This window comes from Globicephala melas, chromosome X (assembly GCF_963455315.2).
Source record: "Globicephala melas chromosome X, mGloMel1.2, whole genome shotgun sequence".
Classification (NCBI taxonomy): domain Eukaryota; kingdom Metazoa; phylum Chordata; class Mammalia; order Artiodactyla; family Delphinidae; genus Globicephala; species Globicephala melas.
Genome location: NC_083335.1, coordinates 119,165,741 through 119,290,298, shown reverse-complemented (window position 1 = coordinate 119,290,298; position 124,558 = coordinate 119,165,741). Strand labels below are relative to the sequence as shown.

Sequence of the window (124,558 nt, the reverse complement as noted above, 5' to 3'; positions counted from 1 at the left end):
AGTATACAGCAAAGTGATTCAGTTACATGTATATTCTTTTCAAAATTCTTTTCCATTATAGAAAAGAATCTATTGCTTTTTAATAAAAGATTAATACAAAGAATCTACCTCCATTTATTTTCCATCTTGTTCTAACAAGATACTGAACATAGTTCCTTGTGCTATACAGCAGGTCCTTGTTTATCTGTTCTGTGTACAGTAGTTTGTACCTGTTACTCCCGTACTCCTAATTTATCCCTCCCCCATCCCTTTCCCCTTTGGTAACCCTAAGTCTGTTTTCTACACCTGTGACTGTTTCTGTCTTGTACACGAGTTCATTTGTATCATTTTTGTAGATTCCACATGTAAGTGACATCAAATGATATTTGTCTTTCTCTTACTTAATATGACAGTGCTGGGTTTCTGTCCCCTGCCAGCCAACCTGAAAGAGGCTCAGGTGCTTCTGACGCAGCCGGACAGTCTCAGGAAGGGTCCGTTCTGAGCCCCGAGGTCTCCTCAGCCCCCAGCGGCCCCCTGGCTTCCAGAGGAAGGGGACGGGTTCCCAGCCTCTGTGCTTGTCTGACTGTTGTCTCCAGTGTTTGCCAAGTGTCCCCACTCACCCGTGCCACAGGGTCATTCCCTTTGGTCCCATTCTGGCCTCTTTCTGCCCCAGGGGTGCAGTGCTCCTGTGTGACACTGGGGATATGGGGAAAAGGACCCGCCAGAGCGTTCCGACAACAAGAGGTCCCCTTTGAAACGTCCCAGACAGCGTCTGCGTCCTTCAGTCCACATTGCGGGGTGGTGAGATTCTAAAATTTTCCCTTTGCCCTGGGTTAGAAGTTACCTGCCAGCAGGATTTCCACCTCAGGACCAGGGACGTTCAGAAGTGGGTGACTCTCGGATGTGGGGTGTCCTGTGCACTGGGGTTGTGCAGCAGCATCCCTGGTACCCACACCCCACAAAGCGACTCCACACATCACTAACTGTGCCCCCGGGGAGAGAGCCATGCAGGGTTTCAAACTACAATCGCAGATAGATCATGACAGACAGACAGATAGATAAATCATAGACAGATAGAGATACATAGATGACAGATCTAGCAGGTAAATGATAATAGAATTATAATAGATAATAGATAGGTAGATGATAGACCCAAAGATAGATAGATAGCAAAGACCAAAGTCTTTGCTGTCATGGGCGCGTCCTGTGCCCTGTGGGGGGCGGAGCAGCCTCCCTGCTCTCCACCCATCAGATACCAGCTGTGACAGTAAAAGCGTCCCTAGGCATCGCCAAGTGTCTCTGGGGGAGTACAATTGTCTCTGGTTGCGAACTACAGCCAGAGAGAGAGGGAGAAAGAGAGATGATGGAAGATGATAGATGATTGACATGTGGATAGATTGACAGGATAGATACACAGATAGATGATAGATAATAGATAGGTTAATTACAGTTATATAGATAAGAGAGAGAGAGAGAGGTTGATTGGTAAATGGAAGATAGAATCTCTGATGCTAAGTCAGCGTTTCTCAGCCTCAGCACTACTGACATCTGGGGCTGGGTGGCTCTGATGTGAGGCGTCCTGTGCCCTGTGGGGTGTGAAGCAGCGTCCCAGGTCTCCACCCGCCAGGTGCCAGGAGCACCCCCTCCCCACTTGTGACAGCTTGACAATTGTGTCTCTGTTTTGACGCCCGCTGAGAGGAGGAGGGGATTTCTTTGGCCCAGAGGGGAAGAGGGGTTAACAAGCTACAGTCAGGTTGGGGGAGGGGGCGTGGATCACGGCACGTCCTCGCCGGGTTGGGGAGAAAGTGAGCACCTTCAAGGCCAAGTCGAAACCCAGACACTGCGCAGGCGGATTCCTTCAGCCCCATCCCTGAACGCACCATCTCATGAAGCTTTCCCGCTGGTGAAGAATCCTAGGAATTCCGAAATCTACCCAAGCCCCAGGAGGACGGGAAATAACGCCAGGCTGTTGATACACTTGGGAGAAGTTAGCAGCGCCTCCCACCCACCCACCCACCCACGCTGGTCCCCCCCAGGCTGTGTTTCACTCCGAGCTCGCCCCCCCTCCCATCTTTTGCTTCCCTGGGTCAGCCCTGGACCGGCAGCGGTATCAGCATCCCCTGAGAAATTCTGAGAAATGCGCGTTCTCAGGTCTCCCGAACATCAGGAAACTGAGTCTCTCATACGTACCCTGTGTTAACAAGCCCCCCCCCCTTCCCCGCCCCATCCACCCTCAAGGTTGACAACCGCGGTTCTGATTGCCGGCATTTGGGCTTTGTGGGGAGGGACCGGCGGCAGCCTGAGGGGCTAGAGAGGGTGGGAAGAAGTTGCACCCAGACAGGAGCTGGGGGGAACTGCAGAGATGTTTAAAGAGAAGGCTCAGGACGCCCGAGCAGGTTGCCTCGCCTCCCAGCACCCAGTTCCGTAGACGCGCCCCCAGCCCCTGCCCCCACACTCGCCCACCCGGTCCTTCCAGCTCTGCCTTGGAGGCCGGAAAGCAGGACAGAGGGCCGTCAGCCACAGGCAGTCCTCCCAGATGCCTGGGCAAAGGTTAGGTCCGTTTTGAAACCCAGAGCAGGCATCCTGCCGTGGGCGCTGCCGGTGCCTCTGGGGGAGGGGGAGGGTCTCCAGGAAGCCAGGAGGGTGGGCACCTGGTGAGCCGTGGGCGCCGTCAGCGGAAGGCGGTCTCCTCTCGGGGTGCCGCACGAAGGAGGTTTGCCCGTGGCGAAGGTGACCCTGCCTTCTCCCTGGGAGCCATTCAGAGAAATTGAGTCGATGGTACGTCGGTTGCAACATTGTTGGAAAGTTACAGGGCGCTGCGGCGGACATAGTTCAAGCCCAGGAGCCAGAGGAAGATGCCAGCCAACTGCGTCACCTGCCACGTTTTTGTGACAAAGATCCTATGAATTACCTTGAAAGATAAGTGCGAGAAGGAGAGAAAAGATGTCTGCAGTATGTATACGTCCATATATGTGTGCGTCCCAGCTGCAATGATAGATGCGTTTGTGTTTCTTTTTTAATTTTTTGGCCACGCGGCATGTGGGATCTTAGTTCCCGAGCCAGGGATGGAACCCACGGCCCCCTGTATTGGAAGGGCGCAGTCTTAACCACTGGACTGCCAGGGAAGTCCTTATATATCTGTATTTTATCTGTACACATTAACCTAGCAAGATATAAAGGACCACAACCGCAAGAAAACAGAAAGCAAAGCATTTACGTCACGTGCTACTGGTAACCACTCAACCGCCATTCATTTTTCTGTTATTTGTTTGTAACAGAACTGGATTGGGATGCATAAATCCAGGATATATGCGTCCCAGTTTCAGCGAGGGGCTGTGTGGCCCATTGTGTGTGAGTGAGGAAGGAGGCGGGGTTAGCGGCTGGCTTCTGGAAAGAGGTCTTCACTCTCAAAAGAGGAAATGGCCTTAATTGGGCCTGCAGATATTAGTGGGTGGGGCTGTGATGGCTGGAGCTACAGAGCCATTTTCTGCCAGGAGTGAAACTGGTTAATACCCGGTGAACCATGAGAGAACACCATTAAATCCTCAAATTATCCCCAATCCAGACGCCCTAAACCTCAGTAAGTCCCCTTACAAGATACTGCCTTTATAGTGTTAGCTATTTTGAGATGGACTTTCTGCTACTTCAGCATAAAAGCATCCTAATTTATACCACATGGCAGAAATCCTCAAGCAGTTTGGTCACTGGATTCCCGACACTCTGAAAGACTAGTGAGAAACCCAAAGAACTTTTGCTTATGTAGGTTTTAAAGAAACATATTTTCTGTATTAGAAATTAAAACTGAAAATGTTAGATATTTATCTATAAATATCTGTTTTTTATATTCAAATTTAAAACTGAAATTTTTACATATTTGTTTATAAGTATCCATATTTTCTGTATTAGAAATTAAAACTGAAATTTTTTTTGCGGTACGTGGGCCTCTCACTGCTGTGGCCTCTCCCGTTGCAGAGCACAGGCTCCAGACGCGCAGGCCCAGCGGCCATGGCTCACGGGCCCAGCTGCTCTGTGGCATGTGGGATCTTCCCGGACCGGGGCACGAACCCGTGTCCCCTGCATCGGCAGGCAGATTCTCAACCACTGCGCCACCAGGGAAGCCCCTAAAACTGAAAAATTTTGATATTTATTCATTTAATAAGTTTAAAGATAACAATAATAAACCCATTCCATTTTGTATAAATAACATATTTTTACAGAAAAATAAATTTATTTTCCCAAACAAAAGCTGGGGGAGAGGGAAAGAGTAGCATTAATTTACACACTTGTACATCTCCTTCATATCTCGCTTAATAGAAGATGACTAATTTCTCATATTTACTTCTACATTTGTTCTGTTGCAATAATAGTTTAGGTTGAAATGGGTAAAGAAAATCTGGCCTCCCCCAGATGGGTAGTTAGAAAAGAGGGGAATATTTTAATAGGGTTTTCACACAATTGACATTCTTCTTTGATGCCACACCAAAACTTGATAATTGGTAGTTTCTTTAAGGTTCCATGATTTCAGCATGGAATCTGGATACCAATCAATGAATTCTGTACTCTATAAAGTTAGAATCCACAGCTTTATCTTGAACTTCAGACGGATCCTTTATCCACTTAGGATCTTGCAATATCATGCATGGGTCATCTGGAGGTGTTCCAAATGTTGGTACATTTTATTTCATAATATATATTTTAAAACCTCACATTTGTTCATATCTCTCTTAATCTCATCACATAAAGGTCTTTAGCTAAAATAACAAGAGGAAACACCTCCTCTGTAATGTGAAGTTTGTGGCCTAAATAAGAAATTCTGGACTTCCCTGGTGGCGCAGTGGTTGAGAATCCGCCTGCCAATGCAGGGGACACGGGTTCGAGCCCTGGCCCAGGAAGATCCCCCATGCCACGGAGCAACGAAGCCCGTGCGTCACAACTACTGAGTCTGTGCTCTAGAGCCTGCGAGCCACAACCACTGAGTCTGCGTGCTGCAACTACTGAAGCCCGCAAGCCTAGAGCCCCGGCTCTTCAACAAGAAAAGCCACTGCAGTGAGAAACCCGCGCACCTCAATGAAGAGCAGCCCTCGCTCGCCGCAACTAGAGAAAACCCGCATACCGCAATGAAGACCCAATGCAGCCAAAAATAAAATAAATAATTTTGTTTTAAAAAAAGAAATTCTGCTATGGACTGAATGTGTGTGTCCCCCCAAATCTACATGTTGAAGCCCTGACCCCCAATGGGATGTGTTAGGAGATGGGCCCCTGGGCAGGTTTGAATGAAGTCATGGGGGTGGGGCCCCCATGATGGCATTAGCGTCCTTAGAAGAAGAAAAAGAGGCACCAGAGCTCTCTCTCCACCATGTGAGGACACAGTAAGAAGGCAGCCGTCTATAAATCTGGAAGAGAGCCTCACTGGGAACTAATCTGCCCACCCGGCGATCTCAGACTCCCAGCCTCCAGAACCGTGAAAAACAAACGTCTGTTGTTGAATCCCCGCAGTCTGTGGTGTTCTATTATGGGAGCCTGAGCTGAGACAGATTCATTCATTCTTCCAAGTGTTGATTGAATAAATAGTTATTGAGCACCTACTGCATGCCAGTCACCGCTCTAGTAGTTATGGACACACCCATGCTTTTATAGATGTACCTCCTGGGGGCAGGGGGGAGGGGAAAACCCGGGCAATAAACAATAAAAAGTTATAGTGCATAAGATGTGGGCAGTGGATACAAGATTAGAGAACAAAAGTTTGGGCAGGGGAGGTGGGTGAGGGAATGTGCAGGGTCGGGGAAAGGGCTGGGACTGCAATGGCCCCATCTCGCTAACTAACTCCCCTTTGGTCTACGGCCGAAGGTGAGCGTCTCAGCTTTGCCCCCAGCCCTCCACCCCAGGGGCAAAATGTTCCATGTTCGTCAGGTCCAAGTGCTGTTTTTATTTTCAGTTGAGGGGAGTTTGGAACGTCGTCTGTGCTTCCACAGACCATTTATCCATCCCCAGCTATTCATAGAGGAGCAGTTATGTTGGACGCATGCCAGTGTGAGAAGGGGTGGCCACGATGCGGAGGGAGATAGCTGCAAGGCACAGATGTGCACTGCATTTATATTTGGAACTGCGGGGGACATGCCTCCATTAGGAAGATGGGACTCGGGCAGAGGCCAACCCACATCACCGAAGCCCTTTAGTGTCAGGAACCAGAATAGTACGTGGTGGGAAACCAGACGAGCTAATTCTAATCCCTTATGGGTCTGACCTGCAAATAAGGGATCACAGGATGGGGCTGGCCCATGAACGCCTTGACCCTCTTTCTTTCCTTCCCAGGAAATCTCACGAGCCTTTCACCAACAGGCTCAGACAGAAGCTGTGTTAGAAGACGTTGGATTTCTAAAGAAAGCAGAATAGGCAGTGAATAACCCCACCAAGACTAACATTTACGTTAAAAACACCACAGCAGATGGTGACCTTTTCCATGGGACATCCAATGGGAGTCTCTGATTCCCTAGTGTGCGTGGGCTATAGTAATGTGCAAGGTATTGATGATTACCCATTTTTTTTAACCGTGATTTTTAAAAGTGTTAAACTAATTTTAAAGCCATTTCACAAATTTACAATGGCTCGACAAGTAATGGAGCACTCTCGGGGAGACTTCTTTTGTAAATCTCCTGAATTCTATAGTCACTACTTTGACCCTGGAGGGTGCAGGGTGGGGACTACAATACACTATACCTGCCCCGTCAACCTTGGAACTAGTTATACCTTTACTAACAATTTACTGTCAATGACACCCATGTGTATGTGTAAAATATTTAATGTATCTTAAAAGTTTGGGTTTTTTTTATGTCTTCCTACTAAAATAGAACATATGTATATGTCATTGACGTTACTATTACTCAAACTGGTACTTGGTGTTTCTAATCAGAACATCAGTTATTTTGTTCACTTTCTAGATTGCCACTCTTTGATAGATTAAACATTGGCTTGATGATCTAATAAATCATTCTCTGTCTGCCAAATTGAAAATGTTTATTTCTTTCAATTGATTTATATTTTAAAATGTTATATAATTAAGGTTTTTGTGTCATTTCTTCTTTTTTTAATATTCTTTTTCATACTTTTTTCCATGATGGTTTATCACAGGATATTGAATATAGTTCCCTGTGCTCTGCAGTAGGACCTTGCTGTTTATCCATTCTCTACATATAATAGTTTGTATCTGCTAATCCCAAACTCCCAATCCTTCCCTCCCCCCTCCCCCCTCCCCCTTGGCAACCACAAGTCTGTTCTCTATGTCTGTGAGTCTCTTTCTGTTTCATAGTTAAGTTCATTTGTGTCATAGAAAATGTTTATTTGTAAAAATAAACAAAATGGAACTCGGTTTAACTGAATTAATTAATATAAAATGACTATGGGCTTTCACAATGTCAGGAGACTTTATAAGATTCTTGGGGATATATGAATTGGAGAACCGCCACTGTTTTGGGAAATTTTCATTAGTAAATTGAGTGAAAACTAATATCCAATACTTCCTCTTTTGTTTACTGAATTTTGAAATTGTTGTGCAGGTTGTTTTAAAAGATTTTTAAGACTATAGACCTAAGAATAATATACTGGAAAAAAATGAAATTTCTGCAGCTCTAAGGCTTAACTCCCTTTAAGTAAAACATCTTTCTATTTTTACAGAATACATATACACATCTTCTCCCTTTACAGAAAAGTCATTAGAATCACAAGACAACACATGGAATTCTGCATCTCATTAATTCTTTTCTCCTGGGGTCCAAGGTCCCGTCTGCATGGAAACGTTATCACATGGAATAAAATCCATGCACCATAGAGTATCCCTTCTGCACAGAACAAAGCCCTGAACACTTTCAGGGGGCCGCCCGGGCAAAATGTGAAATGTAATTCTCTCATGGGCCGGAAGACAGCAGCCTCTGATGGGCTCAAAAAGCAATTATCACCTAGACCCAAATCCTCGCAAAACTGCAGAATCTCTCACTTTACCCGTCTGCAGGGTAACTACCCACCCTGTGTTTTGAACCAAGAGACCAAGAGATGGGAAAGGGGCCATTTCTGCATGAGCTCTGAGTAGATGCACTGTCGGTGTGTCGGGTCACCTACACAACAGGCAGAGAACAGATCTCCGGACAACAACCGGACCTGGATTCATGGATGGTCCCTCCACAGAATTCCTAACAGCGGGAGTTTGGAGGACCCCAAGAAGCAACAAAAACCATTTCCTGGGAATAAAACAGGCAAAGTGCTGAAAAAGTCATTTGCAGAGATAATAATACTTTTAAAGTACTGAGACAGGCTGGGACCCGGGACCCTTTGCTGCAGGGCTTGTGCCGGGACAGAGATCTCTTAGACAGCAACACACAGAGAACATTTACCGGACTAAAAATAACCGCGTGCATGCGCAGTTGGGGCAAATGATGAACAATAAGATACAAAGAGACCAAAAAGCGCACCTGCCACTTCTGGAGAGCCCGGAGCGAAAGCAGGGTCCTGCGCATGCCCCTGCACACAACACCACCTAAGGGGTGGGCAGCCCACCTAAGCCTCCCCTCCAGCCCGACCCCTGGACCCACCCGTACCCTCAGCCCACTTAAGGAACAAGCTTGCCCCCCCCCAGGGAGCGAGCAAACAAGGGAACTTGTTATTTGTTCTCACTCCCCCCCCCGCCCCCACCCCGCGCTGCAGCAGGGGCCCCAATAAAGCCTGGCGTGAATTTCTTGTCCGGCCTCTGATCAATTTCTATTGCTTAAGGAGGCCAAGAACCCTAACTGGTAACAGTACCACCTGCTTTGGGGGCCAAGGTGAAAGCTGCCAGGGTTAGAGATGTGATGTACGCCAAGGGTGTGTCCCCAAAATGTGAAGATTCAAGAAATACGTTGTTAACATAGAAGGCGGCTCTCCAAAGAAAAGTTTGCCCCATCAGAATGGTGGGTTTCAGGAACCACAAGGGCTTTCCTCTGCCTGGTTTCAGCCTCATCGTCATCGTAAGAAACAGGATCAGAAGACAGCTTTGTGCTCTTTCTACCAAAGAGGCAGCTTTCCAGAACTAATGTCCCCTCGTGAGTTTACGAGTGAAAAGAGGAATCATTTTCTCAGAAACGGTGGCTGAACCGTCGGTTATTTAAGGCTGGTGACTAGCTTCTGATGACTTGCTTTACTATGGTTCTCACTATCTGAGTGGGCTTAATTGGAAAAAAAAAAAATTCAAGCCCCCTGTGAACATGGATTAACGTGTCCTGAAAAAGTTGATGGGTTCAGAGCAGGAATTCGAGGAGAGAATTACACGGTTGGTTACTGCTATTAGAACTTGTGTTCTGAAAAGCTATTGAAAACCAGCAGAACTCATCTGCACCTGCCCCAGGCTCGCAGTTTTACAGATGGGATCCGAAATCTGTCACCTGCGTCACGAGACATTTCAACGTGACACTTGTCAGTGAATGAAAAGGAAGCTCGGTGAGATTTAAGAATGACTATCTCAGGTTAACACAGCCAGAAAACTAACAGAGGGTTTGGATGAATGTGTCCACCTTTGGGGGAGGGTAAATCTGCTTTCGTAAGAAACCAGAGGTTGCAAAGAAAGAGTGAATTCAATAAACAAACAAAATGGTAGAAACCATTTGCTGAAGGTAGAAATGATTCTACTACAGATGATGCCTCCTTGCCTTTGAAATGCGTGAGACGTTGGAGACCTTCTCGAACGCGAACCACAAGGAGTTTCGAAGAAACTGATGGATGAGCTCAGAGAAAGGAGTCGTCCAAATGTCTGCAAGAAAAAGCCACCAAATCTACACTAAATTATCCGAAAGAAGATAAAAGAACAGATGCACACGCAGATCCTATGAAACGGTCTCAGAAATGCACAAGCTTCGCCGCCGTCGGGAGTAAACATCATTTGAAAGTCAGATTCTATGACGTCAGTAGAAACATATGGTCACTGAGTGAGCTGCACTCCCCCAGATACATATATGTGTGTAGAAAATGAACTATCACAGAATATTAAATTTATAGTGAATGTGCCATGGAAAGAAAGAAGAAAATCTTGCCAAGGCCACTGAAATGATCATCTGTGCGTGCGGAGTGCTGGATGCCTACGGAATCCAAGCAAAAAACGCTTCCGGAAGAAAATGTCAGAAAGAGCTTTTTTTTCCCCCAGCTTCATTGAGATAATAATTGACACGTAGCATTGCGGAAGTTTAAGGTGTACATTGTGATATATACAATATATATACAATAAAGTGTACATTGTGTATACACTGCAATAGGATTTCCACCCCAGCCTTAGCTAACACCTCCATCCTGTCACATAATTACCATTTCTTTTAGTGGTTAGAATACTTAAAGTCTACTCTCTTAAAAACTTTCACGTATAGAATACAGTATTGTTAGCTAGAGTCACCATGCTGGACATTCGATCCCCAGAACTTAAAGCCTTAAAGAGAGGCTTCCCGAGACAGCATTATTCACATACTTTAATTTAAACGACATTGAACACTAACCGTATCTTCCTCTTGTCATCGGGGTGACGTTTATTCCGCTGTTCTCCAACTGTATGTTTCTTTAGGTGTTCATAATCCATCTTCTTCCACAGGGTACTGAGGACACCATTTCTTCCTTTGGAAGGTGACAGATGCCCTTCTGGTTCTCAAACAACTGCTGAGTCCATCGGAGCTGGGGGCGGGGGGTGGGGGGTGGTGGTGGGGCGACCATCTCAGCCATAAGCCTCCAAGGCCATGCGCCCAAAGGATGCACAACGGAGTAGAAAGGGCTTTCCTGGATACATGCAAAGCTACGTAGCTTCATGACTTTTTGACCCTTTCACCGCTGTCTCATGGCTATATGTGCAAAATATAGAACAGAGAACACAACCAATAAGGCCGATTTTTTTTTCTCTTACATGTATTTTAAATGATGAAAAGTTGCCCATGACAGTAACAGAAAAGGGATGGAGTTACCTTTCAAAATGCTTAACTTCCATTTATGTACATCTGTGTGTAAATCTGTGTGTGTACATACACACACTTTTGAACAACAGTTAAATTATGTTTAGCGGGCATGTTTAGCAGGCATCCTCACTTATGGGGAAGCTTAACAAGATTTGGGAAGAGTCCTAGGACATTCATAGTAAAATAGGAAATACAGTCTTCAAATGGCTCAAATCTTTGTAAATCCAGGACGGGAAGGCATGCAATTCTGAGCCGTCTCATCAGGACCTTTAGTTTTAAGTTCTTTTCCATTTTGGGGAAGCTCTTGCAAACGCCTTCTGCTTCCAACTTCTCTTTGCAGACCCAGCTCTCAATCCTGAAGGGTGAGCTCAAGGCATAAATATTTGGAATGTTAACGTGTCCTCTTTATGAGGTCCAGATTCTAGCGGGCTGGCTTCCTCTTTGGTTCTAATATTTAAACTCTAAAATTCTATCAGCATTCATCTCAGTTGAATCAAACTCTACTAATCTGCCCAAACCATCCTTTTCCCTCTCCCCTAAAGCATTACTAAAATAGAACCAAACAGCTAGTATGCGTTTTAGATATTTGAGGATAGAAGATCATCTCGTCCAGTAAAAAGAAAAGTATAAACCAGGGAAGGCACTGCCGTCGCCTTAAGAACTGGTACCCACGGAGGATCAAAGACCAAAAATAATACGAAAAGCCACAACATCTGCAAATCTCTATTTCTACCCCACGTTCTCCAAAAAAATGTAGAAACTGGACTATTTCACAGGAAAAAAGCACCCCATGATCACTTCCCCGAGACGGTTTCCACATCAGCGATTTTGCACTTAAATTTCCCAAATCCAGCCTCATCCTCTGCAGGTGACAATACTCTTGGGAGCTGACATAACGTTCAAATTCTGCCGTTAGTGTCGGGAATCACTCATTCCCGATTCACGGGCGGTGGTGAACAGGTCTGGATTCCTGACATAACTAAGGAACTTATGGCATCAGTCAATCTTCTCACCCCAGCTTGTTGGAAACCCAAACAGCAGTCTGTCTGCATCTTTTAGAAGCCGATGGCATTCCCGCCCAAGACCCCGGTGCTATCCTGCTGCCCCTGTGCTTTGTGACCATGTCGATGGCCTGAGGTCACACCAGGAGGTAGTTTCGGAGTTCATTCCAGAGCTGGACTCTCTGTCCGGATTCACGATGGAACCAACAGATCAAGCAGTCATTTTACAACCCAAGGTCCAGCTGTCTACCTTATGATGATCGATGTGTCTGAGGAATTAGGAATTCTTGGTTAGGTAGCACGTCTATTGCAAACAGGAGGGAAAACCCTTCAGGGCAGCTGCTTAAGCCCAGAAGGAAAGGAACATGGCACGGGAGTGATGAGGGTGGTTCTTGTCTGGGTGGAGCCTTTATCTCAAAGCAAAGGGTGGATTTTGAAGGCCTCAGATGTTTTCTGGTTCTGTAAGGAAAGATTGGATGCAAGATGTCATAGCCAGGAAAAAAAGAAAAAAAAAAACTCTACAGATTGATCTCAAAGCCCTGCTATCTTTTCTGCTGCTTTCTATCTGTTCAGGGTTTAGAACATTTTAAGTGAATCGAGGAACTCTATCTTTTGGGTGACCACTCCTAGTTGTAGAAACCCCTTTGGGGGATGCGGCCGAATTAGTCTTCATAACCTCTAAACGGGGAGTGACTATTACGTCCATCTGACGAAATAAAGGCAAAGTGTGAGGCTCACACGGTCCCCTTGAGCGCACGGACCTCTGTCGCCATGTGAGAGGCCCCCATCCCCATCACTGTCCCTGCAACACGCACAAGCTCTGTGTGCAGCCAAGGACTGGGCTGCACACAGACGCACAGGTCGTGCGTTGCTCCTAACCCCTGCAGAGCTGGCCAATGTACGTGCCCGCCATCCTTCGGGAGAGAGTGGGCATTCCCTGGCCACATGGTGGGCATCAACACCGGACCACAGAGGGAAGGTCAAGCTGCCATATTTCTTAGACGGTTTACGGGTTTTGCACCCAGCAAGGATCGGTCCTGCACACTGTGGGAGGGGTGCCCGAATGATGTCACAGCATGTCTTGACTCTCTGAGCTCGCTACCTTTCACAGAACCTCAGCCAAGTTTGGTCCCTTCGTGGACCTGGTGAAGTTATCATTAAACGATAATTGAGGAAGCAGACAGAATTTTTTTTTTTGGAGTGTAGTTGCTTTATAATATGTTGTATTAGTCTCTACTGTACAGCAAAGTAAATCAGCTGGACGTGTATTTTATCCAGTCCCGAAAAAGGCAGGAGAGAGCTTCAAGACAGGACACTGCTTTAACCAGAAAGGGCCTCCGCCTCATGGGAAGGGTATGAACCAGAAAGAACAAAAGCTGCCCCTGCTGCAGAAATTCAAATAGGGGGAGGCGAGTGGCCGCGAAGTTGTGCCAAAAAACCCAGGTGCCAAAAAACCCAGGATACGTCGTAATACTTGAATGCAGTGTTTTTTAAAAAAAAATCATAATGAAAGCCCAGAAAAGCCCACCGTGAGCATAGTATCAAAACGTGACATAAACGTGGGCTCCAGTCTTGCCTCTCTTGCCTCTCGCTGCAGTAAAACTTTACTGACATAAACAGGCAGCAAGCCGGCAGGCTGTAGTTTGCCATTTTGTTATTTTTTTAAAAAAAATATGGCACTAAAATAGTATTGATCTTGGTGACTTCGCTCGTTGGGGCTCCCTCCACCCCCTTACGTTTGCGCCTGAGATGATGCCTCACTTTCCTTGCCCATTTTCAGCCCTGAGCTCCCGGGGTCACAAGTGCTTACAGAGTTTGGCCGAAGATGCAAGCGAAATTAATGCACAGTGTCTCTGTAATGATAAGGCATGTTGCCCGGAAAGTAACGTTGTTCTTCATAATCTGTTTCCCCACCCGCCCCGCAAACTTTCCGGGTCCGGGGTTATGTATACACCAAGGCTCGCCCCGGCCAGGGGGTTGCGCAGTACCATCCACCCACCAGCAGAGGGAGGCCAAGGGTAGGTTTTGGGATTTTGAATTCGCCCAAATCCTTAAAAAAATACTCCTGGAACAGGCGTTTGTTTCATAGCTTCCTTCCTGGAGGTGGAGGCCCCCTGGCAAAACACAGACAGATTCAGACATGGTTGGTCTCAGGACCAAACCTTGGGAGACCCCGAGTTAACATCTGAGTCAGCAGACAGGATCTCTGCTCCCAAGGACGGCTACCCACCCGTCCTTGGGCGTGTAATTCTTCAAACCCGGCAGCCTGGACCCAAAGGTGAAGCAGAAAGTCCCAGCACGCCCCCAGCCCTGGCCCCAACCCATTTCCCTGGGGTCTGTGCACCTTTCGACAGAAAGGTTTGCAATTTAGTCCTTCTGTGGTTTTCTTTTGGGAGAAGGGTCCAGACACTGCAGACTCCACCCAAATATCTTTGCCGACTCCCTTGTGATTGAAAGTTCACCGAAAACAAAAGCAAGTTACTTATGTAAGGTCTGTGGCCGTGAAACCAAATCTTACAGATGAGAAAACCTTTTCAAAAGCATCTCTCAAGTCCCCCGTGGGTCCGTAATAAAGGCCCAGCTTTAACATCCCTTCATTATGCAAGGGGGTCTACACTGGACTGTATCAGAAATAACACTACCAGCGAAGGACCCCAGAAAGTATTTTTTAATTCAAAATATGTTATCACTTACTGAGTGTGACACTTGAACACAGCTCACACAGGTGCATCGCGGGTGACCGCTTTCAACTCTATTTGCAATATATTTTTTTTTTTTTGCGGTACGTGGGCCTCTCACTGTGTGGCCTCTCCCGTGGCGGAGCACAGGCTCCGGACACACAGGCGCAGCGGCCATGGCTCACGGGCCCAGCCGCTCCGCGGCATGTGGGATCTTCCCGGACCGGGGCACGAACCCGTGTCCCCTGCATCGGCAGGCGGACTCTCAACCACTGCGCCACCAGGGTAGCCCCTATTTGCAATATTTTTAAACACATTGCCTTGTTAAACAAAAGCAGACACAAAACCTTTTACTCACGAAATCAAAGTATGTATTTTGCATGAACTTTTTTGATAGATTGTATTCAAAAGGATTTAGCCTTTCATTACCTAAGTTAAATTAAGTAACGTATATCTGTCAAAGAATTTTATAACATAATATAGCCAATATTCCGTAATACCTGTAAATGGAGTATAACTCTTAAAACTTGTGAAACACTATATTGTACACCTGTAACATATAATATTGTACAGCAAATATACTTCAATTAAAAAAAATGTATAACAAGAAGAGATCTTAAAAGCCATCATTTAGATGTGGTTTCAAATCAGCTCTAAAGGCCTATGTTAAAAAAACAAAACAAAACTACTTCAAGGACTTTTTGAAAAGTAATAAATTCTAAATAAAATGAAACATTTTTCATCTTAAGAACAAATTTCCTAGATACAGATGATTCGTGGGAAGACGTGCCAGTGTGTCTATTGGACCTAAGTTGTTTGGGTTGTTATTTTATTAAAGTAATTTTTTAAGTGAAATATAGTCGATGTACAATATTCTATTAGTCTCATGCATGCAACAGAGCGATTCCACATTTTTATAGGTTGTATTCCATTAAAGTTATTATAAAATATTGGCTCTATTCCCTATGCTGTACAACATATCCTTGTTGCTTATTTTATACACAGCAGTTTGTATCTCTTAATCCTCTCCCCCTGTCTTGCCCCTCCCCCCTTCTCTCTCCCCACTGGGACCCACTAGTTTGTTCTCTGTATCTGTGAGTCTGCTTCTGTTTTGTTACATTTATTCATATACTTATCAGGCTTTACACTTAGGGAAGATAAAACTGGGAGGGAAACTTGCCATTCATCCTGCAACAATTCCACCTCCTGTTGTACTGGAAATAGCGGGCCGTTGCCCCCACCAGGGTCACCAGCACCCCGCACAGGATAGGAGACACGATTTTTGCTATCCTGTTGCCTGCAGGAACCCAGAAAAGTAAGATGGTCTGTGAAAAACACAGCCAGCCGGAACTCCGCTGGTTGTAAATAACTCTGCAATCACATCCCCGGCCCTCCCCACCCTCCTATTCACACAAGAAGCCCGAGGAAGTGATTCTGCTTTCAGGGAGCTTACCAACCAGTCTTACCGGACTGGGGCACCCAACAGTTTTGTGCAGAAGACAGGCTTGATATGTTTTTTCATGTATTTGTGAATTTGGATGAATCTGTAGCTTTGGGGACACAGAATGTTCACTCATGCAAAAAAATTTTTTTTAATCAAAAAGTGCCTGATAGCCCGATCCTCAAATCACGCTGGGGCTCTGAACACAACCATTGAGCAAACATCAATGCTTTAAGGGAAGCTTAGGTATTCCTGCACAAAACCCAAGGTATGGAAGCTTGATGGGACAAAAATCAACACTTCCCCAGAAGAACAAATCGTTGCTTCCATCTAAAATAACCACCCATGTCCTACATCAGATCCAGGCAAGTGCCCGGCGTGTCGTAGGGGACAGATGAGTGGCCATGCCGTGGATGTGGCTCCCGTGATGCTTGGAAGAGCGTTACCACGGCGCCCAGGGATCTATCCCTCCCTTGTGCTGCTGTCTCACCCTGTCCCCTGCTGGACCCCGCTCTCCAGGGCTCCCCACCCCCCATGCACACCCTCTACCATGTGACTTGGTGGCATGGGAGGTGGGGGGGGTCCAGGTCATCATCCTCAGAATTGGGTCTTCAGCCAGTAGAACCGGCAGACGTGAAGCTGTGATGTTCCTCTTTATTCTCTGGTACCGTGTCTGGCTGCCTTGTGGCCCAGCCTGGCCTGGCCTCTTGGATGGATGTGGGCTGGTTTTAGCCCAATTGCAACACACATAATCATAATCAATGGTGGTTGTTTAAAATCACTATGTTTGGGGCTCTTTTGTTACATAGCACCGCTAACTGATACACCTCTTTCCTCTCTGCCATCCCATACAAATCAACCACGTGATATCAATGGTGACTACCAAATGGTCCTCCAGGCTGACCTCTTATCCCCATGTCCACTGTCTCCACAACATCCTCTGTAGTCTGGGAGCTAAGTGGGTCTTAACACTGATCTCCCTGACCACCACTGGCCCTCTGATCCATGCGTCACATAGGCTTAAATAGGGGCAGGCTTTCTCCCATGAGCATGTAGAAAGTGCAGACGTGCCCATGGGGTCGCCTGGCCAGTCCCAAGTGTTGCCCCCTGCCCATCACACTCCACACCCTGGCCCCATACACCACAGTTGTTCCCGGGGGTGTACTCAGCCCGACCTAGCATAGCACCTACCTCTCCTGTCCTGGCTGCCTCCCACCCATCCTTTAGACCCAGCCTTGGAGATGGTCCCCTTCAGGAGCATCCTTACCCACCTCCATTCTGCCCCAGGCTAGGATGAGTCCCTCTGTCCTGCCGTGGACCCCGCCAAACCACGTGTCAGACCTGGATTCTTGCCCTGAGATGCACCCCTCCTGCCCCACCTCCTGCCCACAAGGAGAGACGCATCCACGGACCTCCCCAGAAGGTCCCTACACCCAGCAAAGAGCAGTACTGAGACTCCGCATGGGGATGGGGTCTGAAGGTTGGAGAGACACCTCAATACCCTTCTTCTTCCCAAAGCCTTGGGGTCAGCTGGGCAGATTCAGTGTCACCCTCCACCCAAATGCCAGATGACCAGGAGATTGGACCCCATCCTCCCAGGGACACACAACAAAAGCCCACCATCCGGACTCCAGCCCCCATTTCTGGACCTGTGATGGGGCTGGCAGTGCCCTCTGGGGCTCTCCAAGGCTGAACGCCATGACTTCCCCTCTCCTCTCCATGTTGGCCACCGGTCAGTAGTGGTCAATGAAAGGGACGCCATTGGTGGCCCAGTGGCAGGTCCACGAGCCCCAACCCTGCTCTCGGAGCTCCGAGGCATCTTGCAGCCTGAGGACCGTCCTCGCCCTCCTTCTCTGACCCCCACAGGATGGACCCCTCCTTGAAGGACAGACATGTGTGTTCAGGAGCTTCCAGACGAGCATGGGAACAGTAGGTGCTCCCTGAACACCCTCAGGTTGAAATCATTACACGTCTACCCCACTTCATCCCACAGTGATGTGGAGAGCTCGCTCCTGGAAAGGTGGGCTGCCCCGCCCCTGTGTGTTACCTTGTGGGTTGCCGTACGAGGGGGAGCCGTCTCCACCTAGAAGGGGACAAGCACACGGTCATTCATTTATTCGGAAGAGCTGGTCGGGCCGCCTTCTGCTGCCAGTGCCATGAAATTGATAGGGACATGGCCACGAGCAGAGCAGACCAAACCTCTGCTCTCATGGAGCTGGCCTCCCAGCGGGCAGGTGGGGACAGACAGAGCTAGGAAGGGGAGATGCAGGCGTTACAGCTAGGGGGGGAGCGGGACCAGTGGAGGTGGAGGGGGCCAAGCCTGGACCCCAACCTGCTACTTCCACCCCTAGCCTCAAGCAAGATTTATAAAGAGGTTGCAGACAGGACACTGTGATTTTCATCAGAAATATACGTATTTGGTTTTCCTCCCTAATCCAAACACAGAGCCCCTTGGAATTTCCTAAATGATAGGAATGATAAAGGGGTCTTTTGTGAAGTAACAAAAGAGATAAAGGTGTCTTTTGTTATTCAGAACCACACCTGAGTTTATGTGCATGAGGTGACTTTTGGAAACAGGGCAACCGACCAGCGATGGGAGGGTGGGGGCTTTCAGCCTCACCCCGTCCTGTGGCCAAGGAGTCCATCAGGCTCACGTGACAGAGCCTCTGCAAAAGCCCAGGAGACGGGGTTTGGAGAGCTTCCGAGTGAGTGAATTTATCTACACGGTGGAAGGCAGGGCACCCCAATTCCAGAAGCTCCTAACTTGGGACCCCCTCGCCCTGTGTCTCTTCATCTGCCCGTTCACCTGTGTCGTTTATCATGTCCTTTATGTGAAATAAAATTCAGGTTTCATGGCAGCGCAAGAAACATTTAAACCTAAGAAATTTTCTCTTCCCTTTGGCCTCCTCTCTCCACCCCTCGCTGTGCATCGTGTATCTGCCTTAGGCGTTGGTCGGACCTCCCCCATCGGTAGGAATATCCGCTCAACCGTAAACGGCAGCATTCTCCCAGCGCCAGCAAGACGGCTCCAAACAAGGTAACCTTCCTTCTCCATCTTGTAAGGGGCCACAGTGATGCTTAGATTGTGTAACCTGTCACTAGTACATGCTGCGAGGTCCAGCCCTCTGTCTCAAAAAACTTACAGAAGTGGGCCTTGACTTCCAAACGGGGCGGAAGAGCTCTCAGACTTTTCTGAGATGCTCTACCTGGGTGATCACCCTCAAATCTCGCTCGGATACAATTTTCCATGAGATCCCACGTGACGCGTGGCCAATAATAATTAATAATAATAACGATAAAAGGGTGTCTCCTGAAACATCTTGGAACAGAGAACAGCTTTGAGAGAACCCCTTAGGAACATCTTGCTGGACGCTGTCAGTCAAAGAGCACAGCCTTTTGGAGGCGGGGCCGTTAGACCTTTCAAGTCAACCACACCGTGGAGGGTATATGTGTCCTGACGAAGGGGTTTAGGGGTGAGCCCTCCGTCGCCGTCATGCAACTGAGCTTTACAGGACCTACTGTGTGCCATGTCTGGCTTCTGGCTCTGGGGATGCATCAGTGGAGGAAAGGCAAAAATCCCTGCGTGCGTGTGTGTGTGTGTGTGTGTGTGTGTGTGTGTACTTCTCATTCTAACTCAAGGAAATAAATTAACCACAATTGCATGGCATGGCACGTTACAAAGTATAACATGATCTCCTGCTGCAGCGCAAAGGGACGCAGAGAAAGGATCACAGCTTAGGATCTAGAGGTCAGGTCTTGGAGACAGACATGCCCCCCACCCCAAGCTGAAACCTGCAGGGGAGAAAGGATGCCTGGATCTCTCTGAAGGCTGTCTGGCTGGGCGTAAGCAATGGTGTTTTGCACCCTAGGAATTCAACGTTCGAATAATATCTCAAGAGAATCGGAAACAGGGGAACTCCCCATCGCCCAAACAGCTGGAAATGAGGATGCCTGTAGAGCTGAGCTTTGCCCAGCACCCACCCGTCGGCACACGTGTCTGGCCAAGCCATGGAATTCTTGCGATTCTCCCACCACCATGAGCCAGCATCCCTTCCCGAGCGGTCCTCCCCCAGGTGCATGGATTCCCAACACGTCACTCGATCTATGGTGGGAACTCAGGCCACGTGGCCCCAAACGGCTCTTGACAGGGGAAGCAAAACTCAACGGAACACCCAAAACAGGGCAACCAAGGACACAGAGAATCCCCTTCCTCCATAGTGACGTGAGACGTCTTTGGGGCGCATTGCGTTCTTTCAGCCCAAACAAAACAAAATGCATCCTCCGTCAACAGAGAGATTGGTAACAGCAGGTGGACTCCTTGTTAAAGAACCTCTGCGTATTTCAAACGCGCCCGAGGACAGAATGCCGAGACAGTCCATTGCATCCCTCCCAATGCTTCCGGAAGGCGTCTCAGTACTCACCTGCACCGTTGTCAGAGCTGCCAGGCTGGGGACGTGGCAGTGGCTTTGGCCTTGGATAGATATCTGTTGGAAAACACCAAGGTGATGTTAGGAAAAGAATGACATCTTCCCGCAACGAACCGTTCACACAATACAGAAGGCCGAAATACAACATGACATTCCGGCTTGTTTATATTTGCTGTTTGTCGCCTTCACAGAGCCTCTGGTACTCAGCATCTCCAAAGCTTTAAACACCGTGTTGACCTTGGCGCCCAGAACCTCCTCCTCTGGTTCTGAAAGCAAGTTCACGGATTCCTGAAAAGAATCTGGCAGACGCTGCCCTGTGAACGTTCCAATGTTTAGCGTTATCGCAAACGTCACGTTGTTTGCAAAAGCCCGTCAGCAATACCAGGACAGAAGCATCTCACGTTTTTGATGACGTGTTACCCTTCCTGCTGTGCGTGTGTACGTCCCCTCACTGGACTTAATCTTAACTTTTGTCACAAATGCCCTTAATCTGCCCTTCAAACTTAGCCCAAGCTTCCTGCCCCAGAGCCTTGGCACAAAACGCTGTCTCTGCCAGGATCTCCCATTCCACCTGCAGAGACTTTCTTGCACAGCAGAATGTTCCAGAACACCCTGTATTCAAGGGACTGCTCACCACTGCCTTCAATGACTCACCTTTCTTCTCAAGAGACACACACAGGACCTGGGTGAGCCAGAGGGCAAGCGTGAAATTTAAGGAGAGCTTCTACTCCTGTGTTGCTGTTTCCATACTTAAGTTCTAATCAAGTTCTTTCCCCTCTTCGTTTGCTGTCTGTGTTGCGTTTGCTGCGTCCCTGTTTCTACACGTTTTATCATTTCATTATGAATCGTTCCAAACGGGTCAGGCAGAAAGCATACTCGCTGAGTCTCATCAGTGTTCCAAAACCCCTTAATCAAGACGTGTTCCCCAATACACAATAAACCATCAGCAGAACTAGCTTCTAAGGGACAGTCAGGCTGATACCAAAAGCCATATAACTCGTATCGAATATAAATTCGTTATTTGGGGGTACCATTGGAAAGGCATCTCCCCACTGGGTTTTAGCAGAGCTTGAAAACAAAGGCCAGAAAGCAACCTTCCTCTCATTTGGAATGTGTCAGCCGCTGGAACCCTGAGTCACAGAGGGACCCCTCCCAAGCGTGAGGCTTGCTACCCACGCCCTGGGGTGGGTGAGTCACCCTGGTCCTGGTGACTCATCTTACAGGATGGCCAGCATCCAACATTCTCTAGACCCCGTAGGAGGGAAGCCCATGGGAATACGTTTAACCCGAGATCCCCAAGTAGCCTGTAGCAAGAAACGCTCCCCAGGAGGGATTTCCATGGCACCTTGTAGAACAACAGCGCTCCACTGGACAATAGTTTGTTGAAAAGGCTGAGAGGGATTTTTACAAGAAAGGAATCGATGGAGCTGGGATGTTAAAATTGGATGGGAAAAAAAAAAACGAAAGGGGATGAAACCGAGCAGGGCCCTGTGGAGCTCCTGGGCACAAAAGCCTTCCTGTGTCCCCCGTTTCTTGATTACAGGAAATAGGCTTCCTTCAGCCCCCATGACCTTCCCTGAGTTCCAACAGGGCAGATTCACAGTTGCCAATCAGGGAAGGGAGGGGATGCAGAGACAAGGGAGGAGCAGTGAAGACACAATAGTGCAGCCTGGGGGCAGGTCCTGGTTTCCCCTCAAGGGATACACGTGACCATACTGTTTGTCAGATACTGAAAACCCCAACAAATGGACGATGTTAACTACTTGATAAGACATTCTTCATTCCAAAGAGAAGGCCACAGTTTGATAACCTCTGAGAAGCACAGAAGCCCATCAGGAGAGCACCTGAGCCCAGGTGACGTCTAGACTGAAGGAGTGCAGGCCCTGCAGGCACCCTGGTCCTTCTCAGCAGCCCCACCCTTTGAACCATTGCTATAAAACTCCTCACCGAATCCCACCCCAGGTAGGGACACTTTTTTTTTCTTTTTTGCGGTACACGGGCCTCTCACTGTTGTGGCCTCTCCCGTTGCGGAGCACAGGCTCCGGACGCGCAGGCCCAGCGGCCATGGCTCACGGGCCCAGCCGCTCTGCGGCATGTGGGATCCTCCCGGACCGGGGCACGAACCCGCGTCCCCTGCATCGGCAGGCAGACTCTCAACCAGTGCGCCACCAGGGAAGCCCAGGGACACAGTTATGAGGGCAGCAGCCCGCTGTGTCCCCCTTTGCCGGGCAAAGCAACGAAGCTATTCTTTTCTACTTCACCTGAAACTCTGTCTCTGAGATTCAATTTGGCACCGCTGTACAGAAGCCAAGTTTCGGTATCAAGGATGACAAAGTAGTGACGTAAGCGTCCATTAACGAACGCAGTTAGTGGCCTGGGCTGCTTTGCAATTAGGTAACAGCTTCGTAGAACCTTACGTCTTACTTTTCATGACATCTCCCTCACCATGGCCATCACCACCGCCGAGGAGATGAATTTCCACCCATCCCAAGGCCACACCAAGCTTCCAGGAAGCTTCCGCAAGCTCTCAACTTGGCCAGTGTCACTGGTCACCTCTGCCTGGTCAGCTTTTAGGTCTTTAGGGTTTTTGAATTGCTGAGGACTTTATGGGCTATTGGCTAATATTACCCCCCTCCCGGCCCCCCCCCCTTTTTTTTTAAAGTGATCTATAGGCGCAGTGTCTGTCAAGCTTTTAAAACAAAGGAGAAACTGAAGATAAATGACCTAAAACGCACAGTGCAAGGGAACTTATTAGGAACCACGGAAACAGCTAGAAGAAGACTCGTCCTCCAGCCTGATTAAAATTGCAGCACAGTAATGCACGACGTCCCCAAATGCTCAGTATTCTCCAAGTGTCTGAGCAACGAGGAAATAAAATGATGCAAACTGCTCCCCCCCCGCCCCCATAAAAGCTGACTTGGTTCTTACTTCAGAAGCAGTCAGATGAAAACTCATAGTTAAAAGGAAAAAAAAAAAGAGGCACCTTTCATCAAACTTGCTTTGAAATGAACGAACTTTCTTACTTCCACTGTTGTCGGGATTTCCGGGCTGTGGCTGGTGGGGAGGCGTGGGCTTTGGGTAGATATCTGTGGGGAAGACAACACTGCATGTTTAGAAGAGAAGAATGTCCTTCCGTCAGTAGCAGCCTATAAAATAAGAACTAGATCTTGTATTTGATCACAGTTGCTGCTCACAGATCACCATCGAGCCGCTAAAAATCATTTAGCCGCTAGAAGGAAAACCTCGGAACGTAGAACTTAAAGAAAAAACTGCATACACACAGTTACAAAAGGAACTGTTTAGCCTTTACATTGTACGCAAAAAAAAACAACAACCAAAAAACCCAAAAAACTGTTCATGCCTTGAAGATTATTTTGTGCGACATTTGCTACGTGATGCCACTTCCCTCCGGTATCTGCCTCCAACTCTTCACGCAAACATTTACTTTCACTTTGTTTAATAGCATATAACCGACTTAAAAGTGCTTTAAGCCCTGTCTTTTAACAGTCATTAAATCATTTTACATCTACAGTAATTAACGTTACGTTATTCCTACTATTTTATTTTTTTTCCTTTCTTTTCTTTTTTCAAATTTCTGGACCTCTACTTAGTTAATCAAGTTTGCTTTATTCTTCATTCAATCAAGTTTATTTTATTCTCCATTTAATCAAGCTGATTCTTCATTTTTCTCTAGTTAATCAAGTTTATTCTTCATTCAATCAACTTTATCCTTCTTTTCATCAACTTTATTCTCAATTTTTCTCTCCTGGACTAACGTAGGAATTATACACGATCAACCTAAGTGTGCGTGTTTCTGTTGAAATCCTTGTTTTCAGTTCATTTGGGTCTACACCCAGGAGTAGAACTGTTGCGTCATAGGGAAATTCTATACGTAGCTTTCTGAGCAGCTGCCAGACTGTTTTCCGCTGAGGCTGCACCGTTGTCTATCCCCACCAGCAACGCACGAAGGCTCCAATGTCTCCACACCCTCAGCGACACTTGGTATCGCCGTATTTTGATTCTAGCAGTCCTAGTAGGAACGATGTCTCACTGTGATTTTGATTTCTAGTTCCCCAAGGACTAGGCTTTGCTTTAAACACCTGCCCCTCTTTCACACACTCCACGTCCCTAGAAACACCTTCCAAAACCTCATCTCAGGGGCGCAGCCTCATTTCTGTGCAGCCAGGTAGTCCCTCACCTGAGCTCGGCTTCTTGGTGGGCTCTGTGGACAGAGAGGACATACATTCAGTATGCTTCGAGGATTTACGTGCAGCTCCAAGAAAGAATCGTTAATGCCCTAATAAACAATGAGAATTTCAAGGCGCTAACACAGACATGATATGAACACAAATTCCACTCTGTATTCGGAGCGGGGGGGGGGGGAGAACAAAAGCATCTTTAAAACCCACGCCCACCAGTCTCCACGGGAGCTATGCAGAGGTCCCGCTGGGGGAGCAAAGCTTTCCTGGGGTGGTCGGCTAAGCTCCTTAGGAAGTAAGTTTCATCTGAGCCTTGCAGGAGGTGAGGTAGCGAGATTTGGGACGCCAGCAGGAGGACCGACTGAGCAAAGAGCCTCCAGGGCAGGGGGCGCAGAGCTGGTGCCCCACAAAGGTGCCTGCGGAGCAGAGGTAGGGCGGCTGAAGGCAGATCTGGAGGGAAGCTTCCCCCGGTTCCAGGACGATGCTTCTCTCACTTTCTTGCACGTGCGGAGTGCCTGTTGTTGCCGGGGGTGTGTAAACGCGGTGGTCCACGGCTTCCCAGGTGGTTTCGGTTCCCTGAGGTCAGCACTCATGGACGGGGCATCAAGTGCAGCGTACCTGTCTGCCAGGCTCAGTGAGTCTGGGGGGTGCAGTGTGGGTGGGCAGACAGGGGCAGGAGGAAGAGGTTGGGAGAAGGTGCTCCGAGGGGTGGCCCCTGACAAGGGTGAGGGAGGTTGGAACTGCCGGGTGCACAGTGGACAGGGTCCTTCCTCTCTGCAGAAAGCCCTCTCTCACTGAGCATCGTGGGTTCAAGGTCCATCCACGCGGTAGCCTGGGTCAGAGCTTCACGCCTTTTCATCGCTGAGTCACATTCCACTGTGTGCCTGGACCCCAGGCTGTTTCTCCATCCATCCGTCCATGGACATGTGGGTGGCTTCTGCCTTTTGGCGATGATGAGTTACGCCGCTGTAAACACGTATGCGTCTGAGTCTCTCCTTTCAATCCTTCCCTTTCTTCCTAGGAGGGGAATTGCCAGTTCACAGGTTGATGACGTTTTTGAATCGATAAAACGCCTCCGATGATTCTGCACCACAGTCCTCAGCTGCGTGTGCCCTACCCTGGGCGTGCTCCGTCTTTATCCATCCCAGACCCTGTGCCAACCACCCAGGCTGAATGTGGGGCGGTACCTCCCCATGCCCCGCAGTGTGGCTGCAACCACTGGCCCTCCTATAACCCTGAGCTCGCAGCCGGTCCACTCTGGGAAGGACTGAGCCCTTCACCCTTGCAGTCAGACGGGGGAAGCAGCGTGTCAGCTTTGACCTGCATCACTACGCTTGTCTGGTGCTCTGACAAGAATCTCACATCTGCTCTGTCACGGTTACCACTAGCAAAAGCCTCAGTTAGTGGGGAAAACTGGGGAGGGAGCAGGTCTTGCCTCCATTATTTTGTTCTTTCTATTTCTTACATGTCTGCAATTTTTCTGATTACAAAATAATACGTAGTAAAAATTCCAACATATCAGAAATGTAAAAACTTAGATAATGAATATCTTTCAAAATGCCATTCTCTACAGAAGAAATTTTGTTAAAATTCTATGATTCCTAAGGTGTGTTTTCATTTTAAAAAGCAGCTCCTTTGAGAGTACAGAAGTGCTGAGTGTCGCTCCCCGGCTCATAAGTGGAGAAGTGGTGAGAGGCTGCTATTGGAGGCCACCCTGTCCCCTCGTTCTCAAGCTTCTTTTTTTTGTGTGTGGTACGCGGGCCTCGCACCGCTGTGGCCTCTCCCGTTGCGGAGCACAGGCTCCGGACGCGCAGGCTCAGCGGCCATGGCTCACGGGCCCAGCCGCTCCGCGGCATGTGGGATCTTCCCGGACCGGGGCACAAACCCCTGTCCCCTGCATCGGCAGGCGGACTCTCAACCACTGCGCCATCAGGGAAGCCCTGGTTGTCATCCTTTTTTAAGTTGAGTGGGTCTGGTGATCACGTCCCTTCTTTACTTCTCGGAAAATCCACCGTAATTGATGTGCGATCAGGGACCGGGGGTTCTCCTGATGACAGGAGAAGCTGATTTTTCTGAGTAGACAAGCACTGATGTTTCTTCCCACTGTGCCTGCAGGTCACAACCTTTCCTTCCTCCCCAAGCCCCTAGGTCTGAACGCTCCTGCCACCCAGCTTGACTGTGGGCCTTAATCCAGACCTTCCTCCCGGGCCCAGGAGATGTACAGTCAGCCTTTCTGCTGGCAAGAAGGTCCAGCTGACCTCAAGGGTAGTGGCCACACACAGGTGGGGTGTAGGGGGGGTCTTCCAAGTCGTAGATGCCCCGCGAATAGAGGTGAACCACATTTAAGAGAAGGAAAACCCTCCAGGGTATGCGCGGACCGCTGGCTTGGGGAGCCCAGACCTACCAAGACATAAGACTGAGCCCCACAGCTAAGGCCGGATGTGAAGGTCCATCTCCCGGGGCTTGTGTCTTAGGTGAAAAACAGAGCTCTCACTGCCTGGAATTCGGAATCCCCGCCACCCCCAGCCCCGAGGCACCACAGAGCTGACAGAGGCTGCGAAGCACAGCATCTCCTAGAGAAGACGGGCACTTACCGGGGTCATCGAGAGCGTCGGCCAAATCAAAGTCACCTTGACCTGTGGGGAGACAGGGCGCTAGGTCACACCGCGACGGGACCGTCAGGGCCCCCTGACACCTGTCTCCACCCCCTTGGCCCCACCTGCCCAGACATCCCCCCTGGTGCAAAGGTCAAGCCCAGCACCCACCCTGAGGTCAGCGGAAGACCAAAGTCCCCCTCTCTCTCTCCACGTCCCCTGTGGTGTGTTTGTCAAGCCAACATCTTGGCTCTCCTGGCAGGCTGGGCCCCTCACCAAAGACGCCTCCGAAGGAAGATGACGGCACCCTCGTCCTTTTTTTTTTTTTATTTAAGTATAGTTAAGCTACAATATAGTGTTAGTTTCTGCTGTATGCGAAAGTGATTCAGTTATACATATATATATTTTTTCAGATTCTTTTCCCTTATAGGTTATTACAAGATATTGAATGCAGTTCCCTGTGCTGTACAGTAGGTCCTTGCTAATTATCTATTTTATATACAATAGTTGACATCTGCTAATTCCAAACTCCTAATTTATTCTCCCCCCCCCACCGCTTTCCCCTTGGGTAACCATAAGTTTATTTGCTATGTCTGTGAGTCTGTTTCTGTTGTGTAAATAAGTTCATTTGTATTATTTTTTACATTCCACGTATAAGTGATACCGTATGGTATTTGTCTTTCTCTGTCTGACTTATTTCACTTAGTATGATCATTTCTAGATCCATCCATGTTGTTGCCAATGGCATCCCCATCTTTTTTTTTTTAATTAAAAATAATTTTTTTAGGGGCTTCCCTGGTGGCGCAGTGGTTGCGAGTCCGCCTGCCGATGCAGGGGACACAGGTTCGTGCCCCAATCCGGGAGGATCCCACATGCCGCGAAGCGGCTGGGCCCGTGAGCCATGGCCGCTGGGCCTGCGCGTCCAGAGCCTGTGCTCTGCAACGGGAGGGGCCACAGCAGTGAGAAGCCCGCGTACCGCCAAAAAAAAAAGGAAAAAAAAAAATTTTTTTTAATTATTTTTTTGGCTGTGCTGGGTCTTTGTTGTTGCGTGCGGACTTTTCTCTAGCTGCAGCGAGCGGGGGCTACTCTTTGCTGCGGTGCGTGGGCTTCTCATTGCAGTGGCTTCTCTTGTTGCGGAGCATGGGCTCTAGGCACGCGGGCTCAGTAGTTGTGGCACGTGGGCTCAATAGTTGTGGCTCGCGGGCTCTGGAGCGCAGGCTCAGTAGTTGTGGCGCACGGGCTTCGTGGCTCCGCGGCATGTGGGACCTTCCCGGACCAGGGCTCGAACCCGTGTCCCCTGCATTGGCAGGCAGATTCTTAACCACTGCGCCACCAGGGAAGTTCCTGGTATCCCCGTCTTAAACAGGAGGGAGATGCTCCTGGGATCTCGGCTGCCTCGAGCAAAGCACATAGACGTCTTGGAAAGCCAAAGCACCCGTGCATTCTGCAAACATTTACGAACTGCGACTCTGATCGAGGCACACCGTCACCCAGTGGGGACGGGACCTTCCATGACACTAGCCCTGCTTCCTGGTTCTCTAGGGGAGAGGGACCCGTGAATATCCCTAAAGGTGGGGACAGGGTGTAGCGGGGACCACAAGGCTGCGGGGGCAATTGCACGTCTTGTGTGAGCCAACCTGGAGGTCTGCCTGGAGGAGGTGACATGTGAGCTGTGTGGAAGATAGTGGTTTACGCACCGGGAGACACTCTGGCCCCAGTTTACACCTCAGGGGATGCCTTTGGGAAACGCGGTTCGGTGGCGGCTCTGTGGCTGGAACTGTGGATATCTTCCTTTATGGCTAAGACAGAATGCATCTTGGACTGAGGCCCAGAATCGCGCTGCCCTCGCCTCTCCGTGACACCCCCGCAAGCATTTCCCAAACATTTCAACCCCGGCTCCCTCTCAGTGTTCAGGGGCCCAGATATTTTGTTGGCGTGCGAGTTTCAGACTTGCTAAAAATACTATGAGGAAGTCTAGGGTCTGGAGAGAAGCAGAGGCTGGATTTCAGTTTTCTTACAAGCTCAACTCGGAGAAACTTGGGTGGATAACAAGTGAGTCGGGGGGACTGGCACCGACTGCTCACGGGTACGGGGCTCCTTATGGGGGTGATAAGAACATTCTGGCATTCCATGGTGGTGATGGTCGCACAACATTGTGAACATGCTGGACAAAAATGTCTGCACTATTCACTTTCAAAGCGTTCACAGGGTGACTCTGATGCCTGTGAATTTTACCTCCAAAAAACACACAAAACCTTTCTAACGAGCTGAGTGTTCCTTTCCTGCCAGTTTAAGGGCTTCTTCCCACACACATCCCACCCATCACTTTCGCTGCCTCTAAAACTAGGGAAGCCCAATCAGAAAACCTCTGAGCTCCTGACCAACTTGTATCTCATCTTTGGCTGATCAAAAAGAGCTTTTGAAAAGAGCTCTGTTGAGACAGAATCCATAGATTATACAATTCAATATAATTGAAACTGGACGGCAGAGGAGCTGAGGTCAGAGGGCATCCGCCGGCAGCCTCAGGGTCCGGACTGGAGGCCGGGGCTCAGTGCGTTTAGAGGCCAAACCCCGGAGAGCCGTCTCTAACACAGGGAGGTCCCGCATCTGTCTTCAGCGCCCCTCTCTTTGGCCAGGGTCTGTGTCCCTCCAGCTTCTGCCAGGTCCTCTTTTGGGGACAAGCTGGCCACTCTCTGCTCTGGGTCATTCATTGTGCAGGGGCTGGGTGACAGGAATCAGCGTCAGCCTTGGGGACTCTGAAGACACATCCCTTCCAGGGCTGCCAGTGGGGCTGTGGCTGACCCTCCCTCCAGTTTGAAAGGACAGATACCGGTGCAGGGCCCCCAGTGCCCCTCAGCTACAAGGGCAGCTCCGGAATTTGCATTCTCATCGCCAGTTGGCAGTTTACAGGTAACTCTCACCAGGCTCTTCCCAGGAGTTCCAGGCGTCCCGTGAAGAAGCACCTACACAGTGTCCTCCAACCTGAGCGTCAGGCCACCCCCTGTTCTGAGATGATCAAAGCCTCTGTTATCTGTCTCCTCCCGGCCTTTCCCGAATCCATCGCACAACCCACGGGGCTGGGCGGGAGCTGTTTTCCAAAAGGGCCTTGGGTCGTCTCTGGGGATGTGGTAGCCTTACCGGCTGGCCTTCTTACGGCCGGAAGCCAGGGAGCGCCGTCTGGGGCTCTGAGAACAGCCAAGTCCCTCCACCCTGCCCTAACCCCATTCTGTGTCCCCTTCTCTTTCCAGCAGCCTCCTTCCGTGTGGAGATGCTTCTGATGAGGAGAGGTCGTGGAGGAAGCTGTCCCTAGCTGTGGCGCTGCTGGGAGGCCCGTGGACATGACTCATGCACAGAGCCGGCGACCGCACCCAGTATGAGGCGCTCCCCTACCCTGGGCTTGGCGACGATCCAGTCCCGCAGGCCAGTGGTTTAGCCCCAGAGGGGCTGCAGCCCAGACCCTCCCCACGTGCTTCAAATCGTAGCCCCACCGGGTGCAGCCCTGCCAGGGACCTCACTCAGGTGGACACTGCTGATTCAGAGGTTCAACCTCGGTGGAGCTGGGGGGCAGGGGGCATGCAGCTCCCCAGGGCAACTACTTCCACTAGCTTTTTTTTTTCAATCGGAGCCTAAGACGGGGCCGGGAACATAAGACGTGTTTCTGATCTGCTTAGTTTAGCTGGCTCGGCCGTTGCTAATCGATCCCACATGTTCTGGGCTCTGTAAACCCCGAGGGGAAAGGAGCCGCGTGGGGTCTGCGATCATAAGGCTGGTCACCCATTGCTGACGTCCTGGAGATGGGCGTTGAAAAGGACTCATGCTGCCGGGTGGGAGGTCTTAGCACCATACCCAAGAACCCCTACCCTCCAAGAACAAAGCTATTTAGGAGGGATTTTGAGACGAAACCACCTGAGTGGCACTTGGAGGAATTCTCTCTTTATCTCTAGTAACCCATCCCCTCCCTCCCCAGTCAAATTCTACCCCAGCAAGATTCTAAGATGCTTTGTATCAGAGTTTGCTTCCCTGAACTTCTCAGACCCACAAGCCTACAGGACAAAGGGAATTTTTGCAAAGGGCAGAGCTGTTGGAATAATCATGACACGGCGCTGAGGAGGACACCATGCACTAGAAAAAACCCACCACGCCTCCACAGCGGAGGCGACCACGATAGAGGCACATGTCCCAGTTCCCACTAACTAACCCCTGAATTATTCCCTCTGAAGGAGAAAACCAGCCCCAGGCTAGCTCTGAGAAGAGGGGGTAAAACTGATTACTATCTAAAGCCCTGTCACCAATGACAGCCGCTAGCAGCAGCATTTATAGGTGCTGAATTTAATTACCTTTGAGTGGGTCCATCAGGGGACAAGAATCCCACCCCCCACAGGCAGGCAGGATCTTAGATTTTATTATTCCGGCCAGTGTCGAACGGCTGCTCTTCAAGACAATTGCTTTCCACTCCTTTACAGAGGAATTTACAGGCTTCATCTGAAGCGTGGGTTAATTGAAGCCAGTCCTTCCGGAACCAGCGTCACAGGTTAAGCCACTTTGCACGCCATACATGGGTAGGACGTTCATGTCCTTGAGGGATTTCACCCAGCTGAAGCAGGACTCCCAGGGAACAAAGCCCGACTTCCTTCAGGCAAATTTAAGGTGCCCCTTTTGACTCTGGCTCCATTGTCTTTAAAAATACTATATACTTCAGGGGACTTCCCTCGTGGTCCAGTGGTCCACCCGCCTTCCAATGCAGGGGACGTGGGTTCGATCCCTGGCCTGGCAACTGAGATCCCGGTGCCGCGAGGCAGCTAAGCCCACGTGCTGCAACTACCGACCCCGCACGCCTCAACTAGAGCCCGCGTGCCGCAAACTACGGAGCCTGTGCTCTAGGGCCCTCGAGCCACAACTACTGAAGCCTGCGCGCCTAGAGCCTGTGCTCTGCAGGAAGAGAAGCCACCGCAATGAGAAGCCCGTGCACCGCAATGAAGAGCAGCCCCCACTCGCCTCAACTAGGGAAAAGCCCGCACGCAGCAACAAAGACCCAACGCAGCCAAAACTAAATAAATAAAATAAATTTATAAAAATTAAAAATAATAAAAATAATAAAGTCTACGGGAGGAAGTGCGTGGATTATATGCAAATATGACATTATTTTATAGAAGGGACTTGAGCAACCATGGATTTTGGTGTCCCAGGGGGTCCTGGAACTAATCCCCCTCAAATACCAAGGGATGCCGGTACTTTTTTACTCTGTAGGTAGAAAAGGAGCTCTGTTTAAGCACACACACATGTTTAGTCTTGTCTGATAAGAGAAGAAGATACAATACATGTAGAAGGGGATTTCAGAGCCACTGTATAATATAGATACAGGAAAATGGTAATGTATACCCAGGATACAATAGATATACAGGAAAAAGGGAATATAAGGAAATATATATATATGTGTATATATATATACAAAATCTAGAGTTATACCTGTATTATAGCTAGCTAGCTAGATGATAGATAGTTGATAGATGTTAGGTAATTAGTTGATAGATAGATGATAGGTAGATAGATAGTTGATAGATACTAGATAGTTGATAGATAGATACATAGACAGAAGATAGATAGGTAGGTAGATAGATAGGTAGGTAGGTAGGTAGATAGATTTTTTTCTCAACAAACCAAACACGACAAGCAGCCCCTGGAGTTTCCATCTCTGCTTCTATCAGCTTTTCGAAGACCTGTCTTGGTCTCATGGTCCTTCAAGTGCATCCAGGTTTGATAGCGAAAGGTAATTCAATACACTGGAAATCTGCCACCACCGAATTGTAAACCCCTCTGCCTCAGGACTGTAATCAAATTCTTCTTTTATTTTATACACACAGTTTAGTCGTTCTAAGAACGGTTAAGTGACGTTCACCATAGCGATAGTCTGCTCTTCCGGAGCCTTGGTAACAAGCAGCTTGACAGCCTTGCAGGAAGTGTTTGGGGACCTCGTGAACTCGCTCACGCCGACAGCTGCTGGTGGTTTGGGGTGTGAGGGGTGGTCCATGCATTTAACAAACTACCCAGGACTCGGGCCAGCTGCACAACATCTTCACACCGACACACCCTGATCCAGACCTCACTACCTTTCCCGTCCCTCCTCGCACCTCTCCTGCCTGTGCATGTTCCCAGCAATGGGACCTCAGACAAATGATGGAACACCTCTGTGCCTCCGTGTACCCATCTATAAGAGGGCATCAAAAAAAAGGGCATCAAGGGACTCCCCTGGCAGTCCAGTGGTTAAGACTCTGCGCTTCCAAAGCAGGGATGCAGGGGACACGGGTTCAATCCCTGGTCAGGGAACTAAGATCCCACATGCCGTGCGGCATGGCCAAAAATAAAATAAAATAATACCATCTTTAAAAAGAAAAAAAAAAAAGTTCCGTGTTAGATCAGAAAAGGAAACATATTTAAAAAGAAAGAAGGAAAAAGTGCACCAAGCCGGGCAGCCCCAGCCCAAGGCTGTGTGAGAATGAACTCGATTAACACCCGCAGAGCCCGTCGCAAGTCACGCCCTCATCAAAAGAACGTAACCTGGGCATCCTCGGGAGCACTCAGCTAACGTCAGCCAGGGCCGGCTCCTGCATTGTTTTCTCTTCTGAAGAACAGCGGTTAAATCCACAACACGTTTCCCCAGCACATACGTGATGCGCTGAAGGAATCTGACATCCCATTATCCCCAAAGGAGCAACCCGACCGTGCCTGGGAGGAGGCGGAGCTGCCTGAGCCCGCAGGTGAACCCACAGTTCCTACCATGTGCACAGCAGCAGGAATAAACGCTCAGACAGGTTTTGCTGGCTCGGCTTCTGGGCGGGTCTGTGTAGAATCAGAGCTCTGCTCTCTTGCTCTTCTCAGCCCTGGTGTCAGTTCAGGGACTAACGTCTCCCTGCAAACAGAAGCGCCTGGACTGCGTTTCTGCGTGACCCACGTGCCGGGGGGCACGATGTGCAGACAGCAAGGACTCCCGGAAGGGTCTCGGGGAAGATCCTGGGCTCTGGGTGCCAGGATGTCTCACAAAACCACATCTGCCCCTCAACAACCATCCTCAAACAGGATAAACAGGAAATGTCACAAGACTGCCATCCCAATGAAATCCTTTCAATTCCTAACCTACAACACTTCTCACTCTTAAATCCTGCCTGGGCCTCCACCTCCTAAAATTCAAATGAGGACCAAAGGAGCTTATCCAATTGCGGTTAAATCCTACACGTCATGGGTAAATTATAGTTCCCAAACTAGGTCCCTCCCCACCTCTGCTCCCCGACAAACCAAAATCCTGGCATCACCAGAAGAACCTGTATTGAAGTTTGGGGCGTAAACAATTCAGATGCTTTTCATTTGCCAACAGGAGGGGTGACATTGGTGAGAAAGGTCTAAACACCTGAACGGAGGCTGCCCTTCCAGCAAACCCAATCTTGGGTGATCAGTCCCACAGAACCAAGCTGGGTCTCAGCTCCATTGTCCCCATCCAGAAACGCAGCCCTGATTATTTTAAATCGAAAACAAGGAATTGAAAAATCCCAACACGCCCCAGGAACACGGGTCACTTTTTTCCGTGTGTGACACACAGAGATCAAAAGCAGACCACAAAAACAGTTCGCGTCTAAGTACTGAGTCCACACCCTACACTTCTGGATCCAATTCCCAGACCCCGAATTGGAACCCGGCCCCTTTTTCTCCCCTCAAAGCCATCATACTTGGTCTGTTTTTTTGTTTTTCTACTATCTGGCACCTTCGAGCCATTTCCTGAGTGGAAGTGGTTTGGGGCGGAGTTTTTTTTTTTTTTTTTTTTTAAAGGAGCCAGATAGAAATGCACACCCACGCGGCTCTCCCCAGAGCAAACCCTCCCTTACCTCGGACGTGCATCAGAGAACACAGGAACGTGAGGCAGAAGAGGCCCCACCAGGGCTCCATCCTCGGTTTCCGTTCAGGTGAACCTTCAGGGCGCGCGCTGGGCGATCCGGCCACCCCACCCTCGCTGGACGGATGTGCTGACTTCTGCTTCCCAGTTTGCAAGGGAAACAGGCAATGTCTCCAAGCAGAAAGGATGAACTAAACTGGAGTGTCTCTGCCAGAAGCCGAAGGGCTGGGCGTTCCGTCCCAAACGGCACGGCCCGGAGCCCGCGAGGCGTGTGCCCGTATACGCTGAAGGGCGTCCCGGGGAGCCCGCCTCCCTGCGCTACGCTGCCAACCAGCCTCAGGATGCTGGGGAAACGGGTGGCTGCCCCGCACCAATGGGTGTCCTGGGTCTGCTTCCCGCGGGCATGAGAGATGCACCAGCATCAAAGGCGCCAACCCTGGGTGCAGGCAGGACACTCCCTGCCCCGGGTCCTTCCCCTGAACCCTCCTGCAGGGCGACGCCAACGCCAGACCCAGCAGAGCGCCAAGGCAACGATCAGAGTATAGACTCATGTTTACTCTCTGCTTCTACGACTTGAAGACCCTGTACCTTTAGAGTCGCGCTGCATCCGTGGACCTCAGTTTCTTTGTAGGTGGCCGGGACAGTCAGTCTGGCTGGGGATGCTGGGGCCAGAGAAGCGAATTTCACCTGGCCCTCTCTCCGCGTTTTCCACCTGAGCTGTGTAAGAAGTGGTTGGATAGAGGCTTCTAGAAAATAACCCCTCTGTGTGGAGGGAAGCATTTTGTTTCCAATTGCATACACCTGAGTTACACCTTTCAGATAGAAATTATATTATATGCGATATATATATTATTTATATATAAATGTATACATTTTACATACATCTCGGTATATATATTACAGTACGATCTGATGCAAACTATTATATATAGAATGGTTCAACAAGGTCCTACTGTACAGCACACGGAACTATAGTCAATACCCTGTGATACACTGTCACAGAAAAGAATATGAAAAAGAATGTATACATGTATAACCGAGTCACTTTCCTGTACAGCAGAAATTAAACACAACATTGTAAATCAATGATACTTCAGTAAAATTTTAAAAAAGAAAAAAAGAACTGGTTGGAAGCACCAGAGTTATTTTATTTTTTAAACTTTTATTGGAGTATAGTAGACTTACAATGTTGTGTTAGTTTCAGGTGTACAGCAAAGTTTATCTGTTATACATATACATATATCCACTCTTTTTTTTTTAAGATTCCTTTCCCATATAGACCATTACAGAGTATTGAGTAGAGTTCCCTGTGCTATACAGTAGGTTCTTTTATTTTTTAATTTTTTTACATCTTTATTGGAGTATAATTGCTTTACAATGGTGTTAGTTTTTGCTGTGTAACAGAGTGAATCAGCTATACATACACGTATATCCTCATATCTCCTCCCTCTTGCATCTCCCTCCCACCCTCCCTATCCCACCCCTCTAGGTGGTCACAAAGCCCCAAGCTGATGTCCCTGTGCTATGCAGCAGTGGAAGCACCAGATTTATAAATTCCAGAGTTTCCAGCTCCACAGTGTGGGACATCAGATGAGCTCGTGCATTCATTCAACAAACATTTGACGCACAGCTGTTTTGAGCCAGAGAGGCAGGCTAGATGCCGGCTGTGTGGAGACAGAGGAAGAAGAGTTGTTTACAAAGAGGAGGAGAGAGTTGCAGTGTAATGTTCGGTAATATGGGGGAGCACACCAAGGCTGGGGGGCTCCTGGGAGGTTCTGCACCCAGCTTGTGTCCTAGAGGCTTCTGGGGAGGGTTGTAGCCTCACACTGATTTGATTTGATTTTCTCTTCTCTTATTTTATTTTATACCAGCCTACAGGATCTTAGTTCCCAGACCAGGGATTGAACCTGCGCCTCCTGCCCTAACCACTGGACAGCCAGGGAAGTCCTACCTCACACTGAATTTAAAGGCTGGGTAGGAAGGGGAGGGGAGGGATGGAGAGTGGAGGCTGAGGAAGGGGTGCGGCAAAGGCACATGGTAGAAAGGGGGGACCCAGGGCTTCTGTGGGACCACCTCTAGGGGGTGCTGAGCACATCGCCCAGTGGTGTGGACCAAATGCTTGTGTCCCTCCAACATGTCATCTGTGGAAGCCATAAACCCCAATGGGATGGTGTTAGACGGTGGTGTCTTTGGGGAGTGATTAGGGTTAGATAAGGCCACGAGGGTGGGGCCCCCATGATGGGATTAGCGTCCTTGTAAGAAGAGACACCAGACAACTCTCCACCAAGTGAGGACACAGGGAGGAGACGGCCGTCTACATGCCCAGAGGAGAGGCCTCAGGAGGGACCAGCCCTGCCCACACCTGGATCTCAGATTCCAGCCTCCAGGACTCGGAGAGAATATATGTCTCTTCTTTAAACCACCCAGTTTGTGGTATTTTGTTATGGCAGCAAAATAATTAAAACTCTACTGTTTTTATTATAGCTGTTTTTTCATATTATAACTGGCCACTACCTGCTCCACCACACCTGACCCCTGCAAGACGCAGTTTGAAGTACAGGTATTTTATGTATTCAAGCAGGTGTTACCAACCTTTTTCTGTAAAGGATCCCATAGGACAGAAAAAAATAAAGAAATACTTCCTGCCCTGGGAGGTCCAGAAATTTAGTGGATGATGTAAACTGCATTTCAAATCAGTGGGAAAACATGGATTATTCAATAAATGGTTTGGGAATAATGGGATTATCCCATGGCGGTTTTTAAAAAACTAAATACCAAGGAATCTCTTCCTCATTCCCTTTACAGAAACGCATTCCTAGGGGATCGAATATTTTAATGTAAAAAAACCCCACAGAAGTGTTAGAAGTATGACAGCAAGCCCAGAAACCATTAACTAACTTCATTGTGCAAAAATAATAAAAATGAATGGGGGAAAATATCACTTCAGAGTTAAAAGGTGAAGGATAAAGTGAAAAAGAGCATTTGCTACTTACTTCACAGTCATAGCTTTAATATGTAAAGAGTTCCTACAAATCAATAAGGATAGGGCCGATAACACATATAAACATAGGCAAAATGCATTCATTTCCCCCAGAAATGGAATGCAAATGGGTCTCCCCTACACAGATTCTCAATCTCACTTGTGTTAAGAGAAATGCAATGTAAACGCAGTTGATTTGATATCATTTTCAACTTACAGATTGGCACCAATCAGAAAGTTTGCACGGCAGTGAGGAAACAGATCTGACATCACTGGGGGGTATCATGAATTTGCACCTCTATGGGGGATGACTGGGCAGTGTCCATAAAAATTAAATATACACATGCTTTTTTTCCTCACAAAGCCAACTTCAGGCACTAATGCAACACACACACTTGCACACAGCCACAAAAATGTGCTTACAGAGATATTCACTGCAGCATCTTGACAGCAAAAACTTGGTCACAGCTTAAGTGGGTTAATCAAACCCATTATGACCCAGACTTGTAACAAATCCTCCACTGGTATTGTCTCCCTTTGGCCCTTAAATAAAATCTTTGTGTTGATTTCAAAATCTGTTGGACTGTGATTTCTTCATATGGGAGCTCCAAAATGATTCTAAAAAGCAATCGTTATGCCAAGTATTTAATGATCCAAGCCACATAATTTAAATTCCATTTTTCAAAAGACAGACCTTTGATAAAATCATGTTTATTTTTATGTGAACATGAAATTAAACCGAGTCTACAACAATGTACGTCCACCATCCGTAAGAAAAGCCTAGTTGACATATTTCTTAAATGTATACTTATTTATGAATGAGTTATAATTTCATATCCTTAAAGAAATACCCATCCTTTCACTCTTCTCTTCTTTAATGAGGCATTTATGCTTAGAGTATGATTGCAGTGCTTATAAAAATGCCAATGTTATTCAGAGTTACAAAAAGACTGTATGCGTTTTTTCTTATTATGAAGCAAGTCAGCGTGCACAATCTTGACCTCAAAGGCAACCCGCGATGACTCACTGGGGAGAACTTGGGCGCTCTCGACCTTTGTACCCAGGTGCTCCGAGCCAGTTAGCGAGGGAACCCAAGCATACTGACCAACCTGGCCCTCAGCTCTTGACGACTGGCCGACCCCATCCATGGATGGATGTCATTTATTTGTGTTCCATCCTGGAGAATCCTGAATGTCATGGTCACCACTGTGCACACCAGGTCATAGGTATTTGTTGAACGCAGCAATGAATGGATAGGATAAATACCCAATGCTTTTGGTTTTTTTTTTTTTTACACCATTTCATATACTCAAAAGTTATCATAGTGTCAAAGACAGAACAAGTTAAAGAGCCAGACGACGGTCTCCAGCAATACCCCGAGAAAGAAAGTCCAAACGCTTTTAGATAACGCAGGGAGGAGAGGTCACAGAAAGGATACGGGCGTGGAGAGGGGTTGAGTCCTCAACAGCAGGGGGTGGCGCAGATGCCTACCCCTCAAACTACTGGCAGTTTTTGAGCTTCAGAAGGGAGAAAGACCCAGCATTCATGACTGATACGTCATAGCAGCCCTCTCCCAAGTTAGGTGCTTTGTGAAGGCAGCCCACGCAGGTGTGCTTAACGTCATACCTTTGAACCTGGAGAGGCTGATGTGAAACACACAACAGTTCTTTACACCGTCATCCGTGACAAGAGGAAGTCTTCCCAGGAAACCGCCACTGCTCTGGGTTACTATCCTAAGAGCTTTAGACGAGGCAAGCCTGTGCCACTGGAAACTAATATTTCTGCGGAGGGTAGTCTATGGGTGGGGTCCAGCCCGTCTGCACCACCAGGGCTTCTGCACTTCCCGAGATGAACACAAAAGTCCACGCAAAGCCCTTCTGTATAAAAGCAAGCATTCTGGGCGCTGTGCAGTGCGTGCGCTGTCCTAAACGGGGGAAATGCTTCTAAAGGTGGAGAAGTCATCGTGTGTTACCGGGAGAAGAGCAGGCATTCCGTTCATTGCAAGATGCTATAAAGAGCGAGCACTTAGCGCGATCGTCTGTCTTACAGCCCCAGAGAAGGGAACAGGGGATCCATCCCACTAGTTTCACAACCTTTTTTAAAAGTCACCCCATGGCAAAACATTAAGTAAAAAGTACTTGGTTTCTAATTTCTCTTTATTAGTTTGGTGTGGGAAAAAAAAAAATCCTAGTAAATGGAAGAACTTTTGAGGAAACTAGCCGAAGGCTTACCTCACTCTATAAAAAGGTCAATGTCGGCAGAGGTTCAGACGCATTCAATTTACAGGCAATTTGTAAACAGCGCGGCGTTTCTGGTTGGGGAACTTCAGTGGGGTTGAATGACGGGGACTTGGTCGGTCAGCCTTTCACAGCACGCGGGAAACCCCTCAGGGCCGTGGAGAAGGTGAGTGTAATTGCCCTCTGCGGGCAAAACTCATCCCAAGTCAATCTCACCCACCCAGCACGGTGGTGACGCACCTCAAGATTCAAACTAGGAATCCCAAGTTGAGCAAAGGCACGGACAAGCCGGGGCTTGTTTCCGGCGGGGCCGCTCTGTCCCTGCAGGCGATCTTCGGAGAGGCTCAGCAGGCCAGCTCGAGACCCTGCTATGACTCACTTGGCGGCCGACCTCCTATTTCTCCAGAAGGGTCTGTTGAACTACAGAGGACCGAGACACAAGAACAGATTTTAAAAGGCACCCCCAGCGGCCCCGACAAGCACGCGAGTACCTGCAGGTGGAAAATTCCAGAAGCGGGTGACTCTATTTCTACAGAAGATAGAAGTGTGCTCAAAACTCACTGCGGACAGAAAGCAAAAACTAAATCTAACTGGTTAGAAAAAACAATTCAGTACATTTCATACTACGATGCAACGGTCACTCGTAAAAAACGGACACTTCGGGAAAAGTAGAAAGAAACTAAGAAGAGGCATTCTCTACTAGCGACTTCTCTGAGACGGTAAGAAATGTCTGTAAACTACAAATTTCAGAATAAATAATTCTGTAAATGAGGGGCCACGGCGTTGGTTCACTGACAACAATGCAGGGCTAAGATTTTCGGATCAGTTCATTTCTGTTTTGGAGGTCTCTTTCGCATTTTCTTGTCCTTAAAAAAGGATAGCTCATGTTACACATCCTTCCCTTATTTGAAAGAGCAACGAGCTGGACACTTTCTAAAAGTCCGTATTTTTAGAATTAAAACTATGTTAACTTTTCACTAAAAACTTATCTCGGGACTTCCCCGGTGGTCCAGTGGTTAAGACTCTGCCTTATAACGCAGAAGGCATGGGTTCAAATCCCTGGTTGGGGAACTAAGATCCCACATGCCGTGGGGTGTGGCCAAAAACGTTAAAAAAAAAAAACCCCAAACTTATATCAATTCCACAGGCATCCTATGCAATAAATGTTGCCTTTCTTGGGCAAAGGAGTGGGTCTCCACATATATACACAAACGAAAGAAACACACACAGGTGTATAGACACATAATTTGTGTTTTCCTGCCGTTTTCAGAAGTGGTTCTAATCACTGAACGTCCCACCTCTGGCCCTGAGAAGTTTCCATAATTTGCACCACCTCCTGTTCTTGGTCCAATTCTCCACCACGTTGGGAGGATTCTGTAAAAGTGACCGCAGCACGTGAAAATGCTGCAAAGGGTGCATCTCAGAAGATGCAATCCGGCCAGCTGCTGACTCCGGCCATGCGGCAGTGGGGCGACACTTGGAAAACTCTCCTGGCCGACATTTAAAGAGAACTTGAAGCAGACTTAGGTCTCACCGGAAGCCTCAAGCCCCGGAAAGTCTATGTAGCATCTCCCCAGAGAACCCCCTTGAAAACTTCGAGACACAAAGGATCCCATCCAAGAATCTGAGCAGGACAGTGGTGAGAGGAGGTAACACAGACCCGCGGGGGGGCGGGAGGGGGCCACTCGGGGTGCTTCTTACCGGGTGGCTCGGCGTTGGTGCCCTGATGGTTCTCCATGTTCATCTCGCCTTGGTCAGCTGCAAGAAGAACAAAACGCCCCAGGAGGGTGACTACCAAGACAACCTGATGGTCACTCTCAAGCTGAACTGGCCTCCCACCTCCTGTCTCCATCCGCTGCCCCCAAGCAGAGGACCGCCCTGGTCATCAGAGCATGAAGGGCACCTCGCGGGGTCTGGCTTCTTCGCTCCCATGCTTCTTCAGTCTATCATTTTATTTCCCAATTTCTACTCCAAAAGTTTTCGAACACACATACGTCAACGCAAAGGGGACCATGCCGCGCCCCGCCGGCCCCCAGAAACGATCTCCCAGCATACAGTGCGAGGCGACAGAATTCAAAATGCACGGGCGAGCGGGGCGGGGGACAGGACGGGACGACAGGGTGGAGGGCGGGATGCAGTGGGAGATTGGGATGAGCAGATGCAAACGGCTAATGCTGAGGATGGATCCACAACAAGGCCCTACCGTAGAGCACAGGGAACTCGATTCGATATCCTGGGATACGCCATCATGGAAAAGATTATGAAAGCGAACGTATATGTGTATAACTGAATCACTGCTGTGCAGCAGAAATTAACACAACATTGTAAACCAACTACACTTCAGTTAGAAACAAACAAAAACGCAGGAGAGATTCCCAGTCAGAACATGTTTATTTCTTTACTGCATGCTTGGGAAGGGACACGGAAGCATGTATGACGTGAAAAGGACTGAAGTGGCTCACGGGACCCTTGACGACCGTTCTCCTATATTCCCGAAGCTTTGATTTTTGCAAAACAGAAGCATCTGGGGTTAGCATCGTGCGTGAACGCCCAACACCACTTTTAATCCCGGTCCCAGAAACACGCATCTCCCGTCTGTATGAAATGGATTCTGTGAGCCACCACCCTTTCCCCCAACCACGAAAGGAGACCCCAGTCAGAGACCAAAATTCTAAGATGACAAAAAAAGAAAGAGAAACACCCAAAGAGGAGAGAGTTTGAAGAGATCTGTGAAAACACTGCAGGGCGGTCACTGCCAATGTCACGTCTTCTGCTGGCCGGGCAGGAGGCAGGCTCTGAACACGCTCACATTGTAGAGTCAACTATTATGACGATAAATCCGAAATGTGCTTTAATTTCACATGACAAAGAATCTCCCTACCAAAAGGAAAACAAAGGAAGGAAAGACCCAGTCAAAATATTCTCATGGGCCTGCAGAAACCCTATATCCAGGTATGTTCAAGGAAAAGAAAAAAAGAAATGCCCCTGGGAAATAATAAAGTACAGCCAAACCCAAATCCATGTGGGGCCAAACGTTATTTCCAACAAGTAAAAGACATGTTCAATCCATTATCTGAAGAGATATTTGGGGGGAGGGGGAGGGGATGCCGGCACACCCAGTTTTGATGTTGGTGTCACCAACGCCCAGCATTTGGGGAGAGCCTGAGAGTGGGTGGGTGCTTCGTGGGCGGGGAAAGGGATCGGCCCCCTGGGATCTGTTTAGCCGGAGCCGTGTGGTCAGGGATGCAGGGCCGGATTCCCCGATGCCAAGCGCCCAACCCAACCCCGTGGACCCCTAAGAGGAGACCCGGGCTCCACCAGGTGCATCTTCCCGCTGCAACCTCAACACTTAGAAGGCCAAACACACCCCATCTCAAACTCAAAACCAAAGCAGCTCACATGCCTTTCTTTTAAGCCAGGAGCCACTCGAGCTATGAAGGCAACTACAGCAATGGCAGCTTTCGGGGTCTCTCTGTGTGCGGGCTGTTTATGTAAACACAGCAGGCACTGGGGGCCAAAAGCAGACCCCAGAGACCACTGACCGGCAGGGTCTCATCTGTAGATCACACCCAGGACTTCACTCTTGGGGCACAGAGATTCGATTTAAATGCACCCCTGTGCTAACCGGGACACGGGCTTTATTTCATCAGAACCAAGAAATCTGCGACGCTTTCTTCAAAGACCCAGACGGCCAGCAAGGTGACCACTGTCAAGGCCATCAAGGTGACCGGTGGAAGATGACCAGGCCCACGGGAGGAGCACGGAGAGCCTCCGTTGCAGGGTTTTTTTTTTTGTTTTTTTTTTTTTTGCGGTACGCGGGCCTCTCACTGCTGTGGCCTCTCCCGTTGTGGAGCACAGGCTCTGGACGCGCAAGCTCAGCGGCCATGGCTCACGGGCCCAGCCACTCCGCGGCGTGCGGGATCCTCCCGGACCGGGGCACGAACCCGCGTCCCCTGCATCGGCAGGCGGACTCTCAACCACTGCGCCACCAGGGAAGCCCGAGAAGCCAGCACAAGAAGGAGATGGTCTGATGTTAAAAAGAAAAAAAAAAAAATGCAGCGATGACTTCCATGCTTACGGGGATATACAAGGATGCAAGAATTCTAGGGTGTCAAGATCCCAACACTCACGTCTCCACTGACCTCAGAAATTTAAGATCGTGAGATTTTTAGGTTTTGCCTAAATATGTGGATTTTTTTTTCACCCGCTGCGAACTGGGAAATTCACATAATTGGCAAAAACTGATCTGAGCAAGAGTTAGGAAATACTTCATGGAAATGGACCATAAAAATCCAGGGGCTACGGAATCAGAAGGGTAAAAATTCCATCATGAGCGTGAGAGAGGAAACCCTATGACCCAGGGCCGGCTTTGCCCCAGGACTCTGAAAACAGGACGGCTCACCCCCTGCAGGATACACTGGCAAGGATGGGGGATGCTGAGAAACCTGGTTCGTGCATGGAAGCCCCCGCCGGTACCATTTCTTTCTGTTGGATTTTACGTTAAAAGGAAATGTCTGCATTTCTCTTCCTTATTCTGAAGCTACCTGGGCCTTAAAATATCATATCGTACGCTTCTGTGCACCGTGAAGGGAGAAAACATACAGGATTCAAGGCATGGCATCTGGTCTGGGAGAAACACATCACGGTGGCAGTTTTACTAGTAAGGAAAAGGACAAATGACAAGGTCTGCTTTCGACTCTGCGTCTTGGTAGATAAACACGGATCGGAAAGGACGATCTTGAGGCCCCACCTGGGGTTTTCTGCTCATCCCTAGGTCTTCGACTCATCTGAAACGGAAAGTCAGGAAAGGAAAATGAAAGAGAAACAAACAACGAGAAGTAAACGTCCGAAAGGTTTGCTTCAGGTGCGTGCCCACAGCCCAGGCAGCAGTGAGAGCGGTTAGGAAGATGCCCTCTGGGCTCAGAAGTTGAGGAGACAAGCTGACAGAGCAGAGCATCACAGAGTGGACACCAGAATTAAGTGGGGGGAGGGAAGGGGGGCGGGGAGGAAAGGAGGGAAGGCAGGAAGGGAAGGAGGAAGGAAGGAAGGAAAGAAGGGAGGGAGAGGACATGCCAGTAGCTCATTTCACCAAAGCCGCAAGAATCTGCTACCATCAAGGACAAGGGAAGCAGCTGGCGGATGTGCAGTGAGCAACGAGAATCAGCTATCGACCGCATCCAGTGACAACAACCAAACACTGTGCCCTGTCCCAGCGGGTCAGTCTCAGCGTCACCCATCATTTTAAACTGGTGACTTGAACCCAACCCACGAAAACGCAAAGACACACATCAACCAGGAGCCTGCGTCCCAAAACGGCTTTAAGAGGCCAGCTTGCATCACTTGGAAGAAAACCAGATTAAACTCCTAGAGTCACAACTTCAAACCTTTAGGCATAAAAGACAGAGCTACCAAACTGTGCTGGCCGTGGAGGTTTTCTCATACCTTCTCACAAAATGTAACACGGAGAAGCTCTTAACTAAGTATATATCAAGACTGACAGTACTAGATGGATGTGTCTCCACGTTGGGAAAACACATCTGCTCCCCCCGTAAGTGCTCGAGAGGAAGCTTGGCGCAAATTCAACAGACACTACAAAATTCAATACAACAACGAGGTCCCGGAAAGTCACTCTGCAAACTGCCACGCTCAGAGAATAATGGTTTACCCCAAACCATGCTTCCTCCAAGGACGCGAGCTCACTGTACCCGCTGGAGCCACATCCTCCTTACGAAATCTCCAGGCTCACAGCTGCACACCTTAAAATAACCACCCCAGAAATAAAACCTATAAGATAGTCCTGCACGGACCTGAAAAGGTCTAGCATCGTCACGTACCCGATACCTGGCCATCTCTGTTCATAAAAACACATAACTGACAACAAACACTGAATTCATTTTATAAGGCAGGTTTATAAACCGCACGTAGTCAGAAAGATGCTCACTGTTTGCGTTAGACTCGGTGCTTATATGAGAAAAGGGACCCAAGTTTCTTTGTGTCACTGCTGGACACTTTACAGCTGGAGACAAAAGTGCTTAATTACTGAAATCAGAAACACCCGCTCCCTTCCCTCATGAAGGTTCACCCCCCCCTTTTTGTCCTTTTTCTTTGTGCATCTGCATCAGCTCAAGACCATGGACCTGTGAAAACCACAAAGCAAATCAAAAATGTAAAGTCGCACCTAATGTTAATTCAGCCTACGAAGACAGACTGGAGGACATATTCTAGGGGAATGAATGGAGCCAGCCTCTCTGGAAGCGAAAGTTGAATCCTCACCTGCTCTGAGCCAGTTCTTCAGAAAGTTCGCTTTGGTTTTGAAAATCGTACGTTCAACTCTTTCTACCCGGGAAGCTTTCCGTTTCCATGCCCACCCCTTCCCCCTGCAATGGTGGAACAGTGCTTGAAACCAAGACCAAGACCCCGGGGTGGGGTAGGGTGGGATGCAGAACACTTGGTTTTCCCAATTTCTGAATCCCTTTTCCAAATAGTAGATGATGTCAAGTCTATTAAGACTCTTGGATGTTTCCTCAAATCCCTGTGTCTTGACATACGAACATCCAGAGAGTCATATATCCCATTCACACGGTAACAGAAATGCTTTGTAATTCCAGAGTCCAACTGGGGTTCACCTGAAGATTTTCAGAAAATCTCGGGGCCAGGACTTCCTGTGCCTCTTGCCTAGTGAGTGCCTTCCTCTCCTGGCTGAGCGTCAAGCTCTGAGTTTGAGCATCTTCAGAGAAAGCGGAAAGTGGGATTGAAAAGGAAACAGAAATTCACTTCTATCGAATCCCTAGTCTTTTAAGTCTTTGCTCGTTCTAGGAGAAGCAAAAGAAAAAGGTGTTTTCTTTTGTGCTGTTTCCCCCCACTCGGTTCTAACTGTAGATCTTTTATAGGTATCTCCTGGAACTTGGTCATCTATCCATTTGGGCATTGCTGGACGCCCACCATTCCGCCAGCCAACCACACTTTCCTGAGCACGGCCAGATGGAAGGCGACCCACTCACACGAGGGAAATAAGATGCACTCAGGCACCCTTACCCTCCACTGCTAGCAGAGGGATATAAAAATGGCCTCTTATTTTAGGTCTCTGAATCCAAACGCTGTGTCAGACTTTTAATTTCAGGCTATAAATAGTGTTTGTGAACCTAGAAATCTGGAATGATGGAAGATGAAGGATAAACTCCATCCCTAGAGGGTAACTTGGCCTCCATCAAGTCTTCTGGGAATTTCCCAAGAACCCTCAGGAAAGGGTCCTTTAGGCAGATGACACCTATGGCCAACGGCAAAGTATGGATAAGGACTTAGGGTCATACACAGAAGGGAAGTTCAGATACCACAAGCCTCCTCCATGGAGGATGGGCAGCCACAGCCACAAACACCGCAACCCAGCCCTCGCTGGTTCTCAAAGCCAGACCTGGACAGAACCTTCCAGAAATGCACAAACATAAACTGTGCTCAGAACAGCAGAACTCACTGATGTCAGGACGAATCCTAAGTAACTTAGCATTTGAGTACAAAGTCCCAAAGTGGCCAGTGATGGAATTCCGATCTCTGTGCTGTAACGGTGGTATTTGGCGGTCCATGTAAATAACAATGAAAGAATCGTAAGAACTAACATTTCTTCCACACTCACTCTCTCCCAGGCAACCTGTCAAGACTTTCACACATGACCTTATTGACCTTCACCCATGACCTTACTGACCTTCACGCATGACCTTACTGACCTTCACCCATGACCTTACTGACCTTCACACATGACCTTACTGACCTTCACGCATGACCTTACTGACCTTCACAATGACCTTATTGACCTTCACAAAAATCCTAAAGCGCAGACTCTCATCTCTCCCCGTTACGGGGACGCCCGCCCCCCAAAATGGAATGGTTAGTAACTTGCACCAGCTCACACGGCTAAACGCAGGAGACGCTGGGATCAAAGCCACAAAGTCAGATCCCAGTTTTCTAGCCACTTCAGGACCCCCTCGGCCGCCTTCCACGTGTTTGCGCCAACCTGAGCTCTGCTTTTTAGTTCTTTTTTTTTAAAAGAAAGCACGCTTTTCAAAGCAGCAAGGCCCCATGGAAAGGACGCGGCGGTGAGCGCCTTACCGTTCTCTCTGAAGCAGAGCTTCTTCTTCTGGTAGGCGATGAAGCTGGAGATGGCCCCGGCCACGGCCACTGCGACGGCACCGATGATCCCAGGGACCACCCCCGGGGAGTCGGCTGTGGAAGGAAGCACAGGACACCATGACACACGTAACCCTCGCGCACGGACCACGCCGGGGGCTGGCGGCCCTGCCCGGAGGAAGAGGGTGGGGCTGAGGCCTGAGAGGCGGGGCCCCCGGTAACCACGGAGGGCCCGTCACTCCGGAGCCACGTCGGAATTCATTTTACTACGCGAGCTGTTTCCAATCCAAGAACTGGCTCCCAGTGGGAGGCCAAACCCCACCTCTTCCCCACCCCTAGGACCAGCTCAGCTGTCCTCCCAGCTCAGTGAGGAAGGTCTCAGGTGGGTGATAAATCCCAGCGGGGACCATTCAGAGGCCGTGTGACCTCAAGCAGCCAGATGGCCGTCTCTTCATGTACCTTCCGAAAAATCAAAGTCGCCCACCTCTTCGTTAGTCTCATGTGCTCTACGGTGACGGGGTTTCCACCCCCCACCAAGAATTCTAAAACTACCTGCATCCGTCCCACATCTACAGCTGTTTCTTGACACGGCAGGTGCACAAGACATCCTCCCCCGTGAATAAAAAGGAGGACGGTGTGATGGACGGTTCACCCTATGTGTCAGCTGGACTGGCCAGGGCCTGCTAGGCAGCTGGGAACACTTTATTTCTGGATGTGTCCATGTGGCCCTCTCCAGAAAAAAATAACGTTCGAACCCGTTAGCCTGGGTAAAAGCCCTCACCAACGTGGACGGGCATCGTTCAATCCACTGAGGGTCTGATGAGATCACAAAGGGACAATTTGCTCTCCGCCTGAGCTGGCACGTCTGTCTTCTCCCGCCCTTGGACATTGGTGATCCTGCTTCTTGGGATTTTGGACTCAGACTGGGACCTACGCCATTCGCTGTCCTGGTTGTCGGTGTTTCGCATGGGGACTGACTGGCCACTTCCCTGAGTGTCCGGCGTGCAGACAGCAGATCGAGGCCCTTCTCAGCCTCCGTAACTACGTGGGCCAACTCCTTACAATAAGTGTCTTTCTACTCATCTCTATACATCCTAGTGGTCCCGTTTCTCTGGAGGACCCTGGGTAATATGGGTGGCGTTCCTTCTTAGGGCACCATGGGAGGGCGACTGAACTTAAAATGCAGATCCCGTCAGTAGCAGGTAGACCTCAAGCTAGTGCTCTTCACGGACACTGTGGGGTTTTTTGTTTTTTGGGTTTTTTTTTGCGGTACGTGGGCCTCTCACTGTTGTGGCCTCTCCCGTTGCGGAGCACAGGCTCCAGATGCGCAGGCTCAGCGGCCATGGCTCACAGGCCCAGCCGCTCCGCGGCATGTGGGATCCTCCCGGACCGGGGCACGAACCCGTGTCCCCTGCATCGGCAGGCGGACTCTCAACCACTGTGCCACCAGGGAAGCCCTGGTTTTTTTTTTTTAACAAATTGAAGGTTTGTGGCCACCCTACGCCAGGCAAGTCTATCAGCGCCATTCTTCCAACACCATTTGCCCACCTCACGTCTTTGCATCACATTTTGGTAATTCTTCTAATATTTCAAGTTTTTCATTATGATTCTGTTTGTGACGGTATCCGTGATCTCTGACGTTACTCCTATGACTCGCTGAAGACTCAGAGGGTGGTGAGCATTCATTAGCAATAAAAAGTTTTATAAATCTAGGCCTGCACGTGGTGTTTTTTCTTGGCCATAATGCCGCTGCACACTGAACAGGCTACAGTGTAGTGTGAACATCCCTGTTAGATGCACTGGGGAACCATACAATTCGTGCGACTTGCGGTATCGCGATATTCGCTTGACTGCGGTGGCCTGGACCTGAATCCTCAGCATCTCCGGGGTCTGCCTGTGTTTCCGCTGAGCCCCCTTGGAACGCGTGTCCAGAGAACCATTCTTCATGTCAGTATCTTTCAGATGACGCTGCAGATACTAAAAGTGAGGCTGTGACCACTGGCTCCTGCTTTCCTCAATAGTACACGTGAGGAACCCAGGACATCAGGAACCAGGGGTACGTACCCTGGTCCGCCCCTCCAGGCCTCTGGTTGCCGCCATCACCGCCTCCTGTAAGAGAGGAACGAGTCTTGTTGACAAATGGCGCTGGGAAGACGTTCGGTAACCGAAAACTCATACCAAGGACCAGCTCCTCTGACCCTGAGTTGTGAAGGTTCCTTAAGAGGAATGACCGTGGGACTGATGAGGCCGTTAATATCAGGGTGTCCCTTTCCACTGATGGGAGGGGCTGTCCTCATTCTGCGGGAGGTATCACCTGTCTTGCTCCCGTGTCCCTGAAATCCAGGCTTGGCACCTGACTCAACCCCCTGGCCCCATGGTGGGCCCCAGGAGACCCACTGAGTCTTCAAAGTCCCCCAGGGATTCGGGGAGAAACCCAGCAAGGGCCTCAGAGCCCACCTGAGAAGTGCGCACAGCTCTACTCCACCCTTGAAGAAAAAAAAGAGAAAAAAAAGAGAGGAAAAAAAAGTGGAGAAAAAAAAGAAACTAAGAAACCTAAATGCTCGCATGGCTATGGGGTCATCCCAGGCACATTCCTGTTACCTCTCAGGCCCCCAGTCTCACTAGGGGTGGTTGTCAGCCATGTGCCATCCAGGGACCCACCACCTCTGGGTATGGTCTTCCTTCATGCTTTCCCCGGGGCTAAGGGATACCGCTTCACCACCCCCTCTACTTTTTCCACATTTAATGCCAAGGGATACTCGATGTTTTTGTTGTTGTTTGTCTCGTTTTGTTTTTTCTTTTTGCCCACACTACGCAGCTTGTGAATCTTAGCTCCCCGACCAGGGACTGAACCTGCACCCTCGGCAGTGAAAGCGAAGAGTCCTAACCACTGGACCGTCAGGCCATTCCTGATACTTGATGTTAAGCTGATGCTTGTACAATTATTAGTGCACAAACCAGGAATCCACCCAGTGGACTGTACACTTGTGAGGGTGCCTTTAGCTTTGTTTAATGTCAGCCAGTCACTCCCAGTGTGTCTTTACAGTATAGTCACACAGGCACTGCATGTTACATGGCTATGGAGCAACACTGCCTGCTACAAAGGAGGGGCTGCATGTTACGCAGCTACAGAGCCAGCGTACGGCCTGTTACATTCAGTGGGTAAGAGCACGTTACTCGGGTATCAAACTAGAATCCTGTCTGTTAACACTCCTCAAAATGGGGCAATCTTGTACAGCACCTAGAGATGTAAATTTAAACGGAAAACCAATTAGAAGGTAGACAGCTAGCCACTGCAGACATGACTTTGGGGACCAGGGTAGAAGGGGTTTACTCTGAAAGGTATGTGAGCTCAAGAGGGGAGGTAGGGGCATTCCCGGTAGAAGGCAAACGAGACGATAAAAAAGCATGTCACCGTAAGGGCGTGACTGATAGAAACAGACTTATAACCCTTTGGGGGCTGGTTCATCCATTGATGTCAATCAATGGCACTCCAACAAGCAAGGATTCAAAGCAAAAATGTTTCCAGTAACATTTAAGGCAGGCCAGAGAGGAATGAACCCAGCAATCTCTTACATGGTCCTCTTACCAGTGGGACTATCAACGATCCCAGCCATTCTGGAAAGCAATTTAGCAATCCATGAAGGGATGTAAAAGTGGGAACTCCTTTCAGAAACCCTACTTCTTAGAAACCACCTTAAGGGAACCACATGGAGGACATCCGATATCAAAGCGTAAAGATATGTACAAGAAACCGGTGCAGAATCTAAAAATCACAACAGACTAGTGAAAATACCAAAAAAGAAGCAGCCTCACAGATATAGAGAACAAACGAGTGGTTCCCAGTGGTTCCCAGTAGGGAGGAGTGGTTCCCAGTCTGTGCCCAGGGGGACGGGCAAAATAGGGGGAGGGGATTAAGAGGTACAAACTACTATATATAAAATCAATAAGCTACAAGGATAGATTGCACAACACAGGGAATAGAGCCAATATCTGATAATAACTTTAAATGGAGTACAACCTAGAAAAATACTCAATCACTACGTCATACACCTGAAACTTATACAATACTGTACATCAACGATAAACTCAAAAAAAAGTATTAAGGAGTATCAGGCAGTTAACAAATAAAAATGTTATTTTTTTATTAAAAAAAAAGAAACTGGTATAACCTAAATGCTTAAAAAGAGAAGGGAGAATAAACAGATTTTACACGCAGGGGGAAGAACACGGGTCAGGGCGGGAGTGTGGGGAGACATCAGAGCATGAAAGTCCCTCCCCAAGGAGGTCAGAGTCATGGGTCACCTCCTGGGAAATCTTCACATCATCTTATTATTATTATTCACCGTTTACGCTCCATTCTCCAAGAAACAAACAAGAACCAGAGCTCGATGGCAGAGTTAGAAATAAAAGACTTCCCAAACTGGGGGCTGAAGCCAGGGTTTTCTACCCGGAGGGGGGGAAGCTGGAGTTAACTGCCATGGAAGGAGCTTCCCTCCAGGTGGAGGTCCAGAGGCTCTGAGTCTGCAGCCCTCCTAGGAGGCTGTGGGCCAAGAGTGACGCCCAAATTCAAGCCTGACGCACAATCTTTCCCCACCTCCTGAGGGTGACCCAAAGGAATCCTGGGGGAGAAGATCTTTACCTTGTGTCTGGCTATTCCTTATATATTACATACACATATGCTACACATATACCTATTTTAGATTACATATGCATAACAGATGAATACAGTAAAAATATATTTATATGTAACATACATATACACTATCATTTATACATACATAAGTACATAAAAATGACTATATATTTCATCAAGTTATAACTATTCTAAGCATATATTAATTTTACACTTATTTTTTATTATATTTAAATACTGCTTTGCCTCCACATGGACCTAAGATTTTAAAGACAGAGGTGGAAAAGGACCTACGGTAGAGCACAGGGGACTCCGCTCAATATTCCGTAATCACCTACACAGGAAAAGAATTTGAAAAAGAACAGACACGTGTCTATGTAGAACTGACTCACTCTGCTCTACACCTGAAGCTAACACAACATTGTTCATCACCTCTACTCCAATATAAAATAAAAAACTGAGGGACTTCCCTGGCGGTCCAGTGGTTAACACTCTGCCCTTCCTGGTGTGGGTTCAATCCCTGGTCGGGGAACTAAGATCCCACATGCCGCGCGGCGCAGACAAAAGATTAAAAAAAAAAAAAAAAAAAAAGAGAGAAAGACAAAAGAAGAAGGGGAACCCTACCTCCATCTGAAGTCCCATCAGTAAGGTCCGAATCCGAAAAGCCATCTAGAAGGAAAAAGACAGCATCATGTCTCACATCAGAACCGTCGGGAGCATCTTGATGTCTTGGGGTGAAGGGAAACGTATCAGAATCAAAAGCAGACATGGGGTGGCAGGGAACCCCATAAACGTACTACTCTATGGAAGGAATCTTTCAAAGATACAATTACCGGACTTCCCCAGTGGCGCAGTGGTTAAGAATCCACCTGCCAATGCAGGCGACACGGGTACGAGCCCTGGTCCGGGAAGATCCCACATGCCGCGAAGCAACTAAGCCTGTGCGCCACGACTACCGAGCCCGCGAGCCACAACTACGGAGCCCGCGTGCCGCAACTACTAAAGCCCGTGCGCCTAGAGCCCGTGCTCCGCAACAAGCGAAGCCACCGCAATGAGAAGCGCACGCACCGCAACGAAGACCCGACGCAGCCAAAAATAAATAAATAAATAAAATAATTTATTTATTTAAAAAAAAGAAATAAAACCATAAGAAAGCATATGAAGGTGGCTTCAATTTGCTTTGCAACTCATACTTCTAAAATAGCAGAGAAACATAACATTTTCAAAATTAGGGATTAGTTATGACAGTATATAACTGCCAAGAAAAGTCATATGATAAAAATTATTAAATGGCATAAGAAAATGCTTATGGAATACTAATAAGCAAAACATAATGTTATGACACAGTGTGAATAAAAGATTGACAGTTTTACTTAACAGTTGTTTCATTTAAATTGATATAAAATACTAGGGAGAAAAACCATCTTCACTGTGGTAGAGGATGGACAGTATTTCTACTTTTCTGCATTAAAAATTAAACAAATGTATAAACAATCAAAAAAGCCAACTCAAAATCTGAAGTTTCAACAGCCATTCAACTCAGAACACTGATGTTGGTCAAATACTCAGAGAATACTATGATGTGTCCGAAAAAAGGCGGCAAAAACCTTTAAAAAAAAAAAACAAAACCAAGAGCTTCTCTAAAGGGAAAGAACAAGCTGATACGTTTCTCCATATTGATTCTCTATATTTAAAATCTTACATTTAATGTTTTAAAGTTTCCATTAAAACCTTGGAAGTTAAATCAGCAAACTAAAAATCAACCCCGAACCAAAAATATCTTTTTGAAAACTGTTTTCCACGACTGGAAGATGGGCATTACCTTGCACAGAGACTTCACAGTAAGATCGCGCTAAATCTGAAATTACCTCCTTTCAGCTGACATGGAAATCGCTGTACTCTGAAAAACACACGAGGACCCACAGGGGCGAGAAGGTCTTACCAGAAGAGCCGGGCTGCTTGGGGTTTGGATTAGGTTTTGGTTTGGGTGCTTCGGGTGTCACCGGGTCATCTGTAAAAGAGGAGAAGTGCAATTATGAGCACTTTGCAGTCAAAACAACAAAACGTGCATTTGCACACAGATGGTTCACTGAACAGTTAGAAACGGAAGCATGTCCTTTGTCATGGCAGGGCAAGTACTTTGTCATGATGGGGATACCCATACACACAGGCACCTGTGGACTTCTTTCCATCATCATCCAGCTGCAATACTTAAATTCATGTATTTCCAATAGAAAATAAAGCAGACGGCTGGACCAGCTACAGAGTTTGCGGAGCCCGGGGCAAAATGAGAATGCAGAGTCCCTTGCTTAAACTGTACTAAGAAATTCAATATGGCGGCCACAGAGCAGTCCACCAAGGAGGGAAGCCCTTCTGAGTGTGGAGCCCTGTGTGACCCTACGCACCCACGAGGCCAGCCCTGGCAAGGACATTCAGTTTGTCTTATATCACCCCAAAGACTGTAACAGCTTTAAAATAAAAGCAGGCCTACGGATAAAAGCCAGAAAAACTCAACCACAACAAACAATACATCTATTCCTTAGGTTTTCGTGGTAAAAACGAATTCGACTTATTTAAAAGAGACAAGCCTCTTTGCAATGATAAATAAGCAAGTCAGACACATAGGAGATTTAAGAGGTACCACTTACTGTTCCCTCCACCAAGGGCATCTTCTAAATTGAAGTTATCATCTAAAGGAGAAAAACAGATAGTTAATACTGAAGTTCTGGGTGAAACGAGGAACAGAAATGACTTCCTTAATAGATGGAGGAAACACTGCATCTCCACATCTCCAAACACTTTCCTGAGTATCAGTCTGACCAACGTCTCAACAGAAAAACCAAATTCCTGACTGTATCCATATCCTCCTTCTCTCCAAGGAAAGGAATAAAAGGCAAAAACCAAACCAAAACAATGAAAGTAATTTATAAATCAAGTACGCCCATGGACCGAGTTGAAATTCCAACTTCCGCCTGCAGACAGTTCTTCCCCGGGGACTGTTCATCCTAGCATCTTCCCCTACCAAGTTGCCAACAACTTCCACAAGGTAGATAGTACGAGATAAGGGGGGAAGTCTGAGGCCAGATCTGGGCTTGTGCCCACCAAGAAAATGATTCAACTGACCCAGGTGTGCTTGACAAAATGATGTGACAACTCCTGATGGCTTCTGAGGTTGCCTTCTTAGTTTTAAGGACTCTTTGCAAGTCCCAGCGACATCTAGGTGAGCTTGTGTATCCACCCAACACGATGTACTGACCCATCACGAGTCACGACTGGGAAACACCGTTGCTGCCCCAGGGAGCAAAGTCCATTGTTCAATAATGACTGGTCCAGCATCCTCCGCGTGCCTGCACAGGTCAAGGACCTGGCTCTGAACAAGGCTATCTTTTCCCTCATAAGATGCCCTTCTAGATGAGAAGCCCAACATTTGAAGAGAGCTATCACATTTTTAAAAAAATCAGTGATGAGAGCTCTGTAACTCTGGGCATCGATTTTACTGTGGGTGACTAACCACCAATGAATCTGACCCTTGGTCAGTTCCATGATCGGTCTGATTCCTGACTTTTATTGGAAAGGGTTAGTGACAGCTAGTAGGCTCCTCCTAGAGGCTGAGATCGAAGTTTGCTCATGGGTTATAGGAGGGTCCCAGGGTCCTAAAACTGTTCCTGCCAAGAAATGAGTATCCAAAACCAGGGACAGACACTCAGGAAAAAGGCATCCCGAGATGCCTTCCAGGGGACCCAAACGCATCTCGCCAAAGTGTCAGCGCCCGTTCTCTTACAGCTGCTGTGGTCTTGAAAGCACCCGCATCCCAGCATAATTCAAATATTAACCAGGCTGGACCCAGAGCCGGTGAATCGCTGACCACGTCTCACCCAGCTCTTGGGAAAACTGGGGCGCACGACAACGATTTCTCGGCTGGGTTTGCACGCTGGGCGCCTTTGCTTCTTACCGGTGGCTTTTTTTGGTGGGACCGGAGTGGGTTTCTTGTCTAAAGAGAAAAGACATTTCTGTCAGTAAAACTTGCAGCTGGGACACAGAAGGCAACTCCCGACACTGTTCTGTTTTCCTTAAAAAGACTCAGAAAACGTTTGAAGCATCGTTTCTTCCTGGCAGTGGCCAAGCACTGGAGGACCCACGGCAACAGGAACATAGGATGATGTCGACCATGGCTGCCACCGAGACCAAGGACCCCTCCCACCTCATGACGCCAAGTGGGGGGACTGTGAGTGAAAGGGGAACCCGGGAGAACACGGGACACAAGGGAGAGCCCGGGACCTGTGTGGGAGAAGGAGGGACAAGGAACCCTCAAAGGCTGTGCACATTCACTGCGTGCAGCACACCTTCTGCTCCTTGGGACCCCCAGGCAACCCAGGCAGTGTGGGCTGAGGCCATTAGGACCACAGACACCTCCCCGGCATCTCTCCCCACCAGCCAGTGAGGGTTTCATCATCAAGAAGAAGACGTAACCCCCGCTGGCTTTGGGGAATACTACTGCCCTCACGGAATTGACTCACACCTCTGCATCGGACCCCAGGAGTGAAAAAGATATCTTGGGGCCCTGACTTCCATACCGTACTATGTATAAACTAGGCAACTAACGAGGACCTACTGTAGAGCACAGGGAACTCTACTCAGTGCTCTGTGGTGACCTAAGTGGGAAGGACATCCAAAAAAGAGGCGATATAGGTATACGTATGACCGATTCACTTTGCTGTACCGCAGAAACTAACACAACGGTGTAAAGCAACTGTACTCCAATTAGAAAAAAAAAAAGATGTTTTCGGTTGAATACTGGGCTCCCAAATTCACATCCACTGGGAACCTCAGAACGTGACCTTATTTGGAAACACTGGTTAAGATGTGGTCACAGTGGATTAGCACAGACCCTTATAGACGAGTGCCTTTATCAGAAGGAAATGGGAAAACATAGAGGCACGTGAGGCAGAGGCAGAGACTGGGGTCATGCAGCCACCAGCCAAGGGATGGAATCAGTGAGCACATGGGGGACCAGCCCACAGGGGACCAGCCCACGGGGGACCAGCCCCTTCCCCAAGCGCATGGCAAGCCCACGTGGCATTCATTCACCACCACAGAACGTGGAAATTATTCCACCAAAAAAGGTTCATTTACCCTGACAAGGGCATCTTGATTTTCCTCGTCCTACGTGAGTCTAGTTATCACAGTAAGACATATTTCAAAAGATTTACTATAGTCCAGTGAAATATTCCCTGTAGTTTACAAAATGTTTTACTGTTACTCACCATCAAGGGCATGCGATAAATCAAAATCTTGGCCTAAAAGAAAAAAGAGTCCAATTAGAAATAAGTCAAATAAAAGTAAATTGGGAAATTAAGAAGACAATTAAAAAAGGGCATGATTTTGAGATGTCTGGCGGCTTTGAAAATGCATCACATGCTGTGATTTCTCATTTGAAATATTCACTCTCATGCGTAAATGTAAGAACATGTCAGCTTAGGTTTTACATTATGGACATCCTTAGAGTTTAGCAGCAATTAAATTAGTGGGAAACCATGATAATTCTGCACGTGCGTTAGTCTAAGAAAGCAGGTGTTTTGAAATAGGTGAGTAACGATTTCCAATACATGATGGAGAAAAAACATGGAGAGAAAAACATCTCTGTAATTACGTGACCAAAACGTACTTCTCGTAGAAACACCAGACAACCCAGAAAAAGGTACATTTTCTTTTAAATTTCCTGTGATCCCAGAGAAGGGGGGAAACTGCCTTTAATTCCACGGTGCTTCTATCCTGTTGCTACCGCTTTACTGAAGCAATTTCAATACGATTTCTATTTCTATCCAATTAATGATGGATTGAAGGAAAGCACAGTTAGGGAATCGGGGAACAGTCCACTTGGACCGTCCGGTCAGCGGAAAGGAGGGTGACAGCAGGTCGGAGGATCGTCCTGCAGGGGCAGAAGCAAAGAGCACACGTGTCCCATGTCAGGAAGTGCTGGGCGTGTAACAAGCCACCTTCATCCCCGGGGGCCTCCAGAAGGTTGCAATTTGTTCAGTCCCCCTGAATGTCTCACAGACAGGTGTCAGCCTGTAACTCTCTCTCTCTGTCTCTGTCTCTGTCTCTCTCTCTCTCTCTCTCTCGTGTGTGTGTGTGTGTGCGCGCGCGCGCAGCTATGTGTGTGAGCGATTGGGGGTGTGTGTGTGTGTCCGTTTACTGAGTTGTTTGGGATCCACGGGGTTTTGTGTGTAGGTGTGTGGGTGGTTTGCATGTGTGCACATGTGTGTGTCTAAGTGCAGTTGGCATGTGTGTATTTGTGGTGTGTGTAGTGTATGTGTATATGTGGGGTTTTGTATGTGCACGTGTGTAGTTTGGGCGTGTGCCCATATGTAAGTGTGTCTACGTGCAGTTTGGGAAGTGTATTTGTGTGTGTGTGATTTTCCATGTGTGTATTAAGAACAGGCAGGCAGGTAAAAAAGAATGAAATCAGGCCATTTGCAGCACCGTGGATGGACCTAGAGATTGTCATACTAAGGGAAGAAAGTCAGACAGGGAAAGACAAACACCCTATGATATCACTTATATGTGGAATCTAAACTACGACACAAATGAATCTATCTACAAAGCAGAAACAGACTCACAGACATAGAAAACAAACTTACAGTTACCGAAGGGGAAAGGGAGGGGGGAACAGATAAATTAGGAGTATGGGATTAACAGATACACATGACTATATATATAATAGATAAACAACAAGGACCTACTGTAGAGCACACAGAACTCTATGCAATATCTTGTAATAACTTACATGGGAAAAGAATCTGCTACATATATATATATATATATATATATGTATATATAACTGAATCACTTTGTTGTACACCTGAAACTAATATTGTAAGTCAACTCTACTTCCATAAAAACTACGACATGAACAATGAGATGTGCCCCCGAATTAAAAACAAAGAAAACAACAGGCAGCAGAAGCAGCAGCATCTGGGAAGGCCCTGCGTCGGCCGGACCCCAGCCCTCGCGGGGGGAGGGGCGCTGGTTTCTGGATCTCAGAGCTCGGAAGGGACAGGTGTGGTTTCAGCTGTTCCTGCAGCATGTGGCAGATGTCCACGTGGTAGCCAGGGCGGCTGGGGAGGGTGGGATTTGTTCAGCCCCGAAGACCCCCCCCCCGGGCAGGTGCAAAGCCTACACATACATGCGCGTCTCTGGTCCTGTACGTCTGCCTAGAGACCCACAACCGTTATCACTCCCTCTACGCTCCCTCTGCCGAAGCGACGGCGCTGGGACCTTCCTGAGATATTCAGCGCCCCTGCCATCGGGACGCCTCCACACCTGACGGTGGCGGGGGCGGGGAGGCAAGTAACCCCAAACAGTGCGATTCAAGGAGCGGACGATGCTGCGTTTCGGACGGGGATTTGGAAAAAACAAGCAGACAAGGCTCTTTGGAATGTTGAAACCAACAGCAACACACTTGAACGTAAGATGTTGCTACACGTGATGCGTGCGCGTGCATGCTCCTGTGTGGGTGTGTCTGTGTACGGATGTGCACGTGAGTATACTCGTGTGCGCGTGTCTGTGAGCACGTGCACCCGCGGGCGTGCACACTGCATGTGGGTGAACTGCACGCGTGCCCACGTGTACCTGTGCACATGCATGTCCACGTGCACTGGTGCGTGTGCGGTGCAGGTATGTGCTCATGGGCGCGCGCGCGCGCAAATATGCATCGTGAGTGTTGTGTATGTATGCGTGTCTGTGCCCTGCGTATGAGCATGCGTGCACGTGTGTGTGCACATGTCTGTCTGTCTGCCTGGTAGCTCCGTGTCCAGGGCCTGGAGCCTCCCCAGCCCACCTGGGCCCCGTGCCCCGCCCCGCTCCCCGTGCCCTGCCCCGCTCCCCGTGCATCTGGGCTCCTGAGTACCGTTGACGTGGCCTCGCTTAGAGGAGAGCTCACGGCTCAACTCAGAGCCCTCTGCTGAGCCCCCGGGGTCCCGCACGAAAACCCAGGAACAGCAGACCCAGTGGGGCTGGGGGAGGGGCCGGGCATCCGAGGGGGACACCCAGGCATTTCTCTTCCGGCTGCCGTTGCCCAGCCCGTCGGAGGCAGCCTGCACTGCCTCTGCAGCTTCCAGGTGGCCCCTCCAACCTCCAGATGCGGAAGGGGACACCTCCAGATGTGAGGCGCCCCGCCAGACGCAGGGTCTGAGTCATCCCCACAGCACACACACCCCCTGCCGTGCGCCCTCCCCCACCGCCGTGCACCCTCCCCCCCCCAGCCATCTGTTCGGTTCCCTCCTCCCGAGACCGAGGACAAGCCCCAGGACGTCCCCAAGGCCACCCTGGGCGCCGGCTCCTCCGGGGGAGCTGTGCAGCTGCACGTGCCTCACAAACCCGCTGAACCTCGAATCTGAGGTTCCACAACCACGAACTGTGCAAGTGACGAGCGCACAGCACGAGGCCCGAATCCGGTTTCCCTTAAATTCCATCAGGGTGGCGCACTGACGCACACATCACAACGAGGATATAAATACTACTGATAATAATTTATAGAGATGATCAGTTACACAATTTATAAACGGAGCTTATAAATTATACAAATGGAAACAGAAGTGAAATAAATACTGGAAACAAAACTAGAACAGAAACAAAATATAGATCGGGGCTTCCCTGGTGGTGCAGTGGTTAAGAATCCGCCTGCCAACGCAGGAGACATGGGTTTGAGGCCCGGTCCTGGAAGATCCCACATGCCACGGAGCAGCTAAGCCCGAGCACCACAACTACTGAGCCTGCGCTCTAGAGCCCACAAAGCACAACTACTGAGCCCGTGAGCCACAACTACTGAAGCCTGCGACACCCGTGCTCCGCAACAAGAGAAGCCACCGCAATGAGAAGCCCGCGCACCACAAAGAAGAGTAGCCCCCGCTCGCCGCAACTACAGAAAGCCCACACGCAGCAACGAAGACCCAACGCAGCCAAAAATAATAAATAAGTAAAAAATTAAGAAAAAAGAAAACTAGAACAGAAAGAAAATATAGTTGCAATAATAATTACAGAAATTACAAACTATAGAATTTATCATTTATATACAGAACTTATAAATTATATAAATATATAAAAATAAGTAGAAATAAGCTTTAGAAACAAAATTAGAAGAGAAATTAAATATAATTATAGAAGTTACAAATTATGTCATTTATACTTTAGACAGAATTTATAAGCTATATAAATAAATATATACAAATAAAATAGAAATAAATTATACAAGCAAAATTAGAAAAGAACTAAGATAAAGTTGCATAATAATAAATTACAAATTATATAAATTATAATTTATACACAGAACCTATCATTATGTAAATGAATATATGTTTAAATATAAGAGATAAATTCTAGAAATAATATTAGAATAAGAAATAAATTTTATAATTATAAATTAAATTATAAATTATGTAACTTATAATTTATACACAGCACCTATCAATTATATAAATGAACATGTGTATACATATAATAGAAATAAATTCTAGAAATAAAATGAGAATAGAAATTTTTATAATTATAAATTAAAAGTTAAATTATAAATTATGTAATTTATACACAACACCTATCAATTATGTAAATGAACACCTGTATACATATAATAGAAATAAATTCTAGAAATAAAATTAGAAAATATAAATTTTATAATAATGAACTATAAATTATGTAATTTATAATTTATACACAGAACCTATGAATTATATCAATGGATATATGTATACATGAAACAAACTCTCTAGAAAGAAAATAAGGGTAGAGATAAAATTTAAATTTTTATAATAAATTATAGAAATTATGAATTATACATAAATTTTATCATTTATACACAGAACCTAATAATATAAATACAGGCACAAATAAAATAGAAATAAATTCTAGAAATAAAGTTAGAATCAAAATAAAAATTAGGCAGTTAAAAGATTTCTTGGGCTTTCAGATTTTCCTACTAATGAGGTAAGAATCACGTAAAACTAACAGTAGCCATGGATGAATTTTCTGGACGGCCTGCATGCTCCTGGAGCTGTCTAGATAATACTATTGATCTGCAAGACCCTCTTTTAGGGAGGAAGAAACGGAGACCCCAGAACTCGCCCCCAGTCCCCTGCAATGTCAACGGCAACACCAGGGTCCCCCCGGCCCTGGCCCCGTGCAGGCTGGTCACTGCTCTTCAGGGCTGGTCCAGGGCCAGAGGTGATGGTGAATGCTGTTTGATCTTATTTTATTTCTAAATATTAGAGATGCCCTTACTTTTCTGTAGCTAGGAAGGAATTGCTCCAGACATAGTTTTGCCGTTTCTCGAGCCATGTCATTGAACATTCTGCCTTACAGATTTTGTGACAAGGAGGGGAAAGGTTCTTCTCCTGTACCATAACCCTGGGGGTGCCACTCTGGGCTGGGTCAAGCTTTGGAAGAACCCAGAGCATCTGGGGACGCTGTGGGCTGGGCTCCGGGTGCCGTGGACCAGTGAGTTTTAGAATTTGGGGAGCCCAGATTCCTGGGCCCCGATCCCAAAGACACTGACTCAGTGGGTGGGAGCCAGGCCTGTGAATCTGAATTTCTAACAACCTCCAGGTGATGCTGATCCTGGTGGGTGGGCTGGGATGGCAAGAGTGGCCCAGGACCCTCATCCCGGCTGTAGGGAGGTAGTTCTAGGACCCCGGTAAATTCAGTCTCCCTGAGCTAGGAAACCAAGTCATTGTCACCCTGAAAGATAACCTCCAGGATCTGACTCAAAGCCCCAAATCCATTTCCAATTTTATCACCCTTCACCTGGGTCACCGCCCTGCCCCTTCGCACTGGCCCTAAATGACCCGTCAGAAGGCCCCAAACTTGATCAGTTCACAGAGGCTTTGCATCTCCAGAAACTGGCCCAAGGCCCCTAACCTAGACCTGACAGTTCTGTTTATTAATCACAGTCAAGGCACGTCATCCGTAGTGGTTCTGTTCTTACAGTCGCCGGAAATGCTGAATGAGCTAATAATATTCAATCATGGCTCCTGGGGAACTCCAGGGTTAAGTCCCTGCGCCCTCAGGTCACACCGCCATCAGTTAATCGCACATAACCTTGTTTCATGCATGTTTCTGTGGAATTTGACTTTATTTAATCTAGACTGTTGATGCTCACAGCACTCTTTCTCCCGCCTAAAGGAAGCTCATCTCACACACGTATTTCAGGCACGCGGCAACCTTCTCGTGCTTAGAAGCAAAATCGCAAGCATAAAGCACAAAAATGCGGCACGACACAGATACTTGTTTACAATCTAAGACCGGAGAGGTGACTCCGTGTTTTTGCAGCTGGGCACAAATCCCCGAACTCAGTATCAATTTGGGAGTTACCAATAAATTGTAGCAAGTAGGCAGATTTGCAAATATGGAGTCTGAATGCTGAGGATGGATGGTACAATCACTACTATGACTGGCCAAGAAGTTCACTCGGGTTTTTCGGTAAGATGTTATGGAAATACAATAGATGTCACTCTATGTCCCTCGAAAATTTACAATCCCCCCAGCATCCTGTGAATGATTTGAGGGGTCATACAGTTTGGGCACCTTGTCCGTCCTTGGGGCTTCCCTCGAATCCTCTATTTGGCCGTAAATGCCAATCTCTTCTGTCCATACCAGGAAAACTCCTATTCAGTCCTCAAAGCCCCGATAAGAGGCTGCCCTCCTACAGGAAGCCCTCAGCATCCCTCCCAGCCAGACTAAAGCATTTCCATGGGTGATTCCTATGCACATTACAGTTTCTGAAGCTCAAATACAGATCTTGGTTCTCATCTCTGGCTGCACATCCAAGGAGACCTCGTAAGTCCCGAGACCCAGGCTGTGCCCCAGGCCAATTAAAGAAAAAACTTTGGGGGCCGGTTCGCAAGCCACTAGTATAGATTTTTATTTCCTTACTACTCCTTAACACAGCTGGTCCCTTCTCTCTCATTTCTGCTGTCCTGGTCCAGGCTCTGCCAACACCCTCGGCTAAGGCCAGCATCTTCTTCCCCTGCACACTGGGTGGCTGGTTTAATATAATCCGTTTCCCTGGCAGTCCTATGTATTTTATTTTATGCATTAAAAAGAAATGTTATTCTGAGGGGGAGTCCCCAGGCCTTCTCAAAGTACCTGAGCATCCAGGAAAGAAAATGGTTAAGGGCTTCTTGTATTCTTCCTGGAAGGATTTTGGGGGGGCAGGGGGAGCCTTAAAAATGAAAGCAGAAATGGAGACAGGAGCATAGGTGGAGAAAGATTTAGAAAATGAAATCAACAGGATTCGCTAACATCGGATATGGGAGAAGGAGCTGGCAGGAATGAAAGCTGACTTTTCATTTTGAGAATCTGGGCAAATGGTCCTCTCACAAGAAGCACGAGTGAAGGAGGACATGCCGGCCTGGGAGAACATCATGAGAAGCCCGGGATATGGAGCAATGTAGACACCGTGGGTGCATCCAGACGGACCAGATCTATCAGCATTTATGGAAGTTAGCCTAGGGTGGAGAGAGATCTGGGGGTGGGACTGCAGGGGAACCAGCATCTGCCTTCCAAGAGGTGACCAGGAAAGCTTTCTCTGTGGTAGCAGGATGCAGTCCACACCGCAGCTGAGGCTCATCTTCTGCTCCGTCCTTCCCATGCCCTGATTCCTTCCCCAACTCTGAGTCAGCTCCTTATCTTGTAGGAATGCAGAGATTATAATCCACTGCCTGGTGCTGTGCTTACGGTGAGTCTAGGTGCTGGTGGTTTCAGAGCAGTGAGATAATGGCCCCCTCCAACTGGCAACCACTTGAGATAGGTACTGCAGCTATCTATCTATCTATCTATCTATCTATCTATCTATCTATCTATCATCTATCTATCTTCTATCTAATCTGTCATATCTATCTATCATCTTTTATCCATCCATTCATCCATCCATCATCTATCTTTTGACATCTCTCCATCTATCCTCTATCTATCATCTATCCATTATCTATCTTCCACCATCTGTCTATCCATCCATCCTCTATAAACCTATGATCTATCTATCATCCATGCACCAATCAATCATCAATCACACCTGTCCAGGCCACTAGTCTTTAGTTAATTCCTCAGCATGGAGTCGAGTCAGGGCAGGGGGAGGGGGAGGGGGGAGGGGAGGGGAGGGGGAGGGGAGGGGGGAGGGGAGGGGGAGGGGAGGGGGGAGGGGGGAGGGGAGGGGGAGGGGAGGGGGGAGGGGGGAGGGGAGGGGAGGGGAGGGGGAGGGGAGGGGGAGGGGAGGGGAGGGGGAGGAGGGGAGGGGAGGGGAGGGGGAGGGGAGGGGGAGGGGAGGGGGTGGGGAGGGGAGGGGGAGGGGAGGGTGGAACGCCCTGCGGATGCACAAACAGAAACAGCCGGAATTCGCTGGCTGCATTGTCTGCGGATGACGAATGCCTTCCAAGTCCCGGAATACAACAGGTCTGGCTCTTTGCCTTCTCACGAAGGGCGGTGAACAGGCAGCAATGAAAATGAATTCTCTCTCTCTCTCTTTTTTTTTTCCTTCTCAAAAGCACCCTTGGGAGTCATTACTTGGCTCTTTGAAAAGTTGCTGATGCCCTGCGGCTTTATGGCCCTTTTTGAAAACAGAGGGATTCTATCAAAAACGTCCAAGTGCAGAAAGCAAGAGCGATGGAAAAGGGGTTCAGATCTGCAACGGGTTTCAAACGCCCCCGCCTGCCTTCTGCGGAAATAAAGACATTTTACGACACGGCCCAGTCCACCCAGACAGCTGAACTGGCACCGAAGCCACACCGATGCTTACTTAGCAAAGCGTGGGTAAAGTATGCTGGTGTTTTCTACTCTAATCTATTTGATCTTCTTTGTTTCAACGCTGCTGGACGTGCACTACATTCCCAGCCTGTCCAAGGGTTCCTAATCGCCACTAGAAAACACCGCTTAGAGGGCTTGTATCTAACTCTAGGGGGAGGAAAAAAAAAAAAAAAAAGGAAGTTTCTGGTTTTCTGTTTACGGGATTTTTAAAAAATAATACGAGTAGCGAGACGGTGGCCACACCGAGTCATTCAAGACAAAGCTGAAACTAACACAGCCGTGTACCGACTCCCAAAAGTGCCATAAGAATTAGGCAAAGAGGGGCTTCCCTGGTGGCGCAGTGGTTAAGAATCCGCCTGCCAATGCAGGGGACACGGGTTCGAGCCCTGGTCCGGCAAGATCCCACATGCCACGGAGCAGCTAAGCCCGTGCGCCACAACTACTGAGGCTGCACTCTAGAGCCCGCAAGCCACAACTACTGAGCCTGCGTGCCACAACTACTGAAGCCCACGCGCCTAGAGTCTGCGCTCGGCAACAAGAGAAGCCACCGCAATGAGAAGCCCGTGCACCGCAATGAAGAGTAGCCCCCGCTCTCTGCATCTAGAGAAAGCCCACGTGCAGCAACAAAGACCCAACACAACCATAAATAAATTAATTAATTAATTAATTTTTAAAAAAAGAATTAGGCGAAGAATACAAACAGGAGATTCCAAAAAGCAAAAAAAAAAAAAGGAACTCCTGTGTCCCTATGTGGACAGATACAGATGCAGATGTGAAAGACACAGGCAGACCTCATTTTATTGCATTTAGCTTTACTATGTTTTTTACAAACTGAGGGTTTGGGGCAACCCTGTTTCGACCAAATTTATTGGTGCCACTTTTCCAACAACTTTTGTTCACTTCATTTCTGTGTCACATTTTGTAATTCTCGCAATCGTTCAAACTTTTGCATTATGATACGTGTGTGACGGTGACCTTTGATCAGTGATCTTTGATGTTACTACTACAACTCTCCGAAGGCTCAGAGGATGGTTAGCATTTTTTAGAAATAAAGTATTTTTCAATTAAGCCATGTTCATTGTTTTGTTTTCGGTTTTTTTTGCGGTACGCAGGCCTCTCACTGTCGTGGCCTCTCCCGTTGCGGAGCACAGCCTCCTGACGTGCAGGCTCAGCGGCCATGGCTCACGGGTCCAGCCGCTCCATGGCATGTGGGATCTTCCCGGACGGGGGCACGAAGCCGTGTCCCCTGCATCGGCAGGCGGACTCCCTACCACTGCGCCACCAGGGAAGACCCATTGTTTTTTTTTTAAGACATAATGTCACTGCACATTCGACAGACTACAGTCTAATGTACACATGACTTTCACATACACTGGGAAACCAAAAAATTCATGTGACTTGCTTTTACTGGGGTGGTCTGGAACCGAACCCGCAATCTCTCTGAGGTGTGCCTGTCCTATTATTAGGTCAATACACATAGGAATTCTGGTTAGTTAACCTCTTTCACCCAAGAGATTAGGCACGAACAAAAAAAGAACATGTAGTGTTGGGTGGGCAACCAGAACTCCCTGGGAGGATAAAGCCAAAATCAGAAGCAATACGGCAGCATCTCCTAAGACCAACCATTTGTGTATCCTACACAACCTGGCCATTCTCCCAGAAGGACACAAATATAACAGAATATTCACGGCTGTTGACTGTGACTGAAGTGTCTATGTGTGTATGTGTGTGTGTGTATGTGTGTGTGTCTGTGTGCATGTGTGTGTCTGTGTGCATGTGTGTGTGATGTGGGTCTTTGTCCTATAAGGTTAGAAGGGACTGTAAATTAAAAATAAAAGCCCTGGTGGAAACAAAGGAAGAGACTTCTCTTCCCTCGCCCTTTGCTTCCAGAAGATCTTTCTCTGTCCTTTTCCAAGGTGGGTAAATATTTTCAGTGGCTAAAGGAGCCTGTTTTGACGACCTGTATAGAACGGGTGACATTTACTTAGCTACTTTTAAAAGTGCGTCTTTGCGGCCTTAGTGGGTCACCTGTGATGCACGTCACATCCTGGCGTCACGCTCACTCAGTCATAAAATGGGTTTCTTTCCCTTTTACCGTGGCAGAGAGGCTTTCTGGGTTGATGTTGGGTTGAATTCTAATTCCCCAACAACACCTTCCCTGTTCCACCAGAGACGCTCTGGTAAACACTACCGCCAGGAAGGGGCTGCCGTGACTTGTATCACGAAACCCATGTTGATAACAGTGCTTGCGGGTAGTTCATTTTCAAGTATGTGTCATCCTCTGAGGGTTAGAACACACCCCTCTGTCTGCAGAAAACGCTTCCAAAACCACTGCATCCCCCCAAAAGGACTTTCGGAGATCTGTAAACACACACTCCATCGTTAACCCTAAGAACTGGCAAAGGAGATCAAAGGGCAATCTCCACTGATTTACATGGGACGGACACCCGGGTGTCAGAACAAACCACATGGGGACTCCGTGAGGTGTCTTGTGCCAGATGTGTCTTCCCAGCTGCCACCAGGGCTGGGCGTCCTCCAACAGCTGGTTGTCTGAAGGATTCTGTGGAAAGCCAGGACGCTGAATGAGTTGACACCTCACCCCAAGACAACCTCCGTCTTCTTTCTAACCCCGTCTGTAAGTCATACACAAGCATGGGATTCTTTTCTCCCTAAAAGAAGCCACCGTGATTGGAAAATCTCAGTAGGAACAAACACATGGGCTCCATGTGTGTGGTAGTCAGTCTCCTTTGGGAGGAAAACCTCAGCTGGAAAAAATTCCACATTTCATCCGTGAAAACCCTGCCTCCTACACGTCGGATGGATATAACTACTCGACCACCTGCATTCTTTTTCCGAACACTCAGCATATCACCCAGATGAAGAAAAGTGCATCTCCCCCCATGAAGAAACCGCCCCCCAAAATCAAGTATTTTAATATCTCCAGATGGAAAAAAAAAGGCGGGGGGGTTGAACCATGAAGAAAAAGCCAAAGCCCTAAAGGAAATAACACGCAATTAACTTTTTATCAGAGCCGAACACGCAGGCAGGACAATGAAACTCACTTTCTCTGCGTGGCAGGCAGAAACAGGAATAGCCGGACGGGAAGCCGGAGAAGCCACACCTGCTCGGGCGGGGATGAGGAGGGAATCCCCGGAAACCTAGCAGTTGCCCCGCAAGTGTCGCTTTCCCTATAGGCGTTTCTGGATTTTCGAACGGCACTGGCTACTGTGCAGAGGCTGGCACGGAGCGTGGGGTCCTGGATTCAGCACCTTCCTGGACCCATTTCCCACCCGGTCCGCACTTAGGTCGCCCAGGTGCCAGGAGTTCTAAAACCCGGGATGTAAGTGTCCTACCTGGAGGAAGACTACGGAAACCAAACCCCCAGCCACCAGCAACCTGGAACGTGTGACACAAATCCCTGGGTGTCTCAGCCTCAGCACGACTGACATTGGGGCTGGAGGACCCTCTGATGCGGGGCGTCCTGGGCACTGCGGGGTGTGCAGCAGCTTCCCTGGTCTCCACCCACCGGATGCCAGGAGCACCCCCTCCCCGCAGTGTGACAACCAAAAACGTCCCCAGACACTGTCATATGTCCCCCTGGGGAACCAAGTCATCCCAGGTTGCAAACCACAGCCACAGGTAGGCAAATGGATGGACGGACGGATGGATGGATACATAGATAAATGGTTTATATTAAGTCTCCATGCTCGGTCTGGGTGTCTCAGCCTCAGCACGACTGACATTGGGGCTGGGTGACTCTAATACGGGGCGTCCTGGGCACTGCGGGCTGTGGACCAGCAGCCCTGGTCTCCACCCGCCACATGCCGGGAGCACGCCCCCTACAGTTGAGACGATCACAAACGTTTCCAGACATGGCCAAGTGTCCCTGGTGGCGGGAGGAAGCAGGGCTCCATTGAAAGTCGAAGCTGCCTCTTGCCTTCTAGGGCCCCTGCGTCTCTCCACCCCACGCTGTCCCACGGGGATTTCCAGAAAAACCTGGGAACACAAGAGCCCTGGGTCCCAAGGCCTCAGAAACCAGGCCAGTGCTACCTGCACCCCGATGAAGATCTACCCCCGACTCAACGGACGCCTGTAGCCAGAATGGAAACGAAGCCAAACCCCGATTTCTAGAGGGAAGTGTGTTCTGAACTTCAGCAACTCGAAAGCAAACTTTCCTGATAAAACCCCATTTGTATCTTAGGAACAGTCCGTTCCCTGCCTCGGACCCCAGAAGGATCAGGCAGGGGCGGGGGAGGCGTCCTCCAAGAGATCAGCACGTATCAAGGCTCTGTTCTCCCTCTGTTCTTTCGGGGCGAGGCTGGCTCTCCACCCCCGCGCTGCTCTGTGCCCCCCTCCCATCCCCCTGCCATTCAAGCCCCAACATCTGCTGGCTGAAAGCATCAACCAACCCCGAGTAGCTGGGAGCAACCTGCATAGAAATCAGGCAATTCTAGGCTAACGGTGCTCTGGGTTTCTTCTAAAAATTACACATTTTATATACAGGGTAGAATACAACCTGTACGTGAAAGCTGTTAAAAAACAAACAAACAAAAAACAACTGTCAGCAGAGACAACTTCCAACTCAGCCACACCCTCACACTGGCCAAGGCTGTGTTCCCCACCCCTGAGTCCTTGAACTGTGGGACTGTCACCATTCTTCGGCCCTGTGTCTTATCTGCCTGGTGAGATGTTTCCCTTCCCCCAGCAGATGGTACCTTCCTGGGCGACCAGAACCCCTTGTGATCCATCTCCCTGGGGCGAGGCACACAGTTAAGGGCTCAGAGGACAATTAACTCACGAAACATGAATGAAGGTGTAGCCAGGGGGGTGCACGAAAAATTCTCGTGAGCAGATGGGACTCAACCACACGGCAGGAAAAAAAAAAAACAAAACCACTAATGAAGAACTCTGTGGTGAGGCAGCTAGGTGGGATTTAGGGCAGGAAACAGAAACAGGAAACCCATCCCAGGCCCTCCCCACCAAGCTGTAAACTATTCCAAGAGTTTCCCGTGGATCAGGCTGAATTGGTTCTAAAGCCTGCAACGAACACACAACTTCTAGAATACGTGGCACACATTTTAAAAATGCAGACATCGATTAGCAAATCCTCCCCAAAATAAAACTCAGGCGGGGGACCAGGGCTCAACATTCAACCTCTAGCGCTGAGCTGGAAATTTCCAGGTAAACACCGGGCCTTCTCTGTCCTGTGTCTGGCTCCTAAAACGTGTCCTCCACCGACCAGACCACTCCTGAAAAGACACTGCCCTAGTGGCTGTGCACTTAAAAATAACCACGTAAGGACAGAAAACAACCGTTAGTCGGAGAAACCCGTTTTTTATGCCACGCCCAGCAGGATCCCAACTTTCCTTTTCAAAGAAGAGAGAGACAGGAAAACTGGATCTCAACTTCCATTTTAAAAGGAGAAAGACAGAAAAACGCAGGCAAGAACCAGAAACAGGCCAGGTTGGCTGGGGAGTGTGGGCGTCCCGGGCGTCCTGTCCTTCTCCTGACACTTTTTTGGGTGCGGTTTTCCGAATTATCTACTCGGACACACGGACGATCGGCTGAGAACACGTGTCCCTTGGCGGCGTCGTTCTGCACCCGACCGCGCGCTCGCCAAAAGTCCCCGCGGCCCGGACACCGCAAGAGCTGCTGAGCGTTTCTAGAGCCCCGAGTTTTTCCTGGCTTCCTCCCCCTTTCCCGGGTTTCAGGCTCCCCGGCCGAGTCCAAATTTAGTCCCGGGCCGCAGGGCGTGGCGCCCGGAGGCGGCCACCGAGCGCCTGAACAAAGACGCGGTCCCCGGGCCCTGCCAGCGCTCTGGCCGGGGCGCGGGGCGGCCGCAGAGGCGCACACCCGCGCCCGGGAACTGAAGGGAACCCCGGGGGGAGGAGGAGGGGGAGGGGACTCGGGGGCCACCGCCCCACCCAGGGACCTTCCAACTTTTAAGAGTCTGTGAATGTGAAAACAAACGCTGACATTCCGCCTGCGGAGTGAGTGCAAAGGCGCCCGGGAAGAAAGCGGGGAGGAAAGGGTAAGGCCGCCTCCTTGGGCCGTTGGCCACCCGTTGGCACAGCGGGTCCCTCTAGGCGGGAAGGACGGCTCAGGGCTCCCCGGCGCGTCGCCCTCCACGCGCCACCCCCCCACACACACAGTGCGCCCCCAAAATACGTCCCTCGCCATGCGTCCCCCAACGTGTGTAGGCCCCGCACAGCGCGCCCCCGAGGTGCATGCTTCCCCAGTGCGACCCCCAAACTACGTGTCCTACGCACTATGCCCCCGAAGTATGTCCACCCCACACGGAGCGTCCGTCCCCCAAGGTTCGACCCCCTCCCATGGCCCTTCCCTGGGGCCCCGACGCGGGTCCCCAAGCCAGGCCCGCGCCCCCGTGAGCCCCACCGGCCGCCTCTCACTCACCCCGGGTGGGCACCTGGGTGCCAAGCAGGCCGAACAGCAGCAGCGCGAGGGCCGCCCGGCGCGCCATGGTGCGCCCCGCGACGCACAGTGTCTCTCCCGGGAGTGGCGCGCGGACGGTGGCGGCGGGAGGGACACCCCCGGGGCGGGGCCGGGTCAGGGTGCAGCGCGGTCGCCCCGCCCCGGCCTCAGCCCTCCCCGCTGGCGGCCGCCCCACCCCTGGGCCACAGGGAGCCGCAGGGGCAGGGCACGCGCTCGGGAGGCGGGGCGAGGCCAGTCTCTCCTGCTCCCAAAGTGGAGGGCCGCGTCTCCACCCTCCCACCCCTCTTTAACGGGGACCCCCCCGGGCGGCCTCTCTAGACAACGGAGTGAAGCCCCCGCTCCGGGGTCTGCTAAGAGTGGACCCCCTGCCTCGGGTGCAACAGCCCGCGGTCCCCAAAGTCCAGTCTGGAGTAGCAGAGCGCAGAGCACGGGTAGGGGTTTCCGGGCGCAGGGCCGCCCTTACTTCCCAGCCTGACCAAGGACCTCCTTTGCAGGAGCCTCCGGGCTCCGGAAGCGTCTCCCCGCCGAGCCGGAGGTGGGGAGGGGTGGGACATGTCTCCCCTCCCCCATCCGAAGCAGCTGGCGCCCAGGTTGGTGGGGGGAGAGGCATCTCTGGCGACAGTCACAAGCCACAGCTGCAATGTGGGTGCCCTTCCCTGTCCCGGGCTTACAATATTTTTTTAATTAAGGTATTAGCTTAAAATTCTATCCATGTTCCTTCAGGACACTGGAACGAAGGTGTCAGACAGAAATAGCCCTGAGTCACATTCCGGGATTCTACCCTCCCGACCCTACCCATCCAGGGCCAGGTCTTACCCATCACACCCCTCCGGCTCCCGGGATGACTCAGGGCCCCTCCTCCCTGCCCTCCTGACACCTGTCCTTCCGCCGCCATCTGCCGCCATACACAACGGACACGTGTACCCACTGGGTCAGACACACATCTGGCCAGAGGTGCCTGGACCCACACCCCAGGGCCCCCAGACTGCTTATCTTACAAGACCAGCAATCTGAACAAACACACCTGTACCCAGGGAGAAGGTGGTTCTTTTTCTCGGCCAACTGAAACCCCAACACATGATTGTAGACTACAGGCAGGAAGGTAATGTAATCATTTTCGGGCGAAAACAAAAACCAAAAAAACCGTCTTTGAAGTGTCCCTTCTTGTAGCTAACCTGGGTTGACCACTCAGCCAGAGAGCCTCATACCTCCAGGGAAATTTCTCTCTATATGTTTTTCTACCCCTCGCTTTTCAGCCTTGACTCTGCCAATTACCACTTTCCCTTTCCCAGACCACAGTCTTGGGGCCAATAGAGGACATATGGACCCTGGTCAGTTGTAAACAAGAGGACGTCCAGGGCACTTCTGAGGGAGGAAGGGGATGTTGGAGCTGCTGCAGCTATTTTGGCACCTTGAGGTAAGCCAGCCTCTGAAAGAAGCATAGATAAAGAAACCATGTGCTTCCTGCCCAGGTCAAATTCCAAAGACCCTTCCCTGGGAACTTTTCAGCTCACCCCAATTACCTTCAAAAGAAAGGTCCTACCTGGCAAATCTCCAGCCTCCGACAATTGAGCTGAACCACGGCTGACACTTTTCTCTTTTTAGAAGCTTCTGGAGGCTGTGTGCATTTGGTCACTGAGGGGCTGAGTCCCCATCATCAGCCATAACCTCAGGCACCATTGCTCTCTGAATGCCAGGGTTGGAGGTTTTAGATTTATGTCCCTACAGGGAGGCATTCTGAAGGCTTCTGTAATTTATTAAGATGACTTTTGGCTACTTCTCTTCTTTTTTTTTTTAAGTGCTGCCTTCCTTAGTTCAAAATAAAAATTTCCATAACATCATGCAGATGCTTTGGCTTCAGAAAGCTCTAACTTCCAGAATGAAAATTAAATTACTTGAAAAAGCTTCCTCCCTTGTATCCAAACACCACAGAGCCCATGTGAAGTCCATAAGCTGGACTGGGAGCTGGATAGAACGCATTTTGGGAGCAGGCTTCTTGCTCCGAGTGGGGAACCCAGGGGAGTCATCAGTGAGATGCGTTAAACTGTAACGTGCTTAATACATGATGAACTTGGAACCTGCCTTCACTGATCACTTCAATTGTTGCTACCAAAAAAAAAAAAAACCCAGAAAACAAAAAGCCTCACACGCTCCCCAAGCATCACAGAGCCTAAACTGTTAGATGTTTGCCAAAAAAAAAAACAAACAAACAAAAAAAGAAAAACAAAAAAAAACTGTTAGATGTTTGCCAGAGTTATTTTTCAGGAACTTGGGTTCAGCTGTGTCCAGTTTGAGCTCAAGCCAGGTAAGACTGGTCAACACCACAGACCCTCCAACTGGGCATTTCTGAGAGTCCACTTGATGACATTTTCACATCCCAGGGCCAAAAACTCAACCTTCAGAACAAGCTAATGCCAACATTTTCTGAACAATGGTCCCATGAAGAAGCCTGGACCTTAGTTGCACCTTCTCAGAGTGACGATCAACACACTTTTTTTAAAAAAATTTTTTTTAATTGAAGTATAGTTGATTTACAGTGTTGTGCTAGTCTCTGCTGTACAGCAAAGTGACTCAGTTATACATAAATAGATACACACACACACATTCTTTTTTTTATATTCTTTTCCATGATGGTTTATCACAGGACAGTGAATACAGTTCCCTGTGCTCTGCAGTAGGACCTTGTTGTTTATCCATGCTATATATATTAGTTTGCATCTGCTGACCCCAAACTCCCAATCCATCCCTCCCCCACCCCCCCCTCCCCCTTGGCAACCACAAGTCTGTTCTCTATGCCTGTGAGTCTGTTTCTGTTTTGTAGATAAGTTCTTTTGTGTTTTAGAACACAAAATTTTAGATTCCACGTATAAGTGACATCATATGGTACATGTCTTTCTCTGACTTACTTCTCTTGGTATGATAATCTCTAGGTCCATCTGTGTTGCTGTAAATGGCGTTATTGCATTCTTTTTCATGGCTGAGTAATATTCCATTGTATATATATACCACATCTTCTTTATCCATCCATCTGTTGATGGACATTTACGTTGCTTCCATGTCTTGGCTATTGTAAATAGTGCTGCTATGAACACTGGGGTGCATGTATCTTTTTGAATTAAGAGTTTTAGTTGGATATACACCCAGCAATGGGATTGCTGGATCATAAGGTAGCTCTGTTTTTAGTTTTCTGAGGACCCTCCATCCTGTTCTCCATAGTGGCTGTATCAATTTACATTCCCACCAACAGTGTAGGAGGGTCCCCTCTTCTCCACGCCCTCTCCAGAATTTATTATTTGTAGACTTTTTACTGTTGTCCATTCTGACCATTGTGATCACACGTTTTTTTCTTATCTTCAGTCACCTTTCCACACACTCCCCACACCTCAGCTCTGCCCCATAAATACCCTGAGCCCTTCACCTTCAGGGAGGCCAAGGTGCGATTTCTTCTCCTGTCTTCCCACCTGGCTGCCTCGTGAATTAGCCCTTTCTCTCTGCTGCAGACCTCAGCATCACAGCGTTTGGCTTGCTCGGTGTCAGGCGCACAAACCTGGTTCAGTAACACGTGCCTTATGCTGGTTGAACCACAGGACGTGACCAAGGTTGGACCATTTTTGATGGAGGCAAAGGGCAATTCTGTGTTCCAGCGTTACCCTTGGTGACTCCCCGTCTTAAGCTGGGACCTCGTCGATCTCTTCAGTTTTTAACTGTTAATGAATCTGACTTTGGTCCCTTCCTAACCTGCTCTCCAAGCCAGATATTCATGCATAGGTATATATTTCCTCTAAAACACACGCTCACACGCGGCTTAAACAACAGACATTATTTCTCACAGTCCTGGAGGCTGGGAGTCTGAGCTCATGGCATGGGCAGATTAGTTCCTGGGCAGGCTCTCTTCCTGGCTTACAGATGCCACCTTCTTGCTGTGTCCTCACATGATGGAGAGACAGCTCTGGTGTCTCTTCCTCTTCTTATAAGGACACTAATCCCATCACAGGGGCCCCATCCTCATGACCTCCTCTAACCGTAATCACCTCCTAAAATCCTAACACCATCACCTCAGGAATCAGGGCTTCTGCATGTGAATTTTCGGGAACACGCACACATTCAGTCCATAACCACCTCCATCCATCAAGAATATTCTTTACAACAGCAAAATAGTAAAAACAAACACAACAGAAAACAACGATAGGCACTACAGGAAATCAGTGTGTACTGGGAAACTCCGCAGCCATTTGAAATCATCGTAGAAGAACGTTTAATGATTTGCAGATACTCGTAAATCTTAAAGGCACAGCCTAAGCCAATGCAAGTTCTATAGAAACTCTCTATAAACAAGTGAAAGTGAATAGCAGGACACACGCTAAACCTTTAGTAGGGATTAGTTCTTAGATTATGAGGGATGTTTTGGTGTCTGTGTTTTCTAAATTTTCTGCACTGCATTATTTTTGAATAGGAGGTAAATGTATTTTAAAATTGTAAGAGTGGAAATTTGGAGAACGCCCTAGAGTGTGACCTAGTTCAGGAAGGAGGTCCTGGAAATATGATGGTAATTTAATAGGATGGAGTCTGACCTCCCCTCTCACCCGTGGACGTGGAAGCAGTGAGAACAGACAGAAGGACCATGGGAAGCCTGAAGTCCAGAAAATATATGAGCAGAGTGCCCTCCTGGAGTTGGCAGAAAATATCAAGTACTGCCACTGAGAAAGAGGAGGCTCGAGTTGCATTCCCAGAAGCAGAACCTGAGATGGGCCTTCTTGTGCCAGTGGGTTATGGAGGGAGAGCTCGCGGGAGGAGAAAGTTAGGGAGGCTGGCCAGGACAGGGCCAAGAGCTGAGCAAGGAGGTAGTGTCAGCTGGGGATAGGGCTTACCCTGACCCTGCCGGGCACTCTGGAGCGTGGAATGTATCTCCTAGAGGCCAGAGGGGCTTCTGTCCACCCCAGTCGTCAGTCATTGGCCAGGCACTGCCTTCAACCCTAGGAAGGGAGTATACGGGCATAACCTTTAGGGTAAGGTGGCTCATCTTCAGGCCAGGACCGTTCTGTGAAGAAGGGGCAGTTAATAGCCAACACTCATAGCTGTTGGCAGTCAGGTGTCCAGGTTTGGGGAGCATCAACAATGTCCACTACATCACCACCCGCAATAAAATCAAAGCTCCATACTGTGGAAGAAGGGCTAAAGGATAGGGGATGGTCAACTTGAAGTCTCACATGTACACAAAATGGATGGCAGGAAGAAAGGAAGATAGCAAGGAGGGGAGGATATATGGATAGATGGTTGGATGGATGGATGGGTGAGTGGGTAGTAGGTGGATGGATGGAAGGATGGATGGATGGGTGAGTGGGGAGTAGGTGGATGGATGGATGGATGGATGGGTGAGTGGGGAGTAGGTGGATGGACGGATGGATGGGTGAGTGGGGAGTAGGTGGATGGATGGATGGGTGAGTGGGGAGTCGGTGGATGGATGGATGGGTGAGTGGGGAGTAGGTGGATGGACGAATGGATGGGTGAGTGGGGAGAAGGTGGATGGATGGATGGGTGAGTGGGGAGTCGGTGGATGGATGGATGGGTGAGTGGGGAGTCGGTGGATGGATGGATGGATGGATGAGTGAGTGGGGAGTAGGTGGATGGATGGATGGATGGGTGAGTGGGGAGTAGGTGGATGGATGGATGGGTGAGTGGGGAGTAGGTGGATGGACGAATGGATGGGTGAGTGGGGAGTAGGTGGATGGATGGATGGATGGGTGAGTGAGGAGTCGGTGGATGGATGGATGGATGGGTGAGTGGGGAGTAGGTGGATGGACGGATGGATGGGTGAGTGGGGAGTAGGTGGATGGATAGATGGATGGGTGGGTGGGTAGTAGGTGGATGGACGGATGGATGGGTGGGTGGGTAGTAGGTGGATGGACGGATGGATGGGTGGGTGGGTAGTAGGTGGATGGACGGATGGATGGGTGAGTGGGGAGTAGGTGGATGGACGGATGGATGGGTGAGTGGGGAGTAGGTGGATGGACGGATGGATGGGTGAATGGGGAGTAGGTGGATGGACGGATGGATCAATGAGTGGATGGATGGAAGGATGGGAGGATGGAGGGAAGGAAGGTCAGATGGATGGAGGGATGGATGGATAAATGTTATTAGCACCTGGCCACACCGAATCATGTTCACCAGACTTTCTCCTGATGTTTAAATTATTCTTGGGGAGTCAGCCAAACTTGACAGATCTGCAACCTGGTGTATATTCAGCCAGCCCGCTACCCTGAATCAGGTCAGCTCTAGTGCCCTTTCAAGCTTAAGGCTTTAATCTTCAAGCCTGGGCAGCACCTGACCCGTTGGCCTTTGGCAGTCACCAGGGCCAAGCCCACAAGCATTTCCCTCCTCCAAGCCCCCACCTACACAGCTACCTGCCCGCTAGAACTTTATTTCTTATCGTCAGCATTTCTCATTGGTAGGAATCATTTCTTCCCTCATCTATCTGTCATCGAACCGATGTTAGAAAATTGAGACTAAAAAAATGTATATAGGAGTGTTTGAAATAGTCTTTAATTATATCTGAAATATTGGTGCTTCTTAATGTAAAGAGAGTGTATCAAGGAAAAGAAAAAAAAAAAGCACAAGTAGAACACTAGTGTAGCCAAAAGTCACAGGAAATGTTTCACAGTCAAAACCGTAATTTTTTCCTGTTTAAATGCCACTGACTGGAAATGATCATGAATAAGAAATACTTCATTTTTGGTGGTACACACAGAAAAGCAGATGGCAGCAAGCAAGTCCATGTGGCTTTAATTTTACATCTGAGGCCATGTCAGGAGTGTAAAGTTGTTGGCTAAGGCTCTTCCAGAAAGCTGGAAACCAAAAGAATGAGGTCACACCCCATGTGGACGGGACTCATCCAACCCACTGAGGGCTAGAATGGGAAAACAAGATGGTGGAAGGAGGAATTTGCTCCCTCTCTGCTTAAGCAAAGACATCCATCTTCTCAGCGTTCTCAGGCCTTTGGACTTGGACTGACACCACCAGCTCTCCTGGGTGTCCAGCTTGCAGACAGCAGACCATGGGACTTCTCAGCCTCCATAGCCATGAGCCAATTTCTTTCTTTCTTTTTTTTAAATGATTTTATTTATTTATTTATTTATTTATTTATTATTTAGCTCCTTCGGGTCTTAGTTGTGGCACGCGGGATCTTCATTGAGGCATGTGGGATCTTTCTTTGTGATACAAAGTCTCTTCATTGGGGCACATGGGCTTCTCTCTAGTTGTGACATGCGGGTTTTCTCTTCTCTAGTTGTGGCACGTGGGCTCCAAAGCGTGTGGGCTCTGCAGTTGTGGTGCACGGGTTCCAGAGCATGTGGGCTCTGTAGTTTGCAGCATGCGGGCTCTCTAGTTGAGGTGCTCGAGCTCAGTAGTTGTGGTGTGCGGGATTAGTTGCCCTGTGGCCTGTGGGATCTTAGTTCCTCAACCAGGCATAGAACCTGCGTCCCCTGCATTGGAAGGTGGATTCTTTACCACTGGACCACCACTGATTTCTATAATAAATCTTCTCTTATACGTATGTCCACATATGCTATTTTTTCTGTCTCTCTGGAGAACCCTGACAAATACAGAGGGTGATGGGCAGAGAGGGTGATGAGGATGGAGCATGATAGGCAGGAGGTGGTCCAAGAAGACCTCTTTGAAGACACAGGTGGCCTCTGAGGCCACCTGAATGAAGTGGAGGTTGCAGCATGGAACAGATTCTCCCCCAGCACCTCCAGAAGGAATTAGCCTCACTGACCTGTTGATTCCAGATTTCTGGTCTCCAGAACAGTGAGCAAATAAATTCCTGTTGTTTTTCAGGCACCTAGTTTGAGGTAATTTGTTTTGGCAGCCCCTGGAAATACATACAAAGATCAGACCCGTGCTGACAGTCTTTCCCATAAAACAATGATGAGTCCATGCGCTTAATGATATCCTCTCTGCACTCACATGCCTTTCTTCACATCATCATTTTTGTGTGTGTGTGTGAGGGAGGGTGGAGAGACATATGACAGTCAGAGGCAAAAATAATTAAGGGACACAAGTGTTGTTTGGGGTCATTCTGCTGCACCGTTGATCTGTCCTCTATTCAGTTTTTTAGGTGCAAGCAAATAATAGACTTCTGAATGATGTTGCAAAAAAAAAAAAAAGGAATTTGGATATTTGCAGAATTGCTAAAAGAGCCGGTGGGTGCCCAGATATGAAATGTTTATATGTTTATAATATTGTATAATCCCCTTGCCTTCGGTGTGTGTGAGCTCTGAGATGTGCTTCTAACCCAGAGAATATGGCAAAAAGGATGAGATGTCCCTGCCATGATTACACACGATGTAGCTTTCTTAGCAAGAAAAGCTCTATTCTCATTCTCTCTCTCTCTCTCTCTCTCTCTCTCCTCTAGTCACTGGCTTTGGCAAACCAAGCTGCCATGAGGTAAATGACCAAGATAGAGGAGCTCACATGATACAGAAGGATCGGTGACCTGAGAGCTGCTTCCAGCAAGATACTGAAGCATCAACCCTGCCTGCAGCTGCTGGGAGATGAATTCCACCAACAGCCTCAAACACCACAGGAAGTGGACCTGACCCCAGCTGAGCATCTGATGAGAATACAGCCCAGCTTATCCCAGGATGGCTGCCTGCTCAGACCCTGAAGCAGGAACCCAGCTAAGCCAGGCTTGGACTCCTGGGCCAACAGAAACGATGAGATAACAAACGTGTGTTGATTTAAGATGCTAAATTTGCACTAGTTGGTTATGCACTATCAGAAAACGACTTCAGCTGGAGAAGCAGCCTTGGGACCCTGCAGACAGGAAAATGCCCCCAAACCAACCCCCAAAACTGGCCTGTGAGGATACTTCTCTGGGCACCACAGCCCCGGGAACTCAGCCTTGCTGTCCCATCTCTGCCTCTGGAGAGACTGACTTCCAGCTGTGTCTTGAGCCCCCCATGAAAATCCTGGGAACAGATGCATCTGGTCACAGACCCCAGGATTCAGGTCCCCTCCTCCAACTGCAAGGGAAACTGGGAAATGTATTCTGAGGTTGCTTCTGCGCTGGAGTTCACGGGGAGGGTAGTGGCCCAGACGTGGGAAAGTTGTCACCATTCTGTTCAGCCCGCCATGAGCAATGGGCTTCACGATCCACTTCTTAATGGCCCTACATTCGCTAGGATGTGTCAAGGCGTCACTGAGCCAAACTCCACTCAGCAAATTCCTTCCCTGTCACCCCTGTGAGTGCGCCGTATAATCTGTTTTCAGTGTCTCGTTTAAAATAGGAGGTTCCTTTCTTCAAAGGTAAAAAGAATAGTGTACGCTTGTAAACTCAGCCAGTCTTGTTTCATCTATTGCTCATCTCACGCTGGATTATTTACAGACAAATCCCAGACATCATAAAACTTCATCTGCAAGTATTTGAGTAACTATCTCTGAAAGTGAAATTTCATATTTAAAAACCATTACACCCTAAAAATGATCGATAAATATTTGAGTATCTCTGAAGGTGAAATTTCATATTTAAAAACTACTACAGGGCTTCCCTGGTGCACAGTGGTTGAGAGTCCACCTGCCGATGCAGGGGACACGGGTTCGTGCCCCGGTCCGGGAGGATCCCACATGCTGCGGAGTGGCTGGGCCCGTGAGCCATGGCCGCTGGGCCTGCGCGTCCGGAGCGTGTGCTGTGCAACGGGGGAGGCCACAACAGTGAGAGGCCTGTGTACCAAAAAAAAAATAATAATGAGATCAATAATTCACAATTTCATCAAATATCAAGGCAGGGAATATCTTTACACTTTGTCTTAAAATACTTGGATTACAGTTGAATTGCTTAAATTGGAATACAAAGAAATCCCATAAATTGTGAAAAACTAAAACTAAACTAAACTAAAACAAAATAAATAAGAACAGTAGAATAGAATAGAATAAATAGAATAAAATAAGTGCGACTAAGAATAAAACAAGAATAAATAAAGTTAAATAAATAGAATAAAGTAGGAATAAAGTAGAATAGAAGAGAATAAGATAAAACAAATAAAAATAGAGGTACTTCCCCGGTGGCGCAGTGGTTGAGAATCCTCCTGCCAATGCAGGGGACATGGATTTGAGCCCTGGTCCAGGAAGATCGCACATGCCGTGGAGCAACTAAGCCCGTGTGCCACAACTACTGAGCCCGTGTGCCGCAACTACTGAAGCTCATGCGCCTAGAGCCCGTGCTCCACAGCAAGAGAAGCCACTGCAATGTGAAGCCCGTGCACCGCAACAAAGAGTAACCCCTGCTCACCGCAACTAGAGAAAGCCCGTGTGCAGCAACAAAGACCCAACGCAGCCAAGAAAAAAAAAAAAATAGAAGAGAACAAAATAAAATAAATAAAATGATAAGGTTCCTCATCTCCCGGGACGTGTGAATCTGCTCTGTTAATGTTTTCAACACACAGCCCGTCAGGAACCGTTCATTAATAATCACACGTGGAGAGCACTCCAGCTGCCGTGCTTATTTGCCTCGAAATTCCGTTTCCCATCTCAACACCCCCTCGTCTTAGCCTATTTCGGGGTCTCCCACATGTCTTTGAAGGGTCTCCAAGTTTCAACCCACTAATGGCCCTAAAAATCAGCGTGAGCAAAGGCGACTTTTACTCCATGAAAATGAAAAGGACACCCATATACTTCTTCATTTTCTAATGACGAATTCGACTTTTTAAAAAATGGGTCATCCAGCATCTGGAAGACATTTGGTGTCACCGGCCACGTAAAAATCATATGTCCCTCGTCCTCTGGAGCTGGCCTGTCTGGCAGCCAATGTGCTCCGGTCAGGGTGACACCGGGCCTAAAAGGGAATGAATATACGTATACGTACAACTGAATCACTTTGCTGCACACCTGAAACTAACACAATATTGCAAATCAACTCTACTCCAATATAAAATGAGTTAAATTAAAAATTAAAAAAAAAAATTTTTTAAATCATAAATTAAGTAAAATGTGTCTCAGGGAAAACCCCAGGTCCGTTTTTTTCCCTCCGACCGTGGTGTTAAAATAAGATATTCATTGGTCTAGAAGGAGCACCCTTCGCTTGGGGTCAGGACAAATGAAGGTACTTCTGCACGGCCGTATTGGTTTGCTTCGCTACCAAGCGGAACGCAAGCGAAAGCTATACCGAAGCAGCAGAGGCCCTCTGCACCCAGATGCCTGCCCGCTGCCCCGCCCCGGCCGCCGCCGGGTCTCCGCGTGGCTCAGCTCAGGCTTCCCGCCGACACGTCTCGCTTCTGCTGTTTTGTTTTCACCTTCTCCATGGAGATCTTGTGCAGCTCTAAATCGGGCTTTTTTTTAACCACAAAGAATGAAGGGCTGAAGATTAGTAAGATTTCCTGCCCCGGTGCAGGTTTTGTTTGCAGGAACTGAAAAATGTTAGATCGGGGAGCAGATTGAGGTTTTAAAAGCTTCTTACCATTGCCATGGATTTTTTTTGGGGGGTTTTTTCTTTAAGCAACTTTATAGTAAGCATTGATATTTCAAATCTTATTCCTTCTTAGGAATCTTTTGTCCAAAGAACAAAAAAAAAATTATTCTTTTTTTGATCAGAATAAAGTTCACTCTATCGTGCAGTTTCTATATGTATCTATTTGAATCCTTTCCAAATTGAAGATACATTATGGTGAGCTCTATAAACTGAAGATATTTTATGGTATCTTAGGGATTTTATTTTTCCTATATTTTGAGTATTTTGTTATTTTATCAGCCACAGATATTTTTAAAAACACAGCACAGACCCAGAGGCAAAAAATAGCATGTGTCTCACTGGAGACTGCCCCAGTGCTGGGCAATTCTGTCTCTCTTCATCACCCCCATCTTTACCCCTCTGCCCAGCGCATAAGAATAAGTCATCCTATTCCTAAGGGCACGCTCCCCAAATAGATGAGACGTGCTTCAGACCTGAAGACCTGAACCTTCACGCACTCATCTCAAACCTGAAGAAAGTTGGACACAGTCTAGGACCGTCTGCACTGGAACGTTGACAACCACGTCACTGGCGAGTGAAGTGTGTCTTCTCCTTTGCATGGAAGAGATGGTGCCCGTGATGCTTTCTTTCAAGATGCAGGAAGAGAATATTGCTTTATTCTTCCCCTTCCTGGCCCTCCATAGGACTCCAGGTACAAGGAGACCAGAATACCTTTGTCTCGTGGAGACTGGCATGGCTGCCATCACACATATGGTACTCAGTGGGCATCTCCATCCAAGCCAGATCCCACATGACACTCCAAGTCTTGTAATTCACACGAAGGCAATAGATGTAGGTAACCTCTTCCTTCCTCCAAGGAGGAAATCTTCTTTTCTTTTTTTTTTTTTTGTCGCACCACAAGGCATGTGGGATCTTAGTTCCCCGACCAGGGATCGAACCTGTGCCCCCTGCAGTGGAAGCTCGGAGTCCTAACCACTGGACCACCAGGGAAGTCCCAAGGAGGAACTCTTTCCCTCTTCTCACACCTCAGCAAATGCCCCCTGCCATCTCTCTCTCCTCCCCGCTACATCACCCTAAATCTCTCTCTTTCTCTCTCTCACACACACACATGCTCGGTGGGGCACGGTGAGGCTCGGTGCTTATCTGCCAGAAGAATGTATGAATGAGTTGACAAAGATGACCCTTGGTTATCTTGCATAGCCTTCCATGAACTCGTCACCATTGGGTTCCTCGTCACCTTCACACTCGCGTCTGCCCATCATCCAACCCCCCGGCCTTCAGGACACATCGTTGCAATTCTGTTCTGGTCCTCCTTAAATCCATCCTTTGCTCCCAGAGCAAAGTTCTGAAATGAGAATTCACCCCTTTCTTGCTGACCGCATCCCTTAAAGTGATGCTCACTGATGTCTGATGTCACTGATGTCACTGATTTGTCTCCTATGCCCTCCCTGTGTGCCTCAGCCATCCCTTTCTCCTGTGTCTCCACCTCTGGGCTGCTTCTCTGAGACAGGTTAGCTCGGTAGCTATCTGTGCAAAGTTTGATTGGATGAATGAGTCTCCAAAGCTAGCTCTCCAAAGAGGAAACAGAAATGAGCTTCCTGAGACTTTTTGGAATCCTCCTGGGTGGCGTGGACCCAGGCCCTGAGCCTCACTCTCTCCTCAATGCTTGCTTGTTCCAGGGTATTCTTCCCTCTGGGGCTATGCACCGCGACCAATGTCGATAGGTGGAAGGGATTCATCATAAACGTTTATAGTAGACGCCCTTGATTGCCTTCCCATCACTCCACACTCTGATTCTGTGCAGGTGTCCATGCCTCTTCCCCTGACACAGGAGGTAAGACCTCTGCTTCTCACCTTGGCTGAGAAATGGGTATCACCCACAGAGCTTTCCACCCCCAGGATGTCAGCTAAAATTCAGGCACGATTAAAATGACAACAACAGGCTTCCCTGGTGGCGCAGTGGTCAAGAGTCTGCCTGCCAGTGCAAGGGTTCCAGCCCTGGTCTGGGAAGATCCCACATGCCATGGAGCAACTAAGCCCGTGCGCCACAACTACTGAGCCTGCGCTCTAGAGCCCACATGTCACAGCTACTGAAGCCCGCGCACCTAGAGTCTGTGCTCCACCTCAAGAGAAGCCACCGCAATGAGTAGCCCGCGCACCGCAACGAAGCGTAGCCCCCTCTCGCTGCAACTAGAGAAAGCCCGCGCGCAGCAACAAAGACCCAATGCAGCCAAAAATAAATAAATAAAATAAATAAATTTAAAAAATATGACAACAACCATCACCGTCCTCTTGGGGAGATCACAACCGTTAATGGTGCCCTTGCTAAACAGGTGATGACCAGCCTCTGTCTGTGGGCAAAACTGAGCTTGAACATCTACCTTTGAAGCCACAGTGATTGACTGTGGTCTGGAGGAAAATGGACCATCCTCAGGATACGGAACATCTTCATCTCCATCACACATTCACCACACTAAAGAGAAACCTTTGGAGAGAATCACAGATGCCCACATTCACAACACGGAAGCTTTCTGGTCACACAGAAGTGACCTCAGTCATGCATTCATGACCTCCTCGTCATCACTGCATTTGTACAGAAGGTGGAAATGCAACTCTGAACAGAAAGACGACTGAAAGTGTTTAGAGGAAGGGTTCATGCAGTTCCTGTTTTCTGGTTAGAACTGTATTTCCAAATCCCGAGGAATCGACATTTCTAAATAATTGTGGGTCTCTTATGTAAAGCAGAGCTTGGGTTGCTCTGATAGATGTCTAATTTCCACAGGAGAACATCTCCACATTTGTTCTAGGGTAAGGTAGCTCTTCAAAAAGCAATTGAGGTTTTAATGTATTTTAAACAGCACTAAAATTCAGGCTGGCTTGTCCCCGGTTGGGTCCAGTGGGGATGGTTCTAGGTCAGCTCAAATTTTGGGTCAGGGAAGAGTATTGTTCTGAAGGGCAAAACAGCCCACTAGCTCCTCTTAGAAATTGATATACGAATAAAGCAGAGGTATGGGAATTGCAAAAGAAGCACACTCTATTTCCAGTTCTCTTCCACTTTAGATGAATATAGAAAAGAATTGCAAATTTTCACACGTGCCCACACAAGTGTACACTAGATACTACCAAGGCTATACAGTTTTGCCCCAACATGAGATCCATCTGCTGTTAGAAACCAACGTGGCATTTCCAAACCTATGCTACAGTCAAGGTCTTCAAACATGTGTGTCATCTTAAAATCGGGCAGCAAATCCTACGAGATTGACTCCCAAGTCTAAAATCCAGCTACATAGGGGACTTCTAAAAATCCTGAATGATTTTTCCCAGCTGTCAAACATGCTTCAATTCACCTGGGCAACTGGTAAATCATGGTTTCATTTGCTGTCAGGTAAACCCTGTCATGCACTTAGAGATCCGTTAAATTAAAGCATCTATAGGCATGCTAACCGTGATAATTTTGCTGTGGTGATGAGCATAAAGGATACTTTAAGATATTTAAAAGTCCACTGCAGTGATATGAAAATACCTGTGATTATGATTGGTCACAAATCCACAGGCAGCTCGAATACTGTTGCGGTCTGTTGCCTGTGTCCATAAGTTAGTGCGCACCATGGGGGAAAAGAATACACACACTGACTGAAAAAGCTGGGTCTCCTGGTCCATGTTCTGTCTTTCTTAGTGCACGGTGGGGTGATATCCCAGGGACAGGCTAGAGGCAAAGACATCCCATTGCCCACTTGGGATGGGAAAAGAGCTGGAAGACTCCAGAACTAGGACAAAAAAATGCAATTTACTGGGGCAGGGAAATGGCATCCCAGCCCCCCAGCTCTCCCAGGGCCTCGTTTCATTGGTTTGTCGCTCAGCTGCCCCGCCAGCCACTCTCAAACTCAGCTGGTGTGGCCCTGAGTGCCACATGCCTGGCTTCTAGGAGAAACCAAACACTCTGACCCCACTTTCAAACGCTCGGAGACTCTGTCTCCGGCCACCCCGTGGGCAGTATAGACAACCCTCCCTACCCCGCCTTGGTTTGGCGGTGAAAGGGCAAGGAGTCATGTGCCCAGTGGGGAGGAAAGCATGTTCAAATGTGTTTGCAGACAGGATGTAAACGACCAGGCATTTGAGTGACTTTTGCAAAAATGTCCGCAGTGGGCTGTGCCCCGCCGGGTTCCCACTCAGGCGGCGGCGCCTTGTCAGCGAGCTCTGAACAAGGGCCCCTGTGTCAGGAAGTGGCTGATGCCAGCAGGGGCGGCTCACTGGCAGGAAGGAGAGGATGGAATGGGTGAGGGAAGGCATCTGTGGGGCGGGGACTCCCACAAACAGCCCCGGAAGAGAAACCCGAGCAGCCCATCCTAGACTTTCAAGTGTGGCCCAAAGAGATAGGAGGTGGTGGGCAGGAAGGGGTTCCCAGAGAGGCTCAGGCTGCCCCCCCTTCCTCCGGATACTGAAGAGCCACATGTCACAGAGGAGGAGAACCCCAGAGACTTCCACTTGACAAAGGAGGTGAGGGAGACCGAGGACAGTTCAAGGATCTGGGGAAGATCACCCCACAGAGGAGACAGCTGGGCTCACCGCCCAGGGTTACTCTACATCTGCACCGGGTTTTCTCTGGACACCGGGAGGCTGGGAAGAGGGCCCCACGCTGACAAAATGACACAGGCCTGGAGGTGTAATTCCCCCTTTCTGACCCAAAGGGGGAAATTCTGGCTGTCACTGTTATAAAGCTACCTTTGTCTCTCTATCTGTTGATCCACCCGTCCAGCCATTCAAACTCCACCCATCCATCCACTCGTCCATCCACCATCCACTCAAACACCCATCTGTCCATCCATCCATCCATCCATCCACCCATCCATCTACTCAAACACCATCCACCATCCACTCAAACACCCATTCATCCATCCATCCATCCACCCATCCATCCACTCATCCATCTACTCAAACACCATCCACCATCCACTCAAACACCCATCTGCCCATCTATCCATCCATCCATCCCTCCATCCATCCATCCACCCATCCATCTACTCAAACACCCATACATACATCCACTCAAATACTCATCCATCCATTCACCCATCCATCCATTCACCCATCCATCCATCCCTCCCTCTCTCCATTCCTCCTGCCCAGCACATGGATCCCTAGGCAACTCCTGTTGACATCCCCCTAGCCACACCCCTACCTGTTGCTATGCCCACATCCTAATCCCTGGAACCTCTGGATATGTTATATCATGTGGCAATGGGTAATTGAATTAACATTCCAGATGGAATGAAGGTGGCTGGGACAGGGAGATGTACCTGGATGACTCAGGTGGCCCAGTGGAATCACAGGCATCCTTATAAGTGAACGAGGGAAGCAGGGGGGCCAGAGTCAGAGAGATTTCAAGATGATGCATTGCTGGCTTTGAAGATGGAGGAAGAGGCCCCGCAGCCAAGGAATCAGGTGCCTCTTCAAGCCAGAAAAGGCCAGGAAATGGATTCTCCCCTGGAGCCTCCAGAAGGCACCAGCCCTACTGACACCTGGAGTTTAGCCCAGTGAGACCCGGGCAGTCTTCTGACCTCCAGACGTATAGAAGAACGAACCTGCTTGGTTTTCAGCCACGGAGTTTGCGGCTACTTGTCACAGGAAAAGATAGGAAACTCACATAACACCTTTATGTTACTGTGGGGAGGACATTAAGTCAACAGTTCAAGACTTGAGGAAGATGCCCCCGTTACCCAGAGGGACGTTTTCCTCTGCTATTGGTTTTGCCGAAGACCTAGGATCTGATGATGGCCGTTGCAAAGATCGTCAGGGGATTAGGAGGGACAAGACGGTGGGTTGAGGTGGGAGGTGGTGGGCACAGAGCTGAGGAGATGCTGGGAAGGCTGGATGCCCGTGTTAAGCTGGAGAGCTATTAGAGGTTGGTTTGAAAGTGTGGCGCGTTCACGGTGTCTGGAGCTGTTCCCTGTGACTGCTGGCAGGAAGGTGCGTTGTCATTATATCCTTAGATATGTCTAAAAAGGCGAAATCTCAACAAAGTCCCAGAGTAGCAGCTGCTGCAGAATTTGTGCACTTATGGGAGGGAGGGGGCACGTCGACGCATTCCTGCCGTCAGGGAGAGCTTCCAGGAAGCCTGGGAGCTGCATGAGCTGTGAAGGTCGGGGGGCAGGGGCAGGGGGCAAAGTAAGGTGAGGCGGTCCAGTGACAGGAAAGAAGCAAGCGAAAGGAGGACTGGCCCCCGCCCAGGGCACAGGTGCACCTGCTGACTAAAGAGTATTTTCACAACCTAAAAGTTGAGAGTTCTGTTTTATTCGACGGGAATTTTTAAGACTTCAAGCCTGGGGGGCAGCGTCTCAAGTGACCCTGGGAGAACTGCTCCTAGGAGGCGAGGGGGCATCTAGGATATCTAGGAGTTTTGTAACAAAGGGCAGGTAGTCGGAACGGCAGACGATTACTGTTAATGAAAGAAAACCAAATATGTCAAGTTAAGGACTTCAGCGCTTTTCTATGTATGGGAAGGTGCAAGAGTGTGGGGTCACTGAAAGCATTCCTTTGATAGGCACCTTAGCTCTCTGGGGCCAGGATCCCGTGTTTTCACGTCCTGAGTTTGCTCAGGGCTCACCGCGGGGAGTGGCTGCCGTCTGAGGGCTGCTAGATGGCAGGCATTCTTTCCTTCCTGAGTTCCTTCAGGGCTCACCCTCTCACCTGGCTGCAATCACTGATGACTGTGACATCCTTTGTTTACTGATATGGCCGGCAATATTCCATTTCCTGCACCCATGGGGATGGTCCAGCTTAGAAAACCACCAGATGCCCAGGATCTGCCCAGATCAGCCAGACGTCCACCTTCCTTGTGCTTAGAATCCAATAGAGGAGGAGGCTGGGAACCAAATCTTCAACAGAGTATGAAGCACCTCTGTGCGAACAACAATGATGAGGGGTCTGGGGCTCTGCATGCTTCCAAAGGGGACCCCAGGGGGTCTGGCAGGAGCCCAGATGGGGATCAGAGGGGTTCGCGAGAGGGGAAGCAACCTCTGCGCTGACTGTTGAAGAAGAAGCAGGATTTGTGACTCCAAGGGGAGCCGGAAGGGAGTGTTGGGTGGCGGCATCCCACGTGACAGGCGGGGCAGAGGCTGCCGGTGATGCTAAGTGGGGAAAAGAAAAGAGGAAGTGTGGACTAGGGTGGGGCAAAGTGAGCAGAGTGAGGTGGGGGCGGGGCGGGGGGGGCAGCCCAATCCTGAAAACGTCCCTTTGACTCTTCCCCAGGGCCATCCTTGCTTCCCACGCTCACGGGGTCCCCCCGTCCCAGCATGCTCCCCGAGAGCCCCCTCCTGTCCCACAGCTGCCCTTGGCCTGGGCTCTTAAGCTGCTTCTACTGGTGTCCCATCGCTAACATCCTTCCCTCGAGCATCAAAGTGCCGCGTTTACTTTCCCATCTTGAAAGCAGTCTGCTCATTACAGACAACCAGGAAAACCAAAAGAATACGGTAAACGGAGGAAAACACACACGCACACAACACTCACCTTTGCCCTTGAAGGAAACCACTGACACCGCTTGCACTCACCTTCTTGAGGTTGAACTTCTCCATTCATGTAAATTGCTTAGATACAATCCTAGTGTCATACAGGGACCTACACATAAAGGGTTCCCTTTGTACGTAGGTGGCTCCCTCTCTCAGCTGGAGACTCCCAGTGTCTCTCCATCCATGGACCCCTTCATTCTGCTAAGCCGGTGCCCTCAGGAGTCACCACCTTCCTGGATCACCTGCTCCAACAACTGGGTTCTCAAGGACCCAGCCCCACAGCGACCCAGTGCTCCCTCCTTTCCAGGCTCCTGGATCCCGTGAATTGTACAGACATCACGTGGTGGGCTGGAGAGTGGTCCCCAAAGATGCTCATATCCTAATCCTTGGAGGCTGTGAAGGTGTTAGCGTCCCTGAAAAAGGGTGACTCTGCAGATGGGATTAAGTGAAGGATATTGAGATGGGGAGATGGTCCTGGATTTTCCACACAATCCCAACGGAATCACAAAGGTCCTCATAAGAGGGAGATTTAACCACAGAAAAAAGTGTGCTGATGAAAGCAGAGGTCCGAGAGATGGTCTTTGAAGATGGAGAAAGGGGCCACCAGCCAAGGACGCAGGTGGCCTCTGGAAACTGGACAAGAAAAGGAATGGATTCATTGGAAGCGATTCCAGAGCGTTTGTGACATTGCCAACGCCTCCATTGTAACCCAGCGACGCCCATCCCGGACTTCTGACTTCCAGAAGCGTCAGATAATACGTTTGCATTATTTTAAGTGTTGGTAATTGTGACAACAGTGGCGGGAAGTGAAGGCACCTCACTGCCCCCTTTCATCCTTCTGCATCTGCCCTCTCGTGCCATGGTGTCATCCGCTCCCAAAGGCATGAGCCCCACGGACCAGGCACCTAGAGGCAGGGGCTGAATCATAAGAGCTGTTTGGACCCTGTTCTTAGCCAATATTGATTTGTTTATCTCTAAATTTTTATTGGAATATAGTTGATTTACAATATTATGTTCGTTTCAAGTGTACAGCAAAGTGATTTGGCAATACATACACATATATATCCATTCTTTTTCAAATTCTTTTCCATTATAGGTTATTACAGAATATTGAGTTCCCTGTGCTCTATAGTAGGTCCTTGTTGCCTATCTGTTTTATATACAGCAGTGTGTATCTGTTAATCCCAGTCTCTTAATTTATCACTTCCCCCCCACGTTGCCCCTTTGGTAACCAGAAGTTTGTTTTCTATGTCTGTCATTCTATTTCTGTTTTGTAAACAAGTTCATTTGTATTGCTTTTTTTAGATTCCACAGACAAGTGCTATCATATGATATTTGTCTTTCTCTGTCTGACTTACTTCACTCAGTATGATCATCTCTAGGTCCATCCGTGTTGCTGCAAATGGCATGATTTCATTCTTTTTTATGGCTGAGCAATATTCCACTGTGTATATGGACCACATCTTCTTTATCCACTCATCTGTTGATGGACACTTACATTGCTTCCACGTCTTGGCTATCGTAAATAGTGCTGCAATGAACATTGGGGTGCATGTGTCTTTTCAAATTATGGTTTTCTCCAGATATATGCCCAGGAGTGGGATTGCTGGATGTTTAATCCTTACTTTCCCGCATGGCCGTTCAGCCCAAATGCCTGTCTGCTTAGGACACTGAATAAAGAGTTTCATTCCCAAGTTTCACACCTCCCAGCCCTGGGTATTTGATGCCCCCAAGACCCCAAAGACATCAGAATCTCAGGGCAGGGGAGTGGCTCCCGGCTTCAGTGTTCTTTAAGGTCCCTGGATCACACAGACAGGGCTGGGAGTCACCACGGCCAAGGTGATGTAAGTCTGCAAAGTCACTCTCAGGTTTGAAAGATTAATGGAAGCAGCAGAGCCCGGGGGTGCCTTGCAAGCACCCCTGTTGCTTCCCAGTTGCGTGTGTCATTTGCTTCTTAGGGAAGCAGAAGGTTCCCCGGATGCAGCCCCTGGGGTGGGGTTTCCTTGGGAACCAGCTGTCACTTCTGGTGAGCATCATTCTGGCCTCAGGAAACTCAAAGCAGCTGCAGAAGCAGCTGGGAGGAAGCGTGATTCATGTTAAATCGGCCGTTCAATGCGGTTTTATGTCACAACGAAGGGGTCCGCATCAGAGTTCTCGTAGCCTTGCCCATTCCAAAAAGAAGTGGGTGTCCTTTACAAAGTGCAAAAAATGCTTAAACAGGTAAACAGAGCAAAACTATATTTTGTGTCCAAAAATGGACACTTTGTGAGCTGTATGTTCAAATCCAGACCTGGGTTATCCCATTTCCATTACTCTCAAGGTGTGTGTGTGTGTGTGTGTGTGTGTGTGTGTTAAACCCTATTCCAAGGATATGAAACATCTAGCAGTAGAACTTTGTGAATAAACATGGGCTAACACACTTGTGCTTTCTGTTGGCACAGGATGGGGGGAAGGAAAGAACAATTTATAAAAGTCTTTTGTTTTAATTCTGTCAAGATGGAAAGGAGTATGCATGAAGGATAAACAATTTTATACATGTTTCAGAAAGTTGTCTCCACCCAGAAAACAAAACAAAACAAAACAGGAACTAGGCCAGCATTTAGAGCTTGAAGTCACTCAAGAATATATCTGACTCATCTCTTAGGCGTTGGCCAAAGAAGGAAAAGCTTAATAATGTATAAGCTATTCCATGCATTTCTAATAGTAAAGGTTTTGATGTTATTGGAGGTCAATTTTCTTGCAGTCAAAGCTGCCATAAAGATGGATTTAGGTGTACCATTTTTAGTAACCATCATGTCTTTTGCAAAGAAGCCAATGCAATCTTGAACAATAAGGATTTTATAAGGAACGCAGACATAGATAAAGAAGCACACAGAGGTCAGAGTCCCCGTCTGACCAAACTCGTGGGTAGATGCGTCCTCCCTCCTCCTCAGTCTCTCTCTGTGGTCAGATTCGTCCGCCCAGCATCTTCCGGTACACGGATGATCCGACCTCCGCCTGCCCCTCCCAGTGGGCCATGTAGACTGATCCCATGATTCTTTTTTTTTTTTTTTTTCTTTTTGCGGTACGCGGGCCTCTCCCTGTTGCGGCCTCTCCCGTTGCGGAGCACAGGCTCCGGACGCGCAGGCTCAGCGGCCATGGCTCACAGGCCCAGCCGCTCCGCGGCATGTGGGATCCTCCCCGACCGGGGCACGAACCCGCGTCCCCTGCCTCGGCAGGCGGACTCTCAAACACTGCGCCACCAGGGAAGCCCAATCCCATGATTCTGAACGACTCCTAACCTCCTGGACTGTTGACGTATCTGACACGGACATGGTTGTGGCCCCTTCCCTGGGTCTGGGGAGGATTCAGTAAAACCTGTGTCCAAAGCCTGGTACTCAGGGGGTTCATGATGAGTGTCATGGACCATTCTTCTTCTCTGAGCGCAACGCACCAGCCCACTTAGTTCTAGAGGGTGCCAGGAGCCTTCACCACCTGAGGACAGGGCCCGGCTCTTGGTTCTGTGGCAGCTGGCCTTTGGGTCAGGAGTCTTCAGGGGTGACTACTGCTTCAGCTCTCGGCCCGCCTGTCCCTCCTTCCATGTATCTATCTATCTATAAATCTATCAATCATCTATTTACCCATCCATCCATCCACCTCTCTATCCATCCATTCTTCCACCCATGCATGCATCTATATCTACCTACCTACCATCTATCTATATCCATCTGTCTATCATCTATTTCTAATCCATCCATCATCTATCTCTCCATCCCTCCCTCCATCCATCCATCCAGGTTATTCAGGCATCCACCCATCCATGTATTTATCTCTATCTACCATATTTATTAATTTACTCACCACAAATAACATGGATGAGATTAATTCACAAATTTTCTGGGAGCAGATCTCTAGCTGTTCCCAGCAGACGGCTATCAGAAAAAGAAGGAGGATCTAAAACCCAAATGCGGAAGGACTTCCCTCCCTTCCGCAGAGCCTGCCTTGCAAGGCAAAGTGTCCCAGACAGTCAGAACCAGAGGGAAGAAAAGAGTTCCTGGGGCCAACAGGGGCTGCTTAGAATGAGATTTTAAAACCACTTAACTGAGTGTGCGGTCTTTCACCCAATGTTCTCCATACCTTGAAGGGTCAGCGTCAAAACTGAATTCTAGACTCACGGAAAAAGGAGGTTCTGTGAGGTCTCCTTCTGTTTCCAGCTACCCCTGGGAGAGAGGTGCCCCGTGTAACTGCATTCTTCACCGGGAGAGAAAACCATCTGAAACACTCAAGTACCCTGAAGCCAATGCTGAATGTGAATTTTAACATTTAATTAAGGTATGATTTGAATAATTAAAAAATAAAATTCAATCAATCAATCACCAGCCATCCTGGCCAGAGGCCAGCTAAGCCACTGCCCTCTCTCTGCTCCTCGACAAACAATATCTCTTAAAAGTTTGCATTTTGTTTGAATAAATTTATTTATTTATTTTTGGCTGCGTTGGGTCTTTGTTGCTCCGCGTGGGCTTTCTCTAGTTGCGGCGAGCGGGGGCTACTCTTCATTGCGGTGCGCGGGCTTCTCACGGTGGTGGCTTCTCTTGTTGCGGAACACGGGCTCTAGGCGCGTGGGCTTCAGTAGTTGTGGCACGTGGGCTCAGTAGTTGTGGTGCACGGACTTAGTTGCTCCATGGCATGTGGGATCTTCCCGGACCAGGGCTAGAACCCGTGTCCCCTGCCTTGGCAGGCGGATTCTTAACCACTGCGCCACCAGGGAAGTCCCTACATTTTTAATACCATGGACATCACTGCAATATTTTTAAGAGGCTAATGAGAAGTCAAGAGGTTTTTTATATTTTTAATATGAAACAGAACATCTTCCGTCCCTGGGAACATATTTATGAGAAGCACAACCTATTAAAGAATCACCTTTCCTTTGCATGTTAAACCTATTATTATAGTGTTATTTCCCACATGAACAGGCATGTCTTAAAAGTAATGAGAGTTAATATTTATGGACTGGTTTTTAAGCACCAGGTACTAAGTCCTTTACATGATCTGATTTTATTTTCACTACAACCCTGCAGAGTTGGTTCCTCACCCCCATGATATAGAGTGAAAGTCTATGTCCCCCCCCAAATTCATATATGGAAGCCCTAACCCCCAACGTGATGGTGTCAGGAGGTGGGGCCTTTGGGGGTGATGAGGTCATGAGGGTGGAGCCCCCCTAAATGGGATTAGTGTCCTTAGAAAAGAAACCCCAGAGAGCTCCCTCGACCCTTCCAGCAGGTGAAGACACAGCGAGAAGACACCATCGATGAACCAGGAAGAGGGTCCTCACCAGACGCTAAATCTGCCCTCGCCGGGATCTCAGACCTCCAGCCTCCAGGACTGTGAGGAATACACTTCTATTATTTATAAACCACCCAGTCTGTGATAGTTTTGCTATAGCAGCCCGAATGGACTAAAGACACCCCATTTGAAGGGCTGAGATACAAGGCTGGGACCTGCCGAGGGTCATCCAGCCTGAAGGCGGCATTTGGGTTCTGCCCACAAAGCACGTGAACTTAACCGTTCTGGGGTTCCTCTGCCCTTCCTCCCATGACTCAGACGTTGATTTACGTTGCTCTTGGAATACCCACCTCTTGGAGTTATCTTAATATTCATCAAGATACCGCTTTTATGATCATGACGTCCCTTATCAATTAACTTCAGCTGTCACCACCATGGGCACACTCTAAACATCACTTTACCATCATAATTGGAAGTCTCACACAATGTAGGATCTTTCCAACACCACCAATTAGTTTATGTTCCCCCCGTGAAAACACTTCTTGAAAAATAAATGAGCAGGACCTCCCTGGTGGTGCAGTGGTTAAGAATCCGCCTGCCAATGCAGGGGTCACGGGTTTGAGCCCTGGTCCGGGAAGATCCCACATGCCGCGGAGCAGCTAAGCCCATGCGCCACGACTACTGAGCCTGCGCTCTAGAGTCCGCGAGCCACAACTACTGAGCCTGTGTGCCACAGCTACTGAAGCCCGCACGCTCTAGGGCCCGTGCTCCGCAACAAGAAAGAGAAGCCACTACAATGAGAAGCCAGCGCACCGCAACGAAGAGCAGCCCCCGCTCGCCGCAACTAGAGAAAGCCCACCTACAGCAACGAAGACCGAACGCAGCCAAAAAACACAAAAAAACAAACAAAAAAAACACCTGGGCCCGCAGCAGTGAAAGGCCATAATCCTAACCACTGGACCACCAGGGAATTCCTAGAAATAAACATTTAACATTTAATGTGTTAAGCCACTGAAATTCCAGGGCTTCTGTGTTCCCATAGTGATTTCACTGGAAACTCGCAGCCCCTGAGCCCCGCGCTCCTCGGGGTTCCCGGATGTGACTGAGGTTTCTCCGGGGAGGAAGGGCTGCGATGGCGAGCCCCGCGGCCGCCACCCGGGTGCCCTGTGGACGGCGCACCCTCGCGCATGCGGCCCGCGGCCTCACGGAGCCCGTGTGTTCCCACAGTGATTTCACTGGATACGGTGGATGGCTTAAAACACCCCAGTGACGCTGCTCTTCTCATCTGGGGGCAGAAGAGTGCATCACACGTGATCGAGCACCTCCTCTCCTGGGCATATGTCCAGAGACAAATGAAAACTCTAATTCGAAAAGATACATGCACCCCGGTATTCACAGCAGCACTATTCACAATAGCCAAGGAATGGATAAAGAAGATGTGGTCCATATATACAATGGACTATTACTCGGCCATGAAAAAGAATGAAATAATGCCATTGGCAGCTACATGGATAGACTTAAGAGAATATTATGCTTAATGAGATGTCAGACACAAGTACTGCATGATATCACTTATGTGTGGAATCTAAAAAAATAAACCAAATGAACGTCTGTGCAAAACAGAAGCGGACTCACATAGAGAACAAACTAATAGTTCCCAGTGGGGAGAGGGAAGGGGGGAGGGGCATGATGGCGTAGGGGATTAAGAGGCACAAACTATTATGTATTAAATAAGCTACAAGGATCTATTGTACAAGACGAGGAATGTAGCCAACATTTTATAATAAAGGGAAGCGGAGTATATTAACCTGTACAAACATTGAACCACTAGGTTGTACACCTGAAACTTACATAACACTGTAAATCAGTCATGGCTCAGGAAATGGCCAATTGGCCTCAGCCTCTCTCTCCCTCCCCCTTTCCCCAACCCCTCCGTTTCCTCTCTAGAACCCAGCACCACATCACCAAAAAGTTTCCATTATTAAAGAAGCTTAGATGGCGTGAGCAACCTCAGAAATCCCTAACAAAATGGGCACTCTTTGTGCCCTGCTCTGAGCTCTTCCCAAACCCGACGGACGGCAGGTGACACCGTGCACAGCGCCCCAGGGGCGGCCGGGCAGGTGGACCCAGGGCGGCACCAGGCTTCCGACAGGCGCACGGGCAACAGCAGCTGCGCCTGGAAAAGACCAGGCGGGCAGCGCGCGCCCTGCAGGGCCGGTAGGTGGCGCCATCAGATCGCGGTAAAGGGAATCCGAGCTGCGCCGGTGCCTGCGTCCCGGGAGGCAGCCCCCGAATCACAGCTGGAGTCTGCGGGGCAGCCTCACCCCGCAGGCTGTGCTAGGTCCTCACACACGTGATGCCCGCACAGTCATCCCGCCAGGACCCTCCCCATGCTCGAAGGAAACCCAGCCAGGGTGTCACAGCCCCGCCCCGCCCAAACCCTGGGAGGCGCGAGATGCACAAGGTCAGAGGGCGATTAAAGACTAAATACCGTAAACACACTCCCAGACATAGAACACTAACGCAGGGTTACCGGAGGGGAAAGGGGAGGGGGAGGGATAAATTAGGAGCTTGGGATGAACAGATACGTATGACTGGACCTAAAATCAACAACAAGGTCCTCCTGTAGAGCACAGGGAACTCTTTTCAGTATCCTGGGACCACCTATAATGGAAAAGAATCTGAAAAAGAATAGATATTTACAGAAGTATAACTGACGCACTTTGTGGTACACTTGAAACTAACGCAGCATTGTAAACCAGCCATACTCCGATTTAAAAAGAGAGTAAATATTAGACAACGCAGAGCATAGGAGACACTTTGCCATCATGAGTTTTCTGATGCCCCAAGTGGGCACCCAAGTCTGGCTTTATACTTGGAAATTCGGAATTTGTGTTAAAGGCGGGGGAGATTTAAAAACCGCACTTCTTACACCTTTTGAGAAACAAACCATAATTATCTATTGACACTGAATGACCCCCACCGTTGTCCCCGCAAGGAAGGGTGGGGTTCAAACCCCGTAGATGAGTTGGTCTGGCTCCCCCAGCTATCTCCTTTGAAAGGGGCACAGTCCTTCCTCCCTCAAAGGGATGGGCTTTATGTAAAATATTTCCGCACACAGGAAACACCATGAAAGGGGAATCGATGAACGCATACTGTCTGTTTGTTCCCCTCTAGTCCCCCAGTCCCGTAGTTTTCCCTACTAGGGCATTCCTATAGGTTATTACCAGATACTGAATATAGTGCCCTGTGCTATACGGTAGGTCCTTGCTAGTCATCTTACATTCAGCCTGATGGTTAAGGATGAAGAGCACGTGGGCATTCCTGCCTTAAAGGATATGACGTTTTTCAAAGAACGCAAAACTGCTTGTTAAATATCCCATTGACAGAACCAGGAGGTCCTCCGGACACCTGAGTTTCCCCCGTCCCTTTGGGAGGGTGGGTGGTGTTGAGCTTGTCACAAAAGTGGGCATTTTCCTACAAGCCATCAGTGCTCTATCTTGGCGGGATTTCCCCTGGTTTTCACGGACCATCAATCTTTATCAAGCACCCACTCCGTGGGAAGCAAAGACCCCCCCCCACTCCCCATAAAAGGGCATAAATACGGATTGAAGTCAGCTCTTGTGATCTCCTAATTGAGGAGCGTTTCAAATGTTAATTGGAGGCCACAGACCTGCACGCAAGTTATAAAGGATTCCACACTCTGTCGACAGTACCCTGGTGCATGAAATACAGATGGTTACACCATCCACCTGATAAACATTTTTTAAAAGGAGACTACAAACACAACCATTCAAAAGTAAAACCCTTTCCTACGGTTCCTATAGTTGGTCACCGACCCAGAGCTGCTGCGATAAAGTTTTTTTTTTAAAGTGCTAAAGTCTGAACTTGCCATGAGCGCTGCCTTGGTTACTCTGTTACTTGATGACTACCTTTCCAATGCACTGAGTTTAATGCATCTGTCTTCTGGGACAAAGCAGTTATCCCAAGAATGTGAGGAATGTTTCCTTGTAAAGCGACCCCATTCTAAGAGGCAGATGGGCTGCAGCTGCTTCCCTTTACGGGGAAGTCTTTCTCCTATAGGCGTTTCGGTTCACAGACGGAAATGCGGTACATCTCAATTTTTAATTTCAGTGTATTGAGTGCATCCACATAAAGCCTTAGCTATTATCCACTGGGCTGACCCGTATGAGCTTTGAAAGGATTTGGACAAATTATAAAAAGGCATATCCCACAGATAAGAAAGCTGAGAGAGTAAAGGCAAGCAGAAACCACACGCTAAGAAGATGAAATGCCATCCCAGCCTTAGGGTGACATCTTGCTACTATGGAAACATCCCGTTTTAGTTCATTGGCTCCCGTGGGTTTTTACCATTTGCTTTGTTTTTTGGCCTCAATTAGCAAGTCTGTTTTCGCCTAAGCCAACATGTAGGCGAAAACCTATCATCACAGAAACCTAGCAAGATGGAAAAGGATGCTAATTTCAACACCGCCGCTCTCATCCCAAGACACATGCACCAGCCACAGAGCCGGAGAGAAAACTGACAGTTACACAAATCGAGTTGTAGGAGCGGGAATCCTGGGATCCAGGAACAGGACCCCTGACCAGGCTTCACGGGTGCTGAATACTGGCGACTCGACGTGGAAACCCAGGAGACGGGGTCCCCAGATCCGTAATCCTCCACGGGAGATGGACACGGGGGGCCGTTCGGGCAAGTTTCCTATGATAAAAACACACATGTGGGCGTTCCAAGTGATGCTGAGGGAGAAGCAATTATTATTGGATTAACTCAGGCAATTGAGTCAAGCCAGAAAAAGACACTGTCCAAAAACTCTCAGGAAAGGTGTTCTGAAAACGCTGGGCCGCCCCCAGCTTGCTCTAGGGTTACCCCAAAGACCTGTAGCCCGTTCAGGAAAATACACACATCTCTTGAACAAGCCTACCTAGAAAGAGTGGCTCGCCAGGGGCCCACAGCTTCTCTGGTTGGACCACGGCCAATGCTTGGTCAGACAGACATCAAGCCAGACAATCAGACAGAAGGGGACTGGATTCCTGATTCTCCTAGTCATGCAGGAGCCCTGGGTCATTGGGGGACCTTCCCTGCTCTTCTCTGCCTGCCCCAAACCCATGGGGTGCCCTTGCCCCTGAGTTCCCAAATGGTACCGCCAGCTCAAATGAAAACCAATCCAGGGGACTCACCTGTGGCTTACAGATGTCCGCTCATGGCTTTGCTTACCAAGACCATCTGGAGGGAAAGATTGGGAGTCTGGGGTTAGCAGATGCAAACCAGTAGATATAGGATGGATCAACAACAAGGCCCTACTGTAGAGCACAGGGAACTCTTCAACATCCTGGGATAAACCATCATGGAAAAGAATACGAAAAAGAATGTATGTATATGTATAACTGAATCCCTTTGCTGTACAGCAGAAATTAACACACGATTGCAAATCAACTCTACGTCAATAACATTAAAAAAAAATTTTGTTCCTAACCTTCCATCCAAACTCCCCCGTCGTAGTTTCTGCATCTTTCAAGTCTCCGCCCACAGGGTGGCTACCCTCTAGCACCTTTGACAGACAGTATCCATTAACAACCAGCACATGTGTGTGTGCGCATGGGCACGCAGACACACACACGCCCACACACACACCCACACACACACACACACAGAGCTTCCCGACACAGCACCGATGCTTCCTGCAGGTGGCGCCGTCTGCTGTTACAATCCACCGGGTTTTTAACAATTCCCATCGCATCCACCCAAATCCATCTCAGACCCTTCTCACCGGTCGTGACCTGCAGTCTGAAAAACAGTGCACCAAAGCCAGGATGAAGGTGTGTCGATTCATCCACGATTTCTCTCTAAAGTTCAAGTTCCCCTGTAGGGACAGTCTGGCCTGGATTTTGAGGTTGCTTTATACACTCAGTAGCAAGGAAAGGTTTTAGACAAACGTACACACGTCGGGGAAAAAAAGGAAGCCCTGATGGCTAAGAGGGGACCAATCATTGTCCGGAGGCCTGTGGTTCAGCCACTGTACCTAGGAAGAGGTTTTAGCAGCTCCTGAAATTTGATCTCGGAACCAACCACGTATCTGATTCCAAAACAATTCACTCCAGGAAGATCACAGGCACTGAAAGTTGTGTTCCTGCAGGACTTGGAAGAGGAAAACCCATGGCAGGAGTAAATAGAAATAAAAGGCAACAAGGACAATTCTGCGAGTGGAAGGAGAACGGACAGGAGCCTCCGTGTGAGAGCAGCTTTCAGATAAAGCCACGAGTGCGGGGAACGGGGGCTGAGAGCAAAAGTCAAGTAACCCACGGGCTTCCCTGGTGGCGCAGTGGTCGAGAGTCCGCCTGCCGATGCAGGGGACGCGGGTTCGTGCCCCGGTCCGGGAAGATCCCACGTGCCGCGGAGCGGCTGGGCCCGTGAGCCATGGCCGCTGCGCCTGCGCGTCCGGAGCCTGTGCTCCGCAACGGGAGAGGCCACACCAGTGAGAGGCCCGCGTACCGCAAAAAAAAAAAAAAAAAAAAAAGTTAAGTAACCCAGACGAGGGTGCACAGAGGCTGGACACGGTATGAGTTTTACGGTGCTGGGCGAGGGCATGCTTCTCGACAGAGTGACTCTTCTCTCGCCATCCACAGGACTAGCTTCCATGTCAAGGCTCCTCCGGGAATCCGATTAAGTTAAACACACACACACACAAGATGTTAACAGATGGCGACCAATCAGAACGCACCAAAGCTCACAGGAAAGCAATGTGGAAAATGCTCCCTGAACTGAGTTCATTTTCTCACGGTCAACATCCAAGTCCATTTGGTGAGCAAAGAATGGTGACATGTGTCCTCAGACACCTCCTATGCCTTCACACCAGGGCGGCTCTGGCTCTGGGCGTCGGAGAGGTTCTGCCGACAAAGTTAAGTTTAACGAAGAATGTCAGAGATAGGCTCCCCTCCCTAGCGGACCCCCAAGAAACAGGAACTCTGCGTGTGTGAGTGAGGTGGGAGTACCGGAAGCGGGGACAGGCAGCCCGTTGCCCTTCTTGTTTTGGCCCGGGGACAGCTTGAGGCTGGGAAGGCAGATGCCTTCAGAATTAGAAGCTGCAGCCCTGCAAAAAGATGCACAGTATTGCTGCTCATCAGATACTTCCTGGGGGATACCAACTGTTTGCTGTGTGTGTGTGCAGGTACTAGGCACCCCCCCCACCCCGCCAGGTGACCTTGAGAAGCCCCCTGACTGCAAATCCTGCTGGGCTGGGTCACCTCACCTGCAAGGACATTCCTTCAGCCCCTACTCCTTTCACAGACCGCAGACCCGTCCTGGCTGCCCGGAGCCGGGGATGTGGCCTCCTTCTTTGGCCCCAGCGTGGGTGGGTACCCTCCGTTCTTCCTATGCCGCACCGCGGGGAGAGCACAGTCCCCGGGGTGGGCTGCAGGAAGGGGTCCAGGGCCACTCTGGAATCCACTCCTGATTCTTTCCTGCCCTGTGTCCACGCCGGACCAGACCATCCCCTCACGATCACCGTGCACGTCCTGCCCGCATCCTCACTCGGCTGCCGTCAGAGGGGATGCTGTTTCCCGTGGGGTCAGGCCCTGTGTCCTGTGTGCAGGCTCTGAAGGTCACCTGGAGTGAGTACAGGAAAAGAGCCCCTGGCCGCCCCCCCCCCGCCCCCGAGGCACCCGGGACTCAGGGATGGAGGGCTCCCCTGCAGATGCGTTCCTCCCGTTCACAGCCCCTCACCCTGCACACATGAGGCCTTCTGACCACCCAGCCGCTGGCGTTGGGGGCCTCACGTGGTGGAGACTGGAATCGGAGCTCCTGGGTCCTGAACGCCCTATCCTCTGGGACACCGGTGGCTCTGTTTTTCGCATATCCCGAAGTTCTAGTCTAGGCCCTGGTACCCCTGTCCTGCACCGCGTCCCTGAAGTGCTGGGCTGGGGGGATTCTACCTCCTTTGCCTGTCCCTGCCGGAAGGGCCAGCGGGCATCAGCCCTAAGCGCAGCCCAGCCCGCAGGAAAGGGGTGTGTGTGTGTGTGTGTGTGTGTGTGTGTGTGTGTGAGTGTGTAGGCGGTGGGGGACAAGGTCTGGTTTGTCATCCACAAGGCCCAGCCCAGGAGGGTGGGAGACGCACGTATGGGAAGGTGGCGCGGGCGTGCGAGGCTTCTCGTCCGTCAGGGCATAAGCCCGCCTCCCCATTCCGGGAGGTCCAGCCCCGGGCTCTTCATCCATTTCCCCCAGAACGGGGCGCCCCCTTACGTAAGGGCACTCCGGTCTGAACCTGCCCCCTGCCTCTGCCCCATCGCGTCTGCACCCCGTCCTGCCCGGGTCAGCAGTGAGTTGGATGCAACCCGCAGCCCCTCCCGAGTCCAGCCAGCCAGCCGCCCTCCGGGAGAGAGGGGGCAGGAAGGGGCTGCCCGTCTCCGCCGTTGCCTCTTGCCCGCCTTCCCCGGTCCTCAGTAATTACAGCTCAGCGCCCCGGCCGCGGGCTGAGGGGCGGGCGCCCGGGAAACGGGGAGCGAGGGGGGCGCGCGGACGGGGAGCGGGCGGACCGCCGAGGCTGAGACGGAGCGAGAGGGCCGGGGCGCCGGGGCGGGAGGGGCGCGCGCGGGCCGCGGGTGGGGACGCGGCTCCCCCCCCACCCCCGCCGCGCCGCAGCCCCTCCCCGCGCGCGGCCCCGCGCCTCCCCGCCGCGCCCCCGCCGCCCGGCAGCCCCGCGCCCCACGCCGCCCGCGGACGGCCGCGCGCCGCGCCCCGCGGGGCCGGGCTTCCACCTGTCCCCGCGCGCCCGCCTTCTCGCCGCCGCCCAAGTTTGCGGGGACCTGCCGGGCGCGCCGCCTCGCCGCCTCCGTCCGCGTCCGCGTCCTCGCCCATGGCCGCCGCGCCCCCCGCGCCGCCCGCCCAGCCCCGCGGCCGCCGGGCCCGGTGAGCGCAGGAGCGCGGGCCCCGGAGCGGCGCCGGGCGGTCGGACCCCGCGCGCAGCCGCCCCGAGCAGCCGCGGCCGAGCGGCGGGCGCCCGTCCCCGGCACGGAGCACTGCGGATGAGGCGCGGGGCCGGCGCGGGGCTCCGGGCGCGCTCGGGGGTCGTGAGCGCCGCGCCCCGCGCCCCGCGCGCCCCGCCGGGGCCATGCAGTCGCTCATCTCGCCGGTGACCAAGGCGATCCTGGTGGCCCTCTTCATCTTCGCCATCCTGCTCATCCTGTACGTGATCCTCTGGTACATCTGCCGCGATGTGGACTGCGACCACGGCATCTGAGCGCCGCGGCCCCCGGGGCCCGCCGCGCTGAGGGCGCCCCCGCGGCGCCGGGCATGGGGGCGGGGCGGCCCGCCGGCGCCCCCCGCCCCGGGCCCCGCCGCGCGCCCGCCGCAGCCACCTGGCCTTGACCTTCAGGGACGGAGCGGGCAGAGCGGGTGAGTTCACTCCGGCGGCCGCCCTGCGGGGCGAGGCGGGGGCGAGCCGCAACTTCGCGGCGGGCGCGGGGTGCCGGCGCGGGACCGGCCCCGGGTGGGCGCCGCGCCCCGGCCTCGCCACCCGGGGGGAGGCGGCGGCGGGAGGGCGTGCGGAGGGCCGGCCGCCCCCCGATCCAGCCCGGCGCCTTGGGTCCGAGGAGCCGGGCGCTCCCGCCTTGGGTCGCCACCTGCGCAGCGGCCCGGGGCGGAGCGGGACCGAGCTGCCGGGCGTCCGGTTGCTGCCACGCGCTGCCGGGTCCCCAGCCGTCGGCCCGCGGGCGCGGGGACCCCGCGCGGAGGACCCCGGGCAGCCCCGCCGGGCCGTGCGGAGAGAGCGCGGCGCGGGGGGGCCGAGCGCAATCCACCGCAAAGGGACACCTCCCGCCAGCAGTGGAAAACGGGTCGAAAGCCCGGGGCGCCCTCCTCACGCCCCAGGCACCCCCGAGGGGCGCAGACCCGCGGGGATGGGAATTCCTCCCCAGTGCCCTAGCCCCCTACCCCAGAGGAGAGGGAAAGTGGGAAAGCTTTGCCCTCCGCCAGGTGTGCCGAGCAAGTTTGCGACTTAAATAAATATCTTGTTATCCAGAAAAAAATACCTCTCTCTGAACGTCTCTGTGCAGAAGGAACGCGTGAGGAAAAACACCCATCTTAGACAGGCTGCCAGTTTATGCACCTGCAGATGGCTAGGCCGTCTTCCTGGGGTAATCAGGGCAGAGGGGGATGTCTGGGTCCCGGCGGTCATGAGGGAGCCGCCCCAGCTCTCAGCAGCCCAGCTTTGTGCAATTCATGTTAGTGCATTCCTCTCCCACTAACCGTTTCCAGCCCCTGGAGGGTTAAGGAAACTGAAAGCGCAGGCACTCCTCGTCCCCCGGAATCTTTGGAAAACCCAAGGGGAGCGAGCCTGTCTGATGTGGGGCGATCAGGGTTTGTGCGCGTTGCGTGGGTTTTCTCCTGCGGTTAAAATTGGTGCGGAGTCGGAGAGTGGTCCTGCAGCCTCCAGCGCACGTCTCCAAGATCCAGTGTCTGAGGACCCGGAGGGCGGGGAGGGGAGACCCATTTTCAACATGACAAACGCTGTTTGAGGGAAGAGAGATCCGAGGACACCCCCCAGACAATGCCCCGAATGCAAATGCATTCTGAAGGCGTTCTGTGGAGCTGGCTGGGGAAACGCTCTCCTGTCACATGCATCTCTGGAGGGCCTGCCCCAGCTCCGGAGACCGGTCCCCTTCCCCTGTCCACCGCCCCCACCGCCCCCACCCCCCATCTCAAGAGCTAGAGCCTAAGATTTGCTCAGCTGGGTTCGAAACAGACCAGGCAAATACTTCTGATAAATTTCTGAAGCGCCGCGCCTTAGGTATCAGGTGAATTAGCTGCGCGAAAGGAGGTTAAAAGATTCGTGATCACATCCCCAAATATGATGCCTTGAAAACTGTCCCCCCTTCACCAGAGGAAGTACCTCACAAGTCTGCATCCCACGCACGGCACGTGAATTAGGAGCCAGAATTACAACAAACACACACACTGCGGGAGAGTGGATTAGGAAAGGGGAAGCCACCCATAGGAGGTGCCTGAGTCTCCGGTGAGCCTGGGGGAGGACATTGTGATTAGGGGCTAGTGGGGCCCATCTGGCAGGCGTAGGAAAACACCTTTACAAGGAAAAGTGCCCAGCATTACATAACTGAGACCATCCAGGGTGTCTTCCTGTGGCCGGAGGGTCGGTCCCCCACGGCTGATGGTGCTGGCCACACACACACACACACACACACACACACACACACACACACACACACACACGGGAGCGGGACCCCATTCCCATGGGGTGACGTGTCAGGTCGGTCCATGCTGGGCCTCCCTTGGGTTATTTTCCCCACACGCCATTTCAATCCCGACAGATCAGCATTGATTCCATTTCCCAGAGAATGTGCCTTCCCATCAATTAGAAACCAGCCATCTGCATATTATTTCTATGACCCATGAAATGTGTCTCCTTCGTAATCATTGCCGTCTCTGCGGAGAGGGTCATCGCAAAATCAGGACAAAAACACAGGGTCCCCGGATTCAAATTGCCAGGCGTGTGTGAAGTCGGCTGCTCTTAATGAATCCGTGAGTTAATGCTCTTGCTGTGACACGGTAATGCCCACAGTGTAGACACTCGCCCCCTCCCACCCCGACATAGACCAGGACAGAACCACGACCCTTTTAGACAAAATGAAATCACGGTCCCTCACGTTCACAGTAGCCTCTGTGATGTACAGAAGACCTTCCCAAATGGCCTTCTGGATCGACGCCAGTATTCCCATTTCAGGTACAAACCGAGGTAGTTTCTCGCCCAAGGTCATGGAGCCATAAGTGCCGAGGCGTCACTGGTGAAGGACAGAGTCATGCTCGGGGAGCTTCCGGCCGGAGAGGGGCCGCTCGGGAGACCTTCCTCTGCTTCCGTGAAAGGAGCGCCCTGTTCCCTCTTATGTCCATGCCTGCATGTTTCCACCCATCACCTCTCCAAGGGAGCCCCGAGATCCTGGGGACCCTGTGGGTGTTTACTGTCTAAAAAGAGACCGCTCAACTGCCTGAAGACAGCAACCTCTACCAAGATCATTCTCTGGAGCCCAGAAAGAACACTCCTGAATCCGGGGGTGGGGGGGTGGTGAGGCTGATCTCCAAAGGCTGGAAAGAGTGTGACAAGGTAGAAATATCTGTCCTGTCACCTTCTGAATTTTCTACGGACAAGCAACAAACCCAGAGTGCCTGCTGAAAGGAAACAACAAAATGGGGCTTCCTATAAGTAACAACTACATCTCATAGTTACGGAGGGTGTTACAAAGTACCAGACAGAGTTAAAGGGATACTATTCACATCGCATTTTATCCTTCTGACAGCAACGTGAGTCTAATGATGATTCCAGTTATACAGAACAGAAAAAAAGAGGCTAAAAGAAAAAGATTATGTAATTTTCCTAAGATCGCAAGGAAAAGAAACCAGTCACCAAGAGTCTCCAAGCTCTTACCGCGGACCTGCACACACGCTCACGTGTATCTGTAAATAAAAGCTCACCTCCGTGGCTGTGCCATTCCAAAAATTTTTAATTGTGCTTCTCTCTTCACCTCTCCCTTAGGGCTTAGGAATCATCTTCTTCTTCTAAGTTGTTTTTGATAGGTTACAAAATAACTGCTTAATATATATTTACAGGCGTTGAGCACATAGGTTTCCATTTTAAAAAAGCTTTTGACTTATTTCTTTATAAATATTGACAATCAGACATACAGATTTGAAAAAGTGAATTCAAGAGTGTGCCTAGTATATAAAATAGATAACCAGCAAGGACCTGCTGTATAGCCCAGAGAACTATACTCAATATTTTGTCATAACCTATATGGGAAAATAATCTGGAAAAGAATATATATATAGACACACACACACACACACACACACACACACACACACACACACACATATAACTGAATCACTGTGCTGTACACCGGAAACTAACACAGCATTGTAAATCAACGATAGTTCAATTAAAATTTTAAAAAGAGTGTGTCTCTATTTTTACATTTTGGAAGCTGTCAGTTAACGTTCGTAGGGCTGCACCGCGTGGCTTGTGGGATCTTAGTTCCCCGACCAGGGATTGAACGTTTGAACCCAGGCCTTCGGCAGTGAAAGCGCTGAGTCCTAACCACTGGACCTCCAGGGAAGTCCCGGACAGCACTTTTTTAATAACAGTGTCCTAATATGTTTTGAGAACACTTTTGTGTCCTACAAGGATTACGCTTTGCATCGTATATTGTGTAAAGATGCCCCAAAGCTCCCTCCTGTGCCTCCCGCCCCTTTCTTCCCCAAACTGAAGGTTTCTCCAAAGAGGCAAAGAGTGGCCGCTGGAAACCTCGGCTTCTTTCAAAGAATAGTTCATTGATGGAAGTGAGCACCTTGGGTCTGCACAGAAGCATCAGGGGAAACGGGGAAACAGAGCATCGAGGACCCAGCACGAGGGAAAAGTGATGACACTTGGAAGGACGCTGTTTGTCAATCATATAAGAAAGAACTTTGTAGCAGTGAAACTTCTTGTGGGCTGCCCCAGAAGTGGCCGGGGCTGTTTGCTTGCTGGGCAGTTGACTTTTGCTCAGGATGTGTGAGCTGGCGGGCGGGGTTGGAGAAGTAGAGTCCTGGGGTTTCATACTGTGTGAGCGGATGTACCTATCCCCCAGCTCCCGCATCCCTGAAAAGCAAGATTCTTCGGCAGAAGCAAACGTGTTACAATTCAAGACAAGTGACTTTGGGGGAGAAGAATTGGGTTTCGGAATCTGATTGTTGCTTCTGAAGCTATTTTCAGCTTCAGAAAGAAAAAAAAAAAAGGAGGCAGAGAATGTTTGTCAAGCCATCACAATGCCTCATGCAATAGCCTGTGTTCCTACTTTGTTCAAGCTCCGCTCCACAGATGTTCATCAAAGTGGTCTGCATTGCAGGTGTTTCTAGAACACGTGGGCACGCAGATCACAGAGTTCGAAGGTGTTGGCAGGTAAGGAAGACCGAGCGTCTCACCTCTTCGTTTCAAGATGCGGTATTCTCCGCGTGTCAGGCTAAATGACTTGGAGCCGCGGCTGCCAGGCCTGTGGCTGGCGGGGATGCAGGAGGCTGCGTCTGAAACCCGTACGCCGGGCTGGGATGCTGGGCTGTGCGTACAGGAATAAGGCAGCTCAGGCAAAGAGGAAAACGGTCCCCGTGGAACGTCCTAAACCCCTTCTGTGCCTCTGAGTGGCTCCATCTCTAACAGACCATGTTTCCATAAGTCACTCCCCGCCCTCCGACACAGATGGAGTCTGTGCGACATGTAAATAAAAAGGAAACAAATGGAATATAAAGCATGACCTTCCGGCCACGTGCGGTCCACGCCGAGCTCCCAGTTTCTTCCAGGGAGGGGCGTCTGTCCCCCACGGGGCGTCCGGCACGCGCATCCCCACCGTGGCGTGACAGACGTGGACCTGCCCCCGTCTTTCAGGTAGCACTCCCCCCCAGTTGGATTTCTGGGGCCTGGGAGCAGGGACCATGCATCTATTAAGCACCTCCTGTGGGTTTAAGATGGTTTCACGTGACCCTTACAAAACCCTGGGATGTGCTGTTGGGTTTTCCTCTGCGTGGATGAAAACTGAGTCCAGCTACGTGGTCAACGGGGATCTGAAGGGCAGGCTGCCGGGGTCAGCAGTGGCTGATGTGAGCCCGCTTTTGCTCTCACTCTCCGTTGGGCCAGACCAAGCCTTCCGTTCACCTGCATTCGCCTCGCTGTGGTTCCTTAGACGTCTAAGCGCAGCAGGCAGTGCTGGTGTCTGTGTGCATCCGGTGGTTGAAGCTGTAGGTCGACCAGTCGCCCGGGGTGATCATGGGAGGATCACTGGGAAAATGGGCTCACCACGCTCGTGAAACGTCAAACGCATGCTTGCGTCTCCCAAGGCACAACAGTCCGACCACCATGCAGTGTCACATTACTCTTTATTAAAATGTTTATTGAAATATAGTTGATTTACAATGTTGTGTTAGTTTCAGGTGTACAGCAAAGTGATTCAGTTATACATAGATATGTATAAACATATGTATTCTTTTTTACATTCTCTTCCATGATAGGTTATTACAAGATATTGAGTATAGTTCACTGTGCTATACAGTAGGTCCTTGTACTCTTTTGAATTTTTTTTTTTTTTTTTTTTTGCGGTACACGGGCCTCTCACTGTTGTGGCCTTTCCCGTTGCGGAGCACAGGCTCCGGACGTGCAGGCTTAGTGGCCACGGCTCACGGGCCCAGCCGCTCCGTGGCATGTGGGATCTTCCCGGACCGGGGCACGAACCCGTGTCCCCTGCATCGGCAGGCGGACGCTCAACCACTGCACCACCAGGGAAGCCCTCTTTTGAATTTTCTTAAATGTAACAGGAATGTCCTTGACAGTCTTCAGGTATGGCTTGATCCAGGGCCTCAACTGATGTCAGCAGGACTCAGTGTCTCTCTGTCTCTCATTGCTCTTTCGTCTTTGGTACATGACTCTTCGTTGCTACGTTATCACCATGTTTGTGAAGCATGAATACAATTAGGATGAAGACTAAATTATTCCCCACCCCACCACCATTTCATCTTTTACTGTTTGGATACCAAGGGAGCAAATCTCATGGAGATGATGACAGCATAGGTGTTGGATGTTATCAACTACGCAAAATTCCAAGACAACCAAAGACAAAAGAAGGACTGAATAAGATAGTAGAGGGGGATAGAAAGAGACACGGGAAGGGACGCATCGCAAAACAGGGGCTTAAAACAGTGAGTATTGCATCAACTTCTAGAGGAAAAAAAATGTAAACAAGTAAACAGAGGAGCTTGCAATGAACAGTCATGAGAGAAGCAGAAGTGTCAGTTTGTTGAACCGGGGGCCCCCGGACGGTCCATTCTCCTCTTTTCTCGCTTCTTTTGAAAGCACGAGTTTCTTCCGACGCCACTGTTGCAGAGAATGATTTGAGCATCTTTTGGCATTTGTCTTTGCTTGTGTGTGGTTTCATCTTTGAGAAATACTACACGCGCCCAGAAAATTACACCCTGCTGAAAGGAGCCCTGTACCACACACACACACACACACACACACACACACACACACCCCTGAGGCCTCCGCCAGCCCCCTCGGCCGCACGTGTGGTATCTGAGTCATATGCACCCACGTCTGTTATTAGAACGTTCCGAGTGAATTTCCCCTTCACCATTACTCACATGCTGAGACCCTTCCAGGGTCGAATTCCACAACAATTACAGAACATACCAACAACGAATAACACCTATGCATTGTAGTGCGTATGCTGACCATAGCCATGCAGAAGTTGTACAGCTGTGCTAACGTTTTATTCGATTCCTATCTCTTTTCGTGGTCATTGTTTTTGGTGTGTCTGTGACAGAGTTCTCACGTGTTAGGACCCTAATCCCATGTTTCTCTGAAACCCTTTGATTTTTATCTTGGATTTGCCCAGCACCGTGATTTTCAGAAACACGGAATACCACCTCATTGCAGAACTGGCTGTGATTTAACGCCTTCTCTGTTTTTATTAAGTTACTTTTAAATTTCCTGCAATTTCTTCAGGTAGGTTAGAGACGGCCCAGGATATTCATGCTCTGTGGAAACTAAGATCTCATTGTAAAAAAAAAGGAATGAGGATCTCGAGATTTCACTCTGCCTGGGGCTCCCTTTCTTGTTTGCCATCGTTTGCTCCCTTTTTCTCCTTGAAGTGTTTCTAGGGTGCAGAGCTGTTTTTTTTGTTTTGTTTTGTTTTTTTTACCAAAGGAATTCTACTTAGGAAATAATTATTCTTCTCCTGGAATAAAAAACTCTCCTCGGTCTCTTCTTCAGCACTCAGGGCTTTATTTAGTCCACTGAGCTATAAAGAGAGGCTGCTTCCTGCCAGAGCTGGGTGACCTGTTTCGGGGCCTATATTTCCCCGTCCTCCTTGGCATCCCAGCCCTTTTCCAGCCCACCTCCTCCTTGGGTGAATCAGGCAAAAGCAGGGGAGGCCCGGCCTCGGCCTGGAAATCAGGATGTCACCTTCCGTCACAAGCGAAAGTCTCAGAATGAGGACCTCCTGTTTACCCCACTGAACCATTCCTAGAGTAAGTTTTTTTTAATTTTGATTGGAGTACAGTTGCTTTACAATGTTGTGTTAGTTTCTGCTGTACAGCAAAGTGAATCCGCTGTACGTATACCTATATCCCCTCTTTTTTGGATTTCCTTCCCATGTAGGTCACCACAGAGCCGTGAGTAGAGTTCCCTGTGCTCTACAGTAGGTTCTCATTAGTTATCTATTTTATACATAGTATCAATAGTGTATATATGTCCATCCCAATCTCCCAGTTCGTCCCACCACCACCCCCACCCCCTCTTGGTAACCGTAAGTGTGTTCTCTACATCTGTGACTCTGTTTCTGCTTTGCCAATAAGTTCATCTGTATCATGTTTCTAGATTCCACATAGAAGCGATATTATACAATATTTGTCTTTCTCTTTCTGACTGACTTCACTCTGTACGACAGTCTCTAGGTCCATCCACATCTCTGCAAATGGCACTATTTCGTTCCTTTTTATGGCTGAGTAATATTCCGTTGTATATATACACCACATCTTCTTTATCCATTCCTCCGTTGATAGACATTAAGTTGCTTCCATGCCCTGGCTGTTGTAAATAGTGCTGCAATGAACATTGGGGTGCATGCATCCTTTCGAATTATGGTCTTCTCTGGATATATGCCTAGGAGTGGGATGGCTGGGTCCTAGGGTAGCTCTATTTTTAGTTTTTAAGGAACCTCCATACCGTTCTCCATAGCGGCTGCACCAATTTACATTCCCACCAGCCGTGCAGGAGGGTTCCCTTTCCTTCACACCCTTTCCTGCACTTATCGCTTGTAGATTTTTTGATGATGGCCATTCTGAACCTAGGGTATATTTTTTGACTAGTGGTTTACTGCACTCAAGGAGTTAAGACGGGACGCCCATCTTCCACGAAGGGAGAATATGAATCATTTCCACCCGGCGGCCCCCTGTGCTAGCAGATATAGAGAGGTATTCATTCAAAATGGAAAACAAACACCAAAGGGAAACGGGGGGGGGGGACATAAATTAGGAGTTTGGGATTGACATGTACACACTACTGTATGTAAGATAGATAACCAACAAGGACCTACTGTAGAGCACAGGGAACTCAATATTCTGTAATAACCCAAGTGGGAAAAGAATTTGAAAAAGAACAGATACACGTCTATGTACAACTGAATCACTTTGCTGTGCACCTGAAACTAATACAACATTGTTGATCAATTATACCCCACTATAAAATAACAATCTTTAAAAAGTGGAAAATAAAGCAAAACAAAAATCACATGTAGGCAAAGGTGTGATTGTACACGTTCCCATACAGTGTTTGTTGGATCATTTTTCAAACATTCACTGAGCAGTAGAGGTTTATTTACGTGTTACTTTGGGATGTTAGGTATTTGTGGAATTAAAAAGAATCAGGCACTCCTGTACTTTAGTTTTAAAATCTGTGATGTTCTTTAAATTCATAATAAGTTGATGCAGTTTGATACTTAGGAACATATAAAAAGGTAATGTGAACTTTTCTGCTTTTGTTTGTATTCAAAGTTTTGGTTTTATAAAACCAGACGGATTGAAGACTTACATAAGCATTTGAACACTCAAATACGTGTCATGATTTTCTCTTACTGTTTGAATATCTTCATTCCTCTTAAATTCACGAAAATTCCATGTATCTGAATAAGCATATAAAAATATTTTGGTCTTCCCCCCCTTTTTACACAGATTACTCTTTTTCTCCCAAGTAAATAATACTTTTTGATTTACATTATCAAGGACATTTACTGAACTACGAAAATGTATAACAAATTAAAATCTGATGTGAATATTAAAAAAAGAAAAAGAAAAAGGAAATAACTGCAAAAATGCCTTGAGTCATTGTATCGAAAGGATAAAAATACATTTAGGAGGAAACGGCAGGCCTGGGATTGGGGAAGGAGCGCTGCACGTGCTGGTGTCTGGGGCAGTGGAACGTCATCTCACCCCTGTGGTCTGGGGGTTCAGGGCTGGATCAGCACGGCCACAGGGGGACACACTTTCCCGTACACGTCACCGCCCCCATTTGAAAGGCTGCTCCAATTCTGAGCCAGTACGGTTGAGGCCAAGCGGTCCCAGAGATGGTGCAGCTCCGAACCCCTCACTCAGCTGTCAGAAGGAGGCAAGAAGCAACACTTAGTCCTTCCCCTTGCCCACCGGGACGCTGTGTTTCAGAGGGTCCTGGTGATGCCAGGCCCCGGGCCGGGTCCTGATGTTACATCCTCTGCTGAGCACATGCTCAGTCCGGGGTTGAAAGCCAGCCCACGGCCCTGGCTTCTGTTGCTTGTGGTGCTTCTTCCTGCTCCCCCGGAAGTGGTACCGGGGGCGGAGAGACAGTGCAGGTGACCATGGTTACCCCTCGGATCACAGCATCCGCCAGCCGGGGAGGACCTTGCCGTGGTGGGAAGCCAGGCTCCGAGGCTGGTCGGGAAGGGCATCCTTTGCGACCCTCAAATTACCCCACAGGGGACCTGCCAGGCTCAGCCCTCTTGGGAATGTCAGTGTCCTGGGAAGACACAGAAATGGGTGGCGACCCACCCCGTCTTAAGGATGAGACGTACGAATAACAGGGATGTCATCGGGGGACATCTGGTTCGGACTGATGGGTCAGCCTCCTTGCCAAAGCCAAATTAATTAGTGCCGGGTATGGGGGCTGAGGTGTGTGTGGTCGTCCTTGCACGTTCACGATGGTCTCTAAGCAGCTACTGTAACCTAGGAGGGGGTACCTGGAGTTTGCTGCTGAAATTCGAGTGGCTCCAAGGAGGAGAAGCCTCTCTCGGTAGATATTTACTGGGAAAGTCTGAGGGATGCTCCCACCGCAGCCCCCATCCCCCGGCTCACAAGGACCAGGCATCCACTTCCGAGTTGCCCCACCTGCAACACGGAGGGGCCCCCAGGTGCTGGTTCTGCCTCGATTCCGGAAGATCCGAACTGCCAAAGACTTTGGCCACTTTCTGGCAAAGGTGGAGGGGCCAGGAGTGGCGGCAGGTGGCCGCCTGGCCCACTGTGCTCAGGGAACATGGGGCTCCTGGGGTCCTCTGAGGGGCATGACAGCCGGCATACAGCCCTACCTAGCATGGCACTGATGGGTCTGGGGCCCCGTTCCTGCATTTTCCCCTGGAAACCCCATTTTTCCAGCGTCTAGAACAGCTCTGTCGAATGGCAGTACAGTGCAAGCCACATAAATAATTAAAACGTTTTCTGGTAGCCACCAAGGTGCCAACTCCCACTTATAAGATAAATCAGTACCAGGGGTGTAACGTACGGCATGAGAAGGATAATTAACTCTGCTGTGTGTCACATATGCAGGTGGTTAAGGGACGAAATACTAACAGTTCTCATCATAAAAAAGGTTTTTTCTATTTCTTTAATTTTGTATCTAGATGAGATGACAAATGTTCACTAAACTTATCGCGGTCATTATTTCATGGTGCGTGTAGGTCAAATCACCACGCTGTACACCTTCAACGTATACAGCATTGTATGTCCATTATATCTCACTATATCTATATCTTCCAATAAAACTGGAAGGAAAAACTTGTTGTGGTAGCCACATGAGAAAAGAAAGCAAGAATGGTCAAGATGAAATCAATTGAGGGCTTCCCTGGTGGCACAGTGGTTAAGAGTCCGCCTGCCAATGCAGGGGACACGGGTTCCAGCCCTGGTCCGGGAAGATCCCACATGTCACGGGGCAACTAAGCCCGTGCGCCACAACTACTGAGCCTGCGCTCTAGAGCCCGCAGCTCTAGTAGCCACAGCTACTGAGCCTGTGAGCCACAACTACTGAAGCCCACGAGCCTAGAGCCCGTGCTCTGCGACAAGAGAAGTCACCACAATGAGAAGCCCACGCACCACAACCAAGAGTAGCCCCCGCTCGCCGCAACTAGAGAAAGCCCACGCGCAGCAACAGAAACCCAATGCAGCCAGAAAAAAATGAATAAAATAAATAAATTTATAAAAAAAGAAATCAATTGAATTGATATATTTTATTTAATCAGTATATCCAAAAAGTATCATTTCAACAATATATATGTATATATGGGTGTGTGCATATACATAAATGAACATGTAAATTTATATATTAATAGAGATACGTGTGTTTCTATTTTTTAGTGTACAGAATTTATAGAAATGTACGAAAACATATATACATATACTTTATACATTTTATAGGTATATACATACATATATCATTTACTAAAATTATATTTTAAAATTCTATAGGTATATACACGTGTTTAGAATTGTCTACTAACCGTCAGGGAGATAGCTGACATGCTGTGTTTATACTAAGCCTTTGGACCCCATGGGTATCGTACACCTACAGCACGTGTCAGTGGAGACAAGCTTTATCGAAGAGCTTGGTGGCTTCGGGGTCGGATGCCCTAGTGTCTTCCAGCTCACCCCCCCTTTTCTGGGTGAGATTCCTGGAACTCCCTTGGCCCTGAAGGAATCCCCCTCTGTCTCTTCTGCTCATCAGCGTTTCAACCATCCAGTTTTCCAAATGTAGGGTTACTTGGCCAGAACTATTCCTGGTCGGGGGACACATCCAAACCACCACACATGGCTGCTGCTTCTGTGACGGGTCACTGCCTTTTTGGGTGCCCTGACAGCAGCGGGGCCCCAGAATTCCCCGCCATGCTTCACCGAGCATCCCTTCAGCCTTCAGAGACACCGCTGATGGCCAGATCTTGTGTTCCGTTTGGTCCAGCCATACAGAGGATAGAAATAATCCATGAACGGAACATGATATTCATGTAGGCACGTGAGTCAAGGCTCTCCTGCTAAACCCCAAATTTTATTTGGGTTTCACTACTTCTTCCCTCAAGTCCCGTTTCTGTCCCAGGATCCCACCTACAACACCATTATCACTTTCACCCTCATGCCTCCTTGGGCTCCTCTGGGCTGTGACAGTGTCTCAAACTTTGTTTTTGCCTTTCTCTGTCTGACTTACTTCACTCAGTATGATCATCTCAAAGTCCATCTATGTTGCTGCAAATGGCATTTTTCGTTCTTTCTTAAGACTGAGTAGTATTCCATTGTATATATGCACCACATCTTCTTCATGCATTCCTCTGTTGATGGACACTTAGGTTGCTTCCATGTCTTGGCTATTGTGAATAGTGTTGCTATGAACATTGGGGTGCATGCATCTTTTTTTTTTTTGCGGTATGCGGGCCTCTCACTGTTGCGGCCTCTCCCGCCGCGGAGCACAGGCTCCGGACGCGCAGGCTCAGCAGCCATGGCTCACGGGCCCAGCCACTCCGCGGCATGTGGGATCCTCCCGGACCAGGGCACGAACCCATGTCCCCTGCATCGGCAGGCGGACTCTCAACCACTGCGCCACCAGGGAAGCCCTGCGTGTATCTTTTCGAATTATAGTTTTGTCTGGATATAGGTCCAGGGTTGGGATTGCTGGATCATATGGTAATTCTATTTTAAAACTTTCTTTGTTTTTGATGACCTTAGCTTTGATGAGCACTTGTTAGATTTCTTTTTTTAGGTTGCCCCTCTATTAGGATTTGCCTGATTTTTTTTTTTTCATTATTAGACTGGGATGATTGGTCTTTGAGAGAAAACCCACAGGAGTGAAGTGCTCTTTTCATCACCTTTTATCAAAGGGACATATTATCAACATGACTTGTCACTGTGCGTTTTGGGCCTTCTTGGTCAGCTGGCTGAGGTAGTCAGATGTCTCCAACGCAAAGCTACTATTGTGTCCTCATTCCACACCCTTTTGGAAGGAAGACCCTGTGAACAGCCCACACTTAAGGAGGAAACCATATTCCACCGTTTTAGGGGCACAGCATCTATTTGGAACTTTTCTGCGTGGGATGTTTAGTTTTCCTCCCTCGTTTATTTATTTCTTCACTCATGGATGTCTCCCAGTTTGGACACATGGAGATTCATTTCTTCTTTCGGGTTACAATCCAATAGTATTTTATTTCCTGCCTCAAATTGCTTGGCCATTGGGACCTCTTCCACTTTATCTTCTGTGTCCTACTGACATGCCCCAATTATTGTGTATTTTTGAACATTTCCTTACTTTCTGGAACTAGAAGACACTCCAGCCACGTCCTGTGTCTCCTAAGCCCGGGTCCTAGAATTAGCCATTTCTCCAGGGAGCCCCGTTTCCTCTTATTTGAGCATGATATTAGGAACGAAGACGTGGGTGCTGGGGGGAAAAGCTTCTCAGCAGCGTGGAAGGGGGTTCGCTCCTGTGGGCTCACCACTGATGTTCTCCCCCTTACACTTCTGTTGTCTTTCCTTCTCTTTCCAACCCTTTAGGGGCCCTGAAGGGACAGAGAAGCTCCGGTTGCCCGTGGAGCCTACCGTTCACCTGTCCTCCAGGTACAAGCCAAGAGGTCGTGAGAACACAGCCCCGCGTGGACCACCGGCCGGCCAGGACTCCAATGTGGATGTAGGGTCGGATGCCTGGAGGTCCCTGCTCGGCCCTACCTTGGAGTCTGCCAACCAGCATGTGTTCCAGCTGCGCTGTGGGGTGAAGGGTGGTGTGACCACCTATGAGGATTGAGGCCATCCCCCATCACTCATCTTGCCACGCCATCACCAGGCGGTCAGGACTTATGGGCAACTCTCACCTCCAGGGCTATGCTGGCATCTGTAACCTCCATACCCCTTTGTGGTCCCATCCTAGCCATTCCTGCCCGCCCGCCCCCCGGCCCACTCCGTGTTGTGAAGTTTTCCTCCGCCTTCCCGTTGTGCATAGTCACAGGGGTTCCTGTGGTCAGTGGGGCAGCCCAGTGGAAGTGTTTACTGTTATTCCTGACTAGGCAAGTCCAGAGAACAATCGGGTTCAGATGATGCCGTCGTGAAGGTAGGTCCAGCTGGTGCCTGACCCTCTTCAGTCTCAGATGCAAGCCCATGCCCTACGGCATACGCAAGCAGGCCCAGAGCTTCCGGGCTTGCTCTTGTGTACACAGCAGGCAGACGCGCGAGGGGACACAGACAAGACACGCCCCACCATCCTTGTTGCCAACGTACCCCGAGTCTTTCTATCCGTCTGTTGCGGTGAGCAGAGCCCATGATCCGGAAGGAGAGGGGCATCCTTATAAAATACCGACAAGAGACTCTGCACATGAAATAAGAGCGTCCTGGAACATTCTAGAAACAAGCCTAGCGTTACTTCTCTTGCAACTGTAAACGATGCAGCAGGCACTTTGGACGTCGCATCACGGGTGAGACTTGCATTGCCCAGCGTGGCAGCCGCGGAGGACTGGTAGCAGGTTTCTCCCTCCACTCTGTTTAAACTCTGAGGGGGCCCAGGTGAAAATTCAGGGCCCCCCTCCCCCCGCGCTGTGGGGTGCGTGCACGTCTCGATGAATGTGCTCGGCAGTGTGCAACCCGGCATCGCCAACCCCTGCCCCCCACCTGTCCTCATGCCCCCTGGTGAGCATTTTATACATCTTCCCAAACACTCCCGTCATTCCGTCCTGCAGGTGTGACGTATTGCACCTCTGTTCTCTCGTCGTAGCTTCCGTCTCCCTGTGTGGAGATGGGCAATAAAGACAAAGCTCTTCCAGACATATGGCTATTCCAGAAAATAAAATATTTTTGAAACCGCACAGCATGGCTACAGCTCTTTGTCTCGTAGTGGGAACGGAACCCGGGTGTGTGTGCAGCTAGCAGCGTGGCACTTGGAAGAGGCACAGAGAATTCACTGACCCTGTAGAGATAGCCAGGGGCGGAAAGGTGTTTATCACACGAGGTGGGCATAGCCTCGTCTCTGTGCCTCTTGCAGAATGAGACGCCTCTCAGATGCTTTTCCGTAGGTGGGAAAGGGTGTAATTTCTAGGAAAACAACCATAACAAAAAAGCAATGGCAAAACTGGATGGTGATTTCACACAAGAGCTATTATTCTGATGTCATGTTCCTAAACGAGGTCTGGTCTCCCTGTATCTCAGGAGGATTCAGGAAGGTCACCGCCCTTGAGTTGGAGAATACTCCTCTCTAGAGCTGCTGGTCTCAATTCTCATCACGCACCTGCCTCATCTGTGAGCTGCCCCACAAGGAGGACACACATAAGATGCAGAGTAATCTTGTGACCCAGCCCAGAACAGGGTGGAAGGGCTAAGGAATGGAGTTGGAAAAGGCATATTTAAAAAAAAATATTTTTGGCCACACTGCCCGGCATGTGGGATCTTAGTTCCCCCGACCAGGGATCGAACCCGGGCCCCCTGCAGTGGAAGCACGGAATCCTAACCACTGGACCGCCAGGGAAGTCCCAAGGCATATTGAATGAGCATGATTTTAATTGGATAAAAGAAAAAAAAACCCTCTTGTGCTTATAATGCACTTATTTTCATATTAATCCAAGGAAGGAACATCTCGGCAAATCTGGGCTCAGGGATCATTTCTCTCTCTACACTCCCAACTAAAGGATGCAGTGTTTGAAGAGGCTGGGTGGGGGGCCTTTTCCCCTGGGAAAGGGGTTTCAGCATGGTGGGCTGAGGGGCCAAGGATGGCTTATGTAAGGGATCGGGGAGGATACAAGAAGCAGCTGGCTCGGTGGTGACATAGGGGTTTTGTCAGAAACTGAACAAGCATCGGTGGGGAAGAACCCCACAGACAGACAGCCCCCTCCTCATATTTTCAGGGTGCATTTTGCTGAGACACCTGGGAGTCCTGAACGAGGGGATATCTTAGAGTGTACCCCACGAATCATCACCGTTTTGCTGGTGAGATCCCTCTACTTTCATGCAGCTGGGGGAAGATGGACAGCATCCCTCCGTGGAGGGGTTCAGGGGCCCTCCAGCAGAGCATCCCGGCTGAGAGCATGGTCTAGAATCAGGCTGCCGTGGCTTAAACCTAGGAGGGAACATCTCATCCTTGGGACACCTGGGGTACCCAACTTAAGAAATGAAAATGGATATCCTATGCCGCCTGCCGTTTAAGGACCATGTGACATGTTAATGTGTATGGAATATGTTTAAAAACAATGGCATAATATAAGCCCTCGACATGTGCCACTTACCATTCTTCTGCATAGTTCAAGTTCACCAAGGAACAAAGTTAGAAAAACAGTAGATGCACGTGAACATTTTTTTTTTTTTTTTTTTTTTTCGGTACGCGGGCCTCTCACTGTTGTGGCCCCTCCCATTGCGGAGCACAGGCTCTGGACGCGCAGGCGCGGCGGCCATGGCTCACGGGCCCAGCCTCTCCGCGGCATGTGGGATCCTCCCGGACCGGGGCACGAACCCGCGTCCCCTGCATCGGCAGGCGGAGCCTCAGCCACTGCGCCACCAGGGAAGCCCTGCGTGAACATTTTTTTTTTTTTTTTTTTTTATGCGGTACGCGGGCCTCTCACTGTTGCGGCCTCTCTCGTTGCGGAGCACAGGCTCCGGACGCGCAGGCTCAGCGGCCATCATGGCTCACGGGCCCAGCCGCTGCGCGGCATGTGGGATCTTCCCGGACCGGGGCACGAACCCGTGTCCCCTGCATCGGCAGGCGGACTCCCAACCACTGCGCCACGGTGAAGCCCTGCGTGAACATTTTTTTGTTTTTTGTTTTTTGTTTTTTGCGGTACGCGGGCCTCTCACTGTTGCGGCTTCTCCCGTTGCGGAGCACAGGCTCCGGACGCGCAGGCGCAGCGGCCATGGCTCACGGGCCCAGCCGCTCCGCGGCATGTGGGATCTTCCCGGACCGGGGCACGAACCCGTGTCCCCTGCATCGGCAGGCGGACCCTCAACCACTGCGCCACCACGGAAGCCCCTGCGTGACCATTTTTGAACGAAGGGGGCAGGAATGTCTAAGTCGTGGTGTGTACGTTTATCCCGGAAGGCTAGAGAACAAGGTAAGAATTTACACCGTTCTTGAATCCTTATTATGTTGAGAGAAAAAAAATGATC

The 124,558-nt window shown here is 49.4% G+C and overlaps 2 protein-coding genes and 1 long non-coding RNA gene across 11 annotated transcripts; all 3 read right to left on the bottom strand.

Annotated features, from left to right (window-relative positions):
- Positions 1-10,909: 10,909 nt before the first annotated feature.
- On the bottom strand, positions 10,910-35,377 carry XG (Xg glycoprotein (Xg blood group)). Of its 2 annotated transcripts, XM_030837273.2 has the most exons (8): positions 35,146-35,377; positions 27,272-27,313; positions 24,677-24,700; positions 23,502-23,564; positions 20,473-20,535; positions 18,099-18,134; positions 15,791-15,907; positions 10,910-12,391 (listed from the first exon to the last, which is right to left on the bottom strand). In XM_030837273.2, exons 1-8 carry the CDS (start codon positions 35,204-35,206, stop codon positions 12,375-12,377), a joined length of 423 nt encoding a protein of 140 aa, XP_030693133.1. In that variant the 5' UTR covers positions 35,207-35,377; the 3' UTR covers positions 10,910-12,374. The 2 variants fall into 2 exon arrangements, with proteins under 2 accessions (XP_030693133.1, XP_030693135.1); XM_030837275.2 differs by lacking the exon at positions 24,677-24,700.
- Positions 35,378-39,406: 4,029 nt separating this feature from the next.
- CD99 (CD99 molecule (Xg blood group)) lies at positions 39,407-73,531 on the bottom strand. 2 transcript variants are annotated; one of them, XM_030837269.3, is made up of 10 exons: positions 73,336-73,518; positions 58,392-58,424; positions 57,080-57,118; positions 55,776-55,817; positions 55,070-55,138; positions 53,752-53,796; positions 50,556-50,600; positions 48,474-48,587; positions 42,072-42,128; positions 39,407-40,790 (listed from the first exon to the last, which is right to left on the bottom strand). In XM_030837269.3, exons 1-10 carry the CDS (start codon positions 73,400-73,402, stop codon positions 40,765-40,767), a joined length of 537 nt encoding a protein of 178 aa, XP_030693129.1. In that variant the 5' UTR covers positions 73,403-73,518; the 3' UTR covers positions 39,407-40,764. The 2 variants fall into 2 exon arrangements, with proteins under 2 accessions (XP_030693129.1, XP_060148888.1); XM_060292905.2 differs by lacking the exon at positions 39,407-40,790 and adding an exon at positions 41,527-41,744 and having other exon boundaries at positions 73,336-73,531.
- Positions 73,532-97,561: 24,030 nt separating this feature from the next.
- Positions 97,562-107,993, bottom strand: LOC132594537 (uncharacterized). Of its 7 annotated transcripts, XR_009560754.1 has the most exons (6): positions 107,864-107,993; positions 107,647-107,746; positions 104,871-105,226; positions 103,098-104,711; positions 102,802-102,847; positions 97,562-102,322 (listed from the first exon to the last, which is right to left on the bottom strand). It is a non-coding gene; the product is annotated as an uncharacterized lncRNA (long non-coding RNA). The 7 variants fall into 7 exon arrangements; XR_009560756.1 differs by lacking the exon at positions 107,864-107,993 and having other exon boundaries at positions 104,871-105,215; positions 107,647-107,845; XR_009560753.1 differs by lacking the exons at positions 107,647-107,746; positions 107,864-107,993 and adding an exon at positions 105,344-106,182.
- Positions 107,994-124,558: the final 16,565 nt, after the last annotated feature.

Bases quoted from the DNA above. Each gene is read 5' to 3' on its own strand.
- XG (XM_030837273.2), bottom strand. From the start codon at position 35,206: ATGGAGCCCTGGTGGGGCCTCTTCTGCCTCACGTTCCTGTGTTCTCTG. The intron at 27,314-35,145 runs GTAAGGGAGGGT...GTCTCCCCACAG, and splicing joins TTCTCTGATGCACGTCCGAG to GTCAAGGTGACTTTGATTTG. The intron at 23,565-24,676 runs GTGAGGGACTAC...TCTTCCCCACAG, and splicing joins CACCAAGAAGCCGAGCTCAG to ATATCTACCCAAAGCCCACG.
- CD99 (XM_060292905.2), bottom strand. From the start codon at position 73,402: ATGGCGCGCCGGGCGGCCCTCGCGCTGCTGCTGTTCGGCCTGCTTGGC. The intron at 57,119-58,391 runs GTGAGTAACAGT...TTTTCTCTTTAG, and splicing joins TTTATCGCATGCCCTTGATG to ACAAGAAACCCACTCCGGTC. The intron at 42,129-48,473 runs GTAAGGCGCTCA...TTCTTCTTGCAG, and splicing joins GCTCTGCTTCAGAGAGAACG to CTGACCAAGGCGAGATGAAC.